The sequence below is a fragment of the Mesocricetus auratus genome, unplaced genomic scaffold (assembly GCF_017639785.1).
Source record: "Mesocricetus auratus isolate SY011 unplaced genomic scaffold, BCM_Maur_2.0 Super-Scaffold_100023, whole genome shotgun sequence".
Taxonomy (NCBI): domain Eukaryota; kingdom Metazoa; phylum Chordata; class Mammalia; order Rodentia; family Cricetidae; genus Mesocricetus; species Mesocricetus auratus.
The window spans coordinates 20,381,533-20,525,336 of record NW_024429204.1 but is presented as its reverse complement, the minus strand read 5'-3'; the positions used below and the strand labels follow the sequence as shown (position 1 = coordinate 20,525,336).

The 143,804-nt window shown below is 45.1% G+C and overlaps 3 protein-coding genes and 1 non-coding gene across 10 annotated transcripts; 2 read left to right on the top strand and 2 right to left on the bottom strand.

Annotated features, from left to right (window-relative positions):
- Window positions 1-7,467: 7,467 nt before the first annotated feature.
- On the top strand, window positions 7,468-47,486 carry Fbxo32 (F-box protein 32). Its single transcript, XM_005082739.4, has 9 exons — window positions 7,468-8,011; window positions 13,781-13,893; window positions 14,623-14,672; window positions 15,526-15,618; window positions 30,115-30,208; window positions 31,017-31,201; window positions 38,197-38,379; window positions 39,882-40,025; window positions 41,590-47,486. Exons 1-9 carry the CDS (start codon window positions 7,896-7,898, stop codon window positions 41,677-41,679), a joined length of 1,068 nt encoding a protein of 355 aa, XP_005082796.1. The 5' UTR covers window positions 7,468-7,895; the 3' UTR covers window positions 41,680-47,486.
- A 20,659-nt stretch (window positions 47,487-68,145) lies between these two features.
- Ntaq1 (N-terminal glutamine amidase 1) lies at window positions 68,146-92,688 on the bottom strand. Of its 5 annotated transcripts, none has more exons than XM_021234473.2 (6): window positions 92,486-92,687; window positions 82,987-83,086; window positions 81,278-81,328; window positions 73,515-73,663; window positions 72,614-72,808; window positions 68,146-68,920 (listed from the first exon to the last, which is right to left on the bottom strand). In XM_021234473.2, exons 1-6 carry the CDS (start codon window positions 92,572-92,574, stop codon window positions 68,878-68,880), a joined length of 627 nt encoding a protein of 208 aa, XP_021090132.1. In that variant the 5' UTR covers window positions 92,575-92,687; the 3' UTR covers window positions 68,146-68,877. The 5 variants fall into 5 exon arrangements, with proteins under 5 accessions (XP_021090132.1, XP_021090133.1, XP_005082818.1 ...); XM_021234474.2 differs by having other exon boundaries at window positions 72,611-72,808; window positions 92,486-92,686; XM_005082761.4 differs by having other exon boundaries at window positions 72,684-72,808; window positions 92,486-92,683.
- LOC121133756 lies at window positions 83,750-83,877 on the bottom strand. Its single transcript, XR_005870733.1, has one exon. It is a non-coding gene; the product is annotated as a small nucleolar RNA SNORA11 (small nucleolar RNA).
- Window positions 92,689-97,306: 4,618 nt separating the features above from the next.
- On the top strand, window positions 97,307-143,420 carry Atad2 (ATPase family AAA domain containing 2). 3 transcript variants are annotated; one of them, XM_040730443.1, is made up of 28 exons: window positions 97,307-97,701; window positions 102,170-102,318; window positions 105,010-105,059; window positions 106,261-106,426; window positions 106,868-106,970; window positions 107,136-107,226; window positions 108,517-108,672; window positions 110,299-110,416; window positions 115,224-115,328; window positions 117,340-117,448; window positions 117,804-117,919; window positions 118,951-119,125; window positions 120,728-120,816; window positions 126,221-126,380; window positions 127,944-128,034; window positions 129,314-129,628; window positions 129,709-129,841; window positions 130,890-131,076; window positions 131,789-131,860; window positions 133,614-133,749; window positions 135,076-135,272; window positions 135,951-136,110; window positions 137,598-137,720; window positions 137,831-137,974; window positions 138,787-139,179; window positions 140,241-140,374; window positions 140,895-141,023; window positions 141,893-143,420. In XM_040730443.1, the coding sequence occupies exons 1-28, from the start codon at window positions 97,531-97,533 to the stop codon at window positions 141,935-141,937; spliced, it is 4,017 nt and encodes a 1,338-aa protein (XP_040586377.1). In that variant the 5' UTR covers window positions 97,307-97,530; the 3' UTR covers window positions 141,938-143,420. The 3 variants fall into 3 exon arrangements, with proteins under 3 accessions (XP_040586377.1, XP_040586376.1, XP_040586378.1); XM_040730442.1 differs by having other exon boundaries at window positions 131,675-131,860; XM_040730444.1 differs by lacking the exon at window positions 97,307-97,701 and adding an exon at window positions 97,998-98,102 and having other exon boundaries at window positions 131,675-131,860.
- Window positions 143,421-143,804: the final 384 nt, after the last annotated feature.

Genomic DNA, 143,804 nt, shown 5'->3' with positions numbered 1-143,804 from the left:
TGTGTGTGTTTCCTAAGGAGCTTTAGAACACTACCAGGAACATAGCATAGCTTGACGGTGAATGAATGGGACTCCATCATAAATTTTCCTACCTGTAAAAAAGCAAGAATTAAAGATATTCGCTCCCTTTGCTTGGGCTGCCAGAAGCCAACGAGGAGCGGGTAGAGGATACAGACTGTGCCCCAGTCCCAGCTCATCAGTAAATACACAGCCAGAAACCAAAAAGCAAAGGGCTTTCAGAGTCTGCCACTTTCAGAAAAGCAGATGTTTAAAAGACTAGATTATTTCTTCCATTGCTATGAGCGGGAAAGGCTGGTTAAAAATAATATGTCCCTTAAGGGACCTGATTTCTCAGGCTGCAGTCAGGGAAGAAAGGAAAACCATGTTCTGTACTCCTGGGTAAATTTCTTCTTTCTTCTTTCTTCTTTCTTCTTTCTTCTTTCTTAAGTAAGCGTACTGTCGTCTAAAAGAAACCCCGGGCTTGTTTTGTTCTTACGTTTACTGGGAGAGGCAGTGAAATGGTTTTTGCAGTTTGCAACTGCCGGGCTCAAACACTCCAAGATCCACGTCCATGTAGGCTTCTGGTATACAACAGGGAGCAAGATTGCCTCCACACTGAAGAGCTACAGGTCCAACAGGCAGCACATTCAGGGAAGTCAGACATGAGAATTTGTTTCTCAGTGAAAAATTCTATTAACAACCAACCTTCTGATGGTGTTGTCAAAGACCCGTACAATTGTCTCTGTAACACATAGTTACGGATAAACATAAACTCAGAGCCACAAACAGGTTCCATGACTTCTCTGAGAGTCCATCAACATGGAGCTGACTCACACAGGAAAACACACGCAACCTGACTCACGGAAGGCTCACGAAGGTCAACCAGTCACAACAGTGATGACAAGAATTTGTCAAAACTAACAAGCCAGGTGTAGAGCGTTTGCCTGGAATTCATGAGTCCTGGGTTCAATTACTGACACCCATCTCCCAGGGCTGCTATGAAATCACTGTGTGCATTGATGAGTCCCTGTTCTGTGGACCTTCTTGGGGCAAAGTTTGTCTCTGGATGCTGTTCCTATTTTGGGGGGTTTTGTTGTTGTTGTTGTTGTTTTATTGGGTTTTTTGTTGTTGTTTTTCAAGACAGGATTTCTCTGTAGCTTTGGAACCTGTCCTGGCACTTGCTCTGTAGACCAGGCTGGCCTCAAACTCACAGAGATCCACCTGCCTCTGCCTCCTGAGTGCTGGAATTAAAGGAATGTGCCACTACCACCTGGCTTTTTTATTCTTTTTTTTGTCATTTTTTAAAATTGAGCTACACACTCCCCCCCATTCCTCTTCCCTCCTCCCTTCTCCCCTTCCGCTCTCCCCCTGCCCTCCATGCTCTCAATTTACTCAGGAGACCTTGTTTATTTCCCCTTCCTCGGCATATCTATGTATGTCTCTCTGTTCTGGTTTTATAAGAAAACTGTAAGTCACTATCACACCTATGGCTCAGTATCTTCATCTATAAGGCAAGGGTAAAAACAGCAAACTATGAAACCTGTGCTAACATTTTTGGTAAAGTAAGTCACCAGACACTTGGTCTACATACATTGCAGCTCAACCTGTATTTGTAACTGTGAGATCTCAGAACTAAAATGTCTTGCCCAACAATTCCAAATATCATTTGAAGGATTATAAAGTCTAGATTTAATCAGTACCATGCACTAATTTTGTTTTAGAAGCCATGCATCCACAGCAAACTTAATATCCAAGCAAACTTTATTTGAAAGCACAGTTTTAAGTGGGAAACGGAGGAGCACACCTATAACCCCAGCACTGGGGAGGTAGGGGTTGAAGGATCAAGAGTCTTCAAAGTCAATCTTGGCTACACAGAGATTTTTCAAGGCTACTTGGAACTACATGAAACCCTGTCTCAAAAAAAATAAATAATGAAACAGAGGTTGTAAAGATTTATTTGATTTTTAGGTAAGTGTGGGTAGGGGTGGCATGTGTACATGCCTCCAGGTGCCCTCGGAAGCCAGAGGTATTAGATCTCTCTGCAGCTGGAGTTACAGGCAGTTGTGAGATAGCCAGCATGGGTACTGGGGACCAAACTTGTGTCCACTGCAAGAGCAGTGTCTCAGTCAGTGTCCCATTACTTGGAAGAGACACCATGGCCATGGCTGTATACCGACGGCTCTTCCTGCCAGCCTGGTCCCACATTACATGGCAACTCTTCTAAAGGAAAGCATTTCATTGGGGCTGGCTTACATGTTCATAGGTTTAGTCCATTATCATCATGCAGGAAGCATGGAGGCACCCAGACAGACATGGTGCTGGAGAGGTAGTTGAGAGTTCTACATCTGGATGGCCAGGAGAGAGAGAACGAGCCCTCAGGCCTGGCTTGAGCTTCTGAAACCTCAAAGCCCACTCCCAATGACACACTTCCTCCAACAAGGGCACACAAGGCCATACCAACTCCAACAAGGCCATACCTACTCCAACAAGGCCATATGTCCTAATCCTTTCAAATAATGCCATTCCCTATGAGCCTACGAGGCCATTTTCATTCACACCACAAGAAGTATGAACGTTTAACAACTGAGCCATTTCTCCAGCCCCATAAAACTTAGTTTTAAAGGAGAGTAAGTCACTGATAGACATCTGTCCTTCCATCAATGTGAATGTGTTTCATCTATTTCCTTGATTATGTAGAAGTTAGCCTTGTCTCTAAATGCTTCTGACCACCTATGCAAGAATCAAAGTAGGGCCAGCTAGATGGCTTAGCAGGTGATTGCCACCAAGCCTGATGACTTGAGTTTGACTCTCCAGGACCCAACCACCCCAACTGTAGAGGAGAGAGAACCAACTCTCACAAACTGTCCTTTTGACCTCCATGCTTGAACCCTGGTGTACAAAAACAAACAAACAAACAAACAAACGGAAAGCATTCAAATGGTAGCGTTTTCAATGAAAATGTGCAGTTGTTCTGGGAGAGCAAAGAGTTACCACAAAAACACACTTGACTCTTTCTCCTAAGCAGAGCCAGACCCGCCCACGCTTGAGGGATGCCACGTGATCCTCATTAAAGCAATGAGGATATTTTCAGGGACATATGTCTGACTGACTTGAGTTTAGTTGGCAGAGCTTAGCAGCAGCCAGAGCCTCCAAAATAACTCATGGCTGGCCAGCCCTGCTACAACACACACTGCACAAGTATTTCACACCACTCTAAGGATGCCCCACCCCATATGTAAGGCCATGTGCAAATTGTTGTAACATTAAACATACATTCCTGTGACACCACCAGCAGGTCAAGTGTGTTACCCTGAGTTGGTCTCCAAAAAAGTCACTAACCTGAACAGGATCCTGTGGCCTCTTGTCCCTGCCCCACCCAACCAGCAAGTTATTTTTAACTTACAACATTGGCTGATAGGTATGTTTCCCATTTTTAAAAAAAAAATGCCCTTTCAGAAACACAGACTATGATAAAACAAAACAAGACAAAATACCATTGCAATTCCGTGAGACATCTCTCCACTCTCCACTAAGGCTTTGGGAGAGAAGTAGTCTGGACCTGCTCATCCCGGATCACAGGTTTTCGAGGAGGACTGAGCAAGACTGGGTTGGCGAAGCATTCGGCGGTGGCCTCCGCACGGCCAGCATCGGCCATCAGCAAAATAGCACGTTCACGTGGGTGTTTTCCAAGTAGCCACCTCTAACTAACCCTTTCTGTTTTCCTCACCAACTTGTGAGATGTCTGTGTTAGAAATTGTGAGGTCAAGGACAGGACACTATTACAGTGTCCCTAGTAAAATGACTATAGGTGTAAGTCATGGGTGTGGCAGCCTTCCAGGGCAGGAAACGAACATCTGTTGACTTGTTAACTGGATTCCTGCCATGCATCACGCATCATGGCAGGTAGTGTGGTAATGGCACCTAGTCCTAGCAGACTGGACCCGTGAGAGCCTTCGAGCCCGCGTCCACCCCCCCTCTATCTTCAGCCTAATGTTATAGCGTCCACAGCTTTTCTTTGGTGATTCCCAGATGTGCAGCTAGAAGGCGGCTTCCAGTCACGGTCTTTGAACAGTCAGGGCAGGAACAAACGTGAAGGTAGCTGAGCTGCAACCAGACACAGCCCAACAAGTCCTTCCTCTTAAAGGGCCCAGCATTACATGTCTTCCTAGTCAAAACCTGTCTTCCAGTCAGGCTTTTCATGGTAGAGGACACCCAAAACGGTCGATTACACTTTCAAAGTAGTCGGAGTTCGGTATGATAGTCATATTTTTTATTGTTTTAAGAAGGGGTAAGCTTGAAGCTGTGGCGACAGTGCTGAGTTGGAACATAGCCTGCTCTTCCAGAAGCCCTGAGCTAAATTCCCAGTACCCACATCTCACACACACACACTCATGAGTTTAAAAATCTGTTTTTAAGGAAAAAGCTGAAGGACTCAAGGCAAATGCTGAGGCTTCTGGAGTGTAGGTGTGTAGTTCTTAGAAAGTAACAGACAGAGGGTTGAAGGGAGAAAGGGAGGAGTGGGGGGAGGGAGACAGGGAGGAAATGAGGGAGGGAAGGAGAGAGGGAAGGAAGGAGGGAGAGAGGGAGGGAGAGAGGGAGGATAGGGGAAAAGGTGATTGTTTTACTTTTGTTTGAATTTTAGAGATAAAAAAAAGTGTTCATCAGTTTCAGCCACTTTGATCTTCCTGACCATCAGCTGCAGGGACTCTGGCTGACCCAAGCGTGCTGAGCATGGCTCTGACAGGCCTTACCCTTGTCCCCCACTCCCTCTGCCTTGCCAACCCTTAGACTGTATTCCCAAAGCTAGCCCCCAAGGTCCATTCCTTATTTGGCCACATCCTCCTCCAGAGGGTGACTACCAAGGTTCAGTTATCAATATATTGAAGTCCAGCAAACAAAAGCCCCCTTTGGCTCACATAGCTAACATGCCCAATTAAAATTAAACACCTCATCCTAACCCGGGGTTTCCCCTTACACTTTTAGAAACTGACACTTGCCTAGGGGACCACGTCTGTCTCCTCTCTGTCTGGTCTCGGAATCAATTTTACAGCTTGCTTTGGCTGATGGTCTCTATTCACATGGCTTCTCTGAGAGCGACTTTCCCGCAGTCTTCAGGGAGGGGCCTAGAGAATCCGCTCAGTTTCAGGGACTTCCTGAAGCCGTTTGGAATTGCTTGCCTACCTGCCAAAAGAGCTTCCCTGCAGTATGGATGCTTCAGTCTTGGAGGAAACTGTTACACAACACATAGGAAGACTCTGCCAATCTCCGGAGCCTAACCTGGAGAAGGTTTTACCATCCCCATCCATCGAATGCACATCCAGTGACACAGCGGTAATCATGATAGCAATACATACTCAGAATTTCAAGTGATCTTCCCCCACTCCCCTGCAAGAGGCAGGCCAAGAGCGTGGATGCAGATCACCACCACAGAGAGGGCAGACGTGGCCCCGATAACCCAACCATTACACGCTCTGAAAGGCAGGCATCCCCTGCACCATTGTCTTCAGTAACTGAAGCCTTTTGCTGTTCACCCGGCACAGTGTAAGCTGCTTTAGCAAAGCTAGAATTCAAATCCTCTGCCTTCCGGACCTCCGTGGTTTCTTCCTGGAAGTATCCCCCTGCATCTTTAATAATCACATCCCTTGTGTTTGGTGACCCACACCGGCTCTCCTCCAACAGAGCCCAGACCCAGCGCTGCCTCATCTCTTAGCCTGATCAGGGGGTAACATTTGTTTGGGATCTTCTGCAGTGGTCCGTTTACAAGCCATTTTTACTATCGCTGCACTAATAAATTATTCATTGTGGGAAACCAAGATCAGAAAGTCCTGGCTACTTGAAGGAAGGCTCTATTGAAAATATCTCCTTCCCCCTAGCAACACAGAGTCCACCCCCCCCCCATTTCTCTGCTTACCCAGCCTCAGGGCACAGCGGCAGAGACACAGCCCGTGGCTGCAGAGGCAGGGGTGTGGAAGAAACAGCTGGAATGGGATTTTTCACTTCACCGCTGCTAACGGTGCCCCGTTGGCCCCAGATGAATGTGACACTGCGGGTCTATCTAGTGATGGCCGGAGGCCAGTGAGTGAGATGGGAAGCCACCCCACCCTGATGCAGTAGTCACTTATTCATACAAGAACTGGCTGTGGGGAGGCTGCTGAGATGGTTTGGTAGGGACGTGTCTCCCTGAGTAATGTCTTGATGAGCAGTCGTGAGGACCTGAGTTTCAGATCCCCAGCACCCGTGTTAAAAACAAAGCAATGCATCGTGCTTTTATCCTAGTACTGGGAGACAAAAAACAGGAGAGCCCAGAGGTTCGCTGGCCTGCCGGGCAAGCCAATAGGCGAGCTCCAGGTTCAGCGAGTGTATCTCAAAATTAAATTAAATAAGGCCAAAGGTGATAAAGAAGACACCTGACATTAACTTCTGACCTCCACATGCACACAAATGCACACACACCAAAGGACAAACGCGTGCGCACGCACACACACGCACGCACTCACATGCACACACACACACACACACACACACACACCAGGGGGACTGGGCCGATCGGGTGGTTATGAGCAGCCAATTCTGGGCCTAGTGTTAAGGCTGAGACGTCTCTGGAATAAAACAGGAGTTTATATTCTGCAGAAAGGGGATGATTAGTTGAGAAAAAATAGCCATAAGATCCTGGGTAGTTTTAACCCATCAGCCGTTCACCTGAAAACCATGCTGACACCAGACAGGTCCCAGTGTGAAACCCAGGAGACGACTTCATAGCTGGAGGCTGGAGGACACGGGGAGCCCAACTGTGGAAAGGGCGAGGGAGGAGGGTTCCAGCCCCGGGGCACTAGAGCAGGGACAGTGAGCATAGCCAGAGAGAGAAGAGGCTCCTTCTGACACCAGGGCACTGGCAGCATTGTTCTGACCAGGCGCCTCAGTCGCCTGCCCGCTGCTCGCTCCGGGCCCCCGAGGTGGGGCCCAGGACTGTCTCAACTCTTCTACACCCTGTGGTCCAGACGCCGCAGCCTCCCCCTCTTTTGCCATGGGGGCGGAAGCAGTCGAACTCGACCGCTCTTGCATCAATGACAGCTTTAAGGCAGAAGGGGTGGGGGCTGTCCCTCCCCACTCCTGCCGCACCGGGTCCCCCTTAGCGCATCCTGGCGCCTGGAGTTGGTACTGGCAGTCGGAGAGGTCCAGGGACTGCGTCCTCACCCTACCCCGGCCTTCCCTGTGCTGATCGGTCCCGATGTCCCCAGACACCTAGGAACTGATGGTTCCCAAGCCTCTGAGCCGGCTTCCTAGCTGCACCCAGCTAGTCCTGGAGCCGTGGGGAGGACGTAGCGCCGAGTACAGGGGCCGGGATCTCGGTAGCGGCAGCTACGCCCGGGGTGAGGGTGGGGGAGATGCGGGGGGGAAGGGGGTGCAGAGGTGCCAGGGACCGAGGGACAGCGGGACATCTGGCCTGGCCAGGCGGCTTCAAGTTTCCACGGGCGCAAGGTTGTGCAACCATGAGCCTAGCGAAAGCCGCGGGCGCCACGGAAAACAAGGCGAGCCCATAAACAAAGCCACGTGGCCTCGGGGCCTCGGGGGGCCGGGCTAAGAGCAGGCGGCTCTTCCGGCAACAAAGAGCCGGGGCAGAGGCCCGGGATAAATACTGCGCCCCGGCAGCCGCGCAGCATTCCCGGAGTCGGACGCCACCCGAGACCCTCCCCGGCGCCTGCGCCCTCTGCGAGTGCGGGGACCCCCGCGCCTACTCCAGACCGGTACCCTCCGCCCCAGTTCCCCACGCTCGTTCCCGTCGCCGCCTGCGTTCCCCCCAGCATCTCTCCAGCGCCGCGCATCCCCAGGACCAGCAAGGCCGGTCCCCGGCTGTCAATCCGTCCTGCACGTCCATCGCGTCCGAGCTCGGTGCCATGCCGTTCCTTGGGCAGGACTGGCGGTCCCCGGGCCAGAGCTGGGTGAAGACGGCGGACGGCTGGAAGCGCTTCCTGGATGAGAAAAGCGGCAGCTTCGTGAGCGACCTCAGCAGGTGAGGACATTCTCCGACTTCCAGCCCCACAAAACCGATCTTAGCTGGTCTGGGGGCGGGGGTGGGGGTGGGGATGGGGGTGTCGGGGCGCGCACCGCGGGAGCAGATGAAGGAAGGCAAGCAGGGCTGGGCCAGGATAAAGAGGGGGCCTCGGCTGAGGACTGAGGGGCTCGGGTTTCTGCAAAGGTCGCCAGAACACAAGAGATGGGTAATTTGCTGTCTCCCAGACAAAAAGCTTCCCTACAGAACCCGGATCCCTCAGTCTGGCAACTGGGAACCATGTCCCTAATCACTGGGGACTCGAGCGCACGACTCAGGGACTGAGCCTTTAGGTCCGGGAGTTGCACAGTTACTGCTTTAAGTGGGCGCTCGCGAGTTGGCTGTGTGCCCTTCGCTGTCCTGTGACAGGACCCAAGGAGAACGAGCAGTCACGGTAGTCACGAGCCGGATGATGGTCTGGTCGTGGGCCCTGCCCTGAGTGCACGGAGGCTCTTCCCACGCGCAGTCGATGGCTGAGTGAGCCGAGAAAAAGAGTGACTGGGAGGGGCGTGGGCCCCGGGACAGCAGCCTTCCAGGGCAGATTTGCGGAGTGGGTGGGGGTGGTAACGTTTAGGGGCTGCAGGGAGGCAGGGGGTGAAACCGGCGCGCACAGCCTTGCACCTGTTTCCTCCGTGGTCCTCCCCGGTAGTCGGTGAGCACAATCCCATCCCTAGAGGTACCTGCCAGCTGCAGAGACACCGCCCGGACTTGAGGTCCCACCTGAGCTCTGTCGTCTGGTGGAAAATCTGAGATGGTAACAAGTGCCCCCACTCATAAGTTATGAGTTCGAGAGTCAGTCCCCAGCCGGCTGTCTGAGACACCTGAGGGACGCGATAAAAATGGTGCAGCTGAGGTCGCCCTCGGGTGCCTTCCCCGGTCCACTGCCCTTTGATTAACAGCCCCGCATCCTAACACTGATTTCTGCAGAGTTCAGTGAGTGGGCCGGGTTCCACGGAGTGAGATTTGCCAGGGGTTGTCTGAATAAAGGTTTGGCAATTATCAAGAAACTTGTGGTTTTGTGGGCTGCTTGACCTCCGAGGCCTCCGTTTGTTTGTGATTTGTAATGCTTGAATTCCCTTTGTCTGTTAATGAGGTGACAGAAACCATTGAACCGGGGCCTTTCAGAAGAACTCCGAATCTATTTATTAACCCTTGTGTTGGGTCCTTTGAGGCAGCCCCAGGGGAGTTTAGAACACGCTAAAGAAAATCGTATTTACAGAAGAATCAGATAAATTGCCAATTGTGGTCACCTGACAGGTTTTCTAGAGAATGGAGTTAACAGTTATACCTAATACTTCTTCCTCAACTAAGTGAGACGTCTCCTGCACGAAGCCATCTTCCTTGGGAGCCAGAATCTAATATCCCAGCCCTCTTGTTTCTGTAGAGAAAGCTCAGTTTCTCCCAGGGTGATGCTGCAGGGTCCAGCCAGCTGCATCAGAGTGGCTAACCCCAATAAAATAGGATAACAGTTCACTGTTTTCAGTGGGCCCAGATCTAAAGTGCAGAAACCGCAGTTCATCTGGATTCTCACTCCATTCTTACTCCGAATAGACTAGAAACAGCGACGCCCCACTCTCCCTGAAGGTGAGATAAACCCCCGATGGTTTCTGGAGGCTGGGACTGTGGCCTGTCCTGACCCTCTTTCTTTGTTTGCTTGTCACACCTGTGAACTGAAGCTGTCACCCACAGCCAGCATTGTCTTAGCGGTGATAACAGTGACCACCTGCAGTCCTCTGCTGAGTCACCGTCGAGGGCTGATTTAGTCATCTGCCTCTCGGAGCAGCTGCCCGTTTGCAGGGTATTCCTCCCCCTCCCCCAGCAACTGTAAACAATCCCCTCCTTCCTTCACTCAAGAGTCTGCCAACTTCTTAAAAGCAGCGGCCTCCTGAGGGCTGGGTTCCTGATCTCAAATATCCCACTGTTTCCAGGCTTGGTTTGCCTGTGATGTAAGGTTTGGGCCCAGTGCCTGGCTGAACAGGTGAGCTTGAATACCCTCCCTTGTTCTCAGAAAACAAAAGGCAGTTCCTTTATAAGAGAAGGTCAGTGACTGTAAACTGAACTTCCTACCAAGGCACAGGTTGCTTCTCTAATCCCACGGGCCGTCCTGTAAATTGCCTAGCAAGGGGGAAGAATAAAGGTGTACTTTGGGGGTTACTGTTGAGTGGGAACCCTGAATTGTCTGCACAGTTCACCTGTTCCAGACTCCACTGGCCATTGTCCCCGTGGTCCAGGGCCCTGTCCTCCAACAGCCAAATGTTACCGTCTCAAAGCCACCAATTGCCTCCTGAGATCACGGGCTTCAGATAAGCCTAAAGCCGGTCCCTTAAAAAAGTTGGGACAGTAAGGGAAAGGAGCAATGGCAAGTGAGACAGATTGGAATTTCAAGGAAGCAACAGTGTTTTTAACCGGAGCGATCCAAGAATACTTCAAGGAAGTGGTGGTTGAAATGGCCCACACTGCCTCCTCCCCAACCCCCCCCCCCCCCGCCAGCCCCGCCCCCCCCCCAACCCAGGATGAGTAATCTCAACTCTCTTCTCCAAGCCTGGACCTCTGCAGTTAAAAGCCCTTTCCAGTGATGCATACTGTGTATTACTAAGGTCGGCCCAGGAAGGAGGAAGTTGGTCTTCATGCCTTGAATAAAAATCATCGTAGAGATGTTTTTGTGAGCAGTATTGTAAGAAGCGTCCTGAACTAGCCTGTTTCTCCAAATCGGTCCAGGAAGGAGTCCTTTGAAGCTTGGCAACCTGGGTACGACTTGGAGCAAATGAACATCAAAATCTCACTGACCATAATCAGAGCTATAGAAATGTTTTGGGTCAGGACAGGGTTTTATGAAATGTTTTTCTTAATTACAAATGAGATAAATAAAGCTCATGTTTCCCATGCCCTCCTTTATCTGCTGCCAGAATGGTCTTATTTTGAAATCTTCCCACCTCTGGTGCCTTATAGTATTTTCTATATGTTTGATGGTAATGTTTGCTGGGTGGAGGAGGGCTTGGCCTGTAAACTTCGAGATGAGTAAGAAGCAGTTAGAACGCTACAGTTCAGTGACTACTGTTGCATTTGGTAAGGCAGCCTCCTTGAGAAGGTTTTGCTTATTTTAGATATATTTTTTATATGTGCTATAATTTGTAAACGGTGGTCGTCTTTCTTGTTAAACATCTGAGTTGTGATTTTGCATTTCCTGGAAACGTAACTGAAGTCTCAAAATAGCCACTGAACAGATTATTGCTTCGAGAAAACATAAGCAGACAGCACACACTTCACAGTCCTGCTCCCAAGCCCAGCCACCAGAATTCAAACCCTAATACGAAATGAGGAAATGAGGACGTGCAGGGTTTCCCTGTGGTTAAAACTTTTCTGTACTCTGCATCAGTAGAGTTATCATCAATGCTGTGAAATTCTTCTTGAGCTGGCTTTTTGAGAGGAGTCAGTCCAGCTTAAAGCAGCTCATTAGAGTGGCTGTGAGGAAAACCCATGCTCAGATCCCCTCAATTCTGTTAGAAAAGTGTGAGATGAGGTGTGAACAGTGAAAAGTTGGGGAGAGTGCTCACTAGCTGTGCCTAAGAAGGAAAACTGCTGCAGACCCTTCTATGTACGACTTAAAATAAGACAGCTTTGTTTTGTTGTTCTCAAGGTGTGGAATTTTCACTGTAGCTTGTAGGGCTGTGTGTCTCTGTAGTTTTCTTTAAAAATAAGCCTCTCTGTGGGTTTTTTTTCCCCACAGAATGTCCTAGCTTTGTTTTCTGAAGCTTTGGGACATCACGGACCACTCAGTGACTTTCTGTCTTTCTCTTCCTCGGCTTTGACTGAAATTCTTTAGGTTGGCCTCTGAGACTCGGAGTTCTGGTTTTCGTTCTGCCCGTTTCTTCCTGCCGACTAGAACACCACCCGTCCGGTGACTCTGTACCCCTCACAGCCATGCAAGCAGACAAACACAGGCTCTGGAGCTGGATAAAGCCTGACCCAAAACATTCACCCTTGGCTCACTCAGACAAGTGGCTCTCTGAGAGCCGTCATTTCTGCAACACACAATCTGAGGTCTAAAAATACCCTGTTTCCCTGAATGAAAAGGAGAAGGCAAAAGACGTTAGGGAACGCAGTAAACGACTGACCGGCGGCCAGGGTGGCCGTCAGGTTTTCCCTGTAGTCACGGGGTATCTAGCGGGTGGTATCAGCATTTTAGTAAGATGTCAAGGCAAGTCCTACTTACCGAGACAGTAGTTGCAATGAAAGAATACCAGAACAGTTTCCGGCCTTCTCGTCCCTTCTGTCATAAAAAAACCAAAACCTAAAAAAGAAAAAGGTTAAATTTTAGCATTTCTTCCCCATCATTTTTGTAGAAAGCAGTCAAGGATTTTCTTTAGATTGTGAGACAATCCCCCATACTCCCATGATACCTCAGCCTGCTGAAGGAAGCGGGACCCTGGTCTAAGTTGGACCAGCCCACCCTTCGGTGACCTAGGAATTGGATGGATGTATGAGGTGTCTGTTCACCCCCTCTAAGTCGATGAATTATGCGTTTTCCCAGTTTCTGTTAGGACCCCGCCCTTTAACCTTTCAGCCTGAGCCCTACTGTTGTTAAACAAGTAGCATCGTGTGTAAAATACCTGCCGGAAGGGGGCTTTTTAAGTCAGATTTTTGTAATTGTCACCGTGTTTTAAAGACAGGACAGGAACACACTAGCTAAAGCAGTTTGGTCATACGTTAAAGTGGATGACTGGTATAATATGGGATTTATAGCTCAATAAAACTGTTTATAAGGAGAAGGGGGCAGGATGTGATAGCATGTCTGCAAATTCCAGCATTCTGTACAGCCAGTCCTCGGGAGGCTGAGGCAGAGGAACAGTATGTTCAAAGCCAGCCCGTGCTCCGTAGTAATCCAAGGCCAGCCTGAGCTACATAGTAAAATCTTGTCTTAAAAAGAAGAGAAAGGTATTGGGCATTGGTGGCGCTCCCCTTTAATCCCAGCACTGGGGAGGCAGAGGTAGGTGGATCTCTGTGAGTTCGAGACCGGCCTGGTCTACAGAGTGAGACCCTGTCTCAAAAAGAGAGAAGAGCTGAGGGTTGGAGAAGATGGATACCGGGAAGGAGGGAGGATGGTGCCAAGGGAAGGGAGAAGCCACAGCAGCTTGGAATAGATGCATCTTGCAGAGTGCAGGCATTGCATGGTGCAGTGACTCCAGCGGTCTCCCTCCCGTTGAGCACTTTTGCTTAAAGCGAGACTGTAGCGGGCTGTGTCACTCTTAGAGTATAGCGTTCTCTATCGGATTATAATGGAAGGCCCCGCTAGGGAAGTCAGAAGAAACACATGTCCCCGTCCCTGCCTGCCACAGGAGGTGATGATATCTTTACTAAAGAGAGAAGTCTGCGCTTGTGCCTCATGGCAGCGGTTCTCAGCCTGTGGTCGCAACCCCTTTGGGGTCAAATGGCCCTTTCACAGGAGTCACATACCAGACGTTTACATTAGGATTCCTAACAGTAGCAGAATTAGTTATGAAGAGTAGCAATGAAATCATTTTATGAATGGGGGTCGACATAACATGGGGACCTGTGTTAAAGGGTCACAGCATTAGGAAGGCTGAGAACCACTGCTGTGTCTTATTTATTTTTTCCACATGATCTAATTGTCTTGTTTTGTCTGGGAAGCATACATGTTGGTGTGTTTTATGACCCAGTGAGTTATTTGTGAAAGTAGAGCTGTCACATTCCTTTTCTCTCCCCTTACAGCTACTGCAGCAAGGACGTATACAATAAAGAGAACCTTTTCAACAGCCTGAACTACGACGTTGCCGCCAAGAAGAGAAAGAAAGACATACTGAACAGCAAAACCAAGACTCAGTGTAAGCCGTTTGCTTTGAGTGTAGGAAGAGCGGTGTCTGGGGACGGAGCTCAGTTGGTAGAGTGTCCACCCAGGATGCAGAGTCAGGCCTGGGTTCAGTCCCTTGGTACTCTACAGTTAGGCATAGTGACCCTAGAAGGTCCGCCCAGCAGGAGTCTAAGACATTCAAAGCCATCTCCCTTGCTGTATAACAAATCCAAAGCCAGCCTGTGCCAAAAGAAAAGGAAAGGCTGTTGGGAGATTCCTTGGGATGGTTCTTGAAAACAAATTAGTCCTCTCGTATCGAGAGTGCGGCCTCCGTGCCTTCAGTATCACTCACTGGGGATTCTGGGAACTTTGCATTGGCAGACTCAGCTATGCCTTTCACAAGCAAAATTAGCATATTCTCAGTACTGAATGGACTGGGCATCGTGGCTCGTGGGAAGTAGAGGGGGCTTGAGGCCCATGTAGGATGCATAGACTCTGTCGCAAAATGAAAAAAAAAAAGATGGAAGAAAAGGTAGGTATGCATAAATCTTGCTCACATGGTCTACATACTTGTGTGTAGGATATAAGGGTCCGTTAGAATTTGCCACTTTCATCCTGTTAGACTGTTGGTGAAGTCTTTTTTTTTTTTTTTGGTCAAACATGTTAAACACTGGAAAATAAATAAGAAGTGAGTCATATTTAAAGTCTTAGACCTGCTACACGTTGTTCAGATATGTTCCTTCTTCATTTTTGGCCTCTGTAGATTTCCATCAAGAGAAATGGATCTATGTTCACAAAGGAAGTACTAAAGAGGTAAGCACTCAGTACAGGGCTGCACGGTAATGTTCTGCTTCCTAGGAGAGCATTGGGCAAAAAACGGGCCTTCACGTCTAATGGGGGAGGTCAGCTTTCTGTCGGGGGGGGGGACTGCTGTCTTCAGGCTTTGCCTTGCTTAGGGGTTAGGTTTGAGAGGACTGGCCATTAAATCCAGCAAGCGTTTTCAGGGTCTGCCCTCTGTGCTGTAGGTGGGCTCAGGTCCTTGTACCAGACACCTTCTGTGGCACGTGATAAGACGGGCCATTTGCTCACTGGAACAAAGTGAGGCAGTATGACAGAGTGACAGCATTCCTGTTTCTTTCCGGGGGCCTTGGAAAACAGCCGTTTCTCTATGGCATCAGGGGCAAACCCAAATCACCCAGGAACTTAGGACAGGATGAGGTGATACATATGCCAGAAGTCTCTATTCCCGATACTCAAAGTTCAGAACTTGTTTTCTCCCGTACAGAGCAGAGCATCCCCAATGGGTGTGGGGTGATGTCACGGTGGAGGCAGGGAGAACTGAATGAACTCTTCCCTCGAGTGTGTGGCAGACACTGACTGTCACTATCCCAAGTAGCATATACTTAGTTCCCAGTGATGCGCTGTCCACTAGCACGCGCAGAGAGGTAGGGTGGTACCAGTCATGAAAACTCCACAGGTCAGTCCCCAACTGGAGGAGCTGCGGGCTGCTCCACCCACCTGTGTCTCCCGGGTTTCGGATGCAGAGAGGAAGGGGAAGCCCAGTCCTCTAAGAGGGACATCCCGATGTTCATGGGGTCCCTGTGGACTGTGCGGGAATAGCCTGTGCATGGCGGGAATAACGTGTGCCTGTCTCGCTCACATGCAGCGCCATGGCTACTGTACTTTGGGGGAAGCCTTCAACAGGCTGGACTTCTCGACCGCCATCCTGGATTCCAGAAGATTCAACTACGTTGTCAGGGTGAGTCTCAGGCTAATCCAGACTCTTGAACTGGATTGCTACCATCCATGTTGTCGGGAGTGAGGGGGGAAGGGGGTCCGGTGGTGTTGGCACACGTCTTCAGTCCCAGCATGCAGGAGGTAGAGGCAGGCAGATCTCTGAGTTCACGGCCAGCCAGGTTTACAAAGCGAGTTCCAGGACAGCCAGGGATACACAGAAAAACCCTGTCTTGAAAAACCCAAAACAAAACAAAATTCATGTTGTCCTAGTTTTGAATGAAAGAGAGGGGGAGAGGGAGAGGAGAGAGAGAGAGAGAGAGAGAGAGAGAGAGAGAGAGAGAGAGAGAGAGAGAGAGAGAGAGAGAGAGAGAGAGAGAGAGAGAGACTTTCACGACCCCGAGGGTTCAGGGCAACAGAAAACAACTCTGTCCAACATTGCTTTCCCAGTCCCCAGTACTTGAGGGTCTAGATGGTAGCTGTGTTGTTGTGTCCAAGATGGACTCCCCTCAGACACGCAGTGCCATAATTCCTCAGTAAACCTGTCAGTCAGTCAGTCACCGCAAATGAACCTTCACTCCTGGTCCTCCCGCGCCTCCCCCTGTCTAAATGGGACCATGGAGCAAGCAGCAGCAGCAGGAGAGTTTCTCAGGAAATGAGTCCCAAATTAAGCCTGTGTGGAAACCTGATTGTTCTCAATCCCCTGCTTCAGCTGGCCTGGGTCACAACGTAGGGCACCAGAATGGATGGGCTCAAAGCCCTCGGCGTGACCTTCCCATGCCTCCCACCCCTTACTGAGTCCCTGTCTGCCTAAGGCTGACACTGTTATTGGGGTCTGTTGCTTTCTACTTTAAACCCTATTTTGGAAAAAAAAATAATGGATTTTAGCAAAGTATTAATAGTGAAGGAAGTAGCTCCTGTGAGTGTAGCGTGACTTTGAAGCTGTTGAGTCTGGGCAATGGTTTCATATACACACATGAGTGCTTGTGGGTACACACACACACAACATGCACACATACACTTCATGGTACATTATTTTGTTCATCGTGCACCCTGGGTGATGGTTTCACACACACACACACACACACACACACACACACACTTTGTGGTACATTTTTTTGTTGATGGTGCACCCTGGGTGATGGTTTCACACACACACACACACACACACACACACACACTTTGTGGTACAGTTTTTTTGTTGATGTTGCACCCTGGGTGATGGTTTCACACACACACACACACACACACACTTTGTGGTACTTTTTTTTGTTGATGGCGCACTCTTGGGAAGAAGCAGCTGTTTAGGTCCGGGACTCTGAAGTTGGAGGGAATTTCCACCTGTGGGTGTTACTTGATTACGCATTTGTTTTCTTCTTCTGGGTTATCCAACTTCTCGGTGCCCGTCACACGGTCAGATGACCGCAGCAGCTCAGCCAGGGTGACGGCATGCAAGTCCCCTTGAGGCCTGGTTCATTCACCTGCCATCGGGGAGAAGCAGGCTGCCTGTGCAGAATGACCTGGCAAGAGCCCAGGCCTTCAAGCAGCAGATTGAGTGAGGGCCTGGGCTGAGCCCATGACGCATGAGCAGTTCTGTCCTCTCTGGCTCAGCCCTTCTTCAGGGAGATAAAAATAAGAACCCTTCTTGGGTAAAGTGTCCCTGTCATCCTGCATGACTCTGCTGGTTTAGAGAGGTCACCTAGTCCTCACAATGCCTACAGGCTAGTCTGGCTGGTTGGAATTGGTCCCGGGGAGATCTGGAAACTTCTGTGGCTAAGAACATGAATAGTTTCCACTGGCTGTGTTAGAGGAGACATCAGATCTGATTACCTGTTACAAATCGATCATCAGGACGCTCTGGTTTTAGATGGTGCTCCTTCCCACCTACAGTTCTTTTCAAAAGACATAAAGGGGCGGGCCCAGATTGTAACACAGCCATGCACATTTTCACCTTCAATCTTTTCAGTGTAGGTGCTTAAACTGTTTCCATGTAAACAGACGGTACAGCCAGGTGACTGACTTATCCGAGGTCACGGGACTGTGGGGGGAACAAAATGCAGACTTAGAAGCTCATGCTAGTGTCTGCTGCCCCGGGTTCTTTGTTAGTGGGGGCTCAGCGTAAGTGTCCTGAAGTCAGGTTTGTCTTCCGTAAGAGGGGTGTCCCTGGCTTCAAAGGGAAGGTGTGAAAACATGGTGATGTTTTTACACATGGGTGAACTCTGCAGATGAGAGCCGGCTCTTCAGACTCAGCCACTAATACTTAATACTAATTAATAGTAATTATTGTTACTGATATTAACTGATCAATTCTATTAAATTTTAAATTGGATAATTATGTGTGGTGGATTATAATTAATGTGATTAACTGATTATTAATGTTAATTAATTAATGGTTGCCTCCTTACCCAAACTACTGTTGAGTCCCCATTCACAGGGGTTGGAGGTTGGTAGCTGGGAATAGCAGCTGACTGCCGGGACACCAGGGCCAGAGAACGCAGAATAGATCAGCTTTGGTTGTACTTAATCACATAAGAGACCAGTAGGTATCGGCCACCTGCCCCAAGAGCTTCTGAGTTCATTAATTGCAGGTTGTGTGCAGGTATTGGCATTTTTAAAAATATCTCCTAAGGATATCTTAGTCTGCACACTAATTCAGGAATTTATTTAATTATTAATAATTAATAATTATTGTATTTTGCATAATGAGCTTTTAAACAAGATACACAGCATCAAATTCCGGGTATGACCTCTGGAGTATGTACTGTAAGCCATCTGTAGTGTATGATGGGAAGAGGGGAGCCCCTCCCACTTTCCAGCTCGCCGTCTAGACCCTGTTAGCTCTGATACCTCCCGTGAATCAATTGCTTTGATCCTCTAAACTGTGGAGCTGTGGGAATCGTTCCTGAACCGGGGTATCTCTGTGGGAATGGAAAGATGCAGTGTGAAAATTAAGGGCATGGGAGATGCTGTGTAAGTTTCGGTGGTTTGCATGTGTGCCGCCATCTTTCTCGACTCATTAGGGAGGGGAGTCTGGGTCTGCAGGTGAGATGCAATAGAAGATTTGCCTGTTTGCAGTGGCCCTGAGGTGCTGAGAAGGGCTGAACATTTTCTAAGCCCTTTCTCTGCAGTGGGGCTTGGCCATGGTGAACACCAGCGTTTGCCCAAACAACCCCCTTCCTCGGTGAGTCACTGAAGAAGGTCGCATTGTCAGGGGTCAGGGCAGTGACTCAACCGGACAGACACTTGCCACACAAACCTGGCAGCCGGAGTTCTGTTCCCTGGACCCACATGACGGAAGGAGAGACTGACTCTACCATTGTCCTTTGATCTCATGGGGTGACAGTGTGGTAGCATACACCGTGTGAGTACACACACCCCACACCACAACACACACACCCCACAACACACACACACCACACCATGCACACACTCACACCACACACCACACACACACACATCCCACCCCACAACACACACACCCCACAACACACACACCCCACAACACACACACACCCCACAACACACACACACCACAACACACACACACAACACACACACCACACACAACACACACATACACACACATACACACCACACACACACCACACACCACAATACACACACACCACAACACACACACACCCCACACCACAACACACACTGCAATAAATAAATAATAAATATTTTTTAAAACTTTTTAAAATAATGAGAGACTCTGCCTCAAAGTAAGATGGAAGGAGAGAAAAGTTGTCCTGTGCCCTCCATACACTTGCTGTGACGTGTGCACACACACACATACACACATTACATATACACAAAAAAATAAATAATTTTAAAACAAGATATATATGTACATACATACATATATATATATATGATAAAATGGAACTATCTCCAAGACAGTCCATTATTCAAGCAGGGAAAAAACTGCATTATTGGGGTAAATAGGAATTAAGTTAAAACCCCGCAGCACCCATAAGAAGGGAGCTAACGCCTGCAGCCGTGGCTGCATGGTAGAGCACTTGCCTAACGTGCAGTAGCCTGGGTTCTGGCCCCAGTGCTGAAAATAAACCCTGAATGCGCATATATGTGCATGTGTGTCTTCATATTTACGTGAGGCAAATATGTGAGAGTGGATAATGAGTAGACATGACACAGCTCCAGGTGTACAGGATGACAGGTCAAGCTCCTTGGGTCAGTATGGTCTTCTGTACAGGATGACAGGTCAAGCTCCTCGGGTCAGTATGGTCTCCCTCTTGTACTAGTATGCGCCACAAGCCAAGAGTGATTTGTGTATTTTCCAAATATTTTTAAATTAAAGAAGTATAGTAATAAGGCGTTAGAATTATGCACAACCCAAATATCCCTGTCCGTGTACTTTTCCTGAAGGCCCGCTATGCATACGTGTTGCATACTCTCTGTGGTTTCTCTCTGTGCTAAGTGGAAAGCAGATTCGAAGTTAAGCGACAGTTCTCGCCTGCAAACATGAAATCTTTACTGTCCTTTACGTTTTTTCTGACCTCTACTGTACCATCTAATTTGTGATTGTGAAACATGTTGGTGATGTGGGAAATGTGTACTGTAGTTATCTGAGCTACGTCACCGTGATACGGAGTTTCAAAGTGCCTGACTGATAGGCCCTGGCATGTAGAGGAGCTGACATATGAGGGTAGGTAGGTAGCATAGGGGAGGTAGCCTGTTAAGTCTCAGGAGGTGGCATTGTGAGCCGCTTGTCCAATAAAGACTACCAGGAAGGAATAAGTGGGGTTTGAACAGGACTTAGGAGCAGTAGAACTCGGAGGCCAGGGAAGGCTGGCAGAGTGGGTCAGGTGAGGCTGTTGCCATGGGCAGTTTTCACGTGTCCCTGGGCAAACTTCTGTCGTAGTGATGCTCAGAGACACCCCGCTCTCTCAAAGATGTAGCTAACAGCAAGTGAGATAATGTGGGCATCTCTCGTGTCCCAGAAGCGGATGAGTGCCGGTGGTGATGGGTCAGTTCTCGAGGCTGAAGCAAGAGGTAGACTTAAGAAGTGTTTGGTTTCGAGACTTCTTTGTGTGGCATCATCCGGTAGGCGGGAGGGGTCCGTGGGGAAGAAAAGTGTCCAGGAAAAGAGAAGGTTGCAAAAGCATTCCTTTAATAAGTGACAGCTTTGGATATCACACCAGTCACCGGCTACCTCTCTGCAGTTCACTGGTCATGACCCTGTACATCTACTTCTTCTGTGAAAAGCCAGGCTGTTCGGTGGGACAGATGTCATAGACTCGTTTTGAAGATGAGAAAGCAAAGATCAGGGAATTGAGTGACTTGTACAAGGCTGCGCAGCCAAGGAGAAACACGGGATTTAAACCCAGTCCTGTGTCCTGCGGCTCTGTCCGCCATACACTCGGGTGGAGAAATGCAGAGTGGGGTCTCCTTCCTTCTCTTGTGTGTGTGTGTGTGCACGAGCATGTGTGCATGTGTGCACGAGTGTGTGTAACATGTGTACTGTGTGTGCCTAAGTGCAGACCTGCTCTCGCTGCATTGCACGCGTGAAGGCCACAGGGCAACTTTTGGGCATCCGTCTGCTCTTCCATGGTGGGTTCCTAAGACTGAACTCGGGGCCTCAGGGTTGCGTGGAGCGAGCATCTTTGCCTGTTCCACCACCAGGCTGCCCTCCGCCTTCGTTTGTATCACATGACTGTTTGCGTGAACGTGGACACATTCCCAGGAGAAGACCATGGTGCCAAGATAACTTTGACCATCATTCCCGGTTCTTCTGTGGGATTAAAATGAGACCAGCCGCCTGGCAGATATAGCTGCAATTATCAACCCAGGAAGTTCATGCAGAAACTGAATACTGACATCCTGATTGGGGCAAACTGTCCCCTGTGTACTAGTGCGGCTGGAAGGACACAGAAAGCCTATGGCCCTGCTCTCTGTGTCCCTTTGCGGCAAAGCACACCCCAACCCAGGGCACATTCTTATTTTTTAACCACACTATCACCCCAAGTCTACTAAGATAGTTCTACAACTTGCTGCATTCCTACAACCCCGAAACAGCTTTTTCCAAAAACATGTTTTAGTTTAAGTTGATGGGTGGTTTGGCAAACAAAACACCAAATATGACCCACTGAGTCAAATTTAAACCCAGGACTGAAATTAGGGTGTGCCGATGCCAAGCCCCGGTGGGTTGTCACAGGCATGATAGCCTGGCTCTTTGGGCAGGTTCCGTGGCCACAGTAACCTTGGATTCAGTTGATGCTTCACACACTTGGTGGCCTTCCTGAGATGGAGGGTGACCTCACACACCAGGGGCTGAAAGCTAGTGGTGTCTGAAATAGAGGGAAGGGGGCCAGCCCCAAATCACAACAGCAGTGGCATGGCCCTATCTTGAGATGACTCTCAGAAATCATTTGAACGGCCGTGTTTCCATATTTTTCTAACTGACTTGGCTCGTCCCACCTTAGAAACTACTGAGCTGAAAACATGCTGTGTGTGTGTGTGAGAGAGAGAGAGAGAGAGAGAGAGAGAGAGAGAGAGAGAGAGAGAGAGAGAGGACTAAGAATCTAAACGCATACCGACATAGGTCTTAGAAATATTTTTTTGGAAGTCCACCTTGGATTCTAGGCTGACTCAGAACTTACTACAGAGAGGATAGGTGAGTTTTTAAGTATGAATCTAGTGCCCATCCAAGAAAGACGCTCAGGAAGGTACTAGAATCATACTGTGACGCAGAACTCCAAGGCCTCCTGGTTCCATGAAAGGTCTCCAGTGTCACGGAGGAAAGAGTTGACCCCATCCTCCCGCTGTGTCATATAGGTGGCAAATTGCTTCGGGTAAATGCTTTTGGAGCCTTAAGTTGTACTGAGCCCATGTACCAGTGTGCCTTAGCCTCTTGAGATCACGCAGGGTCTGCCATCGGCTGCCAGGACCCTGGCAGCAAAGCCCAGCTATGTAAGCAATCGGTTGGGTTTGGCGCTGTCTAGGAGCATTGAATATGACTTCTTTTAACTTTTATTTTTATTGTGCATTGGTGTGAAGTTGTCAGATCCCTTGGAACTGGAGTTACAGACAGTTGTGAGGTGCCATGTGGAATTGAACCTGGGTCCTCTGGAAGAGCAGCCAGTGCTCTTAACCTCTGAGCCATCTCTCCAGCCCTAAGGATATGACTTCTTGTGGAAAAAAAAAAAGCAGAACCTGAAATGCTCCCTTCCTGGTTGGCCTGGACTTGGCCAGATGGAGAGGCAGGTAGAAGGCTTGGGGGAACAGTTTGTGTGTGTAGAGACCCAGAGATGGGAAGGGGCAGAGGTGAAGGGGAGTGATGATGGGTTGAAACTCAGCCTCATATCGTCATAGGGAGAGACGGGGCAGATGAGACCACACTGGAAGAGTTGGGGAGCTCAGTTTAAACAACATCATTGAGGAAGACATGGCGACTCAGATCTGTACAACAGGAGTCAGGGACCCTTTGTAAGCTGCAGAGTAACTGGGTAGACAGAAGGCGGAGAGACAAGTTTCTCTTGGCTGCGGATGCAATTAATTCATATAAACTTGGCCCTCCTCGTTATTTTAACTCTCTTTAGTTCAAGAGCTGTTTCACTTTCAAATAATATTTACCCAATCTTGACATGCCTGCAGATAATTAATGTGGCTGAGATTTTTCCTCTCAACCTGCCAATGTTCAAGCTCAAAGTCAGGGCAGAACTTTCCAGGTTTGTGATCTGTGTTATCCATGGAATAAATAAGGATCTTGGAAGTACACAGTACCCGGGGCAGGCAGAGGTGCTGCCTAATATAACTTATTACAAATGGCACCGCCGTCCCCTGGACTCGCAGCCTGGCCGCTAAGCACGTGACACATGGCTGAGGCTTCTTGAGGCTGGAACTCTTCTCTGTTTTTGGTCATGCCAGCAGATTTTCCAGGCATGTTATGGAAAGTCTCTTCCTAGGAGATGGAAGAATTTGGACACAAATCTGTCCTTTTCTGATAGTGTTTTGTTTGTTTGAGACAGTGTCTCTGTGTTGACCAGGCTGGCCTCGAACTCACAGAGGTCCAAGTGCTTCTGCTTCCCAAGTGCTGGGATTAAATGCATGTGCCACCACACCCAGCCAAGACACAAATATATTCTTATATAGTATTAACAATACCCCTCAGGAGATAGAAAACACATGGTCAACCTCCATTTGGTTTTGACCTTTTGAATTGCCAAGAAGGGGAAGCTGCTATTTTTTTATTATTATTATAAGCATCCCTTAGAGATCAGGTTGCCTGCCCTTCAGGGAGTGTTTGAGATGTTTTTCCTGATTGATAGGTAACTTCCTCCTAAGCCCCCTGTGCTACTCCGGGAGCCACACTCTGACACCGTATGAACTCCAACCTGAACGTTCAGACATGGAGTCATGTCATTTGACTGACAGTAAGTGTCTTATCCCAAGCAGCAGGGCATCCGGGTCACCTGTCTCCAGATCCCTTCCAGAAATAATAGTCTTCGATCCTCAAAGACAGATGTGTGTGGAGCGGCTGGAACTCACTACTCGGGGTGAGGTAGTCAGCCGAGTTCCCCCTAGGGTTTGGAGGCAGAGCTTCTGTTTGGACGGACAGCAGGTGTGTGAATGCCAGTGAAACTGTACAGAAAGAACCGTGAGGGACCAGCGAAGTCAGGTGGCCAAGGAAGGTGGTTTTCCTGTAAGATGTCAGGGGAGATCTCTCTGCCCTCCATCCAGGCAACATTTGAACTAAGACCTAAGGGATGCGATGGAGCCAAGCATGTGTAGATGTGGCAGAGACAGAGAGAGCCCCACAAGTGGGATTGAGCTTAACCTGCCCAGCATGTGGATGTATAAGGGACAGAATGAGTTCGGGGCCATTGTGTAAAAGGAAGCTGGAGAAGGACGGGAAGGAGGCCAGGAGGACCTTGTCAGTTGTGGAAAAAGGAGCCTGGGCGTTTCCCTAATGCAGAAGGAAGCCGTCTAAGGATTTTGAGTGGAGAAATGACATGATTTTTTTTAATGTTAGTACTGGCCTAGCAAGATAGGTCAGCTGGTAAAGGCACTTGCCACCAAGCCTGGTGACCTGAACTCAGTTCTAGAGCCCGCATAAAGTTGAACGTGGGGAACCAAACCAACTCTCTCGGGTTGTTCTACGGCATCTGCTTGCAGTGTTCTCTGATGTCAACTCACATGCAGTGGTACACACACACACATGTACACATGCGCCCACACATGTACACATGCACACACCACACACACATACCACACACACCACATGCGTACACACGCGCACACACACATCGCACATACTCATACACCACACACATGCACACACACTACACACACGTATGCACGCACACTTATGCGCACACACACACCACACACACACACACACACACACACACACACACACACACGTCAATGCTGGTAAATTTAAATATAAGTGCCGTGCTAGGGCGAAACCTGTTTTTGAGTGAAAGATGATGGGAGGGAAATTGCTTTTGCCCCTTGGGTCTCCAAGCATCAACGTCAAACTGTCAATACACACTCCGAGATTTGCTACATGGCTTTGCTTGCAAGGGGATTTTTCTCCAACTCCTCCTCTCCAAAACCAGCATGAGTTAAGGCTGAATGTCAGGATGTGGTTTGGGCATGTGGTGGCCACCCCCTCCCGCCAGGGGCAAAGCTTCGTTCTGTCACTGCACAGTGAGTCCTTGCAGAGACCCCCACACTGCCCCCTCACATTGACACCATGGCATTCAGGGCAGCCTACAGCTTGATGCCTGCTCCCCGTCGCCTTCTGCCTCTCCTTCAACACCGCCACACGTTGCTGACACCTGAGCTAAAGCTTGTCCAGCAGAACACAGCTACTTCCCAAACAAGACATTTCCCTCTACTCTCCCCTTCTCTTGTGGCTGAGGCCAGAGAATCCAATTGGCTCAGTCATCCGGATAAACAAATGCTGCATCCAAACCTACTCTCTGGGGCAAATATCAACAACAAAATGATAGACTCATCACCAGCATTGTTGGTATCACGTGACACTCCGTGCTGGTTCTTGGCAGTAGAGTTGTGTGGGTGTGAGAGGTTACCCAAAGCTGCTGCCTCTTTCTAAGTGTGTTAGAATATTTTCTGGGCATTATTTCACCTCGGCATGGAAAGCTGACCACCAGTCACAGTACGCTGTTGATACAAGATCTCCAAATTCTTTCCCCAGTGACAGGCCATAATATTGCTACAGTCGTTAGAATAAAACTTGGTCCTACATGCCAAATTACTGATTATCCTTCACTATGGGGGTCCTAAGCCCTACAAAAATACATATTTTCTGTTTTAGACATATCTGGATTCAAGTATTGACTCCCCTACTATTGCTTCTTGACTGCTCTGAGCCTTTTGTTGGATGGGAAACTTAACCTCTTTGTCGCTGAAAACTGAGACCACACAGATGAACTGTGTGGCACCGTCTCTGCACACAGTAAATGCCCATTGTTGTTAGCAAAATAGGACTTCATGCAAGAAGCACCCCTGCAAGTCATGCGCTGTGTCAACAGAGAGCTGTTACATGCATCACAAATAAAGATGTCAGAGGAATATTAGAATCTGAAAGCATTTAGCTGGCGCCATGTACAATTGAAACACCGAGTCTTTAAACAAGCTGTTCTGTACCCCAGTAGTTGGCTATTTTCTGCCTGGCAATAGTTTTATCTAGCTGTCTTTTCTGTATTATGATGGAAGGCTGCTGACAGGGAGCTACTAAGTATATCCTACTGGCACATTGGGAGTGCTTGGTGAGCTATTTGATCTTCACAACAATTCTAAAGCAGGTGCTGTCATTATACAAAACAGTTTGACTTCACTTAACAATCTCTATGATGAGTTATCTGGCCCTTCGCTGGTTTTTGTAAATAAAGTTTTATTGATACACACATGGTGCACACTGATTTATATATTGTCTATAGTTGCTTTTGTGTTACAGTTGCAAGACATTTTTAATATAAAGACTGAATGACCCACCAACCTTAAAACGGTTGCTATTTGGGTGCCATAATGATGGTGCATTACTAATCCCAGCATTCGGGAGGCAGAGCAGGTAGAGTAGCTCTCTGTGAGCTCAAGGCCATCCAAGGCAGTTTCACAGAGAAACCCTGTCTGAAAATCCAAAAACAAGCAAACAAAGGCAGTTACTGTTTGACCCTTCACAAAATTTGTCTACTCCATCTATCAGCCTTAAACTCCCTTAAGAGACTGGAATTGGGGAGAAGAATGATTTTCTTAGTGATAATAACACTTCATGCTTGACACTCAGCAAGTTTTTGTTTGCCTCACTTGATTCTCATAACATTCCTAGGTTGTCTTTTGGGTTATTGTTCTGTGTTTCGTGAGGTAGTCTTTTTATTGGCATTTAGATGTACAAAAACAAGCTAGATGGCTAGAAGATAAAGTCCACGTGTCTAGGGGTCATGTGTTTTATCATCACTCCCTGCCGTCTATCTCAATGCTAGGACAGTGTGGACACACAGATATTCTTGCTAACTGAATGACAGTTATAAAGGTCACCCAAACCAAGAATCCTCTTCTCCTGTTCCAGGGCTCCACAGCTGCCTAGCAGTGACAACAGGGACTGTCCCTGCAGTTAGTCAGAGAAATGTTGACACGTCACCCTTCTGTCAGTTGACAGAATTTGCTGCTCCGTCCCTCTACCCCCTCAGTTAAGGAAGATAATATCTTCCAAAGAGCTGTTTGCTTCCCCTAAATGCACTGTCTCCAGAGGTTTCCTGGATGCAGCTGGGGCTGCTGCGGAGGAAGTTTTCATTTATTTACTTTTCCTTGTGACCGGCTGATGCCTTCTTAGGCCAATACCGACACTCTCGACACGCTCTCGAGCTGGTGGTCACAAGGCACTCGTGTTTTGAATCCACTTCTGGCCAATCGCAGGCTGCCCCTGCCTCAGCTCCTACCCAAAGATGAGTCACGGTGCTCAGCCGCCTGCCATACAGGAGCAAGCTCCAAGCTCTGGGCTTTTGTTTTCTTTCATCTTGCTTTATGCTAGTCATGTGAGGCTCTGGGTATTAATAAACCTCAGCCTGGCTTTGCACAGCCTGCTGTTGCTCAGGGAGAAAATGAGAGGTTTGTGTTCCTCTCTCCACGGTCACATGCTGATGGGTAGCTGAACTGAACCAGACGGGGCACAGAGAGCTGTGGTCACTGCAGATGGACAGAGTGTCCACCCGGGTGTCTTTTGATGCCTCCACTGTCCGAGTCAATCTCGTCAACCCCTTGACTTCTAAGTTTAGGTCTCTAGCACTAAGTGCAACACAGTGGCCTCTCCTCCCCCTCCTCCTCCCCCTCCCTCTCCTCCTCCCACTCCCCCTCCCCCCTCCTCCTCCAAGTCAGGAGCCCACACCGCCCACTGCACACGTCAAAGATACCAAACGCAGTAGGAAGACATTTGAGGTTTAAAACTTTTTTTTTCCAATTTAAAGTAAAATTACGTTCAAGGGGCCAGGTCCGCATGTGGCTTGACAGGGGTCCAAAGGGGACAGAGTGTCTAAATAAACACCTAGACACAGAGGTGCCGTGAACCACCCGGGACATGGGTCCAAGTTGGTCCTCTGAAGTCTGCTCTGATTTTCATGTCTTGTGCTCTCTTATTGTTTTGTTTGGGCAGACCACACTTTTGGGTTTTACTTTGTTTCCTCCCTCTGCCTTGATCCAGTACAGTATCACGGCCCAGTGATGAGGGACTTCACATGAAATCAGCCAGGGGCCTGGCCCTCCGAGGTGCTGTCAGAAAGCCTCCCAGGGCTGAGACTGTAGCTTGGTGGGTAGCACGTGTGCTTGGCATACCCAAAGGCCAGTGTTTAGTTCCAGGCATCTCATGAAACGGGCATGGCAAGCCGCACCAGTCATCTAAGCTCTACAGAGGTAGAGAATGGAGGATCAGAAGCTCTAAGTTTGAAGGCAGCCTGGACTATGCGAGGCCCTGTCTCAAAACAAAACAAAACAGACTGGAAATTTTGTTCCAGCTCAAAGGCAGCCTGTTTAATTTTGTGGTGGGAGAGAGTCAGGGTTCCACTGAGAAAGTTTTCTAGGAGTTGGGAGTCCAAGAAGTGAGGGGTCTTAGTTTTCTCTTTTCTCTTTCTTTTTAGAATTAGCATATGTTAATTATAGATAATAATACATTTAATTATGATATCCTCACATTCGCTACTGTTACCTCTCTTGTATCACTCCCTGATTTGGGGTCTTGGTTTTCTGAGTTCAGTTTACTAAGCCGAGTCTGTGAAGTTTTTCTTGGGGACTTGTTTCTGATGAAATTGGGTGTTTTAACTTTATGGCAACCTTCTGTGTGGTGATTCATTGAAGCCTACAGTGTGTCCTCTGGTTTTCCTATGTGGTAAAAACACAGCCGAGTCCTCTCACAGGTTGTGAGACAGTTCATAAAGTCTGTTAAATCTTTCATTCCATTGATTTATTGTGTGTGTGTGCACACGTGTGCATGCCCGTGTATGGGCACATGTGTGGTGGTCTGTCATGGTCCTGGGAGATCAAGTCCAGGTCAGCAGACTTGCCAGCAAGTGTCTTTACCTGTTCAGCCATCTCCCCGGCCCTGGCGACACTCTTGACCCTCACTTTATTCATCTGAGAAATGGGTTGAACTAGATGATCTCCAAGACCCCTGGTCATTTTATTCTTCAACAATAGAATCTTCGGGGTGTTTGTTTGTTTGTTTGTGTTTTTCAAGACAGGGTTTTTCCGTGTAGCCCTGACTGTCGTAGAACTCACTGTAACTCTGCTTCCAGTGTCTTCTCCTGGCCTCCAATGGCACCAGGCACACACATGCTACACTCACACAAACATACATGTAAAATAACATTTTGAAAAAGACCCCATCGAAGTTAACTGATACAAGGTTTCTCCCCTAAACCTCTGGGAAGAAATAGGTAGACACGCTGTGTACACCTCGGTTTCTCCTCTGCATCTTTCTATTTTTAAAAAAAGGTAAATGCAGCAAAGGAGTCTAATCGGGTGAGTTTACCAAACATGAAAAAGCCGACCATGTCTAGCAAAGAATCTTCCCTTCCTTGGGACAAGCACATGGTCACCAAACACAAGCTTCGCTGTGCCCTGAGAGCAGTGGGGGCCAGTAGACCAGGGTTCAAGTTGGGGCAAGACCAGTTTGCCCTGGGGGTGACTGTGCGGAGCTCCAGTGCTCATGGGTCATGAGAGGTCTGTTCCCTCCGGAATACTGTCAGCTCCCCTTTCCCAAGTGGACCAAGTAGAGTGGATTAGCCCTGGCTGAAGCCCAAAGCCTTTACAGATAAATGAGAAAAGGCAATTAACTATTCAGCCTGACTCCACGTTTTGAATTACCATCATTTGTCTTCCACTGGGAGCGCCTGCTTCTTATTGCCTGGTGGCCTTGCCTGCCATTTGTCTCTCTCCCCCGTCAGCCCCGTATCGGCACATCATGTGACTCAGAAGTGAAGATTAGAGGGGAAAAATACCTCTGTATTCTAAGCCCGGCAACTTCTATTTTTATCCGCAGCTGCTGGAACTGATAGCAAAGTCACAGCTCACATCGCTGAGTGGCATCGCCCAGAAGAACTTCATGAACATTCTGGAAAAAGTAGTTCTGAAAGGTGAGCTCCGCCGCCCTCTCCCAGCCCTTTCTATAGGTACGGGGGTAGGCAGGTGGACTCTGTCGTCTAGGGACGTGTCACCAGATTTAAAGTAATGTGAGTGAATGGGAATGAGTTGAGTCAGCTGAATCCCAGGGCCACCAGCTTCCAGCTCAGAAAAAGGTACCACCCGAGCCCTTGGCAAAGAACAGGACCGCTGCCCCCTCGTCCTCTCCTTAGGATCATCTGCCTGCCTTGCTTTACGCTTGACTGGCTGCTTCTCAGTGAGGATCTGCACCCCACCCTTCGCCGTGGCGTTTCAGTATTCCTAGAGAATGGGGCTGATCTGAGGCATGGACTGAACTAGCGATGACCTTAGGCCTCTGGCTCAGCTGACTCGTTTCACACTTGGGGTGGCGGGGAGGACCTGATGCATAAGAGAAATGATCTGCCTGTGTACGTCTACAAGTTAGCCAGACAGGGTTGGAACTCAACCTTATGAACCCCAAAATTGCAGCCTTGTGCTGACCGTCTAAAATATGTCAGCTGCCGGACAGAAAAGCCGCTTTCTGATAGGTGGCCCCTTGGCGCTGGTGGAAACAGAAAGGAGCGCTTTTAGAAACCCAGGAGACGAGAACAAAGAGGGACCTACATAATGGAAACTCTACCCGTTAGCCCAGTATAGAGTAGACACTGGTGAGGTAGAAGACCGTATCCCAAGAGACAGAGCCCAGTAATGGGCGCGATCGATGATGAAGAAAAGACCGCTTGTAACATGCATGGTTTCCATCACGTAACTTTGACTTCATTTTTCTTATTCCCACTCAAGTCCTTGAAGACCAGCAAAACATAAGACTCATAAGGGAACTTCTGCAGACTCTCTACACATCCTTATGCACGCTGGTCCAGAGAGTTGGCAAGTCTGTCCTGGTGGGCAACATTAACATGTGGGTGTACCGGATGGAGACCATTCTACACTGGCAGCAGCAGCTGAGCAGCATCCAGATCACCAGGGTGAGTGCAAGTCCCACTCACCCCTCTCGCCCCACCATGGTTTCCTCCACTCAGACGCTGAGCGGAACCCTAGGGCGTAAAGTCCACTCTGGGCATGCAGCAGACGGTCGCTTCTGATTGGATGCCTCATCCTTGTGGTGTGGGGGGCATCCTGATAAACGGGGGGGGGGGGGGGAGCCTGTCGAAACAGGCGGAAGGAATGTAAAAGATAAGAGCCACCTGAAACATCGGGCAAGGAAACGGGAGCATCGCCATTCAGGGAGGGATGCTGGCTGTCCGCTCAAGTCTTCAGTGAGGCTTGGGGGAGCTCTCCACCCATTCCCTCAAAAAGAATGAGCTGTTTGTGGACTGGGGACAATAGAACCCAGAAGGCTGTAGCTTGGAGAACTGGCACCACCAGTCTTTTAGAATCTCAGTCCCGTTTAATGGCAGTGATGACAAAGGACACCTTTGAGCCAAGCCTGAACATACGTGTAAGAAAATGCTGAGCTAGACTCACTCAGAGCCTGTGGATTACCCGTGTAGGCTTCATATATCAGACACTCCTTTTGGCTTTCAGAATAAAAACTCATTGTTGGCTCCCATCCTCCTCGTGGAGAGGGGGAGACTAAGGCACACACAATGTGTGACTGTCCCTGGCGTAATCTCCCAGGGCTCACTAATGGACAGGCACACTCGGGAAGCTCACACAGCACTTGGCTGCTTATCTAATCACACCTTGGGCTGGTTAAGTGGCTTCCGGGATTCACACGGTTTAGAGCTGCACCATGTATCAGGTGAAGGTGACATGCAGAAAGGAAACCCCGTGACTCTTCTAAGTAATCCCTTGCTGTGTGACGTTTCCAGAAAGCACGTTCTTTATTATTATTATTATTATTATTATTATACCACACTTACTTATTTGTTTATTGTAGTTACCGTGTTCTGCTTGCATATGTGCTTGGACACCAGAAGAGGGCACCAGATCTCATTATAGATGACTGTCAGCCACCATGTGGTTGCTGGGAATTGAACCCAGGTCTTCTGGAAGAGCAGTCAGTGCTCTTAACCTCTGAGCCATCTCTCCAGCCCCAGAAAGCACATTCTTACTTTACAATTAATGGTCTTTCTGCACCTTGGTTTCTTAAATTCTGCTGCAGGTAGAGTAATTGGAAACCTCCAATTACATGGCTTCCTCAGAGTCACTTAGACCACAACACCCCTGCTTGTACACACCCACAAACTCGTGTACATGCACACACATGCGTGTGCCTGAAAACGCATGCGTGCAAAGGGTGGAGCAGAGCCCAAATGTAGGTCATCTTTCAGAAATTATCCCCATTGTTGGATTGCTTTAAGATAATCAAGCGTTCATTATGAACAGTGTAATTGTAATCGTTTGTCCCTGTGTCATCTCTGGAGTAGAGACATAGCTTAGCAGTGTATATTTAAGACCAGAATCCCCTTCTTCCCTCAGAAAACTCAGGTAGAACTGCTAACTGACTCTAGCAGTCTCTATGGCCTGGACTGAATACATCCTGGTCTTATTCCCCAGAGGAAGTTGCCAGCCAGCGATAGAAAGGAACAAGGCCTGTTTGTTCCTCATCGTCCCTCTAGCAACTCTGGAGGCTTTGTTTCCATGGTCTTGCTTGCCCTGAGCTGGGTGCCCTCTGGGCCACCTCAGGCGAGCGTGTCTCCTACCCCGGTCTCCCTTTCCTCCTGCTTTCATGACCTTACGTCCTTAAAGGCAGCCATTGTGTCTACTTCACAGGGTGTCATCCATTGAAGTGGACACCAGAGCATGCCAGTGACCTTCTCAGCACTACAGAGAAATTAGGTTAAGTCAGAAGCTGCGAGTATTTATTCCTAAAATGGCAAAGCGTGCTGAACATCAGTGGCTTCCAAACTTTTTCCCATCTACTTCTCTTCCAACTGTTTATCCACTGATCCAGCTTATTTTTTTTAAAAAAATCAAAACCCTTTTTTAACCCAATGGAATCCTCTGCAGAAGGGATCCAGCCCTGACACTCATCTGTCTCCCTCTAACATCTGCCTGAGGTGCGCCAGTGAGCCCCATACTTCTCCACACACTACCTCAGGGCCTGTGGCTCACGTCTTCCTGGTCCATCCCATCTCTTAAAGCCCCTGTCGCACGGTCCTCTTCAGAACCCTCTGACTAGCTAGAAGGGTCTCACACGCATACACATCTGTCACCAAAGGAAAAGACTCCGTCGTCTGCTGGCACCCGCAGTCAGTAGATTTTAGTTGAAGAGATGAATGCTTCTTTGAAGAGACAGCTCCCCACCAGCTGCCTCCTGAAGTGCATGTGCAGGGTTCCTTCCGGGGAGCCTGATGGGAAAATATTGTCCTAGATGATGGATGACAGTGATAAGCTATCGGCTGCGAGATTCCGACCGTTACTCTCCTTTGCTTTCCTCGCTTGGAAAATAGAAGCAGACTAGCCATCTCTTACCCCTGTGTGAGATTTAACACAGGCATGAGATTGCTTAAGCTAGTCTACAGCTGGAACAGGGCCTGGTATGTGGTAGCCATTTCTATAGCTGCGTTAGATCTTACGGCCGAGGACTTGCCTGCGCACACACTGTACGTCCTTCCCATGTGATAATTAACTTATCTAGTAATCAATTGCAATGGGGCAAGTGACTGAAATTTACTTCTATGCATCATCTATCTAACCTGGTCTCTTCTTTCCTCGCTTTGTAAATGAGAAAAGTCATCCTCGGTACCCACAGAGAATAGATCCTCAGACGTCCCCAGGATACCCTGGTTGCCATGGATGCTCAAGTGTCTTGTACACAGTGGCATAGTGACTGTGCTTAGCCTACGTACATCCTCCGCTGCACTGCAAATTGTCTCGAGCCCAGTTTAATGCCCTGTAGGGTGCTATGTGCATAGGGCATGAGGACAAGAAAAGGAGTCTCAGCAAAGTCGGTGCAGATGCATTTTTTCCTCGGTATTTTCCGTCTGTGGTTCAGAGAGCTCAAGGGTGTAGAAACCATGAGTGTGGAGGGCAGAGTGTAACTGCTGGGTCTTACGTGCCAGGAGGCCTGACATCAGACTCCAGACTCCAAAACAGGCTGCTCACAGAGGCTATACTTCAAACTTCTCGTCCTTTCTCCACTCTGTCTTCTCCTGCACCGACAAGAGGGGCTCTGAGCTGTTTTGTTCTGAGAGTTGTGTAGTAGGGCGTCCCACATAAATCCCCAACTCCTATGGGGCTTGGTGGCTCGGGCCTGTAATCTCAGCACACTTGGGAAGTGGAGGCAGGCGAATGGTGAGTTCAAGGTCATCCTCAACTACAGAAAAAGTCTGAAGCCAGCCTGGGCTAGAAGATCCTTGGGTAGGCAGTGAGAGAACAAAAACACTCTAATTACCTCGGTCTGGGCAGTATTTGTATAATTTGTCAGAAAGAAAATATTAAAAACTGACTTTCTTAGTTAATGCTTCCCTGTTTGCCCATGTCCTGCCACAGAGAGTAACCTTGTTTGCCTTAGAAATCGTCATATCTAATTCTTTCGAGCCAATTTTTATTGGCAAACGCAATTTATATAATAATAAAGGATGAAGGACAAAATTAAGAGAACTGGTTTGTAGGGGAAAAATAAAATATAATTATAGTGCTGTGGGCAAAGCAGTGTTTTGGAAAAAGGGGTCTGGGGTAGACACAAATGCTTGGCTCAGGCAGCGAGAGTGACATATTTTTCCTTTTATATGTTTATGTTCGAGAGGAGGAAGGCTTGCAAGCAGTTAACCATTTATCAGGAGTAAGGGCTTGGCACGAGGTCTGGGCAAGGGCTTTGGAAAAGTTCAGGTTTGAAAATTTGACAGAGCAAACTCTGCCAAGCAAACTTGCCTTTAATAGGAGTTAATGTAATAATTGGCCTGGGACTTTTCACCAAAATGTAGAGGCTTTGAAGTGCTGGAAACAAAGAGAAAATCCCATGGCAGTTTTATTAGCTCATATGATCAACAGCAGATGATAAATGATAAATAGGGTCTAGGGCTTGCTGCGGTCACACAAAGTCCTCGATGTTGCAAACAAACTGAGTTCGGCCCAACAGCCTGGGGAAGAAGAAAGCAGTAAAAACTGTCAAATCACGGACACTTCTGATGAAACAGGAGGCCTGAGTCACCACAGGTCCAAGATCATTAGAGCTACAGGGATCTTGGGTGTTCTAAACACAGTCTTTGGGAGCTGGGGAAGCTGCGACCCAGACTTCCCAGGATGCCATCTGAACGTGCCCTTTGCCCTTAAATCATGTTCCTCCCATGCCACACCAACCTTCTCAACAGTCCCATTAAGTCCTCCTTCTAGAACCCATCTTCCCTGCTAATGCCTGTCTTCCCGGGGTGCTTTCCAATACTAAATGACACCCGGAATCCCAGTGAGGCTGGTACCAAGTAGCCCCGTGTGTTTGGGCTTTACTGTGCTCTCTACATGTAGATGAGGAAAATAATCCCTATTCCAAGAGGATTATTTCCCCCTGCATTTCCGCAGCTATCCACAGAAGGTGCCACAAGGGCGTTTGTGCCGGGCTAGTCTCCAAGGCCTCCAAGCTAGGGCCTGCTGCCTTCAAGGATTTGTAGGTATAGGTGAGGTATCTTGAGATCATCAAATTTTAAAGTAAGAAAGGGCTTGAATATAAGCTTGGGGATATAGTGGAAGTCCCTTCAGAAGCTCAAGGTTGATTGCAGGTCTATACTACATGTAAATGAGCAGTCTTTAAAGCATTCCCTGGAGGGGCTAGAGGGGTCACTCGGCAGTTAAGAGCACTGTTGCTCTGCAAAAGACCAGGGCTTGGTTCCTATCACCCACATGGTGGCCCACAACCATCTGTAACTCTGGTTCCAGAGGGTCCGATACCTTCTGATCTCCAGAGGCATCGAGCACACATACGGTGTATATGCATACATGCAGACAAAACCTCCTGTTTGTAGAGTAAGAGTTTTGAAAATTAAATGTCCCCTGGTGTGAATAGAGCCACCTCCTTTGCAGCGGCGCTTATAGCTCAAAGGGTTTTGGGCCAGCCATTGCCCGGCATGTATGCAAACATACACACACAAACAGACACAAGCATACATACACAGACCCACACAGATGCATACAAAACATACATATAGTCCTGTAAACACACATACCACACACATAAGCACAGTGTCTTTGTGTTATTCTTTTATTTTTCCTGTGCAACTATTTGGATTTAAACCGTCGCACTAATATTTATTGAGAGCTCATGACATGCCAAACACTCTGAACACCAGGACACAACAGTGAAGCAAAGCCAAGTCCCTGTTGCAAAAGGACCTCAGGCTCTGAAAGCAATGTCCCACTCAGTGTTTCCTAAGGGGAAGGGGGTGTGCGGAAAGGGAGGTGCAGACCGTCATTGAAGGAGCTCCTAGGAGATCCAAGAAAGCGGTGAAGGAGATCTAGGGGAAATACATAAGCCAAAAAGGCAGTCCGAGGAAATGGTCCAGTTTTGTTTTGGCTTTTGTTTCTTTGTTAGGTATTTGGTTTTTTGAGACAGGGTCTCTCTGTATAACCCTGGCTGTCCTAGAACTTTCTATGTAGACCAGGTTAGCCATGAACACACAGGTGTCCTCCTCTCCATACCTCCCAAGTGCTGGGATCAAAGGCGTGTACTGCCATGGCCAATGGAAATGGTTTGAAGAGAGACGAGAGAAGACCAGGTGGGCGAGGGCATTGTGCACAGGTAGACATAATGTTGTTGGGTGCCAGGGAGGACACTGAAATGGAACCATCTGAGGTCACCGAGGTGTCTGCCTGGGCCACTCATCAGGACAGTGGCACTTTTGGGAGACAGCGAGTCTGGAAGTTGAGTAGGGAAGTTAACAAAACACAAAAGTCCAATATGCCCCCATGCTCTGGTGGATAGCCCCACACCATGCACACACGGGCAGCACTGATTGGACTTACAGGGGTGTCAAAAACAAACCATGACAAGTTGGAGAGAGGGCTCAGTGGTTAAGGGCACTTGCTGCTCTTGCATTGGATCTGGGTTTAGTTCCCAGCGTCCACATGGCAGCTCATAACCATCTGTAACTCCAGTTCCAGGGGAGTCAATACCTTCTGACCTCTACAGGCACCAGGCATGGACACGTGCGTTTACATACATCCAGGCAAACACTCATACACATGCAATAAAAATAAATCTTTCTTAAAAGGACATGAAAAGACAGACACAGTATTATACCTTCTTAAGTGGATACCAGGCATAAAGCAAAAGATACCCAGCCTACACATCCACAACCCCAAAGAAGCTAGAACACTGTTCCAGAAACAGATGGAAGCAGATACAAAAATCCACAACTAACCATTGGGCCAAGCTCCTGGAGTACAGTAAAAGAGAGGGAGGAGCAAAAATACGAACAAAGGAGTCAGGACCATGATGGGGAAATCCACAGAATCAGCTGACCGGAGCTAGTGAGACATCACTGACTCGGGTCTGACAAATAGGGAACTTTCATAAGACTGAACTAGACTCCCTTAATATAGGTGACAATGGTGTGACTGGGACAATATATGAAGCCACTGGCAGTGGGTCCAAGACCTAACTCTAATGCACAAACTGACTTAGTGGAGCCCATTCTATATGGAGAGATGCCTTGCTCAGCCTAGACACAGGGGTGTGGGGGTGGAGAGGAGCCTCAGTCCTGCTTTAATGAGATGATAGGAAGGAAGGAAGGAAGAAAGGAAGGAAGGAAGGAAGGAAGGAAGGAAGGAAGGAAGGAAGGAAGGAAGGAAGGATCCAGCATATGCTTTTTAGAGAGTCTTTTAAAGCAGAAACTTGCAAACACAAGGAGGGCCTGCCAGGTGAGTCAGCCGGGACACGCCAGGCTGTCCTCTGGAGGCTCTGCCATGGGTCTTGCTCTACTTTGGGAATCTAGAAGTCACCTGGGGGACACTGGCATTCTGGGAGCAGGCGACCTGGGAAATGGCACTTCTGTGACACCGTCTTGTCACCTCCTCTGTGCAGCCTGCCTTCAAGGGCCTCACGTTCACTGACCTGCCTGTGTGCTTGCAACTGAACATCATGCAGAGACTGAGCGATGGGCGGGACCTGGTCAGCCTGGGCCAGGCAGCCCCAGACCTGCACGTGCTCAGTGAGGACCGGCTGCTGTGGAAGCGACTCTGCCAGTACCACTTCTCCGAGCGGCAGGTCAGTGAAAGCCCAGTGGCCTGCCCCCTCTCCCTCCCGTGCTCCCCGATCTGCCCCTCCCCTAAAAGAGACCCACTCGTCTCCAGCGTGAAGCCGGGCTGCCTGCCTCCAGGAATGCCTGGTCTACTAGAAAGCAACAGTCTAAGGACGCAATTTTCAGCCTTCCTGACACTGTGACCCTTCAGTACAGATCCTTGTATTGTGTATTGTGGTGACATCCCCCCAACCATAAAATCATTTTCGCTACCACTTCCCAACTGTCATGAACCGTGATGTAAATATCTGGGTTTTCCGATGGTCTTAGTCTACACCTGTAAAAGGGTCTTTGGACCCCGACAGGGTCGTGACCCACAGGTTAAGAACCACTGGTCTAAAGCGTTCCTAAGTCAGTGGTGCAGTTTTTGGCTTTTGGTTCCTTGTTACTGTCGTCATTGTCTTGACAAGGGAAAAAATAAATCCTTAATCCAAATTACATTTTACAGCTCACCCAAAAATTTCACAAATTGGTATTGCCTCTTTCCGAGAGAGACAGAGACAGAGAGGGGTTGATTTTATGGTACTTTATATTCAAGCACTTTCATGAACATTATTTCCTTTAATCCTCCCAACCCAGGAAGGGTAGATATTGTCATACCCACTTCAAGCAGGTGATGAGGCCAAGGCCACAAATGGCCAACTGCTGTACTCACATTAGTGAAATGGCCCTCCGGGTGGGACCAGCCGTACATTTGAATCAGGCCGTGGACACCCTATAGCCCTGTCCCTCAACACACCGCGTCAGGGCGGTGGACACCCTATAGCCCTGTCCCTCAACACACCGCGTCAGGGCCGTGGACACCCTATAGCCCTGTCCCTTAACACACCGTGTCAGGGCTGTGGACACCCAGTAGCCCTGTCCCTCAACACACCGCGTCAGGGCCGGCTTTCTGATTTCTTCATATGTGCATTAACTCAACAGGTTCTTTTCAGGAAGCCACTGATACGTGAACGGGAAATAAAATAGAGCCACGGTGCTAATAACTGCGTCTTCCCAGAAATAGTGGCTCTGGTGTCCAGCAAAGAACAGATCGAAGTGGCCTGTGGGAGTCGCTGTGAAGGGAGTCAGTCACTAGGAGAACATAGCTCCGTTTCTTTCGGAAGCTGGCTAAACAGTGCCGATTGAGCCAGGAGAGCTAAGAAAGTATCACTTTCCGAGCCGGGCGTTGGTGGTGCACGCCTTTAATCCCAGCACTCGGGAGGCAGAGGCAGGCGGATCTCTCTGAGTTCGAGACCAGCCTGGACTACCAAGTGAGTTCCAGGACAGCCTCCAAAGCCACAGAGAAACCCTGTCTTGAAAAACCAAAAAAAAAAAAAAAAAAAAAAAAGTATCACTTTCCAAGTTGACAGTTTTGTCCCTGGATATTCTAGGGTCCATGTAAAAATGTGGGGGAAAGAGTAGGAGCAGAACCTCAAAACCCCAAACGTTCCTCTCCTGAAATTACTTTTCTCCACTTGATTTTCAGATCCGCAAGCGATTAATCTTGTCTGACAAAGGGCAGCTGGATTGGAAGAAGATGTATTTTAAGCTGATACGATGTTACCCAAGGAGAGAGCAGTATGGGGACACCCTACAGCTTTGCAGACACTGCCACATTCTCTCCTGGAAGGTACGAGTCTGGGCTGGCTAGGGTTATGTCTGCGTGACCCAAGCTAGCATCATTTTGGAAAAGGAGGCCTCCGTTTAGAAAATGTCCCCAGCAAGCTGGGCTGCGGGCAAGTCTGCATGGCGCTTTCTCGATGGATAGTTGATGTAGAAGGACCCAGCAGACAGTCAGCAGTGCCACTCCTGGGCGGCAGTAACAAAATAGACTGAGCAGGCTGCCAGGAACACCCTGTAAACAGCCTCGGCTTCAGTCCCTGCCTCCAGCCTGATTTCCCTGAACCCTGAGTGTCAACAGTGCCAGCAACAAGAGGCCAGACCTCCCCTGTTCTTCCCTGCCTCAGCCCTGCACTTAGGAGAGTGAGACTCAGCCAGGTCCTGTGCAGGGAAGAGAAATGCAAAGGCTTTCATTTCTCCTGCCCCTGATGCTCGTTTTTGTGTCTGAAACCCAGTCACCGCCTACTCTGTCTTTGTGTGCACAGATAAACACATAGGCAAGCCCTAACTCTTTAGCTTCTTGGTACTGTGGAATTGCTTTGGGGGGGATGGACGGACAGTATGTGTGGGGTGTGTTTGTGTGTGCACGTGTATGTGTAGGTACACATACGACATGTGAGCGTGTGCATGTGGAGGCCAGAGATCATAGTCTCCTTTTTCCTCAATAGCTCACCGGACCTTTAAAACAAAGGGCAGGGCAGGGGAGATGGCTCAGTGGTTAAGAGCACTGGCTGCTCTTCCAAAGGTCCTGAGTTCAATTCCCAGCAACCACATGGTGGCTCACAGCCATCTACAGCGTGATCTGATGCCCTCTTCTAGCATTACGTGTAGATAAAGCACTCATATACATAAAATAAATAAATCTTAAAAAAAAAACAAAAAGGCTGAACATGGAGCTCACCACATTGGCTAGACTAGCCAGCCAGCGAACTCCTCCAGGGCCCCATCTGTTCTGCCTCACCCCCAGCGCCCTCCATGCCCAGCTTTTACATGGGTACCAGGACTCCAAATACAGGTCCTTACAGTCTCACGACTCCTTTCCTCTCTCCCTGAATTCGGTGACATTCTTTTGTTTCTAAGATTTGTTGGTATCTTTTATCATAAACATGCGTATATTGCTGGGTGTTGGTGGCGCATGCCTTTAATCCCAGCACTCGGGAAGCAGAGGCAGGTGGATCTCTGTTCATTCGAGACCAGCCTGGTCCACAGAGCGAGTTCTAGGACAGACTCCAAAGCAATACAGAGAAACCCTGTCTCGAACAAACAAACAAACAAAATGCACACATGTTCGTGTGTGGTTGTGTATATATGAGCGCAGTGCCTGCAGAGGCAGGAAGAGGTGTCAGATACCTTGGAGCTGAAGTTACAAGTGGTTGTGAGCTGCTTGGCCCAGACACAAGACCAGAACTAGGGTCCTCTGCAGGAGCGGTACCTGCTCTTAGCCACGGAACCACCTGTCCTGTCCAGCCCCTGCCGCGGCACTCTTGACAGAGTTGCTGAGAGATTGGGCCATGCCGTACAGAGCCAGGGAGCTGCCAGGGAGAGCTCAGATCTAACCACAATGCTCTTTCCAGGGCACCGACCATCCGTGCACGGCCAACAACCCCGAGAGCTGCTCCACGTCGCTTTCGCCCCAGGACTTCATCAACTTGTTCAAGTTCTGAATCCCAGCACACGACGGCACTTCACGAGGCCCCTGCTGATCAGACGGCCAGACGTTCGGAGTCTTCCTTTGTAAATAGTACATTTCAAGCATTGGCTTGAAACTTCTGAGCTAAGTCACCAAGAAGACGGTGGAAGGAAGAGACGCAGTTGCCAATGGGAATTTACAAATGTGGACGTCACATTAGGACTGGTACGGAAAAACAGATACTGTAAATAGACTTTTTTTTTCCTAACCATTTGCCAGCAAGACTGTAAGGGCAAGAACTCTATGTCTGCCATGAAAACGGAGTCCTCTTGATGTTCATGGAAACTTCCTAGTTCCCCGGGACAAAAAAGGAAAGCTCAAATATAAGACAGAACACTCTGTTTACAATGTGATAATGTTAAAACAAAATAAGGAAGGAGAATGGATACTACAGTTGACAAGTCCTTGGGCTTTGGGTTGGGCTTTGGGGTTTGTTTTGAACAGGCAAAGACGTCCGCCCATCTGAAACCTGCACGGGCGTAAGGTCTTATCCTACGAAGATGCCACACAATGGTCTACCTCTAAACGCATAGAGTGCTCTCTGGCAGCATACATTACCTAGCAGGCAATGTCTGTGTCTCGTGTAAGTGCTTTCATCTGTAAAGAGATCCAAGATGGGAACGCTATTAGAAAAAGAAAAACCCTCCTCTCGGTCTGACGTCCTTTTCCCTCTGCCCCCCTGATTTCTACCCCCTTCTTTCTTCCATGTTGTAGCTCGCGTAGGGAACCAGATGGCCAGCGTAAGAACAGCTCCGTAGAAGTCATGAAGAGCTAGAATTAGGCACCTGTAGATGCGGAGGCTCGGCAATTCTGGCTTAAGTCTACGCTCTTCTCGCTTAACTTCTGGGCATGTCTGGGCTTCCGTGGGTGTCCTCATGGATTAGTCAATGTCTGTGAACTTAGTGGAGCCCGAGTACTGCTGGAGAGACACATTTTCACACCAGCCAATTAAACCTTCTGGTAGCTGCTGCTTCCCCTGGCAGGGTAATGAGCTGAGGCCCTTTCTGTTGCTAAGTCCAACATCAAACCTGAGTCACCCTGAGTTGGGACTCACCACACGCATGATTTAAAAGGAAGCCTGGAGCTCCAGCCAGCTACAGAGATGAGTCCACCTTCTTTCAGGACTGAGTTAAAGCAGAGAGTTTAGAGACAAGGGATCCCAGGGGGTCTTGCAAAGCAGAGCTATGAACACTGTGGAAGAGAGCAAATCTCAGGACTTGAGGAGTTGATTCCTGGGGTGGGGGCAATGTTATTTTTTACTTTTTATAGATTGTTGCTTTTCTACCATGTGTATATATTTGCAGTTGTATTTGCCTTTTTTTTTTAAATCTCCAAATAAAACTGCCACTACGCATGTCCTTGGCAAGTAAGCAGAAACAGGAAGTCGTTCTACAATAGATGTTAAGTAAGGTATTGTGCCACCTGAGACATGGATGCTCAAGTGGTCCTCAGAGGAGGGGAGGAGTGGCCGAGCATGCACAGGAACAAGGGACAGTCAACACCTCTTCCTTCAGTAATAGAGCGTGCCTGGGTCAGTACGGTGCAGGCTGACGGAGTCTGCCAGACTCCCTGCTTTGCGGTGTCTGTGCTTACACCGGAAGTTCTCCCTATTTCCTTCCTCCCTGAGGGGGAAGTTACGTTGAATTTAAAGGCTCGTAATGGGGAAGGGGAGATGTAAAGGAACAAGATCTGGTGTATAAATTTAAACTTTAGAGACTACAAACTAGTAACAGCAAAGGGTTTTCTATTTGACTTTGTTTCTTTCTACTCTTTGCCCAAGAATTAGTTTTACATTGAGAACATAGGGAAGGGGCTGGAGAGATGGCTCAGTGGTTAAGAGCACTGGCTGCTCTTCCAGAGGTCCTGAGTTCAATTCCCAGCAACCACATGGTGGTTCACAACCATCTGTAGTGAGATCTGGCGCCCTCTTCTGGCCTGCAGAACACTGTACATAAGAACACAGGGCTAGACTATGAAAGAACAGAAGGGAGGGAGGAAGGGTTTGAGGACATTTTTCCATAACTGTCAGACTCTCCAGTATCTCACCTTCTGTCTGGCTGTAGGATGGAGCTGGACCTGCCATTGCTATGGAAATGGTTCTGAGTGACACTGTTAGGGTTAGGGGCTCACGGCCTTTCTCGTGCTCTCATGAGTGTGTTTCCCCTGCTCGGCTGCGTTGTTTGGAGATGGGAAGTTGCTGGGACCTGAGGGTTTACAGCTCCAGCCACATGGCCTGCTTGGACGGCCAGCAGAAGGCTGGTGACACGCCGATCTCACGGACAGTGCCAGCAGTGCACAAAGGCACAACCTGCCTCTGTGCAAAACGACCCTCGCCCCAAGCAGCGAGGTCACGGCTTCTCAGAATGGTGACTGGGTGCCTGCAGATCCTCCGAACCTTGGTGTCGTTGGATATTGCATGTGATACAACTGAAGAATTGATTTAGGATGAAAGAGGAAAAAAGAACCTGTGTGGGTCGTTTTCATTGGCTAGTAGGAAACAGGAAGGATGTGGCAGGTGGAGAGGGAGTGGGGGAGGAGTAGAAATGGTGTGTCTTTGATGTTGGCGGGGAGGAGCAATGGGGGGAGTAGAGCAGGCAAGATACCCATATTAGGTCATGGCCAGAGCCTCACACGCGAGTAACAGGACTTAAAAACGTTTGTTCCTAGGACATTTATAGTCTATAGAATTCCTCTGGGCAAACCCATCCAGGACTCCCAGATCTAAAACACAAACTAAGAACCCCAGGCCCAGAACTGCTGCTACAAAGGCGAGAGGGGTGTGGCTATAGAAATTGCTAGAAGAATTTTTCCAGCACAAAGAAGAAAGTGTGTTTTCTCTATACTGTGCCCTCCCTGCCCCTCCTTTTCATGTCATAAAGCACAACTAGAGTTGCGCCCACTCTGAAGTCATTTTGGGTATCAAGAGAAGGGAAATGTTCTGTCCAAACCCTATGAGCAAACCCAGGGAAATGGTGACTCGAAGCGTAAGAGCAATCGGCTGGGAGTCTCTGAAGAGGGAGAACCATTCCATATAAAGTTTAGGAATGCTCCTTTTATAGCAATGGCCGGTAGAAAAATAAATAAACAGACAAACCCAGGGACACTGTCAACTAGACCATGTCGTTACTCACCACTGTTGAGTGAGCTGCTGTAATCAGTCCAATGGGAGGCAGGAGTGACGCAGAGGACCAGAAGTTACTAGGGGATCTCCAGTCCATCAGCTGGGACAGGCCTTCTGGCTAGTGACCATTAATGTCGGGTGCAAGTGGTTTGGACAAGGTACTTCCACTGCAAAAGCTCTCAGTGCAAGAGCCGAGCTACTTGTGACCTTGAAGCCAGTTAGCAGGTGGCACACCCCTGTGGCCTCCCAAACCCTTCCCTGTGAGATGCTCGCTATTGACACAGATTGTTTTCGTTGCTCTACACAGAAGAGAAAAGGCTGGGGATTTGATTTGTCTAAGCAACTGCCATGGTTCACAGAGGTAAATCATCACAGGAGATGTTTAGCAGTGTATGGCTCTCGGCATTGAAAACAATGTTGATTCTAGAACTTGCACCTGGGTTTATATTTTTCTGCCTGGCTGCAGGGCAATAACATCTTGCTATGCAAACACTCTAAATTTTATGTGTGAATTTGACTGTGATTTTATGTGTGCATTTTTTTAACTAAACTCTATCATTTTCTATGTTGACATCTGTTGTTGTTTTTTTTTAATCTGTTTCCAACTCTCCGAGTCTGTGAACCATCTCCTCTGACTGGATGCTGGCTTGAACCCCGTTAGTGCTTCCAGAGACTCAGAAACACTCTCAGCCTCTGGGCACGCGCAGGGATCTTACTCTCTGGTATATCATGGGCCGTCTATGGCTTCAACCAACAAGGTAGCAATTCCTCTAAATTCTATGTTTTCTGTAAGTGTTTCCTTCTCTGCTTTGCTGATGCAGAAAACAGCAGCAAAGCCACCTTTGGTTTTCTAAATGAAGGAAATCCCCATCCTAGATGTTAGACCAAGAAGGGTGAGCGAGGGTGTGTTCTGACATTTCTACCTTTCAAGATGAGGAACCCTGTCCAGAACTGGAGGGTGGGGAGCCTTCCTCTGCACGCCCTGGGAAGTCAGCAGTAGAGAGATAGACGGAAACCTGGAGCTTCCTGAAGCTAGAGCTATGAGTCCGTCTCCCCCCCAAGCACGTTGTGGGCATCTGTAGATTCACGCCACTCAGTGTGATTCTTCCAAAGAGTCTCACGGCGGGAGGCAGGAGAGACTGGTCCATGATGGGCCTCTGCCACAGTCTTCCAAACCTTCTTAACTCTGACTCTTACCAGAGAAGTTAAGGGGTCCCCTTTTCTTTTCACACCCTCTCATTCTGCTGTGGCTATAGCATCATTACTAGGAAGTAACCCACACGCCAGGTATGTGGTACGCACACCTGTAACCTTTGCAGAGGCAGGAGAACTGCTTTTCTAGCCGGGGCCTTGTTTCAAAAACAGTAGGTTTCAAGCTGGGCGGTGGTGGCGCACACCTTTAATCCCAGCACTCGGGAGGCAGAGGCAGGCGGATCTTTGTGAGTTCAAGGCCGGGCTGGACCTACAGCCTCCAAAACAATACAGAGAAACCCTGTCTTGTAAAACCAAAAAAAAAAAACAGTAGGTTTTGACAAATTCATCTTTCCCTTGGGTGGTTGTATAATGCCCTTCTAAGAATAGATACAGGGTCCTGATTCCAGCACCCATGTGAAAGGCTTCAGTGCATGGGGAGTTCATTTAGTTTTAAGAATCTAATGGTACCCAGGCTCAGTGAGAGACCCTGCCTCAAAAACAGAGATCCAGAAAGATGCCCAATATCTACCCTGACCTCCAAATACATATGCCTGTGCACACATATTTCCAGGCATTCTAGTGTACACACATACACACACACACACAGACACACACACACACACACACACACACACACACACACACACACACACTAAGGATCAGATAAGTATAGTCTTGACCCAGCTCCTACTGGTACCCAAGCACGTCTTTGTTCTCCCCTGAAAGGGAAAGGCACATTTAAGCATCCATCTTCCTTCCTGCTCCTCTCTTACCGGTGAGCCCCACTGCAGGACCCAGTGCAGTTCTATCTAGTGAGAGTTCACACTGTCCCACTTTGTTTGCAATCAGCAGAATTTATCCCATACGGCAAGGGATGGTGGTAGCCATAATTTTGTCTGGTGCACCTTTTTCAAAGTGTCCTTGACTTCAGCAAGCAAAGCTTCCTGGGAAAGCTCTCTAAACTTAGTCCTTCTCCATTTGGCTGGAAATGGATGGCTACATCCAAACCGTCAAGTTTCTGGATGCTCCATATGCTTCAACATTACTGAACATGACTCTGAATAGAGACACATTTGCTAACTATGCACAAGGCTGTTTATCAGATGGCTCCAAGCCCTGCTCCGTCCTTGGGAGCTTTTGGTGTCGTCTTTATGTTACCAAATGCCAGTCACCCTGGCTAAAGAGAGTGTATATTATAGTCCGTGTCTAAGCTTAGAAGCTTTAAGTGTACTTTTTCAAGAAAAAATATTAGAGTGGGTGGAATGTGTTAACTAAATGTATAAGGTTAGACAGATTACATGCAAAGATGAGTGTTTAATATTGAATGATCTGAGTCCTGTATAACTTATTTGCACACCTTTCTTGCATGATGAACTGACTTTTTATAGTTGTTTGTACCAGACAGTGGCATATTTTTTGTAAACATTTTTGACACTGAATTGCAATAAATGATTTTTCCAACAATACACCCTGGCATATTTTTGGCTTTTATTTTGTGAATATGTTTTTCTTTTGTTCTTGAGACTTGTATTCCTGCTCCCAGAACTTTGTTACCATGATGATAAAATTTCCCTGGAATGCATAGAAAAATAAGCCATGGTTGAATGCCAACAAGAGTCCGAACTACACTATTATGTTTAAGTGGGCTTTTTCCATGTATTGATCGTATTGTAGAATGGTTGAGGTAAAATGAATTCTGAAGCCATTATCATTTACTCACCAACAAACACAGCAGTCGCTGTTGCTAGAACAACAGGATGATAGACAAGACAGAAACTGTCTCTCCCTTGGTGGATCTCAGATTCTAACCAGAAGGACACCACCGCCAAGAAAATACAGCAAGAAAACAGCAGTGGCTTGCAATGAGTGTTCCGAATGGGATAGGAAAGCGCTGTTGGAGGCAGGCTGAGCAGAGGCTTCTCTGAGGGTGTGATGCTGAGCCGCTACCCAGCCTCAGAAGAATGGGGGCTAAAGTGTCCCAGAAAGAAGAGGCTAGAACCACAGACCCAGCTCCTACCTGCAATGTTTTGGCACACCTTTACGTAACTCCCCTCTCTTGCGAGGAGAGAGTTTAATATGGTGACTGTGGCCCAGGAATACAGATTTAGTTCACTCCAAATTCCATGTTCTAACATGGCAGCACTTTCATGACATTTTTGTGGTGATGAAACAAAGTCATATGTCAACTCGTGTGTCAAATACGGTGAAATCAGGTAGGTGGGCTACAGCGAAGTGGGGAGATCCCTACTACCTGCTTCAGACACTGTCTGCTGGCATTCTTGGTTTCTGGATTGGTAGACACTACAAGAGTCCCTTCCTGCACTCTAAAGGATTTATCTAACACAAGGATGTTAGGTTACAAACAGACGTGGGCAGCAAGTGATTATTAAAGGAGCTAAAGACAGCTTTAAAAATGGCTGCAACATTCTAACCTCCCCACAGCAGTCAAGTTCCCGTCAATCTGCCTTCATAGCCAACGCTCCTTTCCAGGAACAGTCACTCACAGGACCCGTTTCTCGCGGTTGAGAAACCTACTAGATACTTCCCTCACTGTTGTGAGCCAAGATCTGAGCAAAGGGGTTTATATCGGCTCACACTTTAAGAAAGGACACAGCCCATCACAGTGGGAGAGGCATGCAGGCATAAGCATGAGCAGCTGGGAAACAGCAGGTGTGGTGGGGTTGGGGGCTTAGGGGGGGTAGGGGCATCCCAAAGGTCTGCCACCTGCTAAAGGTTTCGTAACCATACAAAACACCATGACCAGCTTTGGACCCAAGAGTTCAAACACACGAACCTACAGGGGACAGTTCACATTCAAGACACTGTAGAAGGAAACTTTCTCCATCTATCTCGGTCCCACTGGACCAGTTTCTCTCCACCCACTGGTTCCCCACAGCCGCTCAAAGATAACCACTCAAAGACAATATCTATTTATAATTGTTTGGCCAATGGCTCAGGCTTCTTACTGGCTAGCTCTCTCTTAATCCATTTCTATTCGTCTTGCTCAGCAAATGCTTTATCACTGGTGATGCCTTGGAATTTTAACTTCGCTGCAACTACATAGCATCTTTTCGACCCTGACTGCTACCTCTCTCTCTCCCAGTTTGGATTTCCCGCCTGGCTTTACTCTGTTCAGCCATTCGCCAATGCAGCTTTATTTATCAACCAATAAGAGAAACACATAGTTGCGGCATACAGAAGGACATCCCCCATCAAGGCACAGTTTACTAAAGTAAGAATATATGTAAACTTCCTGGAGCCTGACCGTAATAGGAATTCAAGAGATGTTAGCGGTTATTATTGTTCATTGAGCAACAAGAGTTTAAGAACTGAGCTGGGGACTCTCGAGCAATTGCCTGGGGCTTGCTTCAACTCCCTACCTGTGGATCTTTTATTTGATAGCTTTAACTCTGAAATGCATGTGGTCCTGCCATAATTCTCCTTAGAAACAAATGACATAAAAAGTAATTAGAGGAGAAATTAGGGCTGGATGGTGGTGGCACACACCTTTAATTTCAGCGCTCAGAAGGCAGAAACTGATGAATCTCTGAGTTCAAGGCCTGCCTGGTCTGCAGGACAAGTTCCAAAGCTACAGAGAGACCATGTCTCCAAAAAACCAAACAAACAAACAAAAAGAGCAATTAGGGGCTGTGGAATAGTTCTGCTGTTAAAGCATTTGCTGAGTAAGATCACTGGGGTTCAGATTCCCAGAACCATGTGACTGATAGGTGGACATGAAGACTCCCCTATATTTCTAGCCTGAGAAGGTAGAGCCAGAACATACCAATAAGGTCTGGGCATGACTAATAAGAGACACCGATTTGATGAACACTTGGTCTAAGTACAGATACAGGAAGAATGAGAAGGAGTGGGAGGGGCATTTAAGGAATGAAATGTTTTTCTTTAATAACACATGTCAAAGCAGAGATCTAGATAAATGCATATAAAGAGAGCAGCCCTAAGATAGCTCAGCACTGGCCACCTAAGTTTGATCCCTGGGATTCACGTAGTGGAAGAGGAAAACCAACCCCTAAAAATTACCCATACACATGTGCACATAACATGCACTAAAGAAATACTTTTTACCTTAAAGATCACTTACTGGTATATTTGTTTCTACATGTACAGATAGAGACAGCCCGTAGCTAGTATCTCTCAGCGTCCGATTCAGACAGCCTTCTAGAAGGAGAAGGAGGGGGAGAAAAGTCTAAAGGGGGCTTCTCAGGGCACAGGGGACAGGAGGAGACGGGGAGCAGAATCTCGTGGCTACAAGAGGCACCCAGCCAGCAACCGCATCCTGAGAAATCATCCTTGGCTGATGCCAGTGAGTGTGACAGCAGTCATTCTCCACCCACACAAACGCGTGTGGAGCTCACCCGTCCTGCACTTCCCAACCAGCCTCCATTGTTTTCATTGCATTGTGCTAGCCAGCCTTCACTTCACAATTATTCTGGGAAGCCCCTACTTCCTTCTAAGAGGCAACAGAGCACCAAAAACACAGACTACAGAGCCAGCCCACCCCTCTAGCTGCAGTGGACAGTGTGTTAGACCTTAATGTGTCTCATCTGCAGAATGGACGCAACACCTTCCTTGTCAGGAAGGGTGACTGAGTTGGTGCGTTCTGTGGTTAAGATGCATTTATGTGGTTATCTGACTTGGAGTTGTTTCATAGAAGCACATGTTATTATTCATGAGGTCCAGATTGTGTTCTCTGCTTGGTCTTATGGACCTGAGAAAAGACAGCCAGTCCATGATCCCCACCGTGCTGGTCTCTGTGTAGTGTTTAACCCATCGGTATCACCCAGATCATCAGAAAACATTTTTTTTTAAAGCTTATACCAAATTTATGTCTCAGGAGCTAAAATGTTGCCAGATCATACCTGAAAGTCATCTGGGGAAACAAGGCTTGGAAAGGGGCCATATGATCCAGCTGGGAGACAATATTTTTTTTAAGAAAGTCAGCTGGATAGTGGTGTCGCACACCTTAATCCCAGCACCTGGGAGGCAGAGGCAGGAGGATCTCTATGAGTTTGAGGCCAGCCTGATCTACACAGAGTGAGTTCCAGGAAGGCCAGGACTACACAGAGAAACCCTGTCTCTAAAAACCAGGGGGGGGGGGATCATCTTTTCACATTTATAGTCCAAACTTTTCAGGAAGCTACTCCCAATTTACTCAACATATGTCTGCTAAATGCATGGGTCTATCAAGAAAAAAAAAAGGCAAGAAAGCCATGATGCCCAGCCCTGAGAGGGGCAGGAGAGGAGCATGACAGCAGGAGAACTGTGAGTTTGGAGCCACCTGGCGAGACCCTGTCTCGGAAAACAAATCCGGGCCATTGGTCCACAGTCCAAGCACTCAGGCGGCGGAAGCAGGAGCACAGCAAATTCAAACCTAGCCTAGGTTACATACCAGACCTGATAGAAAAAAACTAAATAAACAAACAAACGGAAAAAAAACCAGTAAGGCATGGCTGAGAGCCAGCCCCACATACTCAGGAAGTGAAGCTAGGTGTATATAAAGCAATATTTACAGTAGGCTACAGTTTCATGGGGAGAAACAAAATATCACTTTTTCTCTCATATTCAGAAGCTAGACTGAATCTCTCTCTCTCTCTCTGTGTGTGTGTGTGTATGTGTGTGTGTGTGTATACAGTTTATATATAAAATGCCATAATGAGGCTTACTACTCATATGCTAACCAAAAAGATTTTTTTAAAACCAGTGTTCTGCAATCAGGTACACAGATGGTGTAGTGTAGACACAATGGCATCTAATGTGTTCATTGAATTCGCTTTTCTGCACCTGTCCTCATGCACAACATGAGGGGAAAGTAGCATGTGCGCATAGGATGGTCGGGAAACAGGAAAAGCACATGACCAGACGGGGTGCACACACCTTTAATACAGCACTGAAAAGGCGGAGGCCAGTAGATTTCTGTGAATTCAAGAACATCCTGGTCTATATAGTGAGCTCCAGGACAGCCAGGGCTATACAGAGAGACGCTGTCTCAAACAATAACAATAACAATAACACACACACACACACACACACACACACACACACACACACACACACACACGAGGAGGAGGAGGGGAGGGAGGGACCAAGCGGGTAAGCACCTAACACAGTAAACTGAAAAGTCGTTAATACTGTAGTCACTCCGGGCTGGAGAGATGGCTCAGAGGTTAAGAGCACTTGGCTGCTCTTTCAGAGGTTCTGAGTTCAATTCCCAGCAACCATATGGGGGCTCACAACCATCTGTGATGAGATCTGGTGCCCTCTTCTGGTGTGTGTGTATACATAATACATAAAGACATCTTTAAAAAAAAATACTGTAGTCACTCACTTTTAAATTGGGTGCTGAGGAACTGGCCTAGGCACGCTGCTCCATCTTCTAGATTCTGCTAACCAGGGTCTGTTTCAGGGTCACGTTTTTGAGAGAAGGAAGCTGAGACGCACAGGGAGCACACACAGCTCACTCAAAAGCCCATAGTACCGCCAGGCGGTGGTGGCGCACGCCTTTAATCTCAGCACTCGGGAGGCAGAGGCAGGCGGATCTCTGTGAGTTCGAAGCCGGGCTAAACCGATAGCCTCCGAAACAATACAGAGAAACCCTGTCTCGTAAAAACAAAACAAAACAAAACAAAAAGCCCACAGAACAAGTGGGATTCATTCAAACGGAGGCTGTGTGAGCCCAGGACGCACACCCCTGCAGACTGGAGGGGTGAGGCATGACCCGTCTCTCTGGGTCCTCCTGGGAACGCAAAGGCGCAACCACTTTTTCCAAAACAGAGACTGATAAAACATTATCCTAAAATAAGCCATAACTCAGCAATCTGGCTCTGGACTTTAAAAACATTCGCATGAATTTCTCAATCCAAATTCAGATAGAAAAGGCGTAACTTCATTCTACACTCCTGAGCATGTACAGAGAGCGACAAGGGCCAATCCTGGCATTGATTCTCCAACCTTGCCCTGGGCTCTGCTCAGATCAAGGCCTGCCTTTCGAAAATCCAGGCTGCTGTTTGGAACTGGACGCCACACCCTTCAGAGGTGAGTTTCTGGTCCTCAGAGTGGGACCTGGGCCACCATGTTTGCCCAGGTGTTTACGTAACCACGAGTGTGATGTTGCTCCCTTGTTGGCCCGTGGCTGGAGAAGAAAATGTGGACAACAGCCCCATCTGCCTGCGAAATGGAAGCTCCCTCTGAAAAGCAGCCAATACCCCTAGCGATGTCACGCAACCCATCTGCTCATAATGGATCGTCAGAATCAAGCTGCCCTGACCGGAACATGGCTACGGTCTCATAAATAGCACTGTCCCGTCTAATTAATAGTTTTCTATCTAATTGTGTTATCACCGTTTTTATAACATTTAGTAGCTTAACATCAAATCTAGTAATGAGCAAAGTCTTGGTAGTTTTTCCTCCCTTCCTTCCGTTTTCTCCCCTTCCTATTCTTCTCTTTCTTCTTCCGTCCTCCCCTTCCAATTCCCCCCCTCCCTCTCTGACCTTTTATCTTTTTTAGTGGGGGGCAGTGCTGGAGATCAAACCCAGGGCCGTGCACATAGTAGGCAATTGCTCTATCAATCACTGAGAAATCTCCCAAGATGTATTTTCCTATTTTCTCTAAACTCAGTCAGTGTGAAAAATCTGTATATTGTAAGATTTGTAATTCACCAATGAAGGTACCCACTGACCGTCATGATACAGACATCACCAAACTCACTGTATAATCCAGGATCATCTCAAGTCTTTCAGTGGCATCAGTGAAGTCAGTCCTGCTGGGTACATTAGCATAGTCACACGAAGGCATGAGGAGGACAAGGTGATCTTGGAAAACTAATGGCACTGCCTGCTGTCCACCCTGTTAGTGACTGTGCCTCCTACATGCCTTGTGACCTCTCTTAGCTCTGTCCAGACCCTCAACTACTCCATTTGTTAAACTCTTCAAGTTATCCACTTGGAGCCTGGGTTTCCTTCCTTCCAGGCCTCTGACCCAGAGACCAGACTGTACCCTGACCTGCATTTCCAGCTTCAACAGTCCCTAGGTCCCACAAAACTCTCTGGCCTTGCCAATCTCTCCAGACAACCACCTTTCTTATGGACTTGGCATCAAATCGCCATGGCAAAGGACCCAGTACGAGGAGGAAGGCCCAGAAGCCCCTCACCCTGCTGTTCTCCAGACACACTCACCCTCTTGCAGGTCTTTGAATTTATCAGTTTCCTGCCCACCTCCAGGCCTCTGTAGAGTTCCTTCTTCCTAGGCTCCTTCTCGAGGGTGCCTCCCACTACTACACCATGCAAAGTGGGGTCTAGACACACACCCATGTTTCCATGTATTAGTGTATATTTTAATCCTTTTGTAATGGCACATAACACAATGTGTAACTATTTGGGTAGTTATCGTTATTACTGTTGTAGTGTATTCTCTACTTGACTGCTAGGAATGTGTCTCAACAGTCTTTGGGTGACTCTTACAAAGCATTTGTTATATGTGCTGTGCAGTTACATCTTGGACTGGTAGAAACAATAGTTACCACGGCCAACGCAGACTTCATGTCAGTGTGCGCCAATTCCCATTGCTTGTGAACTCTCTCTATCCTGACCAGCTGTGACCATTGTTGTATCTCTGCCATACTCCATGCAAGACTTGGAGCATAACTCCATTCCGATAGATTTTAGGAATGCCAAGCATGTCTCTTTCATCAGGATGAAGCTGAAAATCGTTTCAACGCCAAAGAACAGCATAATTTCATTTATATGTGTAAATTATTAACTAGAATTGTGATGTTTATTATGACTAAGCCCTATGATCAATTTACTACAAATATCAAGTCCATTTAATCCTCATGACAGCCACATAAAAACAGGGCATTGTTGTCCTACTTTGCTGTGATGAACACTGACCCAAAAATACACTTGAGGAAAGGGTTGATTTCAGCTTACAACTCCCAGGTCATGGTCCAACATTGAAGGAACCCGGAGGCAGGAATTGAAGCAGTGACCGTGAAGGAAGCTGCTAGCTGGCTCGCTCTCCATGGCTTGCTCAGTCTGCTCTTATGTAACCCAGGACTATATGTCCAGAGGTAGCACCACCCACAGTAGGCTGGGCTCTCCCTAATCAATTCCCTTTGTGTTTTTCTTCTTTCTCTCTCTCTCTCTCTCTCTCTCTCTCTCTCTCTCTCTCTCTCTCTCTCTCTCTCTCTCTCTCTCTCTCTCTCTCTCTCTCTCTCTCTCTCTCTCTCTCTCTCTCTCTCTCTCTCTCTTTCTCTCTTTCTTTGAGACTGGGTTTCTCCTGAAACTCTTAGACTAGGCTGGCCCTCGAACTCACAGAAATCCCCTGCTGCTGCCTCCCAAGGTGTGTTCCTCTCCATCTAGAGTTTCCCCACATCAATTCATAAGAACACGCCCTACAGACATGCGCACAGGACAGTCTGATGGAGGCAACTCCCCCCTTCCCAGATGACCTCAGTTTGTGTAAAGTTGACAAGTGCTACCTAGGACGACAGACCACCTTTGATGGTTAATTCTAGTTATCAGCTTGACTATGGGGTGCCGAGATTAGCAAAGCCATGTCCAAGATCTGTCTGTAGGAGTCTCCAGAGACCGTTAGATCTTGAGAACACTGAGCTCATGAAGGTATCCATCTCTTGATGGAGTCATAATAAAATGGTGTTGTTAGGATGTGATGAAACGTGAGAGTTGGGAACTAGCTGGAGAAAATAGATCACTTGGGGGTATGTTCTTGGGGAGCATATAATGCCCTGACCTCTTCCTGTCTTCCCCTTTCTCGTCTTCCTGTCTACTATGACATGAATACTCTTGACCTTTCTGCCATGATGAACTGATGCCCCTGAAACAGAGCCAAATTTTTTCTCTCTGAAACTACTTCTGTTGAGTATTTTGTCTGAAAGCTAGTACACCAATTAAGAACAGATCCTAGAATCATAATGATTTAGACACACATGTCAGGGCTACCACTGTTGCAAACTCCTTAACCTTAACGCCCCTTTCCTCTTCCTTTCAGCTAGAAAATTGGCATTGTGGTGGTAACCACGTCTTACGGTTGTTGCAAGTGTTAAATGTGTCCCAATTATCACTAACTGTCACTTGACACAGCTTAGACTCACCTGAAGAAGTCTCAGCTGAGTGACTGGGTTTGTCAGGTTGTTCGGTAGGCATCTCTGTCATAGACCATCTTGATTGCAAACTGATACAGGAGGGCATAGCCCACCGTGGGCAGCAGCATTCCCTGGACAGGAGGACCTGGGCTGTACAGGAAGCTAGCTAAAACGAGCCTGTGAGTGAGCAAGCAAACCGTGTTCCTCTATGGTTTCTGCTTCAAGGTCCTGCTTGAGTTCCTGCCCTGACTTCCCTCGGTGATAGGCTGTGACCTGGAAGTGTAAGCCAAATAAACCCTTTCCTCCCGTTAGTTGCTTTTGGCCAGAGTGTTACGTCACAGCACCTTAAAGCAAACTACAATGATGTAATAATGAGATATTTTTGACTAGTTCAGTGCTTGGCACAGAAAGTATCCCAGTAATGTTACCTTGTTACCGTGCTCTTCCAGGGCCTACCGACTACAGCATCATACAGAGTCATCAGGCTGAGCTTGCCATTTAGGTAATGTTAGTTATCTTGGTACCATGCTCTTCCAGGGCCTACTGAAGGACTTACAGCATCAGACTGAGTCATCAGGCCGAGCTTGCCCTTTAGGAGCTCAGGATCAGAATCTGCCATGAACTCATCCTTAGACTCCAGAAGAAGCCAGCGAATGTGTTCTTCCAAGTGGCTGTGTTCAGCTTACCATCTAAGCACCATAAAATCATGTGCTCATTTCCGTTTCCAAAATAGCTAGTTAGGCTCCCAAGAGAGGCCCTGAATGACTCTAGTTCCTTAAATGCCCCAGCATTCTCTGGAGAGAAGGAATGCTTTTTTTAAGTAGGCTCAGCTTTGAGAGGAAAAACATGAGGTTAAATTCTCTGAAGCTATGACAATGTAACTCATTTCCTGTTTTGCTCAACTGTCTAGACACAGGTCTCATAAGCATTAGCTGTGAGCCCCATCATCAGGTTAAGAAGAGCGGCTTAAATATGCATGTGGCCACCGTAAGATTGCAGGTTTCTGCCTCTATCCAGGGACCTCGCTGAAGCACGAGTTTTGCAGTCATTGCCACTTTTCCCATCAAGCCCTTCAAAGCCGTATTTCAATGCAGGATAAAGAACATCTTTTCTCCCGACGAATATATTTGTCCCTTGATGTTAATGTGGTTTTCCCCATAGTTTTTAATTTGGCTTTGTTGAGGGGGCAAGGGTTGTTTTCGATACAGGGTCTCAGTGTGTAGCTCTATATGTCCTGGAACTCACTAGGTAGGCCGGACTGCCCTTGAACTCACAAGGGATCCACCCACCCTCTGCCTCTTGAGTGCTGGAATTAAAGGCATGCATTACCACATCTGGCCTTTCCCTAGTTTTTCAAAGTCAACAGAGCTTACAGCAGCTTTTCTTAGGAAAGAACGAATAGAAATATTTCAGTTTGGGAGAGATGGCTCAGCCATTAAGAGCACCGGCTGCTCTTAACCAGAGGACTCAGGTTCAATTCCCAGCAACCACATGGTGGCTCACAACCACCTCTAGTGGGATCTCATACCCTCTTATGGCATAAAGGCCTACCTTCCAATAGAGTACCCATACATAAAATAATACATCTTAATATGTAAAATAAATAAAATATTAATATTTATATGGACTTTAACTCCAAATAAGTGTACTAGTAACTGTGTACACGCTGGGTATCTTGACTTTTAAAAAGTGTATTTGCCAATTGAGAATTTCATATCTGCACACAATGTACTTTGATCACATTCACCTCCAGCTCCTTCCAGGCCCACCATGTTTACTTTTTGTTTTTCTTCTATCTTCTGCTTCATAAAATATCTGATAACTGTTGTCTTGAATATACAATTGTTTCTAGAAAACACAGTCTTTGTTGTTTTGTTTGAGACGGAATCGCACTGTGCAGCCATGAACTCTCTGTGTAGACCAGGCTGACCTCAAACTCAGATACCCCTCCTTCTGCCTCTCAAATGTTCAGATTAAAGGTGTGCATATACACCTACACACAAATAAAACTCCATCTTTAAAAAGGAAGAAGCCGGGTGGTAGTGACACACGCCTTTAATCTGAGCACTCGGGAGGCAGAGGCAGGTGGATCTTTGTGAGTCTGGTCTACAGAGTGAGTTTTAGGACAGTCAGAGCAACACAGAGAAAATCTATCTAAAAAGAAAAAAAACAAGGAAGATGGCAGCGATGATCTTGGAGATGCTGGGAGACATCTGACCACACCATGCTGCTGCATCAGTGTTGAACTTCATGGGCATGATAAATCCATTAGGAAGGGTGTCTTTATTGTAAGTGAAGTTTCATGATGTCTGTAAGTTGCTTTCAGTTTGCTCAGAGGGAAATAAGTGGATTTCTACTAAGAGTAACAGAGCTCTTCCCTGCCAAGAGCAAGAAGATTCATCCCTCCAAGGTTCTCATTCCTAGGCTGGATGCTCCCCCTTGTGTACCAAGAGAGCAAAACATATTCATCAAAAAGGATTTCTTTCAAAGCAGACTTCACAGTGAGAAAGCAAGGCTCAGAGACTTTCAGAGACGATCAAAGCGCACACCTATGCCAGGCATGAGATTGAAGGAGGATCAAAGCTCCAAGCCATTCTAGGGCAGAGCAAGGCTGTTTCCGAAAAGAGCTGCCCTTTTTTTTAAGGTACCTACTCCCACCCCTAACTAACATTATTGCTCCCACTTAACCTCCATGATGTGAAACCTAAGTCTCAGTTTTGCGGTGAAAAGAAAGACATGGGTGCAGAAAGACCAAGCCTGAGGGACCTATCCTAGCCTTGCCTATGATGGGCATGATCTTTGGAGACTGACAGCTCTGGGACACATCCCTGTGTTGTTTATAAGCTCAGTAACCTTTCTGTGGGAGGAGGGTTGAGACGGGCTTTCTCTGTATAACAGCTCTGGATTTCCTGGAACTCATTCTGTAGACCAGGCTGACCTTGAACTCCCAGAGATCTGCCTGCCTCTGCTTCCTGGGTGCTGGGATTAAAGGTGTGCGCCACAACATCCGACTTCAGTTATCCCTTAAGGCACAGTTTCTGTACCTGTGAAAGGGGAATGATAACTGGACCCAGATTAAAGGGGACCTGACAGGGTCCAACGATGTGTTCTGATGTAACTGTATCGTCCTCTTAGGATGCAGCAATTCTTAAGCAGAACCGGGTTCAAATCATACTCTATACTAACTGCTCTGGGTGAGCAGAGTCTATTTCCTCATCTGAAAAACAGGGATAGCAATTCCTACTCCATAAAGTTAATATAGAGATTAACTGTCCAAATACAAGCTTTGGGCAGTAGCTGGAACCAAGCATTAGCTATCATTATGAATTCCAAGGTGCTCTTTCAAAATTATCTTAGAGAAAGCACAACATCTACCATGAAATGATAAGAACTATCATTAGTCCGCAGCACAGAGCCCCTATGTTTCTAAGCATTAGAAATACTAGAAAACAAAAACACGTTTTCTAACCTTTGGTCTGAGTTCCAGGTTACTGACCTGGGACCTAAAGGTCTTGTAGACAGAGGTGTTAGAACAATCTTTCACCCTCCTATTTAGTCCCTGACTGTGATATCAACCTCATGCATTTCTTGGGATCTTCTGGAGTATCTCTTGTTCTGAGACAAACTCTGCTTTGGTCTTTGAGATAAGGGTCCCACTCTATAGCCCAGGCTGACACTGAGTTCTTCCTGCCTCGGCCTCCTGAGTTCTGGGAGTAGACGCAGGAGACATCACCAAGCTCTGCTTCTAACACAGACTCTTACCAGGTTCCTGGATGGGACCTCATCATCAGGAAGTCCAGGCCACGAGAAGAAGTTTGGTGTTTTTGGCCCCTCCCCACATCTTCCAGAGGAAGAGGACTGAAAATGAGGAAATTTGTATCTTATAATGAAGCCTTCATTAAAAAAATCCCAGTCGGGCGGTAGTAGTGAACACCTTTAATCCCAGCACAAGAGGTAGAGGCAGGTGGGTCTCTGTGAGTTCAAAGCCAGTCTGATCTACAAAGCTAGTTTCAGAACAGCCAGAGCTGGTACATAGAAAGCCTGTCTCAAAAAAACAAACAAAAAATAAATAAATAAAAATAAATCCCTGCACTGTTGGGTTCACAGAGCCCTTGGACTGATAGACGTATCTGTGTACTGGGTGGTTAGCACCGTCAAAGAACTCCAGAGCATGACTGAAAACAATAGTAATCTGGTGATGGGGATGTTCTCTGTATGCTATCAATATGTTTCTCTTATTGGTTGATTAATAAAGCTGTTTCAGCCAATGGACAGGCAGGATGTAGCCAGGCAGGAAATCCAAACAGGGAGAAAAGTAGTAGGTGGAGTCAGGGAGATGGCCATGTAGTTGCCAAGGAAACAAAAGACCCGGGCATCACTGGAGATATACAGATTAATAGAAATTAATAGAAATGGGTTCATAATTAGGAGAGAGCTAGCCGATAAGAAGCCTGAGCCATTGGCCAACAGTTTTTAATTAATACAAACCTCTGTGTGTTTATTTGGGACTGACTAGTGGCTGGGCGGAGCAGGACAGACACTTCCTTAGGCATTTTAACTCCATAAAATGGTGATCCTTTCGTAATAAACCCAACCCGATTCAGACCCCTGAGGTGAGCTGTGCATGACCGGATGCCCAGAGGCAAATTCTCCCACACTTGGGACCATTCCCAATCCTGCCCTATCTGGCTTTCCTGGTGCTGGTCATTTTACCACACCCATCTCGTCACCGGCCTGTCAGCCCCACAATGCATCAGACCGTCAATGTTCCCAGTCAGCCCCACGCTGCATCAGACCATCAATGTTCCCAGTCAGCCCTACGCTGCATCAGACCATCAATGTTCCTAAATTCTGAGAACCATCCTAGCAAATTCATCAGACTCAAGAGGAAGTCAGGGGAAGCTCAGTTTACAGCAGGCCAGTCAGAAGGGTGTGGGGTATATAATAACCTACCACTTATGATTGGCATTTGGAAGAGTATGTAGGTTATAGATGAGACCTTAACCCATGGGATCTGAGTCAAACAACAAGTGCCATCAAAACTGAATTCTAATATACCCAGTTAAGTCACTAGAGAACTGATGGTATGTACGAAAACCCTATATGTCTAGCATCAAAACTGTAGTATTTACATTTACATTAATCTCAAGAATTGGATCACTGTGTTGTTCAACTGAGACCTTTGGTACCTGGACTTTCAAAAAGATCACCATGCCTTTGCCTAGAGACTTGCAACATCCATCCTTGGAGGAGGAAAAAAGCTTAAGAAATGACTAGTTCAGAGTTCAAATTCCTATTTTGTGGATGTAAAATGCCCCGTATTGCTACATGGTTACCACAGTTTCCAGTCACGCTCAGTGGGTTTTCAGCGTAGGTTACTCAACAGTATTATGCCAGCCTGCAGGGGGAAAGGTCAGACTCACAGGCTGTTTGTTCACAAGAAACAAAACGAATTCTGGAACTGCATCTGAGTTTTCTCACAGACAGCCTTATGTTCAGTTATTTACCAAGACAATGTTTGGTTTTGTAAGGTATGTAACAGCGACCTCTTATTATCAGTTTTCAATAAAGTTTTATTTATGGACAAAACCAGCAAAAGCCCTGAAGTACGGTGTGGAGTTCACAGTATGGCAGAGTCTGGCTGTACTAGCTGGCTCATCTGCCATAAAGGTTCCATCTCTTTGTATGAGCTCAGGACCTTTGGAGATGTTCTGTACTGTTCTTTGCTGAATGGCAGCTCAGAGTCACACCTGGTAGCACACAAACGCCTTGGCTGTCCACAGGCCCTGCCTGGTGGCCAAGCCAGAGCAGTCAGCACTGATGAGCGAGCTAGCGTGGGCCTGAGGAGAAGCTCAGAGGAAGGCAGGGTGCTTGTTAGCACAGAGTCCTGAGTGGATCCCAAGTATTACATCAGAGCAGGCGTGGGAGTGCGAGCCTACAATCTCAGGATTACATGGTGAGCTGAGGTCAGCCTGGGACACACGAGAGCCTCTCACAGAACAAAACAACAAAAGTCACACTAACAGCAGGAAAACAGGACCATAGTGTGTCACGGCTTTTCCTACTTTTGATCAATGAAATTTGAACTGCAGAAAGTAATTGAAGCTATACTTGAGAGAATACTTGTGTTCAGGTCGGGCACATGGCTCTGGTCTACAAAGTAAGTTCCATGACATCCAGGGATCATAGTGAGACCCAGACTCAAAAAAGAGAGAGGGTAAGACAGAATTTATACTCATTTTAAAAAAATTAAAGTGGGTATATACATACATAAGGGGGGTTTGCTGGTGTGTGTGTGTGTGTGTGTGTGTGTGTAGGGGTGTGTACCTGCCTATGTCAGCACATGCTGAGGCCAGAGCACAACATTAATTATCTCCTTCTATTGTGAACCTTTTTTTTTTTTTTAAGACAGAGTTCCTAACTGAACCTGGAGCTAACAAGTTTCAGCCAGGCTGGGTGGCCCCTAAGATCCTCCTGCCTCTGCACCCCCAGTGTTGGGATTAAAGACACGAGCTATCACGTCCATTTTTCACATGGATGCTGGAGACTTGAATTCAACTCCCCACTAATGCCATCCCTCCCTCTTAGAAAGATGTTTTGGGGGGTTCTGAAGACTCTCTGTTGTCAAACTTGCTGTGTAGGCAGGAATGACACCGAACTCTTGATGCCTCTGCCTCTGTCCCCTAATTGCTGAAGCCATGGTGAAGTTTGGTGACGGAATGTGGAGTAGAACTGAGGGACTAGAGAGAGCGCAGCAGTTAAGAGCGCTCACTGCCCTTGCAAGGGACCTGGGTTTGATTCCCAGAGCCCTCTTGGCAGTTCACAGCCACCCATAACTCCAGTTCCAGGGGATCTGATGTCCTCTTCTGGTCTCTGAAGGCACTGCATACAAGCGGGCTGTGGTGGTGGATGCCTATAATCTAATACTTGGGGGGCAGAGTCAGGAAGGTAGGCATAAGCTCAGTATAGCCAGAGCTACAGGGGTGTGAGTGTGGGGGTAGGGGTGGGGGCCCCACCGGTTCATAGAATTGGAAAGATCAGAAATCAGGCTGACTTCAAGTACAGACTGCTGCAGTTGAGGAATGCCCTTGGGCTTCTTGCAATTGGCTCTGCCTGCCTGTGTGCTGCAACCTGCCCCGTGGCAGTCAACCTAGAGCCCAAGTCTCCAGGCCTCTAGTTAGCAGTTTCAAGGGAAACACTTGCTCTCTGAACACCAACAAATTCAGAGAACATCTGGTCATTCTTAAACTTATTCAGGGTAGGGATCAAGTGATGTGCATATACCCAGGGGCCAGCAGGACCTCTGAAACGTACAAAGGAGGTTATTTTAGGAGTACGAGACAGAAAAACAATAAAAAGAGCAACTGTCTTCTGTCACTTCTAAGGAATCAAGATTATGGTCATGATGACTCATATGGTCAGAGGACAGTCTCTAAACATCAAATCTCTCCTCCTACCATGAACACTCTGGGGATTGAACTCGGGTCATCCCACTTGACTGTAAGTGCCACTTGCTGTCCCTGTACTAGACATACCTTTCAGGCCCTAATTAGACGCATGCGCATAAAACAGGCCACATTAAAAGTCAGTCCTTCAAGCTGGGCAGTGGAGACGCACACCTTTAATCCCACTACTCAGGAGGCAGAGACAAGTGGATCTCTGTGAGTTCAAGGCCAGCCTGGTCTATAGAGCGAGTTCCAGCCTGGTCTATAGAGCGAGTTCCAGGACAGTCTCCAAAGCAATACAGAGAAACCCTATCAAAAAACAAAAACAAAACAAAACAACAACAACAAAAAAAAAGCCAGCCCTTCCAAAAAGCAATTTTGTAAATCAGAGTACAGAGTACAATTCTTTGGGAATTGACACTTTCTGCTCAGGATAAAGTATTTGGGTGGGGACAGCATGCCAAAACTTCCCTTGTCTTAGCCACAGACCTTTCAAATGACCACTCATGGCCATTTAGATATTCCAGAAGATATTCAAGTGTGGGGTTCACTTTACCTTAAAATCATAAAATAAGAAATTGTGCTGGTGTGGGGCTGGGAAAGTGGTTCAGTCAGTGAGATCCATTCAATTGAATTAAAAAATAGTGTGCGTGTGTGTGTGTGTGTGTGTGTGTGTGTGTGTGTGTGTGTGTGTGTACGTGCACATATACTTGAGGAGGTCATAGCATCCCCGAAGCTGGAGTCACAGGCAGTCATGAGCTGCCTGCCATGGGCATTAAGAATGAAAGTCAGGTCCTCTGCAAGAATGACATGACACCACTGATTACAGTCATCTCCGTAGACCTCAAACTAAAAAGATAGGATAGGACTCCACTTGTAATACCATTTAGGGGAGGCAGCGACAGGACGATCCTTGGGGCTGCTGGCCAGCCAAGCTAGCAGAATTAGTCAGTCAGTCATAGGTCCCAGTGAGAGACAATGTCTCAGAAATGAAGTGGACAGTTACTGAAGAATGACACAAAGAGTTGGCTTCCGGTATCTACGTACACACATGTACCCATTCCACACACAAAGAAAGACACTTCCTAGTTCTTATACAAAAGTTCAGTGCTTCCTACCAGAACCATCCTAAACAAACGAACCCAACGGGGAAGTGACATTTCCTAACCTAACAAGACTCCTGAAGAAAACACTGTCACAGCACACAGCCGAGGATTCCTGTTAAATTAAAATTTCTTAAGTAGAAAACTATCTAGGAGCAAAAGTTCATACATACCTACATAATGGTGATCAGGAGTGGGATCATGAATTTCCACGTAGAATAACAAAAGCATTAAAGGAATTTTAGAAACAAAAGAACGGGGAAAAGCATGGGTTTTTGGTAGCAGCATTTTTCTCAGGTGGGCTCTGTTTTGCTAGCAACAAGCAGAGAATCTCGTGGCTCGCTTAAGGGAGGCTTCCTGACTCAGCATAAGCAAAAAAAAAAAAAATCAACAAGGTTGTTTTAAGAGGCTTTGCTAACGATTGAAAGGTGTGGACATACAGCTGGAAGTGGCAGTGACCACATCTCCAAGCCGGCAGCTTTTGCTGGATGTCAGCATAGACTGAGACTATGGCTGGAGTCACGCTTACGCCCGCCATCTTGGAAAACCTGAAGTTTAAACAGCCATGGTTTTAACAGATAAGACACGTGGCCACAAAAACATAAAGATTTACAGTAAAGTCAGACTTGGATGAAGGAAAACCTCTAAAGGTTTACAGTGTGTTTAAAAATATACGTAAGTTTGAGAGAGAAAAAGAAACGGCATATTGGTAAATAGATAGAGAAGCTGGCTGTGGTGGCGCACGCCGGCAGGATTTGCTCCAGAGGCAGAGGCAAGCAGATTTCCAAAGAGAAACCTTGTCTCAGAGAAAAATAAATAAAAGTAAAAGAAATAAAGCAATAATAGATAAATAAATAAGCCACGTAAAGATGGAAAATACACAGAGAGTCTGGATACTGTATGCTATTGTGTTTTTCAGTTTTTTGATTGCTCAGGAAGGAACAACTGCTAAAGTACACTTGATTATAAATGCTGCTGAATTAATCCAACTTCTATCTTTTGAAAATGCCTTGACTTCAAAATTTAAGTATAAGGATATGTTACTTTGGAAAGGAGTTTTTGTTTATGTTTCTACAGAAAATGAAAATCTGAGGATTCCTTCCAGGCTTCTGTGGTTTGATGAACCAAGACCCCCAGAAGCAGCGGGCCAGGTGTTCCAACAACTGAAACAGCTAAGATGATGCAGCTTACAGACACTGAAACTAAGGACTTATACAGGTTTCTGAGTTTTGTCATGATCCCCATGGTATGAACAGCGCCCCCTTCCAGCATGAAGTAGTTTGGAATGAGCGACGTCCTAATTCTCATCTTGTTTATAAATCTTTGTTTTCATTTAAATAGGGTTGTTTATAATTGGCTAATGATCACAGCCAATCTCTTTTTAATGGTAAAAAGGGGAATTATGGTATGGTTATGGTTTTTAATTTATTGATACAAATTTAAGGTCAATTTTGTGATATGTATATTTTTTCCCTTGATTAAATATTGTGCTTATACTGATCTTTTAAAACATAATGCATAATTACATACAGATTATAGATAGTTACTTATAATAATCAGAACTTATAGTTAGGTAAGTTAGGTTTTCTAGATATACAGAAATATATTTGAGATAGATAGGCAGTCTTCAAACCTTTCAAAGACCTTCAGAAAATGGCATTTAAAATGGTTTAGGGTTTTTCTTGACAATGAGAAATGTCTGCTCCTGGCAGCACCAATTACATCTGAGATGGGCATCAAAGAAACTCATTATGGAGTTTGCTTTCGACATGGCAAGATTAGCCATTTGGGCAAGAAACTGCTCTTGTCTGGACTCTTTGACTGTTGCTGTATAAACTGGACATGCAGGACCCACAGGAAAGTGACTACTGAACTCAAACAGTCCTTCAGGGTTCCTGATTCATGGAAGAGTCTACGAGACTTTCTACAGGACACAGAAAAATGACTGACAGACTGCCAATGCAGATGGACAGTTTGAGATTTCTCAGCAAAGCGCTTTGCTGAGAAATCTTCTGGATACACTGTGGCCTATGGGCTGAAGATGAATGCCCCAACGTTATAGAGGAACTTTGGGTGACTGTCCAAGCAGTAAGATGTCTCTGTCAATCCTAGTTATCCTATATTATCCCTCTGTGGTCTTTGATGGAGTTGAAGACAGATAGTTATAATTATAGTTTTCCTTAGTTATGATAAAAGATAAGCTACATATAGAACTTTGGACTCACAATGATGGGATGGATGATATTTTCTTTAAATCTTGCTAAAATATTGTAACTGTGTTCTTGCTTGATAACTGTTCTGTTATATATAAGTTGACTATGTTAAAGTTAAGACAGAAAAGAGGAGATGATGGGGGAAGTCTTGTTATATGTCAATAAAGCACTGTTGGCCAATAGGGAACCAAGATAGGTGGGACTAGGAATCCAGGAGGACTCTGGGAAGGAGAAACACAGGAGAAACACAGAGAGCCAAGATGTAACGCCATGGAGTAGGAAGCCCAGAAACTTCTCCAGTAAGAGAAATACTTAGATTAACAATTATGGGGGAATTACTTAAGTCAGAGCTAGCCAGTAAGAAACAAGCAAGGCCAACAGCTTCATAATTAATATAGCCTCCTGTGTGTTTATTTAGGACTATGTGGCTCTGGAACCAGGCTGGCGGGAAGGCTTCCCTTTACATTTTCTTAAGTAGAAAACTATCTAGGAGCAAAAGTTCGTACATACCTACTATAAGAAATTGCTCATTAAGCTGGGTGTGGTGGAGGATGTTTGAAATCCCAGCACTCAGGATACTGGAGCAGGAAGAAGCTATGTGTTCAAGACCAGGCCAGACTTCACAGGAAATACCAGGCCAGCCTATGTTTCACAGAAAGATTGTCTCAAATGAAAATTTGTTTTTAATTTTACAGTACAACCACCAATCAGAGACATTATAACTATATCCTTCATATAAAATCTTCATGTAAAAGTATAAGACTAAAGTCAAATTCCTAAGGCAACTTCAAGAAGGCAGATGTGCTAACTGTATTTTAAAGCAATGGTTTCATCTATGATGGAGACATTCTTAGGTATTTCTGACCAAGAGTGACACAAATGGGACAGGGGAAGATGGCTGTCAGTAAAATGCCTGCCGCATAAGTAAGTGGACCCGAGATCAACCCCCAACTCACACACAAAACCAACAAGGTGACATGTGACAGAGACAAGAGGAGTCCAGAGCTTGCTGGACAGCCAGGTTAGCCCAATAGGAAGTCACTGAGGAAGACACTCGACGTCAGCCTCTGCCCCCCCACACACACACATGCATGCACGCACGCACAAGCACATATACATAAAGAGTGACATGAGGACCTCAGTGGTACAGTACTTGCCATATACAAGGCTCTGAGTTCAATCACCAACACTGCCCAACTCCATCTCAGAAAAAAGAAAGTCACAAAATCTTCAAAAACAAAACTAAATTTAAGTCAGTTTTATTTAAAACTATGCACATACATGGACCAAATAAGCACGCAGTCAACATTATCTGTAGCTTTGCTAAACATCATAGTCCAAAAAGACTAATACTTATAGCTGATTCAGCTCACAATACGTCCTTTCCGAGCAGCAGAGCTGTCTCTGGAACATTTTACAGGTACCTCTAATGGGTGACGGAGATTCTGGAGCCACAGGCCACAATCCTGTGCCCAAAGAGTTTAGAGTCTAGAGGACAGGAAGCAGAGAGAGCAGGCCAAAGGGGCTAGCCCCAAGTCCACACTTGTAGTTTGATGAAAGCAATTGCTGGCCTAGGTCACCAAACGTCTAAACAAATAAGCCATGGGAATATCTTAGCAACTATATACCACCTGTGGCATATCAATAGGAAAGCTTTTATTTGACTTGTTTGTGTCTAAGGCTGGGGACTGACTGACTTAGGGCTGGAGATAGAACTTGTGGATAGATTCCCAAGCTAAAAAAGAGGGGGAGGGGACATTCATTCATATTGGTGTTCATTAGTGTTTCCACTCAAATTTAATGGGGAAAAACTACCTCCAAAGCACCTGCACCAGGCTGCTCCCTTACGTGGAAGGGTGACCTGTTCATCTCCTAGAACTTCTTCAGTTCTCCATTCTAGCATCAAGCCGAGCAGTTTTTACTGCTGAACCGGTGAACAAACTCAGACAGCGTGTAGACAGATCCCCATCCTACTTCAGGGTCCATGCTGATGAAGTCGTTCAGGTTCATTTTGGAGTCTAGAAAAGAACATGAAAGAAACGTCTGGTTAGCAGCAACAGAAGAACCCAGAAACCACTTAAAGGAGCAAGAGTTCGGGGTCACTTCTGCAATGCTCTTGTCTCCAATACACAGCACTCCCGCGTGCCAAGGCAGGCACCACATCAGCCGACCAGATGCTGCACTGAGCAGGTGGGCAGTGGTCTTCACAAACAGAAAGGAAGAAAGGGGATTGTCACAGACAACTAAATGTCATATCCCCGAGTCAGAATCTATCCAGAAATAAATGAATGAGAAGCCCTGAAACCCTAACGGTGTTATCATTGCTACTTTTCTATAACATAGCAATAGTCTTACATTGCTGTCTTTGCTCTTCTGGTGATTATGCTTTGGTTAACACCAAGCAAGTGAAGAAATGGCTCAGCAGCTAAGAGCACTGGCTGCTTTTGCAGAGCATCCTAATATCCTACATGGTGGCTCAGGACCATGTGTAACTCCAGATCCAGGAGATCGATGCCCTCTCCAGACTGGGCACTGGACACACATGGACTACTGACAGGCGAAACTCCCATACACATTAAAAATTTTAAAATAAATACATCTTTAAAAAAAGAAGACTTGCTGGGCGGTGGTGGCACACGCCTTTAATCCCAGCACTTGGGAGGCAGAGGCAGGCAGATCTCTGTGAGTTCGAGGCTGGGCTGGACCGACAGCCTCGAAAACAATACAGAGAAACCCTGTCTCACAAAAACCAAAAAAAAAAAAAAAAAAAAAAAAAAAAAAAAAGAAGGCTTAGTCAGGTGATGGTGGCTCACGCCTTTAATCCCAGCACTTGGGAGGCAGAGGCAGGTGGATCTCTGAGGTTGAGACCAGCCTGATCTACAGAGTGAGTTCCAGAACAACGAAGGCTACACAGAGAAACCCAATCTTGAAAACAAAAAGACAACACTAAGGAAATCTGAGGGAGGGTTTTATATAAGAACTCTGTCCTATTTAACAAATTTTCTAAAAGTCTAAAATTAAAAGTTATATAAAAGGTGCATGCATAACCAAACTATCTATTTGCAGACTTCAATGGGCAACTCACAGGAAATTCAGAGGGACAAGAGGGGCACAGTCAGCCAACTGCCAAGTTGTCGCACCTATTCCCAATGTCTTGAACTAATAGCTGTCAAGGAAAGAGCTGGGCGAGCAATACGTATACTTAAAAGGACCCTTAAGGAGGTGGGAGAGACGGTTCAGTGGTTAGGAACACTGGCCGCCATTGCTGGGGAGCCAGGTTCAGTTCTCAGCACCCACATGCAGCTCACGACTTTAACTCCCGTTCCAGGGGACACAGCACCCTCTTCTGGCCTCAAGGGCACATACATGCAAGCACATACACGTTATAAAACAAAGGCGATTTTTTAAAAAAGGGCTAGGCATGATGGCACACACCCCTAACCCCAGTACCAGGGAGGAAGAGACAGGCAGATCTCTGTGAGTCTAAGACTGGCCTGATCTACACAGTGAGTTCAGGTCAGCCAGGGATACATAGTAAGATCCTGTCTTGGATGGATGGGTGGGTGGGTGGGTGGGTGGATGGACAGACGGACAGAGGGATGGACAGACGGATGGACAGATGGGTGGGTGGGTGGGTGGGTGGATGGATGGGTGGGTGAGTGGGTGGAGGGACAGACGGACGGAGGGATAGACAGACGGATGGACAGATGGGTGGGTGGGTGGATGGGTGGAAAGATGGATAGGAGGGACTGGAAAGATGGATCAATCAGTGGTTAAGAAAACTTGTCCTTGCAGAGGACCCAGAGTTGAGTCCTAGCACCCAGATGGAGGCTCGCAACTCAGGTTTCAATAGATCCAATGCCCTCAGATGTAAATGCAAGCAAAGCATCTTTTTTTTTTTTTTTTGCTTTTTCAAGACAGGGTTTCTCTGTGGCTTTGGAGGCTGTCCTGGAACTAGCTCTTGCTTCCCAAGTGCTGGGATTAAAGGCGCGCACCACCACCGCCTGGTCCAAGCAAAACATCTATACATGTAAAATAATTAAATCTAAAAATAAAATTTAAAAAATAAAAGGGGAAGGGAAAACAAGGTAATTATATTTAAATTTCAAAAAATATAAATTTTAAGATAAATAAAATTTAAAAAATTAAATAATAAATACTTTTTAAATGTTTTTATTTATTCTTTGGGAGTTTCATATAATGCATTTTGGCCATATTCTTTCTCTTCTTCCAACTCCTCCCAGATCCTCCCCAACAAAACAATATTCTCAAGAGACATTACCAGTGCAGGGCCATTTGTGTGTGTGCACAGGGACGTGCGCACCACAAGTTAGTTCCCACATGTGGAAACCACAGGTCAGCAGCAGCTGTTTTCCTTGGCTGGCCTCCACCTTATTCTTTAAGAGAACATTTCTCACTGAGTCTGGACTTTACTGGCCCAGCTAAGTTAGCCAGCTCAGGGACCCACCCCTCCAGTGCCCGGATTGAAGACACACATCATGCTGCCTTCTGTGTGGGTCCTGCAGATCCAAGCTCGGGTCCTCAGGCTTGCTTGGCAGGCAGTATACAGGCAGCCATCTCCCAGCTCACGTTATAAACTATATAAACTACGGTTACATGCGCAGAAGCTCACCGGAGCCTGGCACAAAGTGGGTAATGACCGATACCTAATGACCTGCCACCAAAGCAAAAGGACTGACCCTAAACGGACCAGGTCCTGATAAGGTCACATGTGCCAAGTACTGAAAGAATCTCCACCTACAAGAGAAATGGTCCCTGCTGAAGGCACTCTGTGTCCAGGCTAGCCCCTAACCCAGGAAGCCCTGGCCTAACAGTTTTCGTAGTTCTACTGGGAAAGCTGGAGAGCGGACGGGACACAGGGAAGCAATCACACGGTTTGGGGTTGTTTTGGTTTTTTCTTTCATTAGAAGCCCCTCACTGAGGCTCAAAAGTCAGGCAGAACCCTCCTTAAGTGCTCGCCCCTTCAAATATGCAACTCTTTTTGCTTTCTTCCTCAAAGAGCTAGCGATGGCCCTGTTTCTGCAGGGAACGTTCCCGTGGCCTGCGTTAACAACATGATGGGATGACCTCACCCATAACTGGAATGCTGTGAATGACTTACAATCACAGATAATGTTTCAAAAGCACATGAACGCCGAGCAACAGTAAGAGGTGAATGACCCGCTCGCTCTTAACTCTCACGGCATTCTCAACTGGAGCGCTGAGAGCTCTCAACGCAGCTTTTATTACAAGGTGACTAAAATGGCATTTCACACGCCAGAAGGATGCCCTGGCGATGTCTTTCACCAGCACATGAAACCCGTCATGGTAATGTGCTACTGACAGTACTGTTAAGAGACACACACACCAGAACCCCAGCAGATGTGTCCAATAATAGACCGGTTCACTACGGTCAAGGCTACAGTCATGGCTACAGTCATGGCTACGGTCATGGCTACGGTCATGGCTACGGTCATGGCTACGGTCATGGCTACGGTCAAGGCTACGGTCAAGGCTACGGTCATGGCTACGGTCAAGGCTACGGTCAAGGCTACGGTCAAGACTACGGTCATGGCTACGGTCAAGGCTACGGTCATGACTCTGTCCCCATACTTATTCTCCCTGAGTGCTTTTGCCTTGCGGTCCTGCTCTCTGACCCTCGATCCCTGAATCTAGGAAACAGAGCGAGTGCTTGCGCTTATCCTCACCACCTGGGGACAAGGGGACCGCAGATCTGAGCAGGCACCAGGCAGAGGCCCGGAAAGGACGGCCTTGGCTCACCGCCAGTTTCAATGCAGGGGTAGGCTGGAGGAGGCTCTCTCCAGTTCCCACTGGAGTCTTTCATGTGTGAGCGGTCAGAAGCAAAGTTCTTCAAGTAGGAATCGGCACGGACCACTCTGAATTTCCTGCAGAAACCAACACACACTTACGTCAGGGAGGTAGTGTGACTGCTGCTCCAACTCATTCCTACAATGGACTGTTTCTAGGGTATGCACAAAACTACTTAAGAATTTCTGCACTGTTACTAACACACACATGTACATGGCTGATTACCTACTACACAAGCTGAAGGAAATGACTGACACCCAAAGTTTTGAAAGTAAGGAGAGGGGCTGCAGGGATGGCTCAGAGGTTAAGAGCACTGGCTGCTCTTCCAGAGGTCCTGAGTTCAATTCCCAGCAACCACATTGTGGCTCACAGCCATCTATAGTGAGATCTGGCGCCCTCTTCAGGCCTGCAGGCATACAGGCAGGCAGAACACTGTATACATAATCAATAAATCTTAAAAGAAAGATTCAAAAGAAAGAAAGTATAGGAGAACAGAACAGAACAGAACAGGACTTTTTTATTGTTGCCTTGTAATTTTCTTGAGTTTGAGAAGACTAGCCATGCTCTAACCACACTCCAGCAATCAAAGCAGAAATCCTTAACACATCTGAAAGAAAATGTTGGGAATCTCATCACACTTTCATTTTTTTACACACTTATTTGAGAGAGACAGAGACAGAGAGACAGAGGGGGGGCGGGGACAGACAGGGATGGGTAGGAGTTCTTCGTAACCACCGAGTCTTAACTTCAGAAAATCAGTAACTTAGTACTGAGTTTCCTCACCTCCTAAACTGTGGATGAATGTCATCGTCAGACTTCAGGGCATCCTCTACGTAAATGTCGAAAGGGCAGGGAAATGGCAAAATAGAATCCAGGTCATAAATGAAGCTCTGTCCTTCACTCGGCACATGAAGCAGAACCACGTGATAGTCCTAGGGATGACAGTCACCAAGGTTAACCAGGTGATAGTCCTAGGGGTAACAGTCACCGACGTTAACCCCGTGATAGTCCTAGGGGTGACAGTCACCGAGGGTAACCCTGTGATAGTCCTAGGGGTGACAGTCACCGAGGTTAACCGGGTGGGGTAGGACAGTCAATTCCAACACGGCACAAGCATCAGCAGTAAAGCGCTATTTCGCTAATACCACCCTCCTGGTATCAGCAACACAAAGTAAAATAAAACACCAACCCCCAATCAGAAAAATGCCCAGTGACTGGACAATGGCAAACAATGGCAGTGTGTGCCCTGCGGTTGTGTGATATCCCGTGTTCTTCAGGCGAACTGACTGCAGGACATAGATGGATTTAGTTATATATTTTAAAGTTTGATAACGGAAAGACACACATGCATTCAGACATGTACGCATTCATACATGTGAATCTACAAAGATACCTTCATCTACACTTTGTATCTTCATGTCCCACAAAAGTCCATTGTTAATTCCTTCTTATCAGCGTGCTCTAGGGAGGTAGTGAAGGCTTCGAGAGGTGAGGCCAGACAAACATGGAGACATTGTAATCCCAGCACTTAAGAGGCAGAGGCAGGTGGGTCTCTGTGAGCCCGAGGCCAGCCTGATGTACTTAGAGAGTTCCAGCCAGGCCAACCAAAACTACATATTGAGACCTTAAAAAACCCAAAACCATGAAGCCTAGTGAGAAGTCTTCTGGTCACTGGGGGCTCAGCCTCGAAGGGGACACTGGGAGCCCAGGCCCTTCCTCTCTTTCTCTCCTTGAGACAAACAGCTCTGCCCACTGTGAGCTCCTGCCTAACCCCAGGCACAAACACACAGAGCCAAGCTATCATGGACTGAAACCAGACACTGGGCACAAAATACCTCTCCTCCACGGTGACTCGTTGGTGTACTCGTTACAGTGATAGGAAGCAACTAACCCCCAAACTGCCAACAGAGGGGTCTTCCTGAGGTAGTGAAAGCGACTAGCCCCCAAACTGCCAACAGAGGGGTCTTCCTGAGGTAGTGAAAGCGACTAGCCCCCAAACTGCCAACAGAGGGGTCTTCCTAAGGTAGTGAAAGTGACTAGCCCCCAAACTGTCAACAGTGGGGTCCTCATGAGGGTTGTGAAAATAATTGCCCCCCCTAATTGCCAATAGCGGGGTCTTCCTAAGGCTAGTCTGGAGATGTTAACTGCCAATTTCTATTGCTTTTCTAATTAAAAAAATAAACAAATAAATAAATAGGGATGAGCAAGCCCTCTCTCTCTCATCTGCAGCCACTGAAGGAAGGGGAAGAATACAGACAGCTCCCACATCCCTCTCGGTTACAGAATGGGTGCTGTTTTACCTGTCTGCTGCCCTCACTCCCAGACAAAGCACTGCCAGCCCCAGCTGATGGCTGGGAGGACCACAGGACCCTCAAGGGACACGAATGCAGGCTGGTGTTTCAAACCCAGGAAAAAAGGCTCTCAGGGGAAAAGACATCCAAACGACTGCTCAGTCTAAAATCACGCCACTAGCATCCAACATTCTTTTTTTTTTTTTTAAGTATACGGTGTTCTGCCTACATGCCAGAGGAGGGCACCAGATCTCCTTACAGATGGTTGTGAACCACCATGTGGTTGTTGGGAATTGAACTCAGGACCTCTGCATCCAACATTCTTACAGCACTTCACAGTTTACACGGCATGCTAGAGCTTTGACCTATGAGCTGGGAGACAGGCAGTCGACACTAGAAACACCTTGCCCTGAACGCTCCCTTCAGCGCTGACTCCAGTCAAGGAAAGCAGAAGTGGGATCTCTCACGTGCGTGCACACCCCGCCTCCGGAAGAGCTAAGAGCTGCTGCCCGTTAGCCTACTTGACCTTTCCTTTTGACCTTTACGTCCCCTCCACCCCGAAAACCCTGGTTTTCAATTGCCACCCACATTTACCCAGGAACTAGTTAAGACTACTAAATCTTGGGACTAGACAGATGGCTCGGGAGGGAAAAGGCACTGGCTGCTCTTCCAGAGGTCTTAAGTTCAATTCCCAGCAACCACATGGTGGCTCACAGCCATCTGTAATGAGATCTGGTGCCCTCTTCTGGCCTGCAGGCATGCATGCAGGCAGAACATTGTATACACAATAAATAAATAAATCTTTAAAAACAAAACCTAAATCTTGAGCCAAGGAGGACTCGGCAGGAAAAGGAACTAGCCACAAAAGTCTAACAACTCAAGTTCTATTCCTGGAACCCATGTGAAAAATCTACAGATGTGGATGTGGTGTTGAACATCTGTAATCCAGAACTCCTACAGGCCTAGAAGCTGGCTCACAGGCCAGCTAGCCCAGAGTTTGCTATAGTACAGCAGCAGAAGCAAGAGATTCTGCCTCAACAAAGATGGTCACCTCTGCACACGTGCACACATACTTGCAATAACAAACAATAAGTTAAGCATTAAAAAAGAGAACACTTAATCTCTCTCTCTCTCTCTCTCTCTCTCTCACACACACACACACACACACACATACACACACACACATCCTCCGAGACAGGTAGTCTCTGTGTAGTTCTGGCTGTTCTGGAACTTGCTTTGTAGATCAGGCTGGCCTCAAACTCACTGAGATACAACAGCCTCTGCTCCCAAGTGCTGGGATTAAAGGCGTGCACAACCATCACCTGGTGAGAACACGAAATCTTGAACCCTTCTCCAGATAAAGAAACATGGTACTTATACTTTTAACCAGTCTCCAGATTAATCAAGCGTGCATCCAGGCTACATGTAAAAAGTTCCTAGTGCAGAATGGGGACAAGACTGGGCAAGCACAAACTTTTCTCCTACACAGGGTATTTGTAAACATTACTGTGAGCCAGCTATGGTGGCCCACACCTTTAATCCCAGCACTCGGGAGGTAGAACAGGAGAAATGGGAGGTTCAGGCCTGTCAAGACCGCACAGAAAGAGCCTGCCTCAGATTCCTGTGTGATTGACTCCCCAGCTGTATAACCTGACAGAAACACTAACGTGAGGAAATGTTTATTCTGGCTCACGGTTTCCGACACTGTAACTAGTCTTTCCCTGTCCCGCCAGCCAGCTCCCAAGTAATGACACAGAGACTTCTCACTAATTATGAAAGTCAGCCTACAGCTTAGGCTTGTTCCCAACTAGCTCTTGTAACTTAAATCAACCCATTTACATTAATCTATGGCCTATCGTGTGGCATTACCTCTACTCCATCTTGTGCCTCCTGTCTCCTGGATTCCTCCATCTCTTCCTTTCTTTCCCTGGAAATCCTGCCTGTACCTCCTGCCTAGCTGCTGGCTGTTCAACTTCTTATTATATCAATCTCACTGGGTACAAATATCCCACAACAAGTCTACCAGTCCTACAGTCTACCAACTACAGTCTACCAACTACAGTCTACCAACTACACTCTACCAATCCTACAGTCTACCAACTACAGTCTACCAACTACACTCTACCAATCCTACAGTCTACCAACTACAGTCTACCAGTCCTACAGTCTACCAACTACAGTCTACCAATCCTACAGTCTACCAACTACAATCTACCAGTCCTACAGTCTACCAGTCCTACAGTCTACCAATCCTACAGTCTACCAACTACAATCTACCAATCCTACAGTCTACCAACTACAATCTACCAATCCTACAGTCTACCAACTACAGTCTACCAATCCTACAGTCTACCAACTACAGTCTACCAATCCTACAGTCTACCAACTACAGTCTACCAGTCCTACAGTCTACCAACCACAGTCTACCAGTCCTAAGGGAAGGCATGACGGGAGTGACTGTTCATTGCAGGAATATTTGATGGAGTGACTGACTGTTCATGTGCAGGAATATTTGATGGAGTGACTGACTGTTCATGTGCAGGAATATTTGATGGAGTGACTGACTGTTCATGTACAGGAATATTTGATGGAGTGACTGTTCATGTACAGGAATATTTGATGGAGTGACTGTTCATGTACAGGAATATTTGATGGAGTGACTGACTGTTCATGTACAGGAATATTTGATGGAGTGACTGACTGTTCATGTACAGGAATATTTGATGGAGTGACTGTTCATGTGCAGGAATATTTGATGGAGTGACTGACTGTTCATGTGCAGGAATATTTGATGGAGTAACTGTTCATGTGCAGGAATATTTGATGGAGTGACTGACTGTTCATGTGCAGGAATATTTGATGGAGTGACTGACTGTTCATGTACAGGAATATTTGATGGAGTGACTGTTCATGTACAGGAATATTTGATGGAGTGACTGTTCATGTACAGGAATATTTGATGGACTGACTGTTCATGTGCAGGAATATTTGATGGAGTGACTGTTCATTGCAGGAATATTTGATGGAGAGACTGACTGTTCATGTGCAGGAATATTTGATGGGGTGACTGTTCATGTGCAGGAATATTTGATGGAGTGACTGACTGTTCATGTACAGGAATATTTGATGGAGTGACTGTTCATGTATAGGAGTATTTGATGGAGTGACTGTTCATGTGCAGGAGTATTTGATGGACTGACTGACTGTTCATGTACAGGAATATTTGATGGGGTGACTGTTCATGTGCAGGAATATTTGATGGAGTGACTGTTCATGTGCAGGAATATTTGATGGAGTGACTGTTCATGTGCAGGAATATTTGATGGAGTGACTGACTGTTCATGTACAGGAATATTTGATGGAGTGACTGACTGTTCGTGTACAGGAATATTTGATGGGGTGACTGTTCATGTGCAGGAATATTTGATGGAGTAACTGTTCATGTGCAGGAATATTTGATGGAGTGACTGACTGTTCATGTGCAGGAATATTTGATGGAGTGACTGACTGTTCATGTGCAGGAATATTTCATGGAGTGACTGTTCATGTACAGGAATATTTGATGGAGTGACTGACTGTTCATGTGCAGGAATATTTGATGGAGTAACTGTTCATGTGCAGGAATATTTGATGGAGTGACTGACTGTTCATGTGCAGGAATATTTGATGGAGTGACTGACTCTTCATGTGCAGGAATATTTGATGGAGTGACTGTTCATGTACAGGAATATTTGATGGAGTGACTGTTCATGTACAGGAATATTTGATGGACTGACTGTTCATGTGCAGGAATATTTGATGGAGTGACTGTTCATTGCAGGAATATTTGATGGAGAGACTGACTGTTCATGTACAGGAATATTTGATGGGGTGACTGTTCATGTGCAGGAATATTTGATGGAGTGACTGACTGTTCATGTACAGGAATATTTGATGGAGTGACTGTTCATGTACAGGAGTATTTGATGGAGTGACTGTTCATGTGCAGGAGTATTTGATGGACTGACTGACTGTTCATGTACAGGAATATTTGATGGGGTGACTGTTCATGTGCAGGAATATTTGATGGAGTGACTGTTCATGTGCAGGAATATTTGATGGAGTGACTGTTCATGTGCAGGAATATTTGATGGAGTGACTGACTGTTCATGTACAGGAATATTTGATGGAGTGACTGACTGTTCATGTACAGGAATATTTGATGGAGTAACTGTTCATGTGCAGGAATATTTGATGGAGTGACTGTTCATGTGCAGGAATATTTGATGGAGTGACTGACTGTTCATGTACAGGAATATTTGATGGAGTGACTGACTGTTCATGTACAGGAATATTTGATGGGGTGACTGTTCATGTGCAGGAATATTTGATGGAGTAACTGTTCATGTGCAGGAATATTTGATGGAGTGACTGTTCATGTGCAGGAATATTTGATGGAGTGACTGACTGTTCATGTGCAGGAATATTTCATGGAGTGACTGACTGTTCATGTACAGGAATATTTGATGGAGTGACTGTTCATGTGCAGGAATATTTGATGGAGTAACTGTTCATGTGCAGGAATATTTGATGGAGTGACTGTTCATGTGCAGGAATATTTGATGAAGTGTCTGACTGTTCATGTGCAGGAGTATCTGATGGAGTGACTGACTGTTCATGTGCAGGAATATTTGATGGAGTGACTGACTCTTCATGTGCAGGAATATTTGATGGAGTGACTGTTCATGTACAGGAATATTTGATGAAGTGACTGTTCATGTACAGGAATATTTGATGGACTGACTGTTCATGTGCAGGAATATTTGATGGAGTGACTGTTCATTGCAGGAATATTTGATGGACTGACTGTTCATGTGCAGGAATATTTGATGGACTGACTGTTCATGTGCAGGAATATTTGATGGAGTGACTGTTCATTGCAGGAATATTTGATGGAGAGACTGACTGTTCATGTACAGGAATATTTGATGGGGTGACTGTTCATGTGCAGGAATATTTGATGGAGTGACTGACTGTTCATGTACAGGAATATTTGATGGAGTGACTGTTCATGTACAGGAGTATTTGATGGAGTGACTGTTCATGTGCAGGAGTATTTGATGGACTGACTGACTGTTCATGTACAGGAATATTTGATGGGGTGACTGTTCATGTGCAGGAATATTTGATGGAGTGACTGTTCATGTGCAGGAATATTTGATGGAGTGACTGTTCATGTGCAGGAATATTTGATGGAGTGACTGACTGTTCATGTACAGGAATATTTGATGGAGTGACTGACTGTTCATGTACAGGAATATTTGATGGAGTAACTGTTCATGTGCAGGAATATTTGATGGAGTGACTGTTCATGTGCAGGAATATTTGATGGAGTGACTGACTGTTCATGTACAGGAATATTTGATGGAGTGACTGACTGTTCATGTACAGGAATATTTGATGGGGTGACTGTTCATGTGCAGGAATATTTGATGGAGTAACTGTTCATGTGCAGGAATATTTGATGGAGTGACTGTTCATGTGCAGGAATATTTGATGGAGTGACTGACTGTTCATGTGCAGGAATATTTCATGGAGTGACTGACTGTTCATGTACAGGAATATTTGATGGAGTGACTGTTCATGTGCAGGAATATTTGATGGAGTAACTGTTCATGTGCAGGAATATTTGATGGAGTGACTGTTCATGTGCAGGAATATTTGATGAAGTGTCTGACTGTTCATGTGCAGGAGTATCTGATGGAGTGACTGACTGTTCATGTGCAGGAATATTTGATGGAGTGACTGACTCTTCATGTGCAGGAATATTTGATGGAGTGACTAACTGTTCATGTGCAGGAGTATCTGATGGAGTGACTGACTGTTCATAGTAGCAGGAATATTTGGAGCCGGTTGTTCCTCACATGACAACAGACTGGGAGAACACAGGCCATAACCAGAAGTAGGTACAACCTTCAAGGCCCATTCCCAGTGACACACTTGTACTAGCCAGATCTTGGGTCTCAAAGGCTCCACAACCTCACAGAACAGCACCACCAGCTAGGGACCAGGAATTCAAACACAGAAGCCTGTAGGGGACTTTTCATACAGAAACCACTACAGATCCCAAACCAAAAGTTAGGAAACTGTATACCCATAGTGCTTCTACCAGACAGAATAACATCCGTTCTCAAAAGATCCTGTTACTAATAATTGTTATGGTCTTTCTCTAGTGTCCTTTCAACTCTGCTTTACCACAGCACACTGGTTACTCACCCAGATCACAGGTCCATTCCCAGGTCTTGCCTGCTGCTTCCAAATAGGTACCTACAGCACAGAAGACATCCATGAGTCTCATTCAAACCTTTCTAGATTCTCTATACCACCAATACACCGGTAAGTCATAAACTATTCCCTAGTTTATGGGACAGCAGTTTATAGCACTGACTGCTTTTGCAGAAGACTTAGGATTGGTTCCAGCATCCACATGGCAGCTAATAGGCATCTGTAACTCCAGGTCCAGGGAATCCAAGCCCTTCTTCTGGCCTCTGAAGGCACAGTGTACACAAAGTACACAGACATAAATGTAGGCAAAACACCTGTACACATTTTAAAAAATTAGCCAGGAGCTGGAGAGATGGCTCAGCGGTTAAGAGTACTGACTGCTCTTCCAGAGGTCCTGAGTTCAATTCCTGGCAACCACATGGTGGCTCACAACCACCTTGAATGAGATCTGGTGCCTTCTGCTGGCATGCAGGCAGAAGACTTGTATACACAATAAATAAATAAAACATTTTTTAAAAAATTAGCCAGGCATGATTGCACACACCTTTAATCCCAACGCTCAAAAGCAGAGGTGGGTGGTCTCTATGAGTTTGAAGCCAGCCAGCGATGCATACTAAGACCCTATTTCGGGATGAATAGATTAACTAACTAAGTTAAATTCTAAAGTCAAAAATGTTTCTGTTTCAGCCGGGCGTTGGTGGCGCACGCCTTTAATCCCAGCACTCGGGAGGCAAAAGCAGGCGGATCTCTGTGAGTTCAAGGCCAGCCTGGTCTACAAAGTGAGTTCCAGGACAGCCTCCAAAGCCACAGAGAAACCCTGTCTCGAAAAACCAAAAAAAAAAAAAAGTTTCTGTTTCTAAGCAATTAACATCAAGGTGAAAGAATAAAATCGAATTCCTAAGCACAAGCACCCTGTACAGTGAGAGTTCACAAGAACTGAAGATACTGCACAGTTCTCCAGAGAGCAGAGGGGCCGGGCAGGGTCGGTCCTGTCTCTCTGTTACTCATGAGCCCTCTCTGCATCTTCCTCACGGATTAGGTGGAGAAAGTTAGCAGCTCATGGAGGTACGTGCCTGAAATCCCAGCCTTGGCTATATAATGACCTTGAAGCTAGTGGGCTTAGATACATGAGACCTGTCTCCAAAACAAAAAGTAAAGTCAATAAAGTAAAACAGGAAGTTGTCTAGACCCTGCTATTTCATAGAACATCTATTAGCCCCAAATGAGACAGCATCTGCAAAAGTACTTTATAAATCACAAAGGGCTAATTCTAATGCTCCTTGAAAGTTTACTCCAGCTCTATTCAAACTTCAGAGACAAATCTTTACTTCAAATCTGAGTTACATGGCTTAATTATACAATTAAAAAAGCTCCAAGCCAGACATGGAACATGCCTATAATCCCAGAGGGTACTCGGAGGGTCACCACAAGTTTGTGTCTAGCATGGTCTACACAGTGAGTTCCAGGTCAGCCAAGGTCTACACTATGAGACTCTGTTGCAAGAAGAAAGTTGTTTATGTAATCTACATAAGCACGCCATCACACACTTCATCACCTACAGGTAAGGGACTAAAGTCCCCTAAATCAAAACTAACGAAGAGAAAGAAAGCTGTTTGAAAGGCTGCTGTTACATTTTAGACTAGTATAGTATCCACACTGCGCTTAGCTTCTGATGTCACCGTCATCACTTACCAACTTACCATCTTCTTCTCATTTGATATGAAGACAGCAGAACACTCTTCCAAGGGATACTGGTCATGAGTTTTGATGTATTCACAGAGTTTCCAAATGTTTTCCTCACTAAAACAAAATAATTGTTTAATCAATATAACTGGAAAGGGCCTTAACCACCTCATCTGGTAGCTGGGTAACAGTGACTCTCCTCCAAGGCACAGTCAAGCTGCTAGCAAACCTGTACTATGCGCACATCCAGACGGTGGACCACACCCACCACTGAAGAAGCACTATTCAACACATCAGTCAGTCTGTTAGGACCAATTGCTAGCCATCAGCATCTCACTACCTGAATGAAATTAAACTAAAAGTATTACAGGGTAACACGTTTTATTTTTTTAGTATACAGGGGGGGGGGAGTACTTATGCATGCCACAGTGCAGGTGTGGAAGTCAAAGGACAACTTTTCGGGAGTCAAGTTCTCGCCTTCCGCCTTGTAGGTCCCAGGGATTGAACTTGTTGGCTTTAGCTCCTACACACACACCCTTTTAAGAAAGGTTCAGGGATGGCAAGCTATCTTGGGAGCTAAAGGCCAAGCCTGGAGACCTGTGTTTACCCCTGGGAACCCATGTGATAGAAGGAGAAAACTCAGTTCACTCTCTATTCCTGAGACCACTCATGAACTATTCACACATGAACCTCCTGAAATAAATCCTGGAGCGTGTCCCCTAATACTGGCTGCTGTCCCACTAGTTTTGCCCGGAAGTCACGTGGATGAAAAGGGGAGAGACATGTGGGGGATCTGCTCACAAAGAGGACACAGTTCCCCGCCCCTCATTACAATGGCCCCAGATTCCGCTCGGGTGTGCTGTGAACACAGAAGCCATTCTCCAGGCCCCCTACGCTGAACACACCCAATGAAATTTGTATCTAGACACGTGTTCGTCTTGTCTACAGGAATTTTGAACTTAGCCATAAGCATCTTCAAGAGCCCAGGAGACTCTGATTACAGTTAAGTGCTTAGATAATGAATTAGAGAGGTAGAGGATCCCAGATCCAAAGTGCCAAGTATCCCAGAAGGCCATAGATAGATGCATAGAGAAAGCACAGAGAGGAGGCCAGTAACTGAGACACAGACAGCAGACACAGTCAGTGTTAACACACACACAGCAGACACAGTCAGTGTTAACACACACACAGCAGACACAGTCAGTGTTAACACACACACAGCAGACACAGTCACTGTTAACACACACACACAGCAGAGGAGCAGTCAGTGTTAACACACACACAGCAGACACAGTCAGTGTTAACACACACACAGCAGACACAGTCAGTGTTAACACACACACAACAGACACAGTCAGTGTTAACACACACACAGCAGACGCAGTCAGTGTTAACACACACACACAGCAGAGGAGCAGTCAGTGTTAACACACACACAACAGACACAGTCAGTGTTAACACACACACAGCAGACGCAGTCAGTGTTAACACACACACAGCAGACACAGTCAGTGTTAACACACACACACAGCAGAGGAGCAGTCAGTGTTAACACACACACTGCAGACGCAGTCAGTGTTAACACACACACAAAAGACACAGTCAGTGTTAACACACACACAACAGACACAGTCAGTGTTAACACACACACAGCAGACGCAGTCAGTGTTAACACACACAGCAGACTCAGTCAGTGTTAACACACACACAGCAGACTCAGTCAGTGTTAACACACACACACAGCAATGGAGCAGTCAGTGTTAAAACACACACAGCAGACCCAGTCAGTGTTAACACACACACACACAGCAGACACAGTCAGTGTTAACACACACACAGCAGAGGAGCAGTCAGTGTTAACACACACACACAGCAGACACAGTCAGTGTTAAACACACACAGCAGACACAGTCAGTGTTAACACACACACAGCAGAGAAGCAGTCAGTGTTAACACACACACAGCAGACACAGTCAGTGTTAACACACACACAGCAGACACAGTCAGTGTTAACACACACACAGCAGAGGAGCAGTCAGTGTTAACACACACACAGCAGACACAGTCAGTGTTAACACACACACAGCAGACACAGTCAGTGTTAACACACACACACAGCAGAGGAGCAGTCAGTGTTAACACACACAGTAGAGGAGCAGTCAGTGTTAACACACACACAGCAGAGGAGCAGTAAGTGTGAACACACACAGCAGTGTAGCAGTCAGTGTTAACACACACACAGCAGACTCAGTCAGTGTTAACACACACACAGCAGATGAGCAGTCAGTGTTAACACACACAGCAGACTCAGTCAGTGTTACACACACACAGCAGACATAGTCAGTGTTAACACACACACAGCAGACTCAGTCAGTGTTAACACACACACACAGCAGAGGAGCAGTCAGTGTTAAAACACACACAGCAGACTCAGTCAGGTTTAACACACACACACAGCAGACTCAGTCAGTGTTAACACACACACACAGCAGAGGAGCAGTCACTGTTAACACACACACAGCAGACTCAGTCAGTGTTAACACACACACAGCAGACACAGTCAGTGTTAACACACACACAGCAGACTCAGTCAGTGTTAACACACACACAGCATACACAGTCAGTGTTAACACACACACACACACAGCAGAGGAGCAGTCATTGTTAACACACACACAGCAGAGGAGCAGTCAGTGTTAACACACACACACCGCAGAGGAGCAGTCAGTGTTAACACACACAGCAGACACAGTCAGTGTTAACACACACACAGCAGACACAGTCAGTGTTAACACACACACAGCAGACACAGTCAGTGTTAACACACACACAGCAGAGGAGCAGTCAGTGTTAACACACACACACAGCAGAGGAGCAGTCAGTGTTAACACACACAGCAGACTCAGTCAGTGTTAACACACACACAACAGACACAGTCAGTGTTAACACACACACAGCAGACATAGTCAGTGTTAACACACAAACAGCAGACTCAGTCAGTGTTAACACACACACACAGCAGAGGAGCAGTCAGTGTTAAAACACACACAGCAGACTCAGTCAGGTTTAACACACACACACAGCAGACTCAGTCAGTGTTAACACACACACACAGCAGAGGAGCAGTCAGTGTTAACACACACACACAGCAGACACAGTCAGTGTTAACACACACACAGCAGACACAGTCAATGTTAACACACACACAGCAGAGGAGCAGTCAGTGTTAACACACACACACAGCAGAGGAGCAGTCACTGTTAACACACACACAGCAGACTCAGTCAGTGTTAACACACACAGCAGACACAGTCAGTGTTAACACACACACAGCAGGCACAGTCAGTGTTAACACACACACAGCAGAGGAGCAGTCAGTGTTAAACACACACAGCAGACACAGTCAGTGTTAACACACACACAGCAGAGGAGCAGTCAGTGTTAACACACACACAGCAGACACAGTCAGTGCTAACACACGCACACAGCAGACTCAGTCAGTGTTAACACACACACACAGCAGACACAGTCAGTGTTAACACACACACCGCAGACACAGTCAGTGTTAACACACACACAGCAGACACAGTCAGTGTTAACACACACACAGCAGACTCAGTCAGTGTTAACACACACACAGCAGACACAGTCAGTGTTAACACACACACCGCAGACACAGTCAGTGTTAACACACACACAGCAGACACAGTCAGTGTTAACACACACACAGCAGACTCAGTCAGTGTTAACACACACACAGCATAGGAGCAGTCAGTGTTAAAACACACACAGCAGACTCAGTCAGTTTTAACACACACACAGCAGACACAGTCAGTGTTAACACACACACACACAGCAGAGGAGCAGTCAGTGTTAACACACAGACACAGTCAGTGTTAACACACACACAGGAGAGGAGCAGTCAGTGTTAACACACACACATCAGACTCAGTCAGTCTTAACACACACACAGCAGAGGAGCAGTGTGTTAACACACACACAGCAGACACAGTCAGTGTTAACACACACACAGCAGACACAGTCAGTGTTAACACACACACAGCATAGGAGCAGTCAGTGTTAACACACACACAGCACACACAGTCAATGTTAACACACACACAGAGCAGAGGAGCAGTCAGTGTTAACACACACACAGCAGACTCAGTCAGTGTTAACACACACACAGCAGAGGAGCAGTCAGTGTTAACACACACACAGCAGACTCAGTCAGTGTTAACACACACACAGCAGACACAGTCAGTGTTAACACACACAGCAGAGGAGCAGTCAGTGTTAACACACACACAGCAGAGGAGCAGTCAGTGTTAACACACACAGCAGAGGAGCAGTCAGTGTTAACACACACAGCAGACAGTCAGTGTAAACACACACACAGCAGAGGAGCAGTCAGTGTTAACACACGCACAGCAGACACAGTCAGTGTTAACACACACACACAGCAGAGGAGCAGTCAGTGTTAACACACACACAGCAGACTCAGTCAGTGTTAACACACACACACAGCAGACACAGTCAGTGTTAACACACACACAGCAGACACAGTCAGGTTTAACACACACACACAGCAGACACAGTCAGTGTTAACACACACACCGCAGACACAGTCAGTGTTAACACACACACAGCAGACACAGTCAGTGTTAACACACACACAGCAGAGGAGCAGTCAGTGTTAACACACACACAGCAGAGGAGCGGTCAGTGTTAACACACACGCACAGCAGACTCAGTCAGTGTTAACACACACACACAGCAGAGGAGCAGTCAGTGTTAAAACACACACAGCAGACTCAGTCAGTTTTAACACACACACACACAGCAGACACAGTCAGTGTTAACACACACACAGCATACACAGTCAGTGTTAACACACACACACAGCAGAGGAGCAGTCAGTGTTAACACACACACACAGCAGACACAGTCAGTGTTAACACACACACAGCAGACACAGTCAGTGTTAACACACACACAGCAGAGGAGCAGTCAGTGTTAACACACACACACAGCAGAGGAGCAGTCAGTGTTAACACACACACACCGCAGAGGAGCAGTCAGTGTTAACACACACACAGCAAAGGAGCAGTCAGTGTTAACAGACACACAGCAAAGGAGCAGTCAGTGTTAACAGACACACAGCAGAGGAGCAGTCAGTGTTAACAGACACACAGCAGAGGAGCAGTCAGTGTTAACACACACACAGCAGACTCAGTCAGTGTTAACACACACACACAGCAGAGGAGCAGTCAGTGCTAACACACGCACACAGCAGAGGAGCAGTCAGTGTTAACACACACACAGCCGACTCAGTCAGTGTTAACACACACACACAGCAGAGGAGCAGTCAGTGCTAACACACGCACACAGCAGAGGAGCAGTCAGTGTTAACACACATGCACAGCAGACACAGTCAGTGTGAACACACACACACAGCAGAGGAGCAGTCAGTGTTTACACACACACAGCAGAGGAGCAGTCAGGGTTAACACACACACACAGCAGAGGAGCAGTCAGTGTTAACAGTGTTCACACGCACTCACAGCAGAGGCTCAGATCATTGTTAACTGAGATACAGCAGAGGCTCAGATCTGGACTTTTTCCTTTGTGCCCTGCCCCCATCTGCATCCTACAGGTGGGTCTGGAGTTAATACGGGGTTCACGAGTCCACAAGCACCATTAGTAGATACAATACATGACATGGCTTGAATACACATTGCCCATTAGTTTTCAAATATGTGTGAGTAATCACAAAACTAAGAGTTCCTTTCTTTTTCTTTTCTTTTTTTATGGTCTCACCACATAGCTCTGACTGGCTTGGAACTCACTACGTAGACCAGGCTGGCCTCAAACTCATGAATACCCTCCTGTCTCTGCCTCTTCTTGGGTGCTAGGACTTAAAACCATATGCCATCCATTATTTTTCAACAATACAGCTAATGCTAAGTTGAGCAGTAACATGAAATCTCTGTTGTTTGACATCTGAAACAAGGTCTGCCATGGAACTTACTAGGAAACCTAGACCAAACTCAAACTTGAGGTTACCTCCTGACCTCTGCCTGTGGGTGCTAATATAGACCCAACTCATGAAACTTTTTTTAAAGTAGAGATTAATTTTATGTGTAGAAGTGTTTGCCTGCATGGTTGTCTGTACAGTGCCTGAGGAGGTCAGAAGAGGGCATCAGATCTCCTGCAACTGCTGTTATAGACAGTTGAGAGCCACCAAACAGTGCTGGGAATCACCTTCTAGAGGAACAGTCAGTGTTCCTAACACTTTAGCTATCTCTCTCCCCACCTTTCCACACAACTTTTCACGTCAAAGGGGGTTGGAGTGAGGTTCTTACATTTGGGAATGCTGGGAGCAGCAGCAGGGATAGAAAGGATTCTGTACTTGTTACAGATTCTGGCACCTATTTAAATGGAAAAACTCTATCTGTAGGATTTCCCTTGATCTTATCCAAAGCAACAAAAGGACCCAGATTGCTGCAGGGGATACCCAGGAGCTGAATTCAGAAAAGCAGAGCAATCCTACCACAAATGGGGTGTGAAGTGCTGGGGGGTATCTCAATGGCATGCTAGACAAACTCAAGACCCTGGATGGTTCAAAACTTAGCACTGGGGTGGGAAGGGGAAGGAAAAGGGGGGGCCTGAAAAACCACACAGTCCCACACAAATCTGAGCTTCCATTCTCATCGTTATCTGGAAAGATAAGGAACACCTACCAGAACACAGCAGAAGAGGCATCTGTCTCAACTGAAAAGAACCTGGAGCAACAAGTGCAGTCAGGTGTGCCTATTGACATGCGGAGCACAGCAGAAGAACAAGCAAGTCTAGAGAAACGTTTAGTCGGCACAACTTGAGGGGTGCAGGGAGCTGGTAGCAGCATCTATCTGATACAGGCCGGGAAACATAACTACGCACCCTAAAACTCATGGAACAAAGGCTTGATACTCAAAATGCCAACAGAGTCAAGGCTGAGAACCCTGCAATAGGCCAGAGAAAGTAGGTTCAAAACGAGGTTGGAAAAACACAGGCCTTGAACAAATAAACCAGACAGCCACTGGTACTCAGATGGACTTTGTTATCTACCTCTAAGAGTATCCCACAAAACAGAATCAGCAAGCCTGGCATGGTGGCACAGGCCGTAATCCCAGCCCACAGGAGGTGTGGGCGGCATATCTCTGTGAGTTGGAGGCCAGCAAGTTTACATAGCAAGTTTTAGGACAGACAGTGAGATCCTGTCTTTGGGGGAAGGGGGACGGTGTTGGAAGTTTAGAGAGATTCAGTGGTTAAAAGCACTGGATACTCTACCCAAAGACCCAGCCCTATATCCCGTCTCTGGGGACCCTTACTACCCTCCTCGGATACCAGTCACACACGTAAGTACATGGACAGATGTGCAGGCAAAGCACCACACATATTATAAATGAATAAATAAATGGAAGTAGAGATGAGCAGACTTCTCCTCCACTCTACCACCTGTACGACCAAATTCTCTGGGGTAGAACCCTAAGATGGACAGGTTTCTCAAGCTCGCAGATGATCCCTCAACACATCCAACTTTAGAATAGTTTTGAGCAGTATGAAACCAGCAGAGGGTAAAGATCTGTGGATGCCAAGAGTGTTACTTTTCCAATTGCTATGGCGACATCTTTCTGTTTGTTTTCTGAGACAGGGTTTCTCTGTGTAGCCCTGGCTGTGCCGGAACTAGCTCTGTAGACCAAGCTGGCCTGGAACTCAGAGATCCACATGCCTCCACCTCCAAGGGCTGGGATCAAGGCCTGTGCACCACTGCCCGGCTAGCAACATCATCTTAGGGAAGAAGGGTCCATTCTAGCTCCGTTTGGCAGTGGAGAAAGCATGAAACAGCCATTCCCACTGCGTCCGAAGTCGGAGAAGCATAAATATAGGTGCTCAGCTCTGTTTCTTATTTTTATTCTTTATTCAGGTTGGGACATCAGTCCAAGGAATGTGGCTGCCCACATTTGGGTGGATCTTCCGGTCGAGAAACTCCCTCATGGCTATGCCCACAGGTTTGTCTCTCGAGGGATTCTAGACATAGTCAAATTAAAACAGTATTAAGCATCACAGAGAAGCAGGCAAACTGACCTATTAGGAAGCAACTGGATTAGTCCCATGAGGCAGAGGAAGACTCTGCTGAAGCTGAAGGAGCCAAAGGGAGATAGATCACCTACTGACAGGATGTTACCTCTTGTCACACCAGACTGCTGCATGCCTTCTCACCGTTTGCTCCTAGAGATGCCACAGGCATCCTTCTCAGGGCAGAAGCCTGAAGTGACCTTCTAAAATCTACAAAGCTCCTCTCCTCTCTCCTCAGACCTCAGAATCACCTTATCAACAATGTCTTCCTTAAATATCCTAATATGAGGCAGTATTAGCCACCATCTTATCTCTCTTATTTTCCTTACAGCCCTTACCACCAGCCAATCTTAGTTTCCTTGCTGCTAGGCCGCCCCTCTCCCCCCCATTGAAATATATGAATCACAAGATCTTGCCAGGAAAATTATCCATTTTGGTCACTGCTATTTCCTCGGTGCAGACAATCACCCAATGTATGTTTCATATCCCTAAGAATTAGTTACTGAATAAATGAACAGAGTAGATGTTTCAGATAAATCTAGCCGGCTGGGGTGGAGAGATGTCTCAGAGGTTAAGAGCACTGGCTGCTCTTCCAGAGATCCTGAGTTCAATTCCCAGCAACCACATGGTGGCTCACAGCCATCTATAATGAGATCTGGTGTCCTCTTCTGGCTTGCAGACAGACATGGAGGCAGGATGTTGTATTCATAATAAGTAAATAAATCTTTTTTTAAAAAATCTAGCCGGACTTGGGAACGAGGTAAACACCATGCAACAGCTCTTAGAACTCCAACAGTCACACAGACTCCAGATTTCATTCCTCCACTTAGTCGTGTGGTATGGGACAAACCCCGGTCATTCTATGGTTCAGTCGTTGTCCTGGTGCTAATGATCATAGAAACTGTCTCCAAGGCATTGCTCTTCCCGCAGTTCTCAAGCTGTGGGTCACGACCCCATTACGATTTGTAACAACAGCAAAATTACAGTTACGAAGTTGCAACGAAATAGTTGTATGGTTGAGGGTCACCACAGCATGAAGTACTGCAGCGTTAGGAAGGCTGCAAGCTCTTGGACTTGGGCTACCGAGGCGACAGATTAATAGGCGTTAAGACCATCACCATCGCGCCAGGACAGTGGTGCCTTTAAAATTAGAAAGGACCTGCACTTCGATCTGAAACCACACGGACCTCTGCAGTCACCCCAGGGTCTCCAGCCTGACTCCCCCTTCCTTGTCCCCGGGCACTAGGATGCCTCAACTCCACCCCACTGGCCGGGCTCAGCTCAGGAGACCAGGGGTGCAGGCCTGCAGCGCTCCGGAGAGGGCCGGGAGGAGGAAGCCTTTGGCGGCGGCGCGCGACACCGCGGACCCCGGGCGCCGCGCCCGCGCTCTCTCACCAGTAGCAGCTGCTGTAGACACACGCGTCGCGCGTAGGGCAGGCCGGCTGGTACTGCGGGACCGTGGCGGCGGGGCCGTCCCCCTCCATGGCCCGAGGGGACAGGCACACGACCCGCTGGCAGCAGTTGGAGCCGCTCGCCCCGGCGGAGCGCACGCCAGCCCGGACTGCCAAGCTCTGTTTCCGGGGGTGGAAGAGCTGGGTGGGCGGGACCCAGCGCAGCGTGAGGGCGGAGCCCGGGATGTGGAAGACTGCGTGGTTCCGGGTGGGCGGGGTCTCGGGAGTGGGTGGAGCCCGGGCTGGGGGCGGAGTCGGGGCTGGAGGAGCGGGTGCTGGGGGGCGAGCTGAGCTGGGTGTTTCTTGCCGAGGTTTACCGAGTGGGATCCACCGGGAGGCTCCCCCTAACCCGGCCAAGCTGGGGTTCTCGCGCTGCGCTGCTCTGCGTGGACCTGGTCGGCGTCAGGTGGTGTCGAGGTGTTGGGTGCGAGCTTCCTGACACCCCTTCGTCCCCCGCTGAGGCTGCCAGCTGTGTGGAACCAGCCGCCGCTCTAAAATAAGACCTGCTTGGGCGTGAAAGCTGAAGTTTCACAGCAGGGACCTAGAAAGAGGGAAAAAAAACTAACCGAGGGGTTGCACCCGAATCTCACCGTATTGTTGTTTAATTTCTTTCAGTCTTGGGTATTTATATATGTATCTGTATGGATAGAAAGATAGACTGATCCAGTTTTAGCCAGGTGTGGTAATGGGGTAATCCCTGCATGCAGGAGACTGAGGTGGGAGGGTTGCTTTGGACACAAAGCCAGCCTGAACTACATAAGAATTTTTCTCAAAAGAAAAAAAAAAAAGGATTAAAGAGTCCGGATAGCATTCTATATTAATCGTATTTATTTGCAGAAGGAAAGACACCAAAATTGTCAAAAGTGTTTATTCATAGTGATTGAAGGACATATAGAATTGTCTCTCTCTCTCTCTCTGCATTGTTTTGGAGGCTGTCCTGGAAACTAGCTCTTGTAGACCAGGCTGGCCTTGAACTCACAGAGATTCGCCTGCCTCTGCCTCCCGAGTGCTGGGATTAAAGGCATGTGCCACCAACACCTGGCAAGAGAACTGTTTCTTTAGACTTCCAAGTTTCCTGTGTTTGTAATGAACATATGAATTGCTCAGGGAACTTCCCTACCCCCCAGAAAACAAAACAAAAATTTAAAAAAACCCTGTAATTTTTTTAAATATACATTTCATTTTTTATTTTTTATCTCAATTATTTGTTTCTACATATTGATACATAGGAATTGTACATGATATGGAGGTAATGTGATCATTTGATGCTTGAATAAATTAGTAATGATTAAAACCTGTAATTCTTAAGATTGGTTTATAGGCCACCCACAGACTCTCAATTTCAGTTCCAAAACCCATAAAGCGCTGTGCTGGTGGTATATTGGTGAGTGTAACTGCCTTCCAAAACCCTTAAGTCCTAAAAAAAAAAAAAAAAGCTAAACACGTGTTTGTGTCTGTTAGCAATTTATTGCTTCAGCTTGAATATTGGCTTCAAAAGAGGCTCTGTGGGGGAAAAAAAGTCATTAAACTGTTCTTGTTTAGTATAAAGTGAGCGAGAAGTTCAGCTTTCTCAGTAGAAGGCTGAAGAGTTATTGTAAGGATAAGAGGCTCCCTGCAGCTAGTTTCTAGGAAGGTGCCATAACTAGTTGTATGATTATCTTAACTATGTCACCTCTGGACATACGCCCAGAATTTCAGAATTTGGTCCTTCTGTGACCTGCAAGGTTTAACCTTCAACTCTCTGACTCTCTGGACACAGTTGTGGGTGGCCAACAGGGTTCCACCATGCCAGATACAATGGCTTTACCATCCCTAGCAGTAGTGGCGCACGCCTGTAATCCCAGCATTAGGGCAGCAGAGACAGGCAGATCTCTGTGAGTTCGAGGCCAGCCTGGTCTACAGAGTGAGTTCCAGGACAGCCTCCAAAACAATACAGAGAAACCCTGAATCAACCAAAAAACAAACAAACAAAACCAAAAGCCAAAACAAAACAAAATGACAAAAAAAAAAACCAATGGTTTTATCAGTTTTCCCAATACAAATAGTTGCGGGCACATAATCCTGTAAATCACAGTTATTTTAAGTATAGTCCTCCGACAGAGTCTTCAAGAGTTAACTGTTTGCCTCCCTGATGACTCTGTTTCCAAGGAAAGACTCTCGGGTCCTTAAGAGAGACTCTGAATTGGCAAAGATACATGATACATATTGACAGTTATAAGATCTCTTTAGTAAATGTTCTCACGGAGGGGGGAGTCAGGGCCTATCATTAAGTGTTGGCAAATAGTACAATTTCCTAGCAGTGTTTACCTTTCCCAAGCAGAGGTTTTAGTAAGGGTGAAAGAATGGAGGGGAAATCATCCTACTGACATAGCTGTTAGAAACCACATTAATGTTTTGTTAAGTCCCCTAAAGCAGGGGTTTCTCTCTGGTATCATGTGACTGAGTACCTGAAACAAAACAAACAAACAAACAAAACTGCATCACTTGCAAGTTATGATCGTGTCATCATTCTCATATCTCTCTGGGCAAATGCTAAGCATTATGACTGGGCATAAATTCCCCCCTCCATTTTTTTTAACATTGGTAACAGGAACAGAACTTCCCTCCTCTGAAAGAACAGTAAGTGTTCACAACTACTGAGCTATTTTTCCAGCGCCAGACTAATTTTTTTTTCTTTTTTAGCTTCTGTGCATTGGTGTTTTGCCTGCAGGAGGGTGTAGGGTACCCTAGAACTGGATTACAGACAGTTGTGAGCTGCCATGTGCGTGCTGGGAATTGAACCCGAGTCCTCTGGAAGAACAACCAGTGCTCTTCACCACTGAGCCATTCCTCCTCATAAATCCTTTTTAATTAAAATGCAGATGGCTGGAGATGTCGCTCGGTTGGTAGAATGCTTGCCTACCATGAAAGAAACGCTTGATTTAACCCGCAGCACAGAAAATGGGCGTGGCGGTACAGTGGAAAGTAGTCGTATTATAGACAGGTGTCAGGGTCCAACAAATGCCCACTAGGATCCCAGTCTCTTCTGTCTCACAACAAAGAATTGGCTATGGACGTCTGGACCCTGGGGGTCAGTGGCACACGCCTTTAGTCCCAGCACTTGGGAGGCAGAGGCAGGTGGATCTCTGTGAGTTCCAGGCCAACTTAATCTACAGAGGGAGTTCCTGGTCAGCCAGGTTTATGCAAAGAAACCCTGTGTTTAAAAAGAAAACAAAAAAGCAAAAAAAAAAAAAAAAAAAAAGAAAGAATGTATCTCTAATCAAAATGGGCCAGAGCTGGAAAGGTTAGAAACTCAATGATACATTTTCCTATCAAATTGAAACATCTAGACATCACTTATTTTGCAAGACTTTTTTTGTGTGTGTGTGACAAATGGCCTTTGTATCAATTAAGAATGGCATTTACCTGCTACCTGGACAGCCATCCTGGGCTACTCCAAGGTGATCTTGATGACTTGTTTTGGGGCAGAGGACTCAGTCTCACACCACCACTCAGAGAAGCACCGTTAAGTCTTTATAGGATTTCTGGGGGAATAGAACTACTCTTTCGAGGCAGAGTACAGCAGTCAACCAGTGTCCACACTTGGGACAAGGCCCTGGTGGTGTGTGCAACAGGACAGTTTTGCCAGCTGGTCTGAGTGACTACACTTGAAGCAGGGCCAGGTGGAGTCCCTTGCTGCCCATCTTCTTTGGGGATAGCCTCAGCGGCTGCTACCAGAAGTTGATATCGCTGTCAATCAAATGCCAAGTTCTGCAGATCTCTTTGAGGACTGCCCTCTAATCTCTTAAGTATGTCTGATTTTTTTTTTTTTTCGAGACAGGGTTTCTCTGTGGCTTTGGAGGCTGTCCTGGAACTAGCTCTTGTAGACCAGACTGGCCTCGAACTCACAGAGATCCGCCTGCCTCTGCCTCCCAAGTGCTGGGATTAAAGGCGTACGCCACCAACGCCTGGCCGTGTCTGATTTTTTTAAAAAATTGATTTTAGTTACTTGTTTTAGGTTTAACCTTGACATATGCAGCAGGCTAAAGTTCGTCTCTGTTAATGAATTGCATTTGTCCTTAGCACGAATACATACAAAGTCCTAAGCACATTAAATAATTTGGTCAGTTATAAGGTGGCTGACCATTAGCTTGCATGTCTTAGTTATCTTTAACAGTTCACAACAAGTTAGGCTTTTGTAAGATTACGATTTAACAGTCTCATCCCTGGTGTGTATTGCCAATAGCTATTGTCAGCTCTTTGAACTCTCTTTAGGGACGATTAGGTTTTTATTTCCGGTAGTCAATTTATTTTTCGTTCGCTCATCAACAAAAACCTCTTCCGTCTCAAAGGCAGAGGCAGAGAGAGTGCTTGCAGCGGTTTAGGGATTTTTTTTTTTTTTTTTTTTTTTTTTTTTTGCGTTTGAAGCCCAGATGGCGGGAAGCAGCCGGCAGGTGGCCAAAGGGGCCTCCGGGTCCACTCGCGCGCCAAAATTCCAAACGAGACGCTGCACCGCTCGCTCCGTCTCCCTCCACTGGAGGCGGCGAGCCGGAACTATAGGAGGAAGAAAGAACTCGCAAGTTCCTGCTAGGCCCTCCCTCCTCCACCCTGCTTGCTGGAGTCCCGGTTCCAGCGCGCACAGGCTCCCGCGCTCGCCAGAGAGGAGGGAGGAGAGCCCCGGGTTCGTCCGCCCGGGCTAGCGGCGGCGGGGGGCGTGGCCGGCGGCGGGGGCGTGGCCGGCGGCGGGGAGGCGTGGCCGGCGGCGGAGGGATTCGGCGCGCGCACGCTGAGGCCGCTGGGCGCGCAGTTTGTGGCGCCAGAATTCGGAGCGCGGCAGCGCCTGAGAGAGAGAGGAGAGAGAGAGGAGCGAGAGAGAGAGAGAGACAGAGAGAGAGACAGAGAGAGAGAGACAGAGAGAGAGAGACAGAGAGAGAGAGAGAGACAGCAGCCTGCGAGCCGCGGCCCGCTGCTCTCCCTCACAACGGGTTCCGGCTCCTGCAGCGCGACACCATGGTGGTTCTCCGCAGCAGCCTGGAGCTGCACAGTCGCTCCACCGCCTCGTCGGCCGCCGACTCTCTGGACCTGTCGGGCGACTTCCTCAGCCTCAAGGACCACGGCCGGAGCCGGCCCGGCTCGACCCGAGCCGCCGAGAAATCCACCGCGTCCACGGCGGCGGAGGGAGTGAGTACCGGCCCGGCCCGGCCCGGGGCGGGGAGCCCTTGGGCCCTACCTGGGTGGAGCCGCGCTCGGGGGGCCGGGAGGCGGGGAGGAGGACGGGCGAGCCGAGGGGACCCGCGCGCCGCGCGGGGGCTGGCGGGGTGGCCGGAGGTTCCGGAGAGGCGGACCGGGCTGCGAGCGGGCCGAGCGGCTGCCGCCACCTCCTCCTCCTGCGCCGGGGGAGAGCTGGAGGCGCGGCGTAGCCCCGGGGGCCCGGGGTGGTGCGGGCCGCTCCCCTCCCTCCCTCCCCCGCCCCTCCCCGGGTCCGCGGTCCGGCGAGGTCCCGTCGGGGCCGGAGGGCTCAGGCCGCGTGGTGCGGAGGCGCGAACGACAGCCTGTCGCCCCACCGCCGCGAGCCCTAGCGGGTCTGTGGTGATGACAGACGAGGGCATGGGCCCCCGGGGAGGCGCACGCACGGGAAAGTGGTGGAAAGTTCTGAAAAGGCGCCTCGGGGAGGTCCCTCCCGAGGCCCGTCCGCGCCGCCGCTGCAGCATCAGCAGGAGGGCTTTGCAGCGGGTGGGGACCTCGCGGGGACGCTTCCTGCCTGGCTCAAGGGCCAGCGCCAGGGTTTTTTTTTTTTTAATGGGGGGCGGAAAGAGTCCCGAGGGAAAGCATCACCCCACTTTGGCAGAGGTGGAGGGCCGACCCTGGGGGAGGGAGGTAGGGGTGCTGGGGTGGCGAGTGACGCAGCGGCGTCCACGGGGTTCAGAAGACCTTAGTCAGGTATTGGGGTCGCTCTAGAAAGTGAGTCTGTGTCTCCGTGGGGACTCGGGAGAGACGATCGTCTTTTCTGAGCTCTGAAATTGGTGCTCATAAATTGGAACTCCTGACTTCACGATTTGTTTCTCGGGTGCAGGCATGGGCAGAGATCAGGGTAGGGTAAACATTTCTTAGTCAAAATTACAAACTGGTCCTCTTTTTTTTTTTTTTTTTTATTCTGCACTCTGGTCTAGGAATTGCAACCTTCAAGGATGTCTATAATCTCCCAACTTTTCTTACTTGTATTTCTCCCTAAGTCAAATGAAACTATAGCGGCTTAGTTTTTAGTTTTTCTGTTAGCACTGTATTCTAGAGCAGAACTTGACAGATAGTAGATGAAGTTTGTTGTCATTACCTTTATTTATTTGTTTAATTAATTTATTATTTTTGATGTGGGGTTTCACTTCCCAGCACTGGCTGCCCTGGAACTCAACTCTCTAGACCAGGCTGGCCTTGAACTCACACAGAGTTGGCCTCTGCCTCCCGAGTGCTGAGTCCAAAGGCATGCGCCATCACTGCCCCAGCTTGGTTGTCAGTAATGACAGAGAAGTTAGCTAGGCGTGATGTGTACATGCCGTACATACCATATGGAAGTTGAACCCCTGAAGCACATACAATCTTGTTGGATTGTCTCTGGGCCAGACTTTACAGCACATAGTTTATCTTTTTTGGATTTTTTTTTGGGACAGGGTTTCTCTGTGTAGCTCTGGCTGTCTTAGCGCTCACGATGTCGACCAGGCTGGCCTTGACCTCAGATCTGCCTGGGGAGTGCTGGGACTGAAGGTGTTCACTTGACCACATTTTATCTTTTTGAAGTAAAGTATTCCTCCCTTCTATAAATGAAGGCATTTTTGTAGAGCTTCTAATTGGTCACGAAGTGTTAAATTGGATTTAAAGAAATGAGTAGTCTTAAAGGATAACAGATTCCTATTACAAAACATCATCAATACCAAGAATAAAATACCTTGATATTTGAAAAGCTTTTTAATGTGGAGGTTTTATATTCAGTCCCTTCCTTTAAATCAAATGTATGCTTCAAAGGATTAACTCCGTATTACCCTGGTATTTGAAAATGTCCTAATTCCCATTCTCATTTATCAATAGATAGCAGAGATGGCACTTTGAGTGGTTAAGTGTATTCATTCTAATTCATTGGTTTGATTTTGTCTTGTTTAATATTGGAGACTGACCTTTACATTCTGAAGGTACTGAGACCCCTAACTACATTGTACTTTTCTTTTCTTGAGGCAGTTCTGTAGCTTTGACTGTCAGCAGGTTAGTTGTCATCTGCCTGGACTGTAGATTCTTTAAATGTGGCATCGGTTACTTAAGTTACTAATATGTAGAGTTTGTTACATTTTATAGACGAATGTGGATACAATGTGCAATGTTGCTGTTTTGAACCTGCTATCAGTTTGCATATCTAGAGTCCCCATCTCCTTCATGCCAAATTTCCAGATTTCTTTAGGTGCTTGAGGGGCAGCTTCTTGAAGCCCATTCCATGGTTGTGCCTGTGAAGCTGATGGTATATTCTCAGGTCACCACCTTGTCCTTGACAGCAGAACTTCTTAGCAGTACTGCTCTGCCCAGTCCAAGCTCTTTTTGACAGTTTGGATGTTATCTCTGTTAAGATTTATGTTTTGTTTTTTCTTAGCTTGTATGATTTCACCGAATAGTATGATACTGTTTAACTGGCTTTTTTTTTTTTTTTCGAGACAGGGTTTCTCTGTATTGTCTTGGAAGCTGTCCTGGAACTTCTTTGTAGACCAGGCTGGCCTCGAACTCACAGAGATCCACCTGCGTCTGCCTCCCGAATGCTGGGATTAACTGGCTTTTTTTAAACCCCTATTTTCATATGAGTTCATGTAACCTTATGAGTTGTTGAATGCATTTTCTGTGGTTTCTTTTTCCTATTAGAGTCAGAATAGCCATTATCTATTTCTGTACTTTGACAAGTCTGTAACTCTTTGATTTCTGTACATTTGTTTTAGTTCAAATTCATCCTCTGCTCCATAGCAAGACCAGCCTGGGCTACTTGCAACTTTTCTTTTTGTAGTAAATAGTAAAAAACGTATAGTTTAATGAAGTGCTAAAAGCGAGAGTAGGGAGATTTTGCTGTGGATTGATGAGTAGGACTTTGTGAAGTTGCATAGCACAGGTCTTCATGGAGTATGAGCCAGAAAGGGCTCTTAATTTTAGGTTAAGAATTTGTGATACTAGGAAGCTCTAAAGAGCTAGACTAGGGAGTTGATGAGATAAATTAGATTATATAGTCAGCAAATCCAGAGTTTGGATGACCAGTTAAAGGCTATAGTACTAGTAATTTGCATGTGTATCTGTGTGTCACGTGTATGCCTGTTTGTTGAGAGAAGAGAGTATCAGGAGTTGTGAACCGCCATGTGGGTGTTGGGAATCAATCCGGGTCCTCAGAGAGAGTGGACAGTTGCTCTTAATTGTTGAACCGTCCCTCTAAATTTTCATTCTTTTTAAAGGCATGATAATATTCTGTCGCATTTTTAACAACCTAAAATGTTGCGTGATTGGGGGGAAGCTGGTAAGTCAGTTTTTTTGTTTTTTGAGACTGGGTTTCTCTGTATTGCTTTGGAGACTGTCCTGGAACTCACTCTGTAGACCAGGCTGGTCTCAAACTCAGAGATCTGCCTGCCTCTGCCTCCCGAGTGCTGGGATTAAAGGTGTGTGTCACCACCGCAGGCTGTCGGTTTTTAACTTTTACCATGTGGGCACTGAGGATTGAATTCATCAGGTTTCATGGCAAGTGCCTTTCTGAGTCATCTTGACAGTCCTGCACTGCATTTATCTATTCTCCTGCAAATGGATGGTTGGGTGGATCCCATTTCTAGGCTGTTGTAAACATGGATGTGTAGTATCTGAGTCCCTGCTTTCATTTCCTTGAATGTATTCCCAAAAGTGGTACTTTTTTGTTTTGTTTTGTTTTTCGAGACAGGGTTTCTCTATGTGTAGTAACCCTGGCAGTCCTGTAACTCACTCTGTAGACCAGGCTGGCCTTGAACTCAGAAAAATTCGCCTGCCTCTGCCTCCTGAGGACTGGGATTACTAGTGTATCCACTTCCCAACTCAATAAATCTTACAAGAAGAAATTTTAGTTGTTTGTATATAATAGATATATTTTCTCCCATTCAGTGGGTTGCCTTTTCACTCTGTTGGTAATTCCTTTTGGTATACATGTATACATTTTAATTTAAATCTTGCATATGTGTGTGTGGCAGGGGAATGAGGACAACTTTGCTTCCACCATGTGGATCCTAGGGTTTTAATTCAGGTGTTCAGGCTGGGAAGCAAATCCCTTTAGCGCTGAGTCTTCTGACTGACCTTATTCCTTGCTCTGAGTATCCCAGCTCATCCCTCACTCTGTATAACTGAGGACAGCCTTGAACTTCTGAGCCTCTTGCTTCCTGGCTCCCATCATCCCAAGTGCTGGGGTGGCAGGCATTCCACACCTACCATGCCTGTATTTGCACTTTCATAGCCTTTACTGATTCTTGTAATGAATAACTGTTTATTTTGATTTATAAAAAATCATCCTGAACTCAGAACAACTGTTATTAACTTGTAATCAGAGAAAATTCTTAGGACTTAAAGTTGGTCTTAACTAAAGTAAAACTTATAACAGCATTCTTAATTTCTTTTAAAGGATGGATCTTCAGTTAAGGGAGTTGAAATCTACCACCATACACATTCTTTAAGATCGTTGAGGAAAAAAGCACAGATTTCTTCAGATTCGAGTTTTGATAAGACCATGGAAAGAACAGAGAAACACACTAATGGCAGACATTTCACAAGGTAATACAAGATGTTTGACCACTAATTCAAAATGACCTTAAAATTGTTTTTTGCTGTTTTGTTTGTTTGGTTGGTTGTTTGGTTTTCGAAACAGGGTTTCTCTGTGGCTTTGGAGACAGTAGTATTTTTTTTTAAGCTTTTTTTTTTTTTTTTTTTTTTTACTTTTTATATATGTATTTGCTACTTTGTGTGTTGTCCATGCATGGATGCAGGCAGGTATGTGGGTGTTGATGCGTGTGGAGGTCAGAGGTTGATGTGGCGTGTCTCCTCTGATTGTTCCTCACAGGGTTTGGTTTTGGGCTTTTCTTGCTGCTGCCCTTTTTACTGTTGCCAGCACTCTATATTGTAACTTGTTTTCCTTCCCTTTTCCGTCTGTTTGTGTCTGAAAGATCAGATAATCAGTATTGCTGGGAAATGTAGGAAATTTGAGGAGGCATTCCATTGTGGTGGATCTGTATATTTCTTGGATCATGGTGGTGTTCTTGACTAGGGGCAGGAGAGCACACCAGTGATCTTCAGGGAGTACATGAGACCTGTGAAATCATGTTTTAATTTGTGTGTGCGGTTTTCTAGGTGAAAAAGACAAATAACTTTACTCAGATTCTCGGGAGTTGAAGTCTAGCCACCTGGTTTTACAAATTTCACTGGCATACAACTATCTCATTCTTATGGCTATTTTCATGCTACAGTGTACAGTGGCAACTTCACAAAAAAGTTAGTAATTTCACTAAAATTAAAAACCCATCAGGTCAAGTGCAATAGCAGCAACAAAAAACTACTTTAATTGCTTCATTTGAAGTATTTTATGTGGTTTGATGGGCAGGGCTCCTTGAGAAAACAAAATTATGAGCCAAAAAACTAGCTCTTTGGTGAATTGCTCAGACCTTTTTTCTCTCTTCATGCTTATTGACTGAGCATGTGTACATGCAGAAGACAACTGCTAGGAGCTTTTCCTTCTGCTGTGTTGATTCCAGGGATAAAACTGAGGTCTCTGCTGGCCCTGCTTTAAATTAAAAGCCTTTATTTTCTCTTTGGTTCTTACCTGTGTCCCGAGAAAGGTAAGGAATTAATGCTATTCACAATTCAAAGGATATTGGGGTGAATTATTCTAGAAAGTTTCCGTATTTTTTTAGCTTTGTGTTAATGTGGTATGCGTTCATGTTTGGGTGTGTGCATGTGTGTGTAGGAGTGTGCATGCAGTTTTGTAGGCCAGAGGTCTTCTTCCATTGACTGTCTACCTCATTGTGAAGTAGGAATTTTCAGTGAGCTTGGAGCTCATCACTTCAGCCTGTCTAGCTGGCCAATAATACCCTCTGGAGATAGCCTGTTTCAGCCCACCCCGCCACAGCTCCTCCCCCACTCCAATTCTAGTTGGGTACTGGGCATCCTTATGCTTGTACAGTGGACATTGTGTCAATTTATAAAAAAAAAAATTAGTGTTTTTGTTTTGTTTTGTTTTTTTATGCTGAAAATAGAACCCAAGATCTTACACTAGGAAGTGTTTTACCGCTGACATGTATTCCTAGATTCAATTCATTTTAAAGAATAGTATTTGGGGGGCTGGAGAGATGACTCAGCGGTTAAGAGCACTGACTGCTCTTCCAGAGGTCCTAAGTTCAATTCCTGGCAACCACATGGTGGCTCACAACCACCTTGAATGAGATCTGGTGCCTTTTGCTGGCATGCAGGCAGAAGGCTATATATACAATAAATAAATAAAATATTTTTTAAAAACGTATTAAAAAAGAACAATATTTGTTTATGGAGACTGGGGTTAATACATTTAAGTTACTATGTATAGGATTTGAAAGACGATGAAGTCCTTTTTTAATTCAGTAAATTCTCTACAATTTTTGGTCGTGGAAGAGATGATTAGTTTCAGACAATTCTCTATGTGAGTGTGGCCTTGAATTCATTATGCATCAAAAGCTGGGCTTGGACTCATGGTTATCCCTTTGTATTTATTCAATTACTTATTTGTTTGTTTGTTGAGATAAGCCCCTGTAAAGCCCCGGCTGTCCTGCAACTTGATATGTAGACCAGGCTGACCTTGAACCCAGAAATTTATGTGTCTGCTTTCTTAGTTCGTGAGTACTCACTCCATGGCGATCCTCCAGTGCTGTGATCAGCTTCAAGGAGGCAGTTGTTCACAGAAAACAATTAACATATCTCCTTGTGTGACACATGCTTCTATGCAGTGTTTCCTTCAACTAGACTTGGCTAAGAGTTAATAGTCAGTGTGTAGTTGACAGCTATAATCCCTGCACTTAGAAGGCTCAGCAGCTAAGAGTGCTTCCTGCTCTTCCAATGGACCCAAATTCAGTTCCCAGCAGCAAGTCAGCTCCAGAGTATCCAACACCTTCTGGATTCCACATGGGCAAACACATAGCTAAAAATAAATACAAATGAAGGCTAAGGCACAAGTTTTGCCATGACTTCATATCTAGCCTGGGCTACAATGTGAGATCCCATCCCAAAAACTAAATAAATAAATAAATGGATTAGTCATTGAATTCAAAACAGACTTTTGTGTAATCATAACATACAGATGTTTTCAATGTCTCTTGGTTTTTTGAGTGTCTAAGTTTCTTACTTACTTGACTTAACCTACCACCTTAGTTTGCCATATAGGAGTAGGATTTAAACGTGTTGTCAATTTTATCTTTAGATTATTTAACATTCTTTATATAGGCAATTGGCTCGACAGCAGGCTGACAAAAAGAAAGAAGAGTGCAAGGAAGGTAAGTTGTGCCAACAGCACTTCAGCTTTTAAAACATGGTTCATAATGTTTATAGGTTTATTGAAGCACATACAATAACCTGTGCATAAAGTGTATATGCTGAAGATTTGACAGTGTGCAATAGAAGCCATCATATGCTAATATAGTAAAAATAACCTTTACCCCTAGAAGTTTCTTCAAGAATGGCCCCTGTAGACTCATACAGTTAAATACTAAATCACCAGGGGGTGCAGTAAGGTTTCAAAAGCCCAAGCCAGGCCTAGTGTCTCCCTTTCTCCACCTGCTACTGAACAGGGTGTTACTCTTAGCTAAGGCTTTAGCAACTGCCTGCCTGCCGTCATGCTCCAGACCATGATGGTAATGGACCAGACCCGAAACTAAGCAAGCCCCAGTTAAGTGCTTTTCTTTCATGCTTTTTTAAAAGGAGTTGCCTTCGGCATGGTGTCTCTTCATAGCAACAGAACGGTGACTAAGACACTCTTATAGTCTTGGCTCTTCCAGGTCTGGCCTTGCCCCTGGAAGCTTCCATAGTAATCACCAGTCTTCTTGAGAACCCAAGACAGGGTTTCTCTGAGTAGCCATGCTGTCCTGGAACTCACTCTGTAGACCAGGCTACCTCAAACTCACAGAGATCTGCCTGCCTCTGCCTCCCGAGTGCTGGGATTAAAGGTGTGCCTCCACTGCCCAGCGTGTTTTCTGTTGCTGTAGATTAGTTTGCATTACCTAGAGATTTATGTAAACAAAATCATACAGGATCTTTTATATCATTTCTTTCACTTGGCAAAGTTAATTTTAGGTATTGTCCATGTTGCTACTTTTGTAGTTGTTAGGATTCTTTGAATATACCATGACTTACTACCCAGGCTGATCTTTTAGAAAACTCAGGCTCTTCTTGATGGTGGGGATTACAGGCTCTGTTACACCTGGCTATATCTTGTTCTCTTTTAATAGACTTGAGTTGTTTTCAGTTTGGAGCTATTACAACGTACTTTAAACTTTCTGTTACAAGTCTGTGTATGACATATCTTCTCTGAAGTGGAGTAGATCATACCATAGTTATATGTTGTAGCTTAAAATTTCTTCTAGAAAAGCAAATTTAACATGATATAATTTTGCTACATGAAAGTAGCTCTCTTGTGCATTTTCAAGTTGTTGTGCTAATACTTATTTGAAATCTGTTTTTCTGTACATGTTTGTGAAGACAAAGCTATTCCAATTACTCACTCATTGAGGAATAGAGACATTGCTCAAAGTACAGAACATTTGCATGAACAGAATGGAGATGTTGAAGTTCGAAGAAGTTGTAGGATTAGAAGTCGTTACAGTACTGTGAACCAGTCTGTGCTATTTGACAAACTTATAACCAAGTAAGTAAAAATTATTATGATCAAAACTATGTATCTGGAACAAACTTTATTAGAGAAGGATTGTGAATTTTTACTATTCCCCCTCCCCAACACACACACAAACTATGTAGCTGGCTGGCCTTGAACTTAGAGATCTGCCTTCCTCTGCCTCCTAAGTACTAGGACCAAAGGTGCCTGCCACCACCACGGACCTCTCCTCAGCTTTCCTCTCTAGAATTTTAGGGATTGACTATCTTTTATGTGTGCCAGGGAACTGTACTACCATTGAGCTATACCCGGCCCTGTCCTGAACATTGTAATCTATTTGATTTATGTGACGCATACAGGAGAATGGCTATTGGTAACCTTTATTCTATATGGTTGTTTAATGGAAAGAAGTGTTTGAATATTTACCAAGTAAGTCTGCTTCTTGCTGAAGTATTTTTATTAATATTTTCAAAGCACTGCTGAAGCTGTGCTCCAAAAGATGGATGACATGAAAAAGATGCGCAGACAGCGAATGAAAAAACTTGAAGATATGGGAGTGTTTAATGAAACAGAAGAGGTAAATATGTTTTTTCATTGGGTGGGGACACAATTGCGCATTTAGTACCTAGTCCATTATGGGTAGTGATTAGTCATTTTGTCCAGCCTTTGTTGGGTTAATTAGAGGTTTTAATGTGTGAGAACACACACAAGATGTTAATAGACCTTACTTAAACGTTTGCAGAGCACCCTTAGCGTGTACACAAGAGGGAAACAGAAGGCTGCACAGCAGCGAGCTGATGAAGAGACCACCGACAACCAGGATGGCAGTGTGGGTTAGTTTTGGGTCTGTCTTCTGTCTTCGGGTTTAATCATGTTTACCTTACTCAGGGTATGTGACCTTTACTGTAGTAGGCACTGGTTATAATTTTTTAAGTATGTTTTTTATTTAAATTAGAAACATGCATGCTTCAAATATCAATCCCAGCTCCCCCCTTCTCCCTCCACCAGCCCCCCAACCCTCAGCCCAATCCCCACATCATTCCCCAGGGAGGGTGAGGCCCTCCATGGAGGATCTCCAAAATCTGTCATTTCATTCAGGGCAGGACCTAGGCCCTTCCCCATGTGTCTAGGCTGAGAGAGCATCCCTCCGTGTGGAATGGGCTCCCAAAGTCCATTCGTATGCCATGGTGAACACTAGTTTACTACCCAAAGCCCCAGAGATTTCTGAGGCCTCCTCACTGACACTACATTCATGGAGTCTAGATCAGTCCCCTGTTGGCCTCTCAGCCATCAGTCTGGGGTTCAAGAGCTCCCCTTTGTCCAGTCAGCTGTCTTTGTGGGTTTCAGCACTGGTTATAATTTAAAAGACATGTAGACGAGGGAGAACTCAAAACAGGACATTATGTTTTGTTGGAGAAAGTAACTGAAACCAACAGTTTTAAGGTGATAATTGGTTTGCTTGTGTAATAAAACTGCAGATAGTTTATCATATATCTGTATTTTAGTTAAAGTTTTTATTAATTTATTCTTTTTTTTTTTTCTTTTGACTTTTCAAGATAGCGTTTCCTCTGTGTATCCCTAGCTTGGCTGCCCTGGAATTCACTCTGTAGACCAGGTTGGCCTTGAACTCACAGAGATCCGCCTGCCTCTGCCTTCCTAATGCTGGGGTTAAAGGCTTTCTAAGTTTTAAGTCTATAATTTCTACCTCAATTTTGAAAAATTCTTAATGTGGCAAATTCTTTTGGGGGGGGGGTTTACGAGACAGTGGTTCTCTGTATTGTTTTTGGAGGCTGTCAGTCCAGCCCGTCCTCGAACTCACAGAGATCCACCTGTCTTTGCCTTAATGTGGCAAATTCTATGAATGGAAAAATATAGGTAAAGTTTTAAAAGATCCCTTTCCCTCCCTGCTCCCTATGTTAACATCTGTCAACTTGCTGAGTGTATTGGATGTGTTTATTTTGGGTGGGGGTGGTGAGTGTATGTGAAGGTCAGAGGACAATTTTCAAGACTTGCTTCTCTGAGTTTGTGGGTCCTGGGCATGGACTCAGTTTGTCAGTTTGGTGGCAGTTACCCTTACCTGCTGAGCCATCTTGTGAGCCCCCGGTGTTTATTCTCAAATGTAGAATCATCTGAAGAGGGTGAAGAGCAAGAAGATGATGATGGTGAAGATGAAGAAGATGATGAAGATGAAGACGATGAAGATGGAGAAGAGGATAATCAAAAACGATACTATCTTAGGCAGAGAAAAGCAACCGTGTACTATCAATCACCACTAGAAAGTAAGTACTGCATGTGGTCTTCCAGGAGAAAGACAGATTTGAAGTACCTTCTCTTTACTGTCCTTTGATCTTAGAGAGGACCATCTACCTCTTAATCCTGAGTCCTAGGGTTACAGGTGTGTGTCTGGCTTCTATGGCTTGTGGCTGACTTTGCTTTCTGAATCCTCAGGCAAGCTTTAATAAATCGTAAATAATATTATCACTACAATTCCAAGGCCACCAGATCTACACAAGAGTGAATCAGTCTAAAAGAGAATTATAGCTCACACCTTTAATCCCAACATTAGGGAAATATATAAGACAGAAGCAAGGTCTCAGAGAGGCTTCGTTCTCCAGCCACACTGAGGAGAGGCAGCAGTCTGAGGCTCAGTGGAGCTCATGCAGATAGGACCAGCCCCTTCAGCCTGGGATAGAGGTGAGAGCTAGAAGCTAGCTGCTTTGCTTTTCTGATATTTAGTTTAAAGTTTGAGCCCCAATATCTGTAAGTGGGTCTTTTATTTATCCTGTTACAGTTCTTCTGCTTTTCTTTTCTCGGTTTTTCGAGACAGGGTTTCTCTGTGGCTTTGGAGGCTGTCCTGGAACTAGCTCTTGCAGACCAGGCTGGTCTTGAACTCACAGAGATCCGCCTGCCTCTGCCTCCCGAGTGCTAGGATTACAGGCATGCACCACCACCGCCCGGCCTGCTTTCCCTTTTTTAAACACTTGCATACCGTGTGGTGTGTGTGCACATGCCATGGTGCGCATGGGGGTGCAGTCAGTTATCTTGTTCTGTGTGGGTCTGGGTGATCATACTCCTGTCCTCAGGCAGTCTTTGTAGCAAGTGCCCTTACCTACTGGCTCATCTCACCAGCCCTGGTTTGTTTGTTGTTACTCTGTTTTAAATTAGATGTGAAAGGCTGGTGTATCTCATTGCCATATCTTGTAAAGAGAGTTATTTAAATGTTGCTTTGAACAAAACAAATAATTGAGCTATTTTGAGATTTTTGTCTTTTTTATCTTTTTTTTTTAATCTTATGTTCATGAAAAAGATACCTCAATAGCTTGTGAGCTTTTATGCTCAGGGGAGACAATACCTGTTATGCATGTATAATCATGATGATTGTATGTGGAGATATATATATATATATATATTGGTTTTTACGAGACAGGGTTTCTCTGTTTTGTTTTGGAGGCTGTCGGTCCAGCCTAGCCTCGAACTCACAGAGATCCGCCTGCCTCTGCTTCCCGAGTGCTGGGATTAAAGGCGTGTGCCACCACTGCCCGGCGTATGTGGCTATTTTAGTTAGTTGTTCTATACATACATATATGTATGAGTCCATGTACAGCACCTCCACACAAGTGCCCATGGAGGCCAAAAGGGTGTTGGATTCCCTGTAATTGGAGTTACAGGTGGTTGTAAGTCACTCCGTGTACTGGGAATGGAACTCAGGTCTGAAAGCAGTGCTCTTTACAGCTGAGCTGTCTCTCCAGCCCATACTGTATATTCGTTAATATCAACCCCATCGATAAATGACATTAGTGAATATGATTTAGATACTTTCTAGTACTTTATGGAAGGCAACACCTTTGTAAGTATGTAAAGACTTTTTAATATATTTTACATTATGCTTGTATCTCTTTTTCTAGAACCTCGTCACCAGAGAAAGCCCAACATATTTTATAGTGGCCCAGCTTCTCCTGCAAGACCAAGATACCGATTATCTTCTACAGGTCCAAGAAGTCCCTATTGTAAACGAATGAACAGGTTAGGCTCTGAAATCGTGATTGATCTGTGATAGCATAATTGGCTGTGTTATGGTAAGGTTCTAGACTCTTTGGTTGAGTGTGTTAGGACGGAATTCTAGAATTTCACACAGGGAGAGCTCTGCCCTGCATTTAGTGCTCTAGCTCCCATTGCCAGTGACTGTTGTTTTTGCTTTCATTATACAGAGTATTAGTAACTGCTTGGTAAGATAGTTTAATCCCATTATACCACGTTGGATAATAGGTCTGCTTTGACTTAGTGTATACTATAGTTTAGGCTCTATGTTAAGTATTTTACAAAGATGATTTCGTTTAAATTTCACATTTAAACTGTAGCCTTTCCTTATATCCTGCCACAAGCATAACCTTCCACCATGTTAAATATTCTAAGTCATATAGCTTCTAGACTTGATCATGACGCTGACCACCTTTCTTGGATCTGTTTTATAGTTTCTCGTGTTTTTTCACTGGAGAATTTCTGTTTCTTCTATATCCGAACAGTTGTTTTCTTTCAGATATAACTTTACAGAGGTAACATACTTATTTTCCATCCTGAGTAGTATAAGGTTTTGTGATAAATTAGGATAACCAAGGTTTGGGTAGTATTAAAAAGACAAGAATGATACTGGTATGAAATTTAAAATATTGATTTTCAGAAATAAGACTGAAATCATAATTTTCAGCTACTTAAACAATTCTCAGAGAATCTGTACTGGATCTGGTCATGCATTGGACATGGAAAGCAAAAACTTCAAGTGTTGAAGAGTCATTTCTTTTAGGGAAAATAAGTATACTTGTGTCCTTAGGCCTTCTAATTTTGTCAGAATTACAAGTAGGTATTCTGAGTTTCTTTTTTCTTTTCTCCTTTTGTTTTGTCTTGGGGGTGTTGGGGGATTTTTGTTTTGTTTTGTTTTTTTTCGAGACAGGGTTTCTCTGTATTGTTTTGGAGGCTATTGGTCCAGCCCAGCCTCGAACTCACAGAATTTTTTTTTTTTTTTGAGACAGTATTTCCCTGTGAAACTTTGTAGCCTGTCCTGTCAACTCACTCTATAGACCAGGCTGACCTGGAACTCACAGAAATCCGCCTGCCTCTGCCTCACGAGTGCTGGAATTAAAAGCGTGTGCCACCACTGCCCAGCGACCTGAGTTTTCTTTTTTTCCGTCAGCCCTTTTTACCCAACCCTGAAGGATGGAGGATCAGAAAGGCACGTTGCACTTGTCAACCTCTCAAGATCAATTCTACTCAAAAGGATTCTGCACTTTTGAGTATTCCCATGAACACTTCTAGAGAGCTGTTCAAGCTAGACCTGGTGGTTTGTCCTCTGATCCCCGCTGGATACTGAGGCCTGCCTGGGCTACAGAGCAAGTTCAAGGCTAGCTTAGTCAACTTAGCAAGACCCTGCTTCTAAATAAATAAATACATCCTTCAAAAACACATCCCCTGTGACCTGTTTCCTCAGTCTAAGCGCCACCTTCTAATGACCTGTTCCTTTATGAACTCATACTTGGAGTAATCTGTTGATGAGGTCAGCATTCTTCTGGATTCTACCTCTCAATAGTGCACCATCTGGTGACAAGCTTTTGTGTTTTGTTTGCTTTGCTTTGCTTTTCCAGACAGGGTTTCTCTGTGTAGCCTTGGCTGTCCTGGAACTCACTATGTAGACCAAGCTGGCCTCAAACTCAGAGATCCGCCTGCCTCTGCCACCCGAGTGCTGGGATTAAAGGCATATGCCACCACTGCCTTTTTTAGTTTTTAGTTTTGTTTTGTTTGTGACAGACTTTTAATAGTTAAGCTTTTGAGGGTCAGATGGTTCTTTTATTTACAAGATGTAATACCTTATGTTGGTCCACTAGGTTTTGTTGTTTGCTTATAATTTTCACTGGTTTCACCAGTACAGTAATATTTGCCTTTTTGGAATAGATGTAGGTTTAAATTCAAACAATATCATTGACTTGTTGTTATAGTTTGAACCTGTTGAACCTCTCTGACCCTGACTGTAAATTGAGCCTACTAATAATATATGTTGTATACAGAATTTTAATTAAGACTAAATGAGAAGGCTGGTTGGTGTATCTCAGTGGTAGAGCATTTGTTTAACATATGCAAGGCCCTGGGTCCAACACTCACTAGTTGGAGCAGTAGGTAGTGAGAAATAAATAGTATGTCAAATAGGTATATGGGAAACAGTCAGTAAATATGACATTTCTTCAAATTGTGAAGTGTCTTGATTCTGTGAATATATAGTAAGTTTACATATAGTGGGGTTATTTTAGAGTATTGATGGTAATATTAAATATTCAGGCTTGTACTAATTCGGTTGTAGGATGGTCATAGAAATGTTCTTCGGTATATAGATCAATAGAGAGTTATTTTCTCATTTATTCTGACTTTACAAACCCTTGCTCAAAACCCTTGAAACCATTTGTGTTTGAAATTTCAGATTGTTTTTGGGAATGTTTACAAAAGTTATCATATAACCAGTAATAAGTAGCATTATAATCTCCAGCCACCTGAGCCAGCACTGCGTAGTCAAAGATGTCAGCATTCCTATTATGAAACCTATGAACAATCACAGTGAGTGGTGTAGAGACCATGAGTTGCTCTGTGCTATTTCTGGTAATGTTTCCTTTGCTGAGTAATTATAACTCGTTCTAGGGGTTTATTTATTTTATTCGTATGAGTGTTTTGCCTGTATAGCATTTGTGCAATACCTGTAGAGACCAGAGAGGGTATCAGATAACCTGGGACTAGACAGTTGTGAGTACTGAGAATTGAACTCAGGTCCTCTGAAAGAGCAAGTACTCTTAATTTCTAAGGCATCTCCAGCCCAAGTTTTTTTGTTTTTGTTTTTCAAGACAAGGTTTTCTGTAACCGTCCTTGCTGTCTTCGAACTCATAGAGATCTCCCTGCCTCTGTCTCCCAAATGCTGGGATTAAAGGCATGCCCCATTACTGCCTGGCCAGACCCAAGTTTTTTAAGGTCAATTCTAGACTTGGATTGTATAGATACTTTTGTAAAAAAGAGTGTGAACCTTTTGTGTCTTTGAAAATACTTGCTTGCTTATTATATTCTAAAGTTGTAGCTCTTAAACCAATAGAATGGTTAAAGTTTTCAAGCCTGGTGGTGGTGGCGCACGCCTTTAATCCCAGCACTCAGGAGGCAGAGGCAGGCAGATCTCTGTGAGTTTGAAGCCATCCTGGTCTACAGAGCGAGTTCCAGGACAGCCTCAACTACAGAGAAACCCTGTCTCAGGAAAAAAAAAAAGTTTTCTCAGCCAGATTTTTTTGTTGTTGTTTTTCTTTCCATGAGTCTTTGCAACTGTCAAAGGCATTTTTCCTGTGTATTTGTAGTACTTGGCATGTTATGTACTATTGACGAATCTAAGAACTTAATCACATTTTGTAAGAAAACTCACCTGTTGTGGTGGCACATGCAGGTAGGATTTGCTGAAGGAGGCAGAGGCGGGAGGATCACAAGTTCAAGTCCAGCCTGGGCTACACATTTTTTTTAAACCTGGGCAGTGTGCCTTTAAATCCCAGCACTAAGGAGGAGGAGGCAGGTGGATCTCCGTGAGTTCAAGGCCATCCTCATCTACAGAGCAAGTTCAAGAACAGCCCCCAAGCTACAGAGAAACCCTTCCTCAAAAAAAAAAAAAAGAAAGAAAGAAAAGAAAAGAAAACTGGAATTTCATGCTGTGCAGTTGACAACATACTATAAATAAAAGGCCATCTTAATCCTTTTTTTCTTTGTGTTTTGAAGACAGGGTCTCACTGTGTGGCTCTGGCTGTCCTAAAATTCACTATATAGAACAGGATTGCCTTAAACTCACAGAGATCCACCTGCTTCTGCTTCCTTAGTCTCTCTCTCCAAGTGCTCCACTATGCCTTACTCCATCTTATGCTTTATTATTTCCCAGGGCTTCGTGTGAGAAAAGTAAACATTGTGCTACTTAGGTATACTCTTAAGACCTCACAGCATTTCAAAAATATTTAGAACACTTATTTAGTGTGTGCCAGTGTAAGTGTATGCACATGCGAAGGCCAGGACACTTGGAGGAAATTGGTTCTCTCCTTTCATTTTATGGGCCCCAGGAATTACAACTCAGCCAGTCAGCCTTGGTTGACTAAGCTCACCTTTACCCAGAGAGCACTTCTGCTTACCCTTCTTTCTTGATAGCTTTTTTCTTTCATTAAAAATTATCTTTAAAAAAAAACTACTTGTCGGGCTGGAGAGATGGCTCAGAGGTTAAGAGCACTGACTGCTCTTCCAGAGGTCCTGAGTTCAATTCCCAGCAACTACATGGTGGCTCAAACCATCTATAATTCAATCTGGTGCCATCTTCTGGCATGTATATGTAATAAATAAATAAATCTTTAAAAAAATAAAATAATTTAAAAAAACTACTTGTCATTTCAAAGCTAGCTAATTTCTAGCATAAAACTTGGTGATATTGAATATACGTGTTCAGCCAGGCATGATGCCACATGCCTTTACTCCCAAGCATAGGCGGGCTGGTCTCTGAGTTTGAGGCCCACCTGGTTTACATGGTGAGTTTCCTCTCAGTCAGGACTACACAGGGACCCTGTGTCAAGACTAAGAAGTCACCTCCTACATTGTCTTTGATGTTAATGAGCATTTGACGATCTTGTTTTTCTTCCCTTTCTCTTGGCTGTGTCTTTTCCCTCATTGTTTTAGAGAATATGTTACGTTATTTATACACGTCTTTTGAGATCATTAGATATCTCTATACCTATGTCCTCTCCCCTCTTCCTGTTTCCCGTCTCATGATTTCAATTTCCCTGTTTAGGCGACGGCATGCAATCCACAGCAGTGACTCTACTTCCTCCTCCTCTTCTGAAGAGGAGCACTTTGAGAGGAGAAGAAAAAGGAACCGAAACAGAGCTATTAACAGGTGAGCTCTGACCCTTTGGAACTTAAGAGTTTTAGGGCTAGCCTGGGCTATGTGGTAAGCCTAATTTCAACAAAAACAGAGACTTGGAGGAAGAAGAGATGGAATGAATGTGTTTTAAACCTACCAAATATATTTTAAAAATATTTTTTCCTTAAAATTAAGTATTTATCATGAGACAAGATACATATATGTATGTTATGATGTGCCTGTGGAGGTCAAAGGACTTGATTTAGTTGGTTTCTCCTTTCACTTGTGTGGATTCCAGAAATTAAACTCAAGTTGTCAGGCTTAACATTACTCCTGAGCCATGTGGCTGGTCCTCAGATACCTTTTATGGGTGATGAGAAAGTAGAATAATTTAGAAATAAGTATAGTGGTGGTGGTGGCACATGCCTTTAATCCCAGCACTCAGGAGATAGAGGCAAGCGAATCTCTGAATTCGAGGCCAGCTTGGTCTACAGAGCAAATTCCCAGACAGGCTCCAAAGCTACAGAGAAACCCTGTCTCAAAGGAAAGAGAAGGAAGGAAAAAAGAAGGAACAGCTTAGCTGATTAAAAAGGTTGCACCAGAGATTAATGCAAAGCAAACTTCTGCCTCCCTAGAAATATCTACAGTTAAAACAAATGGTAGGATAGAACATAAGGTTACACTTTTATTTCCAGACCAGTATATTGGTTGATTTGTTTGTTTGTTTTGCCCCAAAAGCAGAAACCCACATTTATTTACATCCTTTTCATTAGTTTGAATATGTGAGGGTGCAGCATCCCACAGAGGACTGTGTCCACTGGCCTTTGCAAGAAGGCTACTTCAGAATTTGGCAGAAATCACACCACTGTTTACATAAGCCCAAGTTGCCCGACCCAAGATTTTTGTTCAGTATGACTACAGGAGTCAGTCACTGTGCTTTTTTTTTGCTTTATACACATTCGCCTATATGTTGCCTAAGTAGAACTCAGTTTTGTCTTGGGTTTTAAAAACACCTTTTTTTATTTTTTTATTTTTTTTGGTTCTGGAGCCCTTACTTATGGCAAAAAAAAAAAAAATGGCCTTGTGCCACAGCCTTCCAGCTTGGTTTGCCTTTTCCAGTCCCAGCAAGCCTCTACAGACACCAAGACGGAAAAAGGGATTGTAATAGATTTTAATGTTGGCTTGGTGAACATTGGCTTGAGGGAATAACTTTTGGTTTTTGTTTTTAATATATTTTTTCACCTATTGGAAAATTATTAATTGAAATGGAAAGATTTGATTATTTTTAATTGTAGCTTAAGTCCACATGCTAGCCAGTTCAATTCTCATAGCTAGGTGGGTAGGTATGAATGCAATAATGGATTCTGACAATTAAGTATTTTCAGAGCAGAAACTAATGTTTGAAACAGGGTTGGGTGGGTGGATGGGTGGGTTGGTTGGTGTCTTGAGACAAGCTCAGTTTGGCCTAGAACTTGCTGTATGCAGTTTAGGATCTTGAACTCCTGATTTCCAAGTGCCAGGATTGCAGGCACGTATCAGCATCCCTTGTAGTAATCACATGATGGCTCACAAGTAGTCTGTAACTCAAGCTGCTTGCTTGTGTAGAGTCTGAAGGTTGACACTGGTTGTGGTCCATAGGCACTCTCCACTTTGTATTTTGAGACAGGGTCTCTCACTGAGCTGGGGCTCGGTCTTGGGGCTACTCTGGCTAACTAACTTGCTCTGGGGATTCCTTATCTCTGCTTCCAGGACCCTGAGATTACTGTGGGCCTGCCACCTCTACCCAGATTGTAATATACTTGGGAGATTGCTAAACTCCTGTCCTCCATTTTTGGCAGTAAACCCTTTACCCACTGAGCCATTTTCTGCAACCCCAAACATTTTTAAATAAGAAAAATAATGTTGTAATGTGGAATTTAGGGAGGAGGGTGATTTGATGTGGGACTATATATATATATATATATATATGTATATATATGTGTATATGTTTGTGTATATGTTTGTGTGTGTGGTGTGGTTTTTTTATGTTTGTTTTTTTAAACAGGTGCCTTCCACTAAATTTTCGGAAAGATGAAATAAGAGGGATTTATAAAGATCGGATGAAAATTGGAGCAAACCTTGCTGATGTTGACCCAATGCAACTAGATTCTTCAGTGAGTATTTTAAAATTCATGCTTGATTTGAGGTGTCATTTTGTTCCCTTTACTTTTGTTTTAAGTTTAAAAAAATTTTTACTTATCGGGAACTTATATCTTACATACATTTTAAGAACAAAAATCTTTGGAGAGTTGGAGAGATGGCTCATCTCAGCCTTTAGAGCATTTGTTGCTCTTGCAGAGGACCTGAGTGTGATTCCCAGCATCCATATGGTGATTCATACAAAACAAACAATAAAAAAAAATCTTGGAATACTTCTGTTAATCAGTTAGTTGCAGGATGGGTGTTGTTGTGAAGACACAAGGCAGTGTTTTTAATTTGAACTCAGATCTATGTCCTGTCTCATTCCAGGTACGATTTGATAGTGTTGGTGGCTTGTCCAATCACATTGCAGCACTGAAAGAGATGGTGGTGTTTCCCTTACTTTACCCAGAAGTCTTTGAAAAGTTTAAAATTCAACCCCCAAGGTAACCTAAGCGTGCTTTTCCTTGTAGCCGTCATGTGTGCTGTGCCACTGCTGCTTCTCTGACTTCTTGCGGTCGTGGTTTTACTTAGGCTGTGAGTGGGCGCGTGGGCGCGGATGCACATGTAAGCGTGTGGCAGTCAGAGATGATGTCGGGTGTCTGCTCTGACGCTTGCAGTCTTCTTCCCTTGAGACGGGCTCTCACTGAGTCTGGAGCTAGCTGCCAGCCAGCAGACTCCAGCAATCCTTTCATCGCTGCCCCCGCAGCCCCAGATTGCTGGTGTACACATAGCCGTGACCAGCTGTTTGCATGTGCTCTGGGATTCGAACTGAGATGATGAAGCTTGTATGGCCAGTGCTTTCACTGGTTACAGACTGGTTGTGAGCCACCAGACTTGGATGCTGCTCCCAAACGCTGCTCTTGTCAAAGAGCTCTGGGTCCTTAATCACAAGCCTGGCCCCATTGTAAAGGTGGAGGATAGAACCGCTCCAGAGTTGTCCTCCAGGCACACAGAATCACTAACCGATTTTACACCAGCTCACCCAAGTTTCTGTATTTCTCCTTAAAATACTGCCCCTCCACAGAAAATCAAGAGAGAACTGTGTGACTGTGTTGTATGATTACACGTATGCAAGATAATATGCATATGATGTGCATGATCCAGTCATAAAGGGCAGTGTTTCAAATAAAGGAATTTATTTAGTTTCTGTATTAATTTATTGAATTGGTATTAACTCCCAGAGCTTTTGGTTTCTTTGTAGCTTTGGAAGCTGTCCTGGAATTAGCTCTTGTGGGTCAGACTGGTCTTGAACTCACAGAGATCCGCCTGTCTCTGTCTCCCGAGTGCTGGGATTAAAGGCGAGCACCTCCACCACCTGGCGCTCCCAGAGTTTTAACTTGTACTTTTGTATAATGAAACCATTTCAGTTGTTTACTATTTTTAATTGATTAGTGGCTAGGGGATTGGTTCTTAGTTTTTGTTTCAGTAGTCTACCTTTTCATTTAATGCCAAAAACATTTGACATGTTTTACAGAGGTTGCTTGTTTTATGGTCCACCCGGAACTGGAAAAACGCTGGTTGCTAGAGCACTTGCCAATGAGTGCAGTCAAGGGGATAAAAGAGTGGCCTTTTTCATGAGGAAAGGGGCTGACTGTCTGAGTAAGTGGGTCGGAGAATCTGAAAGACAGCTGCGATTGCTTTTTGATCAGGTATGATAATGAAATCTACCTATCTAGTTGTAATCTGCAGATTCGACTGTATAAGGGTTTATTTTGTTTTATGGAAGAAGGTTTTGGGGGCTTACTGTCCCAGAGGGATAAGGGTCCATTGTGGTGGCAGGTGCAGGCATGGTGGCAGGGGTAGGAAGCTGGGAGCCACGGTCTAGACTGTCTCCTGGACGGGTCCACTCCTTGTTGCAGTTCCCATTGTCAGATGTCACAGTGCTGGCATCTCTTAATATCTTGGGGTATCCATTGCACCTAGGCTTCACTTTCACAGTTTCACAAAATGGCCTTTCAGCCTCTTGCCCTCCAAGGGCCTTCATGCAGGAACTCCCTTGCCATGTGGTTTTTTTGTTTTGTTTTGTTTTTGCCTCTGCAGCTCTCTGACATTGTGGAGGAAGAATCCATGGCCCCTCCCTCTATCTAGTCTTGCACCCTTGCCTCTAAAGCTAGCACCATATGGACAATACTGCCAAGTTTGGCTACTAACGGAGGCGAACCTAGCCACCTTGAATTGTATTAGCAGCAATGCCTTTTTTTTTTTAGTGTCAATGTTTTTAATGCTAATCTACAGCAAACGATGTTATAGATAAGAGGAATACCTAGTAGAGGAGGTAGAGTTGTCTCCTCCTGAGCAGTTTAATAGTAGTAAATTATTTCACAATATAGAAACTGAGTATAATTCTTCCCTAGAATAGCTTTCAGTTTCATATGCCAAATTATATGTGTGAAACAACATTCTACTATGCTAGGATGTACTGCTGAAGGGTTTTTTTTGTGTGCTTTTTGGAAATATTTAGTTTTTTAGGCAAGGTCTGTGTAGCCCTGGCTGTCCTTAAACTCATTGTGTAGAACAGGCTAGTCTTGTCTTGAAATCAGAGCTCTGCCTCCCAAGTGCTGGGATTAAAGGTTTACGCCACCATGCCCTGACACTGAAAATTTTTGAACACTTTTTTAGAACTAAGAGTCTTTGTTTTGTTTCATTAGTAGTTTTGTTTTTAAGTTTGTCGTTTTGTTGAGTAATGTTTTTCTATCTAACATGGAGGGAGAGTGTCACTGTCCTCCTTTATTTGTTTCCATAGTCAGGAATGAAATTTTTCTGTGTGTCCAGTAACTATAACTATATGAAATCCAAGGTACATGACCACTGGATTTTTTTTTTTTTTTTTTTTTTTTTTTTGGTTTTTACGAGACAGGGTTTCTCTGTATTGTTTTGGAGGCTGTCGGTCCAGCCCGGCCTCGAACTCACCTGCCTCTGCCTCCCGAGTGCTGGGATTAAAGGCGCGCGCCACCAACGCCCGGCACCACTGGAATATTTTTGATGTTTCCAATTGAAAATAGAAATAAAATTATGTTAATATAATGTAATGTATAAAGTTCTAAAAATAATCTTTGGAATCTATATTAGTCTTAAATAGTTATAAATGACATTCTGGTAAGCAAAATTGAGTGAAAATAGACTGAAAAGATATATATTCCAATTTACAAATTGTATATTCATAATAACTTGAATGAAAATAGGTTAAAAGGCTTTGTATTAAGTCTATTTGAAGCTTTTTATGATAATAGGACTACTGAACCCTCTTTTAGGCCTATCAGATGCGCCCAGCAATTATTTTCTTTGATGAAATCGATGGTCTGGCTCCAGTACGATCTAGCAGGCAAGATCAGATTCACAGGTAAAACTTGCTTATGTTAATGTTATATGAAAGATAAGTATTAAATGGTGAAAGAAACCCAAATACACAGGTATTCTTTTAGGTGGACCTATTCTGAGAATTGGGTTACTATCAGTTGTTTTAAGGTCTTGGTTACAAACATGCATTTTCGGGTCATTGATCAGAACAAGGCTGTGGTACAGAATGTGGCTGTCTACAACTGGCACCTAGGAATTAGATCCCATAGCTTCAGGGTTGCCACCTCATGCAGATGCTTTCTCCTTTCTAACCTCCAGTACGGGGCGGTGGCAGCCCTTAAACTTGCTGTGCACTGAGACAGGGTCCCTACCCTCAGGTGGCCTTCCTAGTCACTGACTGTTGCTGTGAAGAGACATGACCACAGCAACTCTTAGAATTAGCCGGGCATTGATGACACACGCCCTTAATCTCAGCATGAGTTCAAGACCAGCCTGCTATGCAGAGTGAGTGCCAGGATAGGCTCCAAAGCTACACGGAGAGACCCTGTCTCAAAATATAAAAAAGGAAAGAAGGAGAGAGAGAGAAAGAAAAAGAGAAAGAAATCGGTGACTTGTATTGCGTGGGAGTCAAGATTCCCTGGACTCGGTACAGGTTAAGTGAAGTTTATTTGGGGGGAATGCACTTGCCTTGTACAAGTTCCAGCTGCAAGGACTCACCCAGGCTGCTCTCTGTGACCCAATTGACCAGAAGCAAGAAAGCCCACCTGTCCTTGTCATGTCCGCACTACTACCACGCCTAAATGGGCGTGGTCAGTGCTCCAGGTGCTGGCAGGGTGGATGTCTCACTACAGACTTGCTTATAGTTTCGGGGTTAGTCTGTTATGGCAGCATGGTGGCATGCAATCAGGCACTGGAGAAGTAGCTGAGGACTTTACATCTTGATCCACAAGCAGCAGGTAGGAGAGTGACTGACTGCGTCCTGATGGGCTCCTCCAACAAGGTCACGCCTAATCTTTATAAACCTTTCCAACAGCTCCACCCCCTGGTGACTTAGCCCATTCTCAAGCTGCCACCTGAGCCAAATAAAAATATATCCTAGAGTAATTCTACCCGTTTAAGATGAGAATGCCAAACCTCGTTTTACAGATAGGAAAAAATTAAGCTGTGTATGATGGCACACACCTTTAATCCCAGCACTTAAGAGACAGAGGCAGGCAGATCTCTGAGTTCAAGGCCAGCCTGGTCTACATAGTGAGTTCCAGGACAGCCAGGGTTACACAGAGAAATGTTGTCTTAAAAACAAAAGATAGAAAAGTTATGCTTTTTGAATGAAGATGAGGGCATGGCTCCTCCTATATATGGTTGAGAAGAGTTGTATTGCAGATATGAGGGAGAGTTCAGCCAGAAACATCTGGAAGCGTCCAGACTGAACCAGGCCTGGAGTGGAGAGAGGACCCACAGACCAAGAGAGCTGTGCCCCAAACGGCTGAATTCTATAGGAATTAGAAGCTGGGGGAAGGGAGGTCCAGCCCCTGAGAGGTTTAGGATAGGGGACAGGGTGAGAAGGGCTGGGAGGGGCCACAGGTACTGAATGACACTTCTCCAGGGTTTCTCTGGGACCTGACACTTTTTTCTCCAGGGTTAGAAGAGAGCTACATATGTATCCCAACTCCAAGTTAGCTTGTTAGCCTTTTGTTTGTTTGAAGTCTTAGGGCACTAGGATTGAACCTAGGGCCTTGAACATATATATCACGCAGAAACTTTCAAGTGGTGTCACAAACTACATGTGACTGCCCGATTTTTTTTGAGATACCCTATAAAGCACATTTGCATGTCTTCATATATGACAGTAGTTTTATATATAGTATAGAAGATGAACAAGACATACTAATGAGGTTGATAGGGTTTTTTTGCTTCTAATACAGTGTGTGTGTGTGTGTGTGTGTGTGTGTGTAAAATTTATTTATTACTGGCCTTAATGATAGTTTTTTGTTGTTGTGCTAATTGATTTGTTAAATGCCGTGGTAGAATAGATTTATCTATGAATTCTTTTAGTAATCATGAACTTTATATGGCACGTTATTATCCACTTTTCATTGTGTTGGAGAAAACATTTAATAGTGCAGTCATTTTACAATTAAGAGAACTGATTATTTACTATTATTTTGAAGTAGTTTTATAAAGAAAAATGGAGTAATAGTAGCAAGCAGGAATATTCCATTCCAAATATGTACATACATGTTTGAACAGAAAAGTAATTGTGTTTCCTTTTTTTCTGGAAAGCTCGAAATTTTACAGTAAACATTTCTGAGTTTGTTTCTTAAATAATTTAGTACATTAAAGATAAAACTACATGGCCATAGTAGTGCTTGCCTTTAAGTGTACAAGCCATAGTTACAAATTCAAGGCCAACCCTGATTTAAAGAAAAGGAAATCATATCCAGACAGTGGTGGTGCACACCTTTAATCCCAGCACTTAGGAGTAAGGCAGAGGCAGGCGGCAGTCTCCGTGAGTTCAAGGTCAGCCAGGCCTATGCCAGGAGAAGTTCCAAAGCTACACCAGAAACCCTGCCTCAAAAAAACAAATAAAAAAAATTTTTTTTTAAATCTGAACATTAGACCCTTCGAAGATGAGTATGCACTTACAGCGTGAATATGGTGACTTGAGGTTGATCCAGGAACCCGTGGTAGAAGGATATAACAGATAGACTTCCATGTGTTCTGTGGCAAGTACACACAGTACTTTTTTTTTATTTTTAAAAGTAGTGTATGTTGTGCATGTGTGCCAGCAGAAGCCATAGTTGTTGGATCCCCTGGAACTAGATTTACAGGCTTGTTGTAAGCCACCTGGTGTGGGTGCTAGGAATTGAAGTAGGTCCTCTGGGAGAGCAATTTGTTTTCTCTGAACCTCAATTTTTTATTTGTTTTTAAATAATAATAATAATTAGAACACTAAAATTTTAGGCCATATGTAGTACTGAATGTCTGTAGTCCCAGTACTCTGAAAACTGAAGCAAAAACATTGCCATAGGTTCAAGGTCAATTTAGGCTACTACATTGTGAGTCTGGGGCCAGCCTCAGGTACAAAGCAAGACGTGTTTCAAGACGTGTCTCAAACCTAAAGAGCACCCCCCCTTTTGTTTGTTTGGTTTTTTTTTATTTGAATTTGAAGTAGGAACTCACGATGAATATTCTTTTACTAAGGAAAAGAAACTGAATACCAAGATGGCTTGAGAGCAACTGTCACCTAATTGCAAGTTAAAGCAGATTGTAGTATTGAAGGAAGAAAAGCTGGGGAACCAGGCTTGGAGGGGTTTCAGTTGGCTGATGTAGGACAATTTACAGATTAGAGAAATAATGACTGTGAAATAATAATTAAAGATAAAAACTATTTAAAATTTTTTATTAGTTAATTTGATCACCAGTGTTGCCTCTCCATCAATTGTTACCCTGAAAATTGACTCAAACATTTCTTGTCTTGTACATACTACAATTTAGGGTAATTCAATAGTTGAGACTTGGCTAGACCAAGCACTTACTCTGTCAGTACCACTCGCCACACTCCTATCCAAAATATAAAAGCCAGGAGATGGATGCTGTGTGGAACAGTCGCAAGAAGCTGATCTCAGTGAGAAACTGACGGCATGTACCTGCAGCACAGCAGCATATGAGACACTGGACCTGCATCAGCTGAGCTTCTGGGGTCTTGTGCTGGTTTACAAGACAATGAAAGGTAGACGAGGAAGTTGAAATGGCCCAATCCAGAAGCAAATCTTAGGTCATAAATGGCCTCGTTTCTCAACAAGTAAATGGTGTGAGGAGGAGGAGAATGTACAATGGGAACTTAGAGATCTTAGATACAAATAACCACACCATCTATGGATCTTACAGATCTTGGATTGATTTCAGGCATGAAAGATGTTTTGGGAAATTTGGGGTATAGCTCAGTTCACAAGACAAGAGAGGCTTGATCCTTTGTACTGAAAAAGTTGGGTGTTAGACGGTGCAAGAGTATTGTCACTCACTTTGGGTAAAGTTGAAGTACTTACATAGAATGACTGTACTTACTCTTTAAATGCCTGTGCTTATCAGTTCTTTTCTAGAACCAAGTTGTTGTCTGTATTAGTAGCACTTTGAACTCTCTTGTGGGCATGGGGAGTTGAGACAGGGTTTCCCAGTTTAACAGCCCTGGCTGTCCTGGAACTAGCTCTGTAGACCAGGCTGGCCTCGAACTCACTGAGATCCGTGTGTGTGTGTGGGGGGGGTTATTCTACTTTATTTGCCAATGTATGTTTTACAATTTTTAGGTAATTTGTCCTAGATGAAAGTACTAATATTTTCCATGTTGTAGTGTCTGATTTGGATCTTACAAATTCCCCTGTGAAATATGCTGTGTAAAATTACATCTAGGATCTATTTGTGGCTCTAAACTCTAAAGATTATTTACATTGTCAGTTGATTTCTGTCTTTTTTTTTTTTTTTCCTGATCTGGGGATTGAACATACAGCCTTGCATATATTAGGTAAACACTGTACCCTAAACAACAACCATTCATCCTTTGATTTCGGTGTGTTCATTTTTGTTTTTAGAATTGGTGTTTATGTACACATGGGGGTACTTCTGTGTATTCATGTTGAGTATTCCTCTTTTACTTTCCACTTGACATTTTTTATATTTTGCCTTTCTGTTGTGTGTGCGTGTGCACGTGCTCAAGTGAGTGCATGTGCATGTATAGACAGGCTGTTTTGGAATGCGTGTGGAAGTTGGAAGTTAATGTAGTAAATCATCTTGAATGTTCTTCTTTCTTCCACCTTGTTTATTGAAGCAGGGTCTCTCATTTTAACCTGGAGCTCACCAGTTTGGCTAGTTACTAGCCAACTTGTGGAGATCTCCTGTCCTAACCTGAAGAGATGGAATCACAGGTGGTTGGCCACATTCAGCCTGGGATTTAAGTGTGTTCTGGGACTCTAAAGTCCAACCCTTATTCTTGCAAAGCAGGCACCGTACCCACTGAGCCATCTTCTCACCCCACATTAGTTTTGAGACAAGTTCTCTCACTGGACCTGAAGCTCACTGCTAAGCTAGGCTGACTGGTGAGCCAGTGAGCTTTGGGGATTCACTTGCCTTTTGCTTCAGAGTGCTTGAGTGATAAACATACTCAGTGGTTCCTGGCTGTTATATGGGTGCTAGGGAATATGAACTCAGGTCCTCTTTCTCAGCAAGGGTTCTTAACCCCTTGAGCCACCGCTCCAGCTTGTGTGTGTGTGTGTGTGTGTGTGTGTGTGTGTGTGTGTGTGTGTGTGTGCGTGCGCGCGCATTGAAAAGTAGCTAGGTTCCATAAGAATTCATTTGCATGTTTATATATTAAACCTTATCAAAATAACTGTTATTGGGTGATAAACTCTTTGTTCAAGACTACTAATTTATTTTCTTATTTTTATGTTTAGTTCTATTGTTTCAACACTGTTAGCTCTTATGGATGGTTTGGACAGCAGAGGAGAAATTGTGGTCATTGGAGCTACCAACAGACTAGATTCCATAGACCCTGCTTTACGAAGACCTGGTCGATTTGACAGAGAATTCCTTTTTAGTCTACCTGATAAAGATGTAAGAAAAAATTAAGTACAGTTTATTTTTTTAAACAATTTGGTACAATTATATCCCTTTAATGGCGGGCGTTGGGAAGTAGGCAGGAAGTGTTTGTACAGTAGTTTAGGTATAAAGGTCAGAAAACAACTTGGAGTCGGTTTTCTCCCCATGCCATGTGGTTCCGGTGGGTAGGACTCAGCTCATCACAACCGCCTTCATCTGCTGAGCTGTTTTCCACTCCAGTAACAAGTTCTGATGCAATAAAAACTTGAAGGCTTTGGTATTGTATCATGACTGTTCAAAAGAAGTCAATAGATAATTGATTATCTTTAAGTATATCTCCTCCCCAACTGTTCTTAAAATTGTTTTAAATAGCGGGCGTTGGTGGCGCACGCCTTTAATCCCAGCTCTCAGGAGGCAGAGGCAGGCAGATCTCTGAGTTCGAGGCCAGCCTGGTCTACAGAGTGAGTTCCAGGACAGCCTCCAAAACAATACAGAGAAACCCTGTCTCAGAAAAACAGACAAAAAAATTTGTTTTAAATTAAACAGATCCTTGAGTTGTTGTCAGTTACATTTTAGTAGCTTAATGAGTCCTTAGCCAGTTCCTAAGCTTTGACTTCTTCCTGAACACCACTGTACTGCAATAGTTAGGCTAAAGCCACTGAATACTTTTGAGAGGCATGTGATAGAATAGGAGTAGAGCTGGCTGGAGTGACAACTCAGGGCTAACGGGTTAAGAGTGCTAGCTTACATCTTTGTCAGAAGACCCAAGCTAAGTCCCCACCCCCCACATCAGGTAGCTGGGGACTACCTGTAGCTCCAGTTGGGGAATCCAACACCCTCTTCTTGAAGCCAAAAGCCAAAAAAAATGTATATTCTTAACAGACTGAGGAGAACTGTCAGTACTCCTAATTCCTAATGTACTCCAGAATGAACAATATTTTATTTATTTATTTATTTATTTATTTATTTATTTATTTATTCGTTGTTTTTTCGAGGCAGGGTTTCTCTGTATTGTTTTGGAGGCTGTCCTGGAACTCACTCTGTAGACCAGGCTGGTCTCGAACTCACAGAGATCTGCCTGCCTCTGCCTCCCGAGTACTGGGATTAAAGGCGTGCGCCACCAACGCCCTGCTCAATATTTAATTTTTAAAGATCATTTATTACATATACAATGTTCTGCCTGACTGTACACCTGTAGACCAGAAGAGGGAGCAGATCTCCTTCAAGGTGGTTGTGAGCCACCATGTGGTTGCTGGGAATTGAACTCAGGTCCCCTGGAAGAGCAAGCAGTGCTCTTAACCTCTGAGCCATCTCTCCAGCCCCAACTTTAATTTTTAAATTTATATGAATGATGGATATGAATAAGTTGGGCACATTAAATGCAAATTTACCTAATTTTGTTAAATGCTTACAGGTGCTTTTTTCTCCCCTCATATTTCTGTTTATATTAAGTTTTGATTATTTTAAAATTTTAGATCATCAAAAGTAGTTTAAATTGGAGCATTTCTAATTGGAGTAACTTGATTGGTTATAGATGTAAAAAGTTAAAATTGAAGTTTGCCCCCCCCCCCCAAACAGGCTCGAAAAGAGATTCTGAAGATTCATACAAGAGATTGGAATCCAAAACCACTGGACATATTCCTAGAAGAACTAGCAGAGAGCTGCGTTGGTAAGCACTGTTTTGAGCACATGTGAAAAATACTGTGTTCATTTCAAGGATGGAACAAGTTGGGTTTTGCTTTAAAGTTTAGATTTAAAAGGATGGTGAGATGGCCTAGTAGAAACAAGTTACTTGCAGTTCAATCGCTGGAACACAGAGAAGGTGGGGGGAATGACTCGGCTCTACGCAGTTACCCTGTGACTTCTCTCTCCATCCCCATATTCACACACCAAAGCAGCAGGTGCTGCGGCACACATATGCAGAGCTAGTAGCAGGGATGAGACAGATGGCACGTTTATGGCCATCCTTGACTGCACAGGAAGGAAGAGTTGATCTGAAAAGGGAGCATGGCTCATTTGTGTTCATATCCTTTGTGGCATGTGTTAGCCTCCAAGATCCTAGATTGTCACAAGTACACACTGCCCTTTCAGAGGTGCCTAGTCCTGTTTCCAGAACCTAACTCGGGTGGCTCACAGCTCTCTGTAGCCCCAGCTCCGAGCAATCTAACGTCCCTTTCTGCACTCATATGCACATACCTTCACATAATCATGCACATAATTAAAATAAGTCTTCTTATAGTGGGCAAGCTGATGATTGGAGGAATCTTAGAGCAGATTAGACAAAAATAGTGACAGCCTGGGAGTGAAGAGATGGCTCAGTGGTTAAGATCACTGGCTGATCTCCTAGAGGTCCTGAGTTCAATTCCCAGCACCCACATGGTGGCCCACAACCATCTGTGATGAGATCTGGTGCCCTCTTCTGGCTTGCAGGGATACATGCAGACAGAACTTGTGCACATAATAAATCTTTAAAAAAAAAAAACAAAGAAAATAGTGATATCCCTGTGAATTAGACAGTTATCATTTGACAGACAAAGGATCCTCTACAGACTGTTAGTGAGCCTTGAAAGGTGACATAGCAAATGACAAACTGGAGCTTGAGTTTCATCTGATTTTGGCCAGATATGTGGGCACACACACACCTTTAATGCCAGCACTCAAGAGGCAGAGGCGAGTGGATCTCTTGAGTTTAAGGCCAAGTTGGTCTACACGGAGAGTTCCAGAACTTCGGTGATACCAGTCTCAATCAAACACAACACAGTTCTTGCTCTCACCCTACCCTGTAGTCAGTGCTCACGTGTCTCCTTCACCAGCCACTGATGGGCTGCAGCCATCTAAGTGCGCTGTAGAAAAATTTAGTGTGTCACTTGTCAGTGTTTTACTAAAACGGGTTAATTTTACATGTTTCTTGAGGGTTTTGCTTTTTTCCCCTTGCTTGATTGGGATAGGATACTGTGGTGCAGACATTAAGTCAGTATGTGCTGAAGCTGCTTTGTGTGCCCTACGTCGACGATACCCACAGATCTACACCACCAGTGAGAAGCTGCAGCTGGATCTCTCTTCAATTACTATCTCAGCTAAGGACTTTGAGACTGCTATGCAGAAGATAATACCAGCTTCCCAGAGAGCTGTGATATCCCCTGGACAGGCACTGTCTGCCATTGTGAAGCCACTCCTGCAAAATACTGTTCATAGGATCTTAGAAGCCTTACAGAAAGTATTTCCACATGCGGAAGTTGGAACAAGCAAAACTTTAAATTCAGGTATAAAATTTAATTGACCATTGAAAGAAAGAGTGACAAAGAAAAATTACTAATGGACAGGTTTATTATTATTTTTTTAGATGTTTCTTGCCCTTTGCTAGAAAGTGATTTGGCATACAGTGATGATGATATACCATCGATGTATGAAAATGGACTTTCTGAAAAACCCTATAATCAGGCAAAAGAAAATTTAAATTTCCTTCATTTAAATAGGTATGTTTTCCTTGCAAATGAATGTTTGTGTAAATGCCATAAAAAAATAAAGTGAAATTTGTTTGACAAGGTAAAAGATGCTAGCCAATAATCAGCTCTTTACTTAAAATAGCAGGGCTGGCAAGAGGGCTCACTTGGTTAAGTGCTTGCTGAGGGTGGTGGTGTATCCTTGTAATTCCAGTACTGGGAAGCCAGGAACCCTGGGCCTTATGAATCACCCAGGCTAACCTAATTAATTGGTGAGCTCCAGACCAGTGAGACCCAGTCCCAGTGGAGGTAGTCAGTACTCCCGAGGAAGACACCTGAGGGTGTCCTCTGGCCTGTGCCACACACATGCACACACATTAAGGAATATCAAAGTTTGGGTATGAAGAAATGGCTCCGCAGGCCAGGTGGTGGTAGCTCGCGCCATTAATCCCAGTGCTCGGGAGGCAAAGGCAGGCGGATCTCTGTGAGTTCGAGTCCAGCCTGGTCTACAAGAGCGAGTTCCAGGACAACCTCCAAAGAAACCCTGACTGGAAAAAAAAGAGAGACAGATGTCTCAGTGGTTAAGAGCCCTGTCTGCTCTTCCAGAGGACCTGGGGTCATTTCCCGGCTCCCACATGGCAGCTCACAGCCATCTGTAACTCTGGCCTCCTAGGCACTGATGCATGTGATGCAAACATGCACTCAGCACTCAAACACTTAGGTTTTTTAGTAACAAGTTTTGACCGGCGGTGGTGGCACACTCCCATCCTGTGCTTGGGAGACAGGGGCAGGTGGATCTCTTATGAGTTTGAGGCCAGCCTACTTTGCATTATCGAGTTCCAGGACAGCCAGAGCTACGTAGTGAAACCCTGTCTTAAAAAAGAAGAAAAAAGTTCAAAATGTTGTTGCAGCTGTCATTATGATGCAAAAGTTTTCTTAGATCTGGAACAGTCATTGTGAGAAACTATGCCATCTTATAATTGGCTAGTCAAATGGGCAAGTTTTCTGAAGATTTGTAATTGGCAATTTAAGGGAAACATTTGAATTTTCCCTAAAAATACAGCTTATTAATTTTTTTCAGAAATGCCTGTTACCAACCTATGTCTTTTCGACCAAGATTACTAATAGTGGGAGAACCAGGGTTTGGACAGAGCTCTCACTTGGCACCAGCTGTGATCCATGCTTTGGAAAAGTTTACTGTGTATACATTAGACATTCCTGTTCTTTTCGGCATCAGTACTACATCTCCTGAAGAAACATGTTCCCAGGTAAGTTGTTTTCAGAGACCAGTTTAAGAGTTGACTCCGGTTGTTTGAATTTGAACTTTAAAAACAAATTGACTTAAAGCTTACAAAATAGAACTGCAAAATTGCTTAGTTATTAAGTAATATTATGCTATTATTTCTCACATCTGCCACTTAATACCTGTATGACCTTGGATGAGTTATTAGATCTCTACTTCATTTTTTTCTTATTTGCAAGGAATGAGATAGTAAATTTGGCTATTGTGAGAATTGAAGTTCTTAAGACAGTGACTGTAACTTAGGTTACAAATATTCTGTTGTTTCTCTTATGTTTAGATTTAATTGATGAAGATAAAACTATTTTATAAATACATACTTGCTTAGCCTTGGTTATACAGCAGAATAGTCTTGTAGTTTTCTTGGCCTGTTTCCTAGTTGCTTGAATAAATTGTTTTTGCCCAAGTGAAGCTTTTATTAAACACTTTAAAAGAGTTGTGAGGGGTTTTTTGAAAGAAGCACTTAAGAAATCTGAAGGTTTTATGTGAATAATCTGGGAAGTTATGGCGCTAGTATTACTAATGTGCTGACTCTGAAACCAAATATAATTTAATTTTTTTATTAGATGATTCGTGAAGCTAAGAGAACAGCACCCAGCATAGTCTATATCGCGCATGTCCACTTGTGGTGGGAAATAGTTGGACCAACACTCAAAGCCACATTTATGACCTTGTTACAGAACATACCTTCATTTGCTCCCGTTTTACTGCTTGCAACTTCTGACAGACCGTATTCAGCTCTGCCTGAGGAGGTAACTTTGTGGGGAGATTTGCTAGTCTTTAAGTTTTCTTATACCAAAGTAAAAACATTATAAAATTTCAAGTGCTCCTAAAACAAAACAATAGGAGTATTTTATCAGATAACGCCATTATTAATGGTTTGTGTTGTGCTCACTGTTTACAGTGGGCACATCTGGTAAGGGGATACATATTTTTTCTTTTATAGAAATGGTGTTGCATGACCAACTGGTCTGCTATATTTACCTTTCAATGTTTTTTGTTTTGTTTAGTTTGTTGTTTTTGTTTTTCAAGATGGTATCTCTGCATAGTACTGGCAGGCCTGGAACTAGCTCTGTAGACCAGGCCAGTCTGAAACTCACAGATTGACCTGCCTCTCCCTTCCAAGTGTTGGGATTAAAGGCATGCTCCTAGACTACTGGCCTTCTGTGTATCTTCTGAATTAATCAATATTTAATGTCTGTGTCTTCCTTTATGACTTTCATGATCTTTTCATTATCTTGTAACAAGTTGTCTAAATCCCTGTGACAGATATTTTGATTGTTTCCATCTTTTTTTGAGACAATGTCTTCCTTTGTGGTCCTGGATGTCCTGGAACTCACTATGTCGACCAGACTGGTCTTGAACTCAGAATCTGCTTGTTTCTACTGCCTCTTGGTGAGAAGCATTAACGATAATGAGATTATGCCAGGCGGTAGTGGAGCACACCTTTAATCTCAGCGCTGGGGAGGCAGTGGCAAGTATATATCTGAGTTCAAGGCCAGCCTGGTCTACAGAGCAAGTTCCAGGACTGTTATATAGAAAAACCGTATGTTGGAAAACCAGAATTTAAAAACAAAAAGTAAGATATGAATTTTGGTTTTTCTCTGGGGGATGGGGGTGCCAGGCATCAAAGAGTGCCTAGTATATGCTAACCACAATCTCTACCACTGAACTAAAGTTCATATATTTATACAACGTATATTGATCATATCATCTATTACCACCTAGCTCATCCACCTCTCAATTTCATGACTTTTTAAAAATTTGCTAATAACCCTTTGAGTCTAATTACTGCTCTTCATGTATATGTGGGTATGTGACCATTCACTAGAGCCTGAACATTTTCTCAGAAGATGATGAACCTCCCTCAACAGCCATCAACTGTCAATAGCTTGTCCCTTGGAAGGGCCAGCCTCCCCTATTCATTCTGGAATGTTTTTGTCTCTGTTTTTCAGTTTTCTAAGACAGTGTTTCTCTGTGTAACAGCCCTAGCTGTCCTGTAACTCACTCTGTAGACCAGGCTGGCCTCGAACTCACAGAGATCCACCTGCCTCTGCCTCCCAAGTGCCCGGATGAAAGGTGTCCACTTCCACCACCCTGCTGATTCTTGAATTCTAAAGATGATCTGATGCTTAGTTACTAATCCAGCACGTGGGTCCATGATTACTTCTATACGCATGGGTACTCTGCCTGCTTGCATGTCTGTGTGCCTCACGTGTGCAGTGCCTGTAGAGGCCAGAAGAGGGCGCCGATCCCCTGGAACTGGAGTTGCAGGTGGCTGTAGCTGCCATGGGAGTGCTGGGATCGCACGTGGGTCCTCAGGAGGAGCTGCAAGTGCTCTTCACCACTCCAGCATCTCCCGGCCGCTATATTTTAACAAAGACTTTAAATTTTTACTAGATATGTGTGCTTAACACACTGTTGGACTAAGAACAGTAATGTGCAATGTGTTTACATGTATGTATATTCTGTATATGTTACACTTACATGTTTTTTTTTTTTAAGGTACAAGAATTGTTTGCCCATGATTATGGAGAGATTTTTAATGTCCAGTTACCAGGTAAAGAAGAACGGACCAAATTTTTTGAAGACCTAATTTTAAAACAAGCTACGAAGCCTCCTGTGTCAAAAAAGAAAGCAGGTTAGTTATCTCAGTTAATAGAGAATACTTTTAAGAAAATGGAACTAAATAACAGCTAATTTAATTGATATCTACCTGACAGCACAAACTCAAACCCTCAGTCATAAGATGACATGTTTGCTATTAAAATACTTGTGCTTCCTGCTAAAATGTTGTTCAGGCACATAAGGTGTTTTGTAGAATAGCCCCAGCCTGTTGTTCCAGGCTCATTTTTAGAACTATGTTTTCACTTTTCAAGATCTATTTTTAATTGTGTGGAGGTTTGCACGAGTGAGAGCTGGTGCCGGTGAAGGCCAGAATAGGGTGGTTGAATCCCTGGAGCTGGAGTTTGAAGCAGTTGTGAGCAGCCTGATTTAAGTTCTGGGAACTGAGCTCCGGTCCTCTGTAAGATCAGAGTGTGGTCTTAACCACTGAGCCACCTCTCTAGCTCTAGGGCAGTGTTCTAACCTGTACTGCCTCTTTCTGTTTTTAAAAAAACAAAAAGCTGTCTTTAAAATACACACAGCATCACAGTTTCACTTTTGGTTCGTATAAAGCTTCTATCTTTACCCGTAACTCTTTGCTGCTTAAAGAGCTACCTAACTTGGGACTAGAGTTACGGACGTCAGTGCTAGGAACAAACCCAGGTTCTCTGCAGGATCAATAGACACTGTTAACTGCTAAGCTCTGTAGAGAGGGCTCCCCTCGTTTCTTCTTTCTCTTTTTTGGTTTTTCAAGAGAGGGTTTGTCTGTAGCCTTGGCTGTCCTGGAACTCACTTTATTGACCAGGCTGGCCTCAGACTCATAGAGATCCGCCTGCCTCTGCCTCCTGAGGGCTGGGATTAAAGGTGTGTGCCAACACTACTAGGCTTAAATAAATTTTTACCTGCTTATTGTGTGTGTGCACGCACAGGCCAGAGACAGCATGCAGAAATCACTCCCAGGACTCAGGTCATGGTGTTTGATGGCAGGCACCTTTACCCACTAAGCCACCTCGTTTCTTCTTTTAACCCTGAGTATTCATTGCCTTGTTTTCTTAGAAGAACTTCAAATTTGGTGTATTTGGAGCATTACTTTTTTTTCATTAGCCCACAAAGTAAAAACTTTTAATCGTTAAAATATTCTTGTTTTAGAAATAATGTATTTTCAAAGTTTGCAAATTACTTTTGTTTCTGGAATGTATGTAGGGATAGAGATTATATTATGGCAGTATTTTTCTAAATTCTTGGTTTCCTTTCAGTTGTAAAGAAACTAAGCCCTCAAGTCTTATTGTGTTTACGTTGAGTCGTTTGTTGCCCTCGTTTGTGGAGGGCGTTAACTAAACTCCTCCATCCTCCATCCGTGAAGTTTTGCAGGCCTTGGAGGTCCTCCCAGTAGCGCCGCCGCCTGAACCAAGACCGCTCACAGCAGAGGAAGTCAGACAGCTGGAAGAACAGGAAGAAGATACATTTAGAGAACTCCGAATCTTCTTGAGAAATGTCACGCATAGGCTTGCTATTGATAAGCGGTTCCGAGTCTTCACCAAGCCTGTTGACCCTGTTGAGGTATTACTAATCTCCTCTTTGGATGAAATATGTTTAAACCAAAATGATAGAAAAGCAGGAAGTTTGAATAGTTCATGTAGGTGTCCTGCTGAACTCTGAACTTGGTTTCTCTATATAAACACGTGAACTTAGTGCCCTAAACATGTATAGACTTCAACAGCTATCTAATATATTTCCTTTGTTGCAGAGAATAAACAGCTTTTCTTTCCATCTAGACAAAAGGAATTTGAGAATGTTTTAATTCCACATGGTATTACCATTATTTATAGAATCAAAATTAAGCTTAGAGGTAGGTTTTTTGGTTTTTGAAACAAGGACTTACTGTTCAGTCCAGTTTGGCCTGGAACTTACCGTGTACTCTAGACTACATGGAACTCCTTCTATCTTAACGTCCTAAATATTGGGGTTACAGACTTGTATTTGCAGTCCTTTTGAAAGTTAACACTGAAGGATGGGTGGCAGTTGCATGAGGAAAGAAATAGTGGGTATTACTGGAGAATATAACAGACAAACAATAGGAGTAAATATAAAGCAGAAATAGATTAAAATACAATGAAAGTATTTATATAGATGTAGTATCCTTATGCTGTTTCCTCTATATTGCCTTTGCAGAAAAACTTAATTTTTTCTGTATATATATAATTTATCAAGTGATTTGGTCATTTGCTTGAATTTTAGGTTCCTGATTATGTCACTGTAATAAAGCAGCCAATGGACCTTTCATCTGTAATCAGTAAAATTGACTTACATAAGTATCTGACTGTGAAAGACTATCTGAGGGATATTGATCTAATCTGTAGCAATGCTTTAGAATACAACCCAGATAGAGATCCTGGAGGTGAGCATCAGTGAATTCCTGTTCAGGGGTGGTGTGGGTGAGGGTTGATGGTTGGCATTACATTAAAATACCATGTAATTCTCACAATAGCTTCATCCCATTCTCCAGCTAAAAACGGGATAGTTTAGGGAGATCACAACTTTTACTTGGGGCCACAGTGCCAGGAAAGGACAAGGGCAGAATTTGCATGTGTGTTTTTTCACTCCAATCCCCAAATATTAGCCACATAACATAGCTTTTATGCAGTGATTTTACCAACCTTTACTACAGTTCCTCATGTTGTGGTGATTCCCCAACCATAAAATCATTTCATTGCTTCTTCTTAACTGTAATTGTAATGCAAATATTTGATATATAGGATATTTGATGTGCAACCTCGGTGGGGTCGTGACCCCTCACCTACTCTAATGCAACAGAGTAGCTTGTTTATGTTTTCTGAAAGTAGAATGAATTTCAAAATATTCCCCCTGCTTTTTAAAAGTTTTTAAGAAGTGTTTTATTTATTCTTATTTTTATGTACATTGGTGTTTTGCCTGCGTGTATACCTGTCTGAGAGTGTCAGATCCCCTGGAACTGGAGTTGCTGATAGTTATGGGTTGCCATGTAGGTCCTGGGAGTTGAACCTGGGGCCTCTGAAGAGCAGCCAGTGCTCTTAACCATCTCTTGAGCCCCTCAAAGTGTTCTTTTAATTAAAACATACTTTTTTTTTCCTTGCTGTTTTGAGACAGCCCTGACTGGACTCTAAAGTTAGGGTAATCCTGTCTCTGCCTCTCAAGTGCTCGATTACAAGCATGTGCCATTACACCTGAACACATTTTTATTACATAAGTACTAGAGTATAATACTTGCCTAATATTAAAAGTGCATCCAAAGATGGGTGTGTGTAGAGTTCATTGGGCTCTCATTAGACCTCTAAAAAGTGGCACTTATAAATTAGAATGATTTGTGTGGGGAACTGTTAAAAGTTCCTTTGGGATTTGTTTGTTTGCGACAGGGTCTCACGGTGTAGCCTTTGCTGGCCTAAACCTCAGAGATCTGCCTCCCTCTGCTTCCCCGATGTTGGGAATGAAGAATGCCGGCCTTCTGTTAATATTAATAAGGTGTAGCTCAGGCTGACCTTGACCTAACTGTAGTTAAGAGTGACGATGAGCTCCTGCCCCTCCTGCTTCCCCCTTTCAGTCTCCTATGCTGGCCCTAAGGTTCACTGGACGGGTTCCTTAAAACAGTTGCATGCATTCTGAGCTATATCCCTGCCTTTTCTGATATCTTATGGGGATCTTCGCAGAGCACAGCAATAAAACTCTTTGGGTACAGTCTGTTATATTGAATCAGATAGCAAAGCATTGGGTCATCACCCAACCAGGAGACAAAAGTTGTAGTAAATCTACTCTTCGTATGAAGTTAGGGAATGTAATGACTTCTGTCTTTACCAAAACTGTTAAGTTCACTTTTGGGAAGATGAAGAATTGTGTTTCCTTACTTCTCAGATCGTCTTATTAGGCATAGAGCCTGTGCTTTAAGGGACACTGCCTATGCAATAATTAAAGAAGAGCTTGATGAAGACTTTGAGCAGCTTTGTGAAGAAATTCAGGAATCTAGGAAGAAGAGAGGTAGGGACACACCTGGGCATCTGAAGATGGTGCTTTAGATAAACCTTTCATTCTCTGTATGATTTTGAGTTCTGGAAATAATTTTCAAATCCTGTCTGTCTATTTATAAGGTTGTAGCTCCTCCAAATATGCACCATCTTATTACCATGTCATGCCAAAGCAAAATTCTACTCCTGCTGGTGATAAAAGGTCAGCTCAAGAGCCCAGTGAGAAGCCAAAGGCACCTTGTACTCCTGTGGCCTGTAGTACCCCTGGTAAGTACTCTGGAGTAGTCTTCGTTTGTGAGGCCCTTCTGTCCTGTCCCGTGTCCTACAGTAAACTGCATCTGTTTCACGGCTATTCAAGCAGCTAAACTGTTAAATGACCGGCTCCTTCTCTTTCCACATACATCTTGGTGAATACAGTCAGTTGAGCGGCAAAGCCTTGGCATTGTGCTGAAGTTCTGCCTCCTTTTACCACCCCAGCACTCGGCTGTCTTCCAGGTTCTATTCAATCTATTCCCGTAATAGTCTGTGCTCTCCCTTCATAATTTCTGCTAAGCTTCACCTCTTCCCAAGACATTGAAGCATGGTTTTACTGTATCCTTAGACAGGCTATTCAGGTTTTCTTTGTTCTCTAGTTTCTTCCACTGTAAAGTGAAGGCGCCAATGGTAGCAAACCTCATCAGTTTAAAAGTGAAATTCCAATGAATTAGTATGCATGCTGCCATGCTTAAAAATATGGGCAGTATATCTTAGCAATATGAGTGCAGATTATTGTAACTCTTGCCTTTCAGTTTTTCAGTTTATATCACATTGCTGCTCAGCTGTTTGTTTAGTTGGGATTTTTTGAGACAGGGTTTCTCTGTGTATCTCTGACTGGCCTGGAACTCGCACTGCCTCTGCTGAGATTCAAGGCACGTACCACCACCACCTGGCCACGTCTCCATCTTGTCATGGTACCTTACCCTAACCCTAACCCGTGTATTCCAACCATGTGAAAGTACTGTGGTTTCTTGACTTCTTTTTTCCTCTTTTTAAACTCTTCCTTAGATATTCTTTTTTTTCTTTTGTTAAATTTCTTAAAGCTCAGTTGAAGAGGAAAGTTCATAATAAGTCAAAGTGGCATGTAGGTAACAAACTAAAGCGAAGGAAACTTTCACAATCCAAAGACAATAGCCAAACTGCTATGAATAATCAAACCAGGAGTAGTGATACAGAGGAAAGTCAGCATACAAGTGCAGATCACAATGAGCTCGGAAATACGGGAGAGTCTTCAGTGGAAGAAAATGAGAAGCAGAACGTCTCCGAAAGCAACACAGACCTGAAAAATACCTCGAGTACCTCCAGTATTGAGAATGGACCTGAAGAATCTACTCAAACTACAGAGTGTACAGACTTGAGAAAAGAGAAAACTGATTGCAATGGGAATGCTTCTAGCTCCCAGGTCATAGACATTCCTGGGGAAAATGAATCAAAAGGTAAGTAAAGCAGTCATTATATACCAGGTCAGAGCACCAGTGCTAACTAGGTAGAAAAATGACATTGTCAGCTAGTAGACTAAAACGTGTGTGTGTGTGTGTGTGTGTGTGTGTGTGTGTGTGTGTGTGTGTGTGTGTTAGTGTGTGTGTGTGTTATTAAAGTGAGTGCAAACTACTGCACAAGAGAATGGCAAAGGGGGCCATGAGGAAAGAGGGGAGCCAAGGTACACGCATGTTTTCTTGCCAGCCGTGTGCCGCAAAAGGAGTGCAAACCGAGTCAATGCTCGTTCCTGAAAAAACGCGGTTCAAATGCGAGATTGGGGGCTGGAGACGGCTCAGCGGTTACGAGCACTGACTGCTCTTCCAGAGGTCCTGAGTTCAATTCCTGGCAACCACATGGTGGCTCACAGCCACCTTGAATGAGGTCTGGTGCCCTCTGCTGGCATGCAGGCAGAAGAATATATATGCAATAAATAAAATATTTTAAAAATAGAGAGAGAGAGAGAGAGAGAGAGAGAGAGAGAGAGAGAGAGAGAGAGAGAGAGAGAGAGAGAGAGAGAGAGAGATTGTAACACTGTACCGAGTTTACTATCAACTTCTTTAGTAATCTGTATCCTATTCACTGTTAAGAGAAAGCAGTATCTTCCCACCAGTTTCAAGGTACTTGTTGCAGAATACCCTAAGTATTCAATTGGAGGAATACTTGTTATCTTTTGGTTGTGGTGGGGTTTTATTTGTTTACTTTGAGACAACGTTTTACTAAGTAGCTTCAGCTGGTCTAGAACTCATTATGTAACCAGGATGCTTTTAAAGATCCTTCTGCCTCTGCCTCCTGAGTACTTGGAATTAAAGGCAAGCATTACCACGCCTAGCTAAATATTTCTTACGCTGTGTGGCATTTTTTTATAATGTAAATGGCATGTCATAATCTTATAACCAAAAGATTAACCCAGAATCAGTGTTTGTGTCCTAAGTACATATTCTGTTATTAATCTAGTTATTATTTGCCTTAGGCATTATGTTTGTGAACCGAACAATAATAGCTTGATTTTTCACTTTAGAAATGTGTATTCTGCGAATGACTCGAGCTAGACGTTCCCAGGTAGAGCAGCAGCAGCTCATCAGTGTGGAGAAGGCCCTGGCGATTCTCTCTCAGCCTACACCCTCACTTGTTGTGGACCATAAGCGCTTAAAAGTATGTCAGACTGAAATCAGTGCTCCCTAGGCATGTTGTCTTCCTTACACCGATTGCAGACTAATAGTAGATTAGCTGCATACAGACTCCTCTTAGCTTTCTTGTCCTTGGGCTGGAGAGCTGGGTCAGAGGTTAAGAGCGCTGGCTGCTCTAAGGACCCAGCAGCACCCATAGGGCCACTTAACAAAAGCCTTTAACTTGAGTCTGATGGGATCCCGGGGCCTCTGGGCTCAGGCCTGCACATAGCACAGATTTTAGATTTCCTAAAAATGTCTGGAGACACTTCTGTATAAAGCTGAAATTAGCAACTTATGCGTCGTCTTTGGGTTAATAAGAGTTACCCAGGACCAAGGCTGGTGTCACAGAATAAAAGAAATCTAAAAGAGCCATTGCTAGAAGCTGCCGTGTCTCAGCTGTGGCTTAGTCTGCCTATGTGCTGCCTTCAGCCAAGCAATCAGAGTTTTAAAGATCTTGTTGCAAGGAATTAATCTAGCACACATAAATACTTGTTTTCTTTTAGAATCTTTTGGAGACTGTTGTTAAAAAGAGTCAGAAATATAATATATTCCAACTGGAAAACTTGTATGCAGTAATCAGCCAGTGCATTTATGAGCATCGCAGGGACTATGACAAAACAGCTCTTATTCAGGTAAAGTTTTGACTTAGAACTATTTTTGTTGTTTATTTTGGGACAGAGTCTCTATTTAACACTGATTGTCTGGAACTCACTCTGTAGACCAGTCTGGTCTCCAACTCACAGATCTACCTGCCTCTGCTTCCCCCATGCTGGGATTAAAGGAGTGTGCCTGGCTAATTTTAAACATTTTATGCTCCTTTTACCATACAATATCGCCATTTAAAATGGCTGAAACCCTGAACTTGTAAAAATGTGAAGACCACCCAAGGTGCGGTGGCACACCAGGAATACAGAAGGGTCAGAGTGAAAGGTCTTCTGCTATATAGCATGTTCAAGGCTAGCCTGTCTACAAAAAGCTGAAAACCAAAGACCACTCTCACATGAAGATGATGGGTTCACAAGCTCGGTGTACCATAAGTCTTTATAATGAGCGTGGCTGCATAGTGTCAATAAAACTGAAAAATATTTCGTATGTTTTAATGTAGACATGTGACTTCTACAATGCTCTTCCCCTAAGGTAGATTTGAGGAGTGGGTATGGTGATGTAGTCTGTAATCCAGATTTGGGCAGCTGAAGCACAGGAGGCACAGGTTTAATCCAGTCTGGTGACATAGTGAGACCTTTCTCAGAGACAACAAAGACAACCTACTTGTCTTTACTTGATCTTCATAGATTGTATAGGAATATTAATTTTTAAAGTACATGCTACTTATGTTACCAGTCACCTATAAAATATAAAATGTTAACTTGCCATGTACCCATCTAGTATATGGGGAGGGTGTGTGTATATTTCTAGGGTACTTATATTTTAAATGATATTATGTTTTTATCTTTTTTAAATATTGAAACTTAACTATTTTTCTTTCTTGCCTTTTACATAGAAAATGGAGCAAGCAGTAGAAAACTTCAATTGTTCCAGATCATGATGTCATTGCACCAAGTATTTTTATATTGAATTCCTATTAATTGTCTTCAGATATGTCCACAAAACTGATGCAAGATAAAATGAAATCTTGCAGCTTGAAGAAAAATTAAAATAGTGAAATTATTTTAATCCCCTGGTACTTAATGTACATGTGGTAAGATAAGTCTTGGATGTTTGTTGGAACAGAACACTGTAACAATAGTAATTGTTCAAGTTTGGCTAGATCTTAAAACTTTGGTAATTAATAATTTATTAATTATTGGATTTTTTGTTATTAGCTTAAGCACTTTTAATTTAACACTTCCTAGTAGGTTATCATACCAGACGAGAATTGTGTCTGTTGTATTTTTGCCATCTCTTGTGTTTGTTGTCCTTTAACGCCTTTCTTCCAACTGCCATAAGTCAAGTTGTGATTTGTAAGGGGGCCTAAAATACAATTCTGTACCTTATATAAAAATTAATGTTTTTAGATAAACATTTTTATAATTCTAATTTGGGATAATAAAGGTTTAAAAAGTTATTGTTTACTTTGTAATTAAATATACAACAAATAATAAGTGACTAGTTTTTGTATTTGACAACTGTTTATCTTTCTACCATTGTATCTAGGTTATATTCTATAAGTATTTTTATATGCATATATGACTATAAATACAAATTTTGTATTACTGATACCAAAAATACATTTCTTTCTTAAAGTTGAAACCATGTGTTTCTATACACTATTGGGAGGGACATGAAAGCCTTCACTTGCAGAACAGCATTGTTGGAAAGCTTGTTTGAGAGGAATAGAAGAAAATGGTAGCTAGCTGGGCCATGGTGGTGCATGCCTTTAATCCCAGCACTCGGGAGGCAGAGGCAGGCAGAACTCTGAATTCAAGGCCAGCCTGGCCTACAGAGTGAGTTCCATGACAGCCTCCAAAGCCACAGAGAAACCCTGTCTCAAAAACCAAAAAGAAAGAATGAAGGAGGGGAAAGAAAACGCTAACTGAAATGAGGCTGTGTTCGTTGGTGATGTAATGGTAGGGAAAGAACCCGGGCCCAGTACACTGAGCACATGCCTAACTCAAGAGTTTAGATTTTACTATAGTTTCATTATGTGGGTTTTTAAAGATTACTAAGATTCAATAATATGGATACCTTAATTATAGATGCTGCCTTATATACCTACCAAAAATGCCAAATACCAGTAACATTTGAACATGTGCATATTGCTAAAGGTGATGCTGTGCAAGTTGAGTGTAATTGTGTACATTTGTGATCTCAGCCCTGGAGGCAGAGGCAAAAAGATCAGGAGTTCAGGGTCATTCATTAGCTACATGGTAAGTTTGAGGCCAGCCCGGCTACTCAAGACTATCTCAAAAAAGCAAAAACCAAACCAAAAAAAAGGGTTATGTTTAATAGTTTTTATTGAAGTTTATTATAATTTATTTCAGATGTATCCTTTCATTGTGCTTCTTGTATAATAAATTTTAAAGTTGAAACCTTAGTTTGTTTTTAGTTTTCCTTTAGAAAACACTGTGTAAGTGTGAATTCATCATAACACGTGTGGAGGTGAGAGGACAGCTCTGTGGAGTCTGTCTTTCCTCCCACCTTTCCAGGAGTTCTAGGTCACACTAGGTTACTAGGCGTGTGGTAAGTGCTTTTATCTCCTGGGCCATCTTACTGCCCCTTCTTCAGTTTCTAAAAGCTGAGGAGACACAGGACGGCGTGGCTCTTCCTTACATAATCCCAGCCCATCAGGGCTAAAGGCAGGAGGATTACCAATCTGGTCTTCAATATTTTGGGACAACAAAGGCAACATGGGCATCAAATGGGTGGGTGAGTGGATGGAATAATGGATGGATGGATGGATGGATGGATGGATG

Bases quoted from the DNA above. Each gene is read 5' to 3' on its own strand.
- Ntaq1 (XM_005082761.4), bottom strand. From the start codon at position 92,574: ATGGAGGGGGACGGCCCCGCCGCCACGGTCCCGCAGTACCAGCCGGCC. The intron at 83,087-92,485 runs GTGAGAGAGCGC...ATTTTGTTTTAG, and splicing joins GTCTACAGCAGCTGCTACTG to TGAGGAAAACATTTGGAAAC. The intron at 73,664-81,277 runs GTGAGTAACCAG...TGTCATCCCTAG, and splicing joins GGAATGGACCTGTGATCTGG to GACTATCACGTGGTTCTGCT.
- Fbxo32 (XM_005082739.4), top strand. From the start codon at position 7,896: ATGCCGTTCCTTGGGCAGGACTGGCGGTCCCCGGGCCAGAGCTGGGTG. The intron at 13,894-14,622 runs GTAAGCCGTTTG...TGGCCTCTGTAG, and splicing joins CAGCAAAACCAAGACTCAGT to ATTTCCATCAAGAGAAATGG. The intron at 30,209-31,016 runs GTGAGCTCCGCC...TTCCCACTCAAG, and splicing joins GGAAAAAGTAGTTCTGAAAG to TCCTTGAAGACCAGCAAAAC.
- Atad2 (XM_040730442.1), top strand. From the start codon at position 97,531: ATGGTGGTTCTCCGCAGCAGCCTGGAGCTGCACAGTCGCTCCACCGCC. The intron at 105,060-106,260 runs GTAAGTTGTGCC...ATGTTTGTGAAG, and splicing joins GAAAGAAGAGTGCAAGGAAG to ACAAAGCTATTCCAATTACT. The intron at 131,077-131,674 runs GTAAGTTGTTTT...TTTTTTTATTAG, and splicing joins CTGAAGAAACATGTTCCCAG to ATGATTCGTGAAGCTAAGAG.